The sequence below is a fragment of the Larus michahellis genome, chromosome 5 (assembly GCF_964199755.1).
Source record: "Larus michahellis chromosome 5, bLarMic1.1, whole genome shotgun sequence".
Taxonomy (NCBI): Eukaryota; Metazoa; Chordata; class Aves; order Charadriiformes; family Laridae; genus Larus; species Larus michahellis.
Genome location: NC_133900.1, coordinates 67,460,967 through 67,605,145, shown reverse-complemented (window position 1 = coordinate 67,605,145; position 144,179 = coordinate 67,460,967). Strand labels below are relative to the sequence as shown.

Here is a 144,179-nt window from a genome sequence, read left to right as displayed (position 1 = left end):
ACCTGACCAATTCACATGTATGATTCTGTATTCAGTTTCCTAAGTTTAACTTTACAGTAACTATCTATGTTGATTCTGAATAGCTTAACAAATCAGAATTTGTCCATCTGGATTTGTATATTCTTTATATAAATTAGAGGAAGATGATTGGAGCTACAGTGATGAAATCTATTTATTTTTTTTTCTTTGATTTAATGACCTTCAGAGAATACTACAAGATTTGATTATCGTTAATGAGTAAGGAAAGGAGTTGGAGATGATAAGAAGAAATAGGCTGTAGCTTGCTTTACTGGTTCAGAGTCTCTTCTGTGTTCCTTTCTGCTTGGGGGGATTTTTGTACGTATTTATAATTGATTATTCAGTATCTCATGTACTAGATAAGCATGTATATAAAATGACATACAGAATAAGATAAATACCAGGTTAGTAGATGGGGTCCAACTAAGCTAGGTGGAAAGTCACCTAAATGGAAGATTTACCCTACTCCATATTGTTCTGAACATCAAGCAACAACAGCTTACACTTCTTTTTTTTTTTGCACTGCATGTTTAAATATGATTTTTTATGATAATTAACTGCTTAATAAGCTATAACACTTCATCAGCTAATCCTTTAAGGTACTTAATTGGTGTCAGGATAGAAACAGCAACACTTAGACTGACTTTTATTTTAACTAAAACTGTTTCCGTGATCTTTATAGTGTGTAGTTACATATATTACAACATGAGGTGTTCAGAATTGCTTGGGGGTAATCATAGAATCATAGAATCTGGAGATCATCTAGTCCTTTCAAATATTCCCATGAGCTAAAATTTGAAGAATACTTGCATAATTTCACTTTTTAATAAAAAAATCAACCAAAATGTTAAAAATAGTTATTCTTATAATTTTGGATTAAAATTCCAATATATTATTTATTGATGTGTAAAAATCCAGCATTCTTTCAAGAACAATGCAAAATTGAGTCATCTCATTTGTCAGTGGTGCATATAAATTTTTTTATTGGAGTTTTGTTAATTCTTGATTTTACTGTTCAATTTATAGCCAGAACTTTTTAAAATCAGCTACTCCCTCCCTTTTAGAAGATCTTTATAAGTGAAAGCAATTTGCTTACTTTGCTTTTTTTCCTATAAACCCAACAAATGGTAATGTAAGTAGGTGCCTACCACCAGAAATAGAAAACAGGAAAAAAGGCATTCACCTCCAAAAAATCCTTTTTTTCTTGTAACTTGACGTTTTCTTGGACATGTTTCAAGCAACAACAGAAAACTTCTGTAATGTATGTTATAAAATGACAATGTATTTATATATAGAAAAATAATAATATACATATAAAAAATTAAAATCAGTAAATGGTGGTGGAGTCCATTTGAATGGAGACATTCTCTGTCTCTGGAGACATTCCAAACCCACCTGGACGCGTTCCTGTGCAGTCTGCTCTGGGTGACCCTGCTCTGGCAGGGGGGTTGGACTAGATGATCTCCAGAGGTCCCTTCCAACCCCTATCATTCTGTGATTCTGTGAAATGCTTACCACTAAACTGTTTCCGTTTATTCTATTTAGACTTTTACTTTTGTTTATGACTGCATCATGCACTTTATTAAAATTCTTTTACTTTTTGGACAGCATATCCTTTACTATCAGAATGACCTGATACCTGGATAGAATAAGAAGGTGACTCAAATGGAGTAAAAACTGAAAAAGCGATGAAGGATAAAAAGAGGATTCATTTTAAGAAAGTTGTCAGTACCACCTCACTATTGATCTAGGACATCTAATCAAGGATCATTAAGTTAGTGAAACACCTCAGGGTCACCCTTGTCTTATTCCTTATCCACCTACAATTTCCTTTTGTATTAAGGAATTTAAAAGGGACGTATGAAAGGCTAATAGAGCAAGGCAACACATAACTGTGTTAATCTGAGCAGAAACTGTGAAGGTGTGAGAAGCTGAGGAGTTTTTAGGTGTAGCAAGTCAGATTTAGATTAGATTTAGATTAGCAAGTCAGGCCTTTTGTCACTTTGAAGTTTGTAGATTCATACAGGACCAGGATGTTAGACTTTGCCTTTTCCAGATGTGTTTGCTAGTTTGGGTGGAGTTGATGCTGAGTATGAATCATACTGTTCTTTAACAAATATGAGAGAGCTTACTTGACAGAAATCTTTAGTGAAGCAGCAGTTAAGCTGGGCAACAAGAGAAAGTGCTGAGGTTTCCAAAAAACTGTAGATACAGTCCTCTCGTCTTGGAGTCTTTTCAACTTTCCAGAAAAATGCTGTGACACAGATATTCTATTGCAGATAAGAAGTGCAATTTTTCTAATTTGATATACAGATGGTGATAACACAAGCTCCCCAGAATGTTGTTATATGCTGTTTAAGATTATCTGTCTTCTCTGAGGAAACATGGATTTGACCCAACTGTACTAGAAAATAATCAGATAAATCCTAATACCACACAAAAATGTCCCAGAAAAATGTCTAGGACACATTAAGTAGGCCAAAAAAGTGTAAAAAATACTCAGATTATTTGTTTCTGCTGTAGAAAGTGGTTTTCTATTTATCATCTGACTAGTTTTACTAAGCTGTACACTTACACCCAAAGTCTAATTTGCAAAGATACGTTTTGTTCTCTCCTTCTTGTAGAAGACATTACAGTAACCTGAATATTTCATATTCAGTAAAGAATATTCATTTTCTAAGATGACACAGTTGACATTTTATATTTTTCTGGAGTTTTAGACTCTTTTGCTCTATGAGTTGACTGAACCAGTGTCATTTCTGCTGAAACACTGAGTCAAGGAAGAGGAAAAATCAAAGCTAAACTTTTTAAGTCCCTTATCCAAAAGGACATGTAGAGCTTCTGGATAAGCACCAAAAAGAGAGTCATACATTTCCTAGGTTTCTGGGTTGTTTGATGACCAATATACAGCATTCCAAGACAACACAGATTTTCCCTTAAAGAAAACCACCTTCTCGTAGGAAACGGGGTGAGTCAGCCTCTTCCATCTCAGAAACTGTTAAGTTTCTGAGTAAAACTTTCAATCATAAAATACTAAAATCTTGAAGCGTAGGGGTGACATAAGCCTATTTGGTATGAGAATAAGGTGTAAATCAAGTGGTCTATAAGAGTTTTGTGTTTCAATGAAGAGATTAGTTCACAGGCAATTTGAGGCTCTTACAGTCTGGTTAACTGCTGCAAAGAAAATACAAGAAAGTCCTGAAGAAATAAATTTCTGTTGCTATCCATATTCTTGTGGGTATGACAATTACACTGTGTCCATCAACATAGACCTTAAAGTCTAGAGGACTCAGTGAGCTGGAGTGGGACTGAAATACTAAACAAAGGCTCCTCATACAGCTCAGCCTTCACTTGAGTGAGCACCAGTTATAACGTAGAAGGTACTAAAATAATTTAAAACTTAAACATAAAGCATAAACAAAACATAAGGAAAAGGTTGTACCAGAAACAAACAGCATTTACTGAGACAGTTTCAAAGTACTAGCAGTCTGTGTTAAACTAACAAGGCCAGAGCAGGTTCAGTGCATCAAGAGTTTGTACAAACACGGAAGGAGCTGTGCTAAACTGGAACACGGGATATGGTTTCTGGATTCCTGTCAGCTGGGCCTACAAATGAAGTAACCTGAGTCTTTATTAAATATATGAAATCTCTGAAGCTTATTTGGTAGGATGAAGTAAGATTCCATTCTTTGGCAGGATGCTCAAGTCTTTAGGTTTCATCATCAGGCACAACCATTAGAACAGGGTACAGGTGTAGAACTCAACAACCTGAAGTAGTACTGGAGAAAGAAGCAAAGGCAGAATGTGTTAGGAGCCTGTGCTGGCGCAGTCCCCCACCCCTCCCCCCCTCCTTTAGGCTACTCAGTGCTTGGTGTGATTTTGGGGCTCCCTGGTTCAAGAAGGACAGGGAACTGCTGGAGAGGGTGCAGCAAAGGGCTACCAAGAGGATTAGGGGGCTGGAACACCTCTCTTATGAAGAAAGGCTGAGGGAATTGGGTCTCTTCAGTCTGGAAAAAAGACGACTGAGGAGGGACCTTATCAACGCTTATAAATACTTAAAGGATGGGTGTCAGGAGGATGGGGCCAGGCTCTTTTCAGTGGTGCCCAGCAACAGGACAAGGGGTAATGGGCACAAACTGGAACATAGGAAGTTCCACCTAAACATGAGAAGGAACTTTGAGGGTGGCAGAGCACTGGAACAGGCTGCCCAGAGAGGTGGTGGAGTCTCCATCTCTGGAGACATTCAAAACCCGCCTGGACATGTTCCTATGCAACCTGCTGTAGGTGACCCTGCTCTGGCAGGGGGGTTGGACTAGATGATCTCCAGGGGTCCCTTCCAACTGTACCATTCTGTGGTTCTGTGATCCAAATACTTTCTGTCCATTTGTCTGTGTGCTCGTAAGGAGTCAAAAGGGACACACATCTCGGCTCACTGGAGTCCCCCACTGTGAAGGGACCTTGGTCCTAGCAGTCAAAGACTCAGGGGAGTGTGCATGGGACCCCTCAAGGGGTGTGTGTTTGTATGTTTGTGCCGATATGCATATGTATTGATTTGGGATACCTTATAGGAAGTCAGTGCGAATCTTGTAATTTTTGAACCTGTAATTAACTCACTGTTCAATTATTTTGTTAAATCATCTTGTAAATCCTTAAATTGGTTAATGATTGAGTGCTGCTAAAATTCAACCTCTTGATCTGCCTCAAATCATTAGTACATTTTGAATTGCTGCTGAATCATAACTGCGTCGAATATTTCTATCCATGACAGAGCCAAAAGAGAAATGTGAAAAGAAAATAAGAGCTGAGCCAGTTATGAAATTGCTTCTTTCACTGCTGTGTCAATGAATGGTGGGTGATGTGCACATGGGCCTCCAAATCACACCTGGCTATAAAATTTTTATTATGAATTATTAAATGTGTCTGTTTAAATACTGATAAGGAAATCTTGAATAAACTCTGAAGTGAAATCACTTAACCCAGTCTTTACCCAGTTGGAGGAACAGAAACATGCATAGATTTGTTTCTGATGATGACTGCGATCACACATGAGTTGCACAATTTTTAACTAAGGAGACTGAAAATGTTGCTTCACGGATTATTTATGGTCATTTTTGCAAAAAATGATGTGATTCCTAGGATAGCAAAGATATAATGATTCGTTGTATCTGAAACTAGTTCTTGTAAAAGTCCACTAATAAAAATTATGAAAAATTTGCTTTTCTAGAGTTTTTCCCAGTATAACATCTAGTTATTGTTATATAGCTGTCTGTAGTTAGAATAAAGCTATCTGAAGTTCCTGAAGTCTTTTACTATACTTTTTCCTTTAGTACTGCATATGCAGTAACGTTTCACTGGTCTTGCAGTGTGACCTGACTTGTGAACTAGCATTCATACAATCTGAGACCGTTTGTATGATCCTTTTCGCTTGAAAATGTAATCTCATAAGTGGTCGAGGCAAATTGCAGGTATAGTATTAGTCCCCAAAGTATGTTTTCTGATAGCTTATTTTCGGGTAATATGGTATCCAGTTGATGGATAGCATTCCATCATGTTTAAGAGCACCTTCTTTGCCAAGGTCTTCTGAATGATGTGTTTTTAATTCACCAATTCTTTGCTTGCACAACTCTTGCACTGGCGTGTAAGATATTTTGAGGTTTTTAATTATTTATTTTAGATTACTGGAAGCAGTTTAATACTTCAGCCCTTTTTGTAGATCAAGAGCTAAATTTTCTTATTAAAATATTAACATCAGCTCATTTCAAGGTATTCATCACTGTATGAATGATATGAACACTGTAAGTCCAATGAATGTTCTTAATCTTTTTTCTTTTTCTTTTAAAACTTGACGGGCTATTGGAGCAAAGCTGATAAACAAAGTGTGAGGTGAGAAGAATCAAAGCAGCGAATGCTAATTTTGAATGTGTTATTTGCTTCCATGTGTATATTTCTTTATATTATTCTTAAAAATTATATGCTTTTAAGCTCTTATGACAATCAAAGCTTTTCTGTGAAGAAATTAGTATGATGGTAATACTTTAAACAACAAGTAGCCATCTGAAAAGGTTATACTGATAAAATAGGTAAAACGAAGTATCAAATATTGGTTACAATGAAACCTAAAGTTAATAGAACAAAAATGTTCAGCAGAGGTACATCAGCTAAGGTGCAGAAGTTGATTAAATTAAATTAGTTTACTGCAATAATCAGGTTATCCTTATATAACTGTGAATGGAATTAAATGCATACATTCCAATACGAAATTGGATGTTAATCTTTTTGTGTTAATTTTTGGAACATATCTTTTTAAAAGCAGCTTGTCTCCTATATTTTCCATGTAACCAAAGTTTTCTTAAAGGCAATGATTTCTACCATTGATGTAAATACTTGGTTAGGCCAAAACTGAGCATTTCTTGAAAGTCTTGCCATAACATTATCATATCAAATTACCATACAAATGTGTGTATTGTAGGATAAAAACAATTTTATATTACAATTGCAAATTGTTTTTGTTGGCTCTCTTATTGCTGTCTCTTAAGTACTTGATACACAATTAACAGTAGTTAAATATTTATGGTTATTTCTAATCTATTGTGTTTTAGGAATGAATCTACTGAATATAAAAATGACATTTTCTTAAAAGGCAGATGTTTCATTAAATGCAAAACCTTTTTTTTTTTCCTCTTAAAAGCATACTTAAATGTTAAATCTGTTAAACATTTTCTTGAAATTGTCTATGGAAGACACAGAACAAATGAAAGCTAATCAAGCTGTCATATTTATTAAATGTTTGACAGTGGTTGCTGAGTGCCTAAATTTTAATTAACTGCACATGTTTTGAAAGCTTTGCTATGTTTTTTTTTTTTTTACTCAAGAGCTATTGTTCTGTGATAGAGTAGAGTAGGTTGTTTGTGATATCTAATTGGGAAATACAGAATTCAAGCTGTGTGTAGGTGATACATGAATTTTTCACCCCTGCTGACAACCACATTGGCTTCTGTGTAATTCTTTAAACTGATTCAATCAAACTCATGCTGTTTATGCTTTTAATTGATTGAATTAAAACATCATTTTAAACACTTAATCATTCCATTTCACAGGATTGTGTTTGCCTATTCTGTGCTCAATCCAGCACAAAATAAGCACAGATTTCTTATCCACAAGGGATGAGAAAACTGGTCCCTTGGTCTCTCAGTCTCGCTGGTTTGGTAGCCGCCTGTAAGCATCTTGCAAAGGAGCTCTCTCCTTTCTTGCAAAGGAGACTGAAGATGTGGTCTAGGAGATGTGTATCTGTCAAAGACTATGAAGATTATTTTGTTTTGAAAACTGGGTATAAGCATCGACTGGCTAATAAAACTTACCCACTTCTGCTTCCTAAATGGATCCATAACATGAAGTTCCATTCCTTTGGGTTTCCCTGGGGAAGCCTTCATAAGAGTGCTGTCAGCCTGGAAAACATAGTATTTCACAATACGTCATCTTTTTTTTTTTTTCTTTATTTAACAGAGTAAGAAATACATACAGTCACATTCTTACATCAAGAATTTTTTGAATATGCTGACTCTTAAGTCCTGAAACCTACAAATCTTGGTAGCAACTATAAACTTTTTCAAAAAGGTAACAACATGAAATGTCTAAACCACCATTTGAAAACTGTTGAGAAAGTTAGTTCTCTGACAGTTTACAGTTATCTTCACAACTCCTGACTAGAATTCATAATAAGCTAGGATTTTTCAGCCTATATTTACGGATAAGATTTACTATTACTAATGTATTTACCAGCAATGGAGAAAAAGTCAACTGTTCTCCCGTTATATTTTCACTCTTACTATTTGCTTTCTTCCAACCTAACTGCCTTTTTCTGTGGCTTCTTCACAAAAAATGTTTTTGCCATTGTTGTATATTAACAATAACCTGATTACAATTTTGTAATGCTGTTTTTTGCATCTTTCTATGTATTATAGCATCTGTAAGTCTTTTCATTTCTCTGAAGTGGTTCCATAAACATTTTAAAATACTGATGACATAGATGGTGATAAAAATCTTTTGATAATTTGCAGAGATATATGACAAAAATCATTTTGTGGGAGGCAATATGAATGTGCCACATGCATGGTTCACCCATATTCTTTCCCTTAATCCCTCATCAGTGCTGCTTCTATTCAAACTTCTCAGAAGCTTAAATGTTATCCATGCACAAATAAGACTACTTAATATTAAATTCTTCTGGCTTTACTCCAAATATGGATACTATTTGTCTAAATGAATTTTTTATTGTTTTAGGAGAAGCAATATTCTGTTCTGAGATGGTAGGGAACTTTCAATATATCTTTCCTCTAAAGAGTCACTGTTTCATGAGTTCTATGCCTGATACCTCTCGATGATATCAAGTGTGCATATTTACAATGTTATTTTATTTATTTCTAATTTCACTCCTGAAATCACAACCTAAGCTGTCAGGCTCAAGCTGTGTTCTTCTCTTTGTATCTGTCATCACTGCTAATAAGGATTGACACGCCAAATTAGGCCCTTGGTTACAGGTGAAATTCCATTACTTTCAAATTATGTCCTCAATGATAACTCCGTAATTTCATAACCTTCATTGTGGTGAGACACCTGTAACTAAATAGATTTTAAGCCTGCTCCAAAGGCTATTGAAAACAATGACTGCCTATATACTGACTTCAGTTAGCTTTAAATAAGGCCTTTATTTAACAACTCTGTTAATGAAGCGCAAGAAGGTTTAATACCCCTCTTATTTGCTCTTAGCTATGTTGGGTAGTAACAACAATCAAAAGTATTACTTATTCTTCTTTAAGAAGGCAAATTTTAAACAACTCCCTGAATACATACGTGAAAATACCAGTGTCTTACAAATTTACCCTTAAGAGCAATGTAATAGAGAGGTACACAGAAGGGTCAGTATTTTACAAAAAACCACTGGTTTTGAGTAATCACGGTGTATAATAAAATTGTATGTCAGGTTTCAGTAAGTCTTATTTCTTCAGTGTAGGAATGGATGTCTTTAACGCTAAAAAGAGAGTAAAATTTCATTAGCACCTATTTTTGAGAGAAAAAATAGAGAAAATTATCCATCTGATAAACATAGAATGTATATGAATGTTTGAAAACAATTCTAAAATACATACTTATTATGGTGCACCAAGATGAATCTCAAATAAATTGAGAGCGTTTTTTGGTATAAGCAGCTGTAACACTCTGCAACAGCAAAACGCTTTCTGGAAATACAGAAAATACAAAATTTAAAGTGCTCTTAAGTTGGTTAGTAGCCTATATATACATAAAATGCTTTGGGATACTTCAGCATATTCTTAATTTGGATTTTGTCTAATTTTGGATAAACACATGTACTTTATAAAAGAATTTGTCTGTATACTTTTGTAAAGCTTAAGGTCAGGAGGAAAAAAACCCTCTATGAACTGCTTTTATTCTAAAAAATACTGTTGCTATGACTACTTGAGTAGCTTTTAAGGTGATGTCCTTTTTATTTAAAGTATTTTTAGAACTTTAGTCACCCTAACAACAGGATACACTTGAAACAGTAACTTCTAACAAGTTAGTTCTTGTTTGCAAAGAAAATCTCTTGTCTTTTTCTTTCCTGATGAAGCACCTCTAGTCATTAAATAATGGAAAGGATAAAAGAAACAAAACTTCAAAAACATGTTTCACGTTTTTATCTCCCCTCAGCAGCTTTAGTCCAAGCAACAGCAGGTAGTTTATATTGATAATTTCACTGGGCTTTTACTATGATCAAATCAGATGACCAAGATGGAAGAGTATGATGAATATTTTTGGCTGTCATATTATAGTGATTTGTTATTGTATTTCAGTAGATAAATATTTTAAAAATAGGCTGTATTTCCTATGTAACCAGCTGTACTTCATTTAAAAGTAGGGAGTAATACACCGCCAGGCTCCATTCCTGTAAGAAAAAATGTTTATTTTTTCTTACTCAATACAATGTCTTTGTAAAACATGAATAGCATAGAGTGCTAGAACAAGCACCCATCTCACCCACCATCTAATGGTCAATACTATATGTCAGTGGAGGAGTATAGGAAATGGGTTGATCATACTTTTCTGCTATGCTTTTCCACTTTGAAGTGGCAGGTAGTACAGGTACTCTGCTAAGCAGAAATGGTAGCTCTAATTTTGATGAATTTTGCATCCTTTTTCGATTTTTTTCTTCAATTTTTTTATTTATTCCAGTTAATTTTTTAGCATTTTGGTGAAGACCTGTGAATGTTCTCCATTCATTCTGAGAAGAAGTTATTTCTTATCTTTGTTCTGAATTTACCACCTGCTCCTTTCAGGTTATAACCTCTAACAGTTGCACTGGAAGACGCAGTTCTCTATTGAATTTCTCCATTGCAGCCTTGATTTTAAAGACCTCTATTATGTTCATCTTCAGTTATCTCTTCCAGGCTGAAGAATGTTATTCTAGGAAATATACACTGAATGTATGGACTGTTAGATGCATTTAAGACTGGATAGACTATCATCTTCAAAGGATGATGATTAATGGCTTGATGTCTGATGGCTAATAATAAGTGGAGAATCCCTGGAGTCAATATTGGTCAACAGAAGCTTTATGAAGCTCATCAAGAATAACCGTAGGCATCGTAACAGGCTGGAAAAGGTACATAAGTGATGAAAGGAAGACAAGGTAAAATGTGGGCCCTCTCTTGGAAGGAAACCTGGTTACCTGGGATATGGAGAAAGCTGAGGTAGTGAGCGACTTTTTGCCTCAGTCTTCACTGGCAAGTGCTCTAGACACACTGGCCAAGTCACAGAAGGCAAAGGCAGGGACTGGGAGAACAAAGAACTGCCCACTGTAGGGGAACATCAAGTTTGAGACCATCTAAGGAACTGGAAGGTGCACAAATCCATGGGACCTGATGAGATGCAGCCGTGGGTCCTGAGGGAAATGGGGGATGAAGTTGCTAAGCCGCTGTCCATCATATTTGAGAAGTCGTGGCAGTCCAGTGAAGTTCCCACTGACTGGAAAAAGGGAAACATAACCCCTGTTTTCAAAAAGAGAAAAAAAAGGAAGATACAGGGAACCACAGGCCTGTCAGTCTTACCTCTGTGCCCAGCAAGCCCATGGAGCAGATCCTCCTGGAAACTCTGCTAAGGTACATGGAAAATAAGGAGGTGATTGGTGACAGCCAGCATGGCTTCATTAAGGGCAAATTGTGCCTGACAAATTTGGTGGCCTTCTACAATAGGGTTACAGTGTTAGTGAATGAGGGAAGAGCAACGGACATCATTTACTTGGACTTGTGCAAAGCATTTGACACTGTTCCGCATGACATCCTGGTGTCTAAATTGGAGAGACATGAATTTGACGAATGGACCACTTGGTGGATAAGGAATTGACTGGATGGTCGCACTCAAAGAGATGCAGTTGATGGCTCAATGTTCAAGTGGCAATGAGTGATAAGTGGCATTCCTCACGGGTTGGTATTGGGACTGGTGCAGTTTAACATCTTTGTTGGTGACATGGACAGTGGGATTGAATGCAACTTCAGCAAGTTTGCTGGTGAAGCCAAGCTGTGTGATGTGGTCAACACGCTGAAGGGAAAGGATACCATCCAGAGGGACCTTGAGAGGCTTGAGAAGTGAGCCTGTGCGAACCTCATGAACTTCAACAATCCAAGAATGGATTGAGAGCAGCCCTGAGGAGGACTTGGGTGTTTTGGTTAATGAGAAGCTAACGTGACCCTGCAGTGTGTGCTTGCAGCTCAGAAAGCTAACGGCATCCTGGGCTGCAGCCCCAGCAGTATGGCCAGCAGGTCCAGGGAAGTGATTCTGCCCCTCTACTCCACTCTGATGAGACCCCATCTGCAGTACTATGTCCAGCTCTGGAGCCCTCAGGACAGGAAAAACATGAACCTGTTGGAGCGGGTCCAGAGGAGGGCCACAAAAATGATCAGAGGGCTGAAGCACCTCTCCTATGAAGACAGGCTGAGAGGGTTGGGTTTTTTCAGCCTGGAGAGGAGAAGACTCTGGGAAGACCTTGTTGCAGCCTTTCAGTACTTAAAGGGGACTTATAAGAAAGATGGGGACAGACTTTTTAGTGGGGCCTGTTGCGATAGGACAAGCGGCAATGGCTTTAAACTAAAAGAGGGCAAATTTAGGCTAGAGAGAAGGGATTTTTTACGATGAGGGTGGTGAAATACTGGCCTAGGTTGCCCAGAGAGGTGGCAGATGCCCCATTCCTGGAGGCATTCAAGGTCAGGCTGGACAGGGCTCAGAGCAACCTGATCTAGTTGAAGATGACCCGGCTTATTGCAGGGGAGGCTGGAGTAGATGACCTTTAAAGGTCCCTTCCAACCCAAAATATTCTTTGATTCTATGATTTTATGTCAAACTAGAAACCTTCATAGCGGACAGGTACAGAGATGGGCAGGGCTATAAAGCACGTGTCCTGCAGGGAATAGAAGAGGGAAATGAAGCCGTTTAGTATATTGAAGAGTATGGTTCTTTCATCTCTGCAATCAGTATTACCCATTTGTTTGAGGTAACCCACTTAATTATGTTCAGCATGGCAAGCTGCCTACACATGAAATGGGAATAGAAAGTTTTTACTCTTCAGAAGTGCTTCCCAGTGGACAAAATGTTACTAATACAATGTTTCAGGCAAACAATACTACACTCTTCTAAATGCTCTTTCAACAGCCTGCTCCCTTTAAGTTGGATCCCCTTGATAATCTTTCCTTGGACTAGTTTAAGGATGAACTCTTTAAGGATTTCACGTTAGCATAACATGCCACGTAGTGTTCCAGAGTCCACAACATCTGCAGGGAGAATTAGATCATTTTAATGAACATTCCATTGAAAATTGTTCTCAACAGCATCACCTCAGTTACTCTTCATGCCCTTAGACTGTACAAGCCATAGAACAAAGTCTAGTCTGTTCTCCTGACGTGCATGCATCTCTCCTGGTTTCTGTCCAGCATACCTTAAGTGAACCTTATCTCAGTGTTTCCACCAGAAATCTTGAAGAAAAGTCTCAAGACTTTTAAAGTGGATTTATTTCCCCTTCTGTTTTTCTGCTTGTTCAGGAGCACTTAACATTAACTGGGTGGACTCGTAAGACTTCCTTTCCTACAGCAAGATTTCTGGCAGCAGCAGGACATTTGTGGGGGGCTAAAGCTCCAGTATGTTTTTGCTTTATTTCCCAAATGAATGAAGGACAGACACGCTTCAAGACTTCTTTCTGCTTTTTCTTCACAACAGCTCTTATTAGACTGCTTGAACACAGCCAGTTACACTCACAGAAGGGGTGTGGGAGGGTGAGAGGATGCTCTGTGCCCTGAGCTCATGGCTGAGAAACTCATTGTGCAGTCACTTCTAGAATGAAGGGACAAACAAAGCAGCAGCTCACAATTGAATCTCTGAGCTACAGAAATACTGAACCCAAACTCCTCTGTAGTGGCAGGTAGTGTGACAATGGGCAACAATCAGAATTTGTGGCTTGGAAGACTGAAGGTGGAATTGGGACATGAGGAAAATCCTTTTTCCTGGGGGAGGGTAAGGCAGTACTAGAACTGTCTCCAGCAGGCTACCAAAACAGGCTGTGGAATGTCTGTCCTTGGAAGTTTCAAGATCTGTCTAGACAAAGCCGTGGTTGTACTGATCTAGAATTTGCAGTAACTCTGCTTTTAGCAGAATGCTGGGCTAGATAACCTTCAGAAGTGTCACCCAACTAGTACTTCTATGATTGTATGATTTCACTATCTTCGTTATGGAGGCTGTTCCAGATGTTTTGTCACATGTGTCACCTTCTCTGAAACTTTTCTAGCTGTACTGTTGTTTTTCTGCTATATCTAGTCTACTGTATTCTTTTTTTTCTTGTGAAATTTTAAATTAACTCCAAGTGTGCTATTAACTTCAAGTAACTGAAGACTCAGTTTAGAAATAATGAAGCAGTACCCATTGACTTTAGTATATTTTGTAATAGGTCCTTGAGTAAGTATACACAAATAAATAAATTAGTATTCCTTCATATAATTTGTTCTTTATTTCCTAAATTTGCATTTTGCTTTAATTTAAAGAATAATATTGCATATTATTTCTCTGCCTGTATATATTCTGAGGATGAGGTATTAAAACAGATACCATTGTATGTTGCACTACTTCTTGGACTACAAACTTACTGAACATTGACTGAAAAATTAATTTATTCATCATTTGGAAGGACAGCCAACAAAAATACCCCAAAGAGTTAGGAGGCTCGAGTACAAGTTTTCTCTCAAGTCCACAAATGCCTCTTCTAAAATGATACTTCAGCGCATATCTCATTTTAAGCATACAGAAAAGTTCATCAGATTGCGTGCCTAAGATTCATGCCAGAGCAATATGGTAGTTTCTGTAGAACCCATGAAACAATCCAGGGATCTGTTTTAAAGCTACTGATTGAGAGGGCATATAGGGCACTACTGATTATTGTTATTAGTAGTGTAATGCTAGTGTCCCAAGCTGATGTTTGGAGTAATCTGTAAAATTTAAGGAGGTGTGATCTTTGTCCTGACAATTTTAAAATTTGTATATGAATTGAGATGTGACTGGAGCTAATGCTGCTAATGCAAGTTAATGAAGAGAGTTGATTAAGGGGAAAAAAATTTCCTTTTTGGCTTTAATTAACTATTGGTTTTGTTAACTTTTAGTACGTTTTTTTTAAATACCCTGTGCAGTTATCAAGTGCATCACTTGATTTAGTTAGTTGACTTTTTAGTACTAATCTTTCTCAATGTTTTAATCTATCTTAACATCTATATTAATAAATGATCAAATATCAGTAAGTAATATTTGTTATTGAAAAGTTAATTAACTTTCCTCATATGAATAGTCTCTAGCCTAATGAAAAAAATGCAAAATTAAATATCTTGAAGGGTGACATTTTTCATGTATTTCTGTATGAATCACTTTGCCAAAAATGTTAAAGGAAATCAGTTGACATGCAATTCACAAACCACCAGTTTGCTCACTCACCTGTGGGTTAATGTCCCAGCATGGCCGTGGCACATCCTTGTCCCCATGTAGGTGCCCAGTGCCCAGGGCTGGGTCTGTCTCTGGCTGTGCTCAGCCTGCCCTGCTTCCTGGCTGGGGTGTTGGGTTTCTCTGATGGGTGAGTCCCTCTTCTGCCGCCCCCATGGGAAGCCCCTGCAGCTCCCCATCCCCAAGAGGGCAGCCAGTCCCCCCTATGACTCAAGGATATTCTATTTTAAAAAGTTATTGTATAAATCATAACTATGTTATATTTGCTAGGTTTCCTACGACAATGAACTGTAGTCAGATATGTACTATATGTGAGTGAATAACTGGATGTAGGAGCTGCTGACAGGTCACTTACAGAATGCCTAAGCAAAAAAGACCGTGAGTCTGGTAGGACCCTGGAAGCTAATGTAAAAAGGCTGCGATAAGGTACCTTGAAGCTTCACAATTTGTTTTCTGAAAATTAAGTAACCAGAAAACCAATTTACCACTTGATCACAAACCCCTAAATTCTTAATTTCTCATGCAATTAACCAAACCAAGAGTTTTGACACATCAACAAACACAGTATCAGTAGAATTTCCATGATCATAGTAACATAGCTTACCACAAAATATTTGTCAAATTTAATAAAGCACATCCTGCTGAATAACCAAGCCAGAATACTGATGAATTATCAATCATTCTGTTCCCATTTGTAGACAAGTGGAAAGGGTGGGTATATACAAGAAGAGGACGTAAGCAAAAGTCAGTTGCAATACCTGGAAACAGGTACGTTTTCATGGGAAGAAAAAAAAAGAAAAAGAAACAACAAATAGAAATACAGATACAGTTGTAGTGATTTGTAAAATAATATTGGGACATGCCAAATTCAGATATCAAGATGCTTTCAGTATCACTGAAAGTACAATTGTTCATAGATACTGCAGCCTTAAAGGAACATTAAATCTAACAAAACAAGGGAATTCTGAAAGAAATGGTGACAAATTGGAAAGATTACTTTTTGAAACCTAAACGCAACGTAGAGCAAAGAACTGCAACACTGAACAAAATAACATATTAAAAATGAAACTCTGTATGTCCATAAATCAATATTTTGAGATAAATTATGGTATACTGAAGCTGTGTCTTAATTAAATTAAACACTTCCTGTCAATGTTCTCAGGTAATGGAATGCGATCATCTATAGTAGTAAACTGTTAGAACATGGCTTGAGTTTGTCATATGCCAACTAGTCTTTTCCCCAATAATTACTGGACGGAATTCAACACATAGGGAGATCCAGGTGTTATTCTCAGCAGGCAGTTTGAATGAAGCCATTCTGTTTTGGGAACTGAGAGCGCTTATGAGCATATGATGAGATTTTTCCTCGTCAACTGTCCTCAGTGCCAGAGAATGTTTTCAAAATGTTTAATGTACTATTGGAGCTAAGCTGTAACGTTAGTCTGTGGATCACCAACTATATACAATAAAGAAGACTTCCTAACACTGTGTAACCACATCTCTGACAAGATGCGAAGATAGCTTAAAAGTTAGAGAAAGATGTAGAAACAAATTTTGATAGTATGTAGATGCAGAATGCTTTAAAATAAAAGTTTCAGATTCATGGGGCCCAGTCTATTCTCCATTAGATTCTTGACAGGGAGAAAAGGAACGGCTTAATACATACCAAATAACAGATGGTTAAGGCATTGCTGTAAATAGAGAGGGAACTCCTAGACCGTTTGAGCTAATGGTCTGCAAACATTTTGAAAGAAAAAGTGCTTTTTTTCACCAAAACGAAAATGATGATAATGAATCATAAATGGAGGGAGCTAACACACACAAATACAAAAGCAAGAAACCTTAACTTTGGTGCTTCCATCGTCTAATTTAATATGTTGAATCTCTGCTTCAAATGCTGCCTTTTCTTTCTTCCTTTATATGTGTCTAATTTTACTATGCATTTACAGAACTCAGCTTTGCATCCTTCTTGTCCTCAAGCTTAGTTTCTGTTCCTCTTTTTTTTCCCTTACCAAAAATAAATTTGCCAGAATTGCAGATAATAATGAACAGTGGAGAAGTAGATGACGCAACGTATTAAGATATTTTTCAGATACTTTTGGCAAAATTGTCACAAATAGCTATTTATGGAGTTAAATTATTGCTGTGTGAAAGACAAATGTTATCATAAATCAAAAACTGACTAAAATAAAGCAAAACAAAACATGAGAAAATTTATCCTGTTCTCAATGGGAAGAGGATGACTGTGGCTTAGAGCAAGAACCAGTGTTATGTAGTCTGGTATTCACTGACCACCTGGAAAAGGTGGAAGCAGTGATACTGGAAAACCAAATAATTTAAAAAGGTGATTGAGAAGAGATACAACTGAGGAGTTTCAAGGAGACCTAACAGAGATTCCTGAACGAGAACCATGGAGAAAAATCAAAACTAACTGACAAAAGGTAATGCAAAGGGAATTATTTGAATACTCGTGCACAGGATCAATAATTTAGTTGTATCAGCTTGGGATATGGATGCTGGCATAAAAACTGAATCAAAGAATAATATGGAAAAGTTGTGTGCTCATATGGTCTCGTCAGCAATACATGTTCCTTTTTTGGCCCCTTTGTAAGCAAGTTTTCAAGGGCATTTGCTGTTAAGGTATAAGAATGATTAAAACTGAAAAAGCTGTTTATTTCAAGAAACTGAAAAGATTGTCGGTGTGACCCACTGCTTTACTTAGAGTGAACCAAGGTGATTTGTAGGGAAGATAGGTATGCTGAACTATCGGCTCCTTTTTCTGTGTCTTTCACATTATCTTTTTCTCTCCTTTCTCCTCATTATATTGACATTACTAATGCACTTTCATATTTGCCAGAAAGAGTATGAAGTTGGTGAGAGTTTTCTAAACACTCACGATCAAATTTTATATCAGGCTGCACAAAGGGCCCTCTTTTGGCCTGTAGAATGTAAGGAGAATATTAACTTTATTAAAGAATAAAGTTTTTGAGTGATGATGTACAAGGCTATATAAACGGAAGAAAATGCAGAGGTGGATGGAAGTATTTTATCTGAAAATCTAATTCTACCTCCTTTCCTTGTAATGAACATTGATTGAAAGGAGTGGCAATCAGCAGTGAAAACCCCCAAAAGTGGACAAAAGGCTAGGTATATGTGTAAACATTTTATATATGTAATCTGTATTAAATGCATGTAGATACATGAGTATACTTAATCGTTGTCAACATGACTATAGCTAATTACTTCTACATAAGTGCTTGTGTATACATATGAATTTAAAAAGAGTGTGGAACTCAGAAATACATTGTAATATCGTTAAACACAGCAGTTCTAACAGGAAATTTTATTCTCCTATATTTTTATAGCCAGTTCTTTAATTATATAATCTAGCTATACATAATCTAGCTATATTTTCTGCCATAGTTTAGCTAAGAATGTTATTAATGATACCAAATCTACTATCTTGCCAAATGGCAGATGGATTAGATCTAATATGTTTCCTTTGACTAAAATAAAAACAATATTGTTAAATAAAAGAATGTTTCTAGCATCTTCTACTTTTTGTAAGCTCATCCTGTATTTCATTCAATTTCACCTCGAGACATATATTTTGCATCTCTTACTATTTTGAGTTTAGTAACACTACTTAGCCTGGTATTCTTCAATATATTCACAACCATTTCTTTCAGCATAATTTTATTCCACTGAGCTATTGGCATGATGAAATTTATATGCTTATTTGCTAAATCCTTACACATCTGTGGAATTTTTCATCACTAAGCTCTGGCCCATATTCTGTTCTGATTTAAACTTAAAGTCCATGATCCAGAACCATACTGAGGAATAAATGATGGTTTAGCCCTAATTATCATCCTGTTTTATTGCTGCGAAGTATCATATGTAGCTGTCTATTATCAGCAAAAATTATTTTCCATTCCAGTCAAATGGACTGGTTGTTCAGTTTTGCCATAATCTCTCTGGTGTCTCTAGTGTGAATTTTTGTTGGAGCCCCTGTGATGCTGGCATCTTTTACACTTTTCTACAGCTTTCTCTATTACAGTTTTTAAATTTTTTTTCTTCCTATTTTATGTCAGAATATCAATTTCCTTTTCTACTGTTAACAGTATCCCATTTATAAGTGGAATTTCTGTATTTGATATCTCATGCCCAGTTTCATTGTCTGTGGTACCACTATTTTCTCTCTGTGGAGCACAAAGCTATACATTTCACAGACTCATCTTTGGATTGAGTATGGCCGCGTTCGAGTCAGCACTTCCTACCTTTCCACAGGCCATCCTCATCTTATCTTCCTTACACGTTGTCGTCTTTCATTTTTCCTAGTCTCCTGTTGCATTTATGACTTGGCTTTGCTCAGAGATAGACACTCTACCCTTGGTCAAGTAAATTAATGTTTATCTTTTCCCTTCATGTTACTATTCTGTATCCCCAAATAATTTTTTATCTGAAATGCCCCCCACACCTTCAGAGCATAAATGTCTTCTCTTGTTTTGAATGGTACTCGACTTTTATTTTCTATACTTGTAGTTTCAGGAGATGCCACTTATTTCTTTATGCTATGAAACAGTATGTAATGAATTTATATCTTCTATGCTTCCATATTTACTATTAACCATCATAATAATTATTGTTATATATTTTCTTTGTGAGGCACTTTCAGACATGTAAAGAAAAATTTCTTGCCCAAAAACCAAAATATATTGCTGCCTCCTTTATTCTGCCTACTAACAACCTTCCAATTTAGTATAATTCCAAACACCACCTAATTTAGAATTATCATCCCAATGGAGTCAGATGCAAACAAGGGGCAACTGCAGTTTTTGAAATATGTACATGAAAAATTAAAGTTTTTAAAATAAGAGGAGAAAGAGACTAAGGAGGCACAGAAATATGACTAAGTTAATTTGGCAGATTATGGTGGGGGTTTTTTTGGTGGGTTGTATGTGATTCACAACCATCATGAGCTTTAAAGTATATTTTTTACTTGGAATATTTCTAAGTGCTGCTGGCACCTGATAAAAACCTTCCCATTTCTTTTACAAGGAGGGAATTGACAAAGAAAAAAAAAAAGAGGAGAAAGGTAATTAATGGAACAGAGGATAAGAGAAATGATCAGAGTATTAAAATGTAACCTCTGGAGTGTAAGAGAGGAAAGGAGATGAAAATATGAGAATGACATATTTTCCAAAGTAACGTATATCATGTGTATTAAAGAGGGATCTTCTGAGTTGAGGGTTCTAAAACAAACAAATATGCCAATACACATAAACTAGAGGAGGTAATATTAAAATAATTCTAAAGATTGTTGATATTTAAAAATAATGTTATTAAACTTGCTGTGCGTATTATATATGCATACACCAGGAAGAAATACACAGTCAGTTTATAAGTATATTCCTTACTAAATATTCCCAAGAGAAAGGAGAATCATTGAGAGATTTCTTTGTAGGAAAAACTGTTTGCATGTTTTATTTCCAGCTGAGAAAAAACCAAATTCATCCCATGGTCACTAATTTAATCTTCACTGCAGGTACTGAGAAACATCAACAGTCACTTCAAAGATATTTTGTATGCATCGTGTTTTGTTTTCCAGTAGGCAAATAAAAAGTCTGGTCTCAGTAAGATCAGCTTCATTGCTGCTTAACACTAGGGTGGCCTTCTCAAAATGTGTCAGTAAAAAGATTTACAGACGTCCTGTGGTCCATTAAGCAGGTGTTAGATACGGAGATGCATTGCTGTCCTGCAGGGCTGCAAAGTCACTAACGTCTTTGTACTGATCAGTCATTTAGCACAGATAGCTATCAGCGTGCTATCTCATATGAGAGTTATTGCAGGGGAGCAATAGAAGAGAAAGTTAGCTGCAGTAGAAGGCATTTTTCTCATGTAATAATTAAGGACAAGTTTACATGAGCCTACATTGTCTCAAGAGTTCTAAAAAATGTTCATTGGGTCACCAGCAGCTATAAGAACTGAAACAATCATCCACAGAAGATGGGATGCTCATCTTCTTCTAAAATAAGGATCCATGTCACAGTTAAAATGATAAATAATAATTTGTCCAAGTCAAGAGACTCAAAGACATGCTTACGTGCGTGCTGTTGGCTCTACCACATTAATGGTGTGTTTAAATCTAAATGTGCAATTTGGCCCTTATCATTGCATTTGAAATGCAATTGTATTAATTATTGAACTTATGCAAAATAGGCATTTGTCTTTAAAAAATATTATAATCAGTTGTGCAAGCCTCTGATAGCAACTTAAAGTCTTACGATAAAATTATAGGAATGATTCACATTAAGAAGATGCCTTTTCCATTGAAGTACCTTTTCTCTTGAAATACCTTCCTAACTTCTGGCAACCAGAGGTTTAGCAGTTTTCAGAGCTGAATATTTCCATCAGGGCCTTCTAATTTCATAGGTCTTGATGAAACTCTCTTCCATAAATATGTTTAATTCCACTTAAAGCCATTTATATTGGAGGCGCACAGTATCCTAAACTCCATGATGCAACTAACTACCATGTGAAAAAGTTTCTTATTTCTTTTTAACCCACTGTTTGATTGTTACATCCGTTGCTGCCTACTTCCTGAGTTAAGAGGAGTAACAGGTAGACTTTTCCTACTCGGCTTTTTCGTATCATGTATGATATTTTTAGACCTCTGTTACAGCTTCTTTTGCCTGTATCTTTTCCAGATTGACATCCATGTTCTATTTAGTATCCCCAATACGGCATTATTTTCCTTTTTTTTATTTCCAGAAATCGATTGCCACTTCAGTGATCATTTTGTCACTGTTTTCTGTATCTTTTTTAGCTCATTTGGAAATAGGGAGACTTGAACAAAATATTGAAGATCCACGTGCATCAAAGATTAATATAATGGTATAATTATGTTGGATTTTGATTCCAGTTCCTTTATAACATTCTTCAGCCACTTCCAGCTGTCACTGACAATTTCAGAACATGATTAAAATCTTTCTAAGATTTGTTTCAAGACTTTTAATGACTGATTTAAGACACATCACTATCAATGCGTAATTAGAGTTGCTTTTCTAAATATGCTGTATGTTTCTTTTATCAATACAGAATTTGCCCTGCTATTCCATTACCCAGTTGCTTTCTAAAGCCAGCGTTACACTGATTAACTTGAATAATTTGGCAGCAGCATCGAAGTTTGTCTATCATTTTCCCATTTCTTTTGTGAGATCATAATATCTTCACATCAGGGTCTGTAGCACAAATGTATACTGCTGATATTTCATTAGAAAAACTAATTGCTTATTCCTATCTTTGTTTCTCACCTTAAAAATATGTTAAACATGAAAAGGCATGTGTCTTCTCTTTTCTTTCTATCAAAGTCTTTGGTGAAGGGCAGTGTCCAAAATTTTTTTGAAATCCATGCACACAATTGCAGCATGATCATCTTCACCTGAATGCTCTTTGGCAATTTCAAAGAACTCTGAAGGGTTTGTGATGCATTATTTCTTTTATTTCCTGTATTAACACTACCTCAGTATATGGTACATGTCTACAGGATGTACTTACATTAGTATTTTAGTTCAGACCAGGATGTGCTTTTCGGGTCCTTCTCTTCTTTATCCCTAATTAGAATCACAGAATTATTAAGACGGGAAGGGACCTGAGGAGGTTGCTGATCCAAACTCCTGCTCAAAGCAGGTTTAGCTAAGAGATTGGACCAAGTTCCTCAGGACTTGATCCATTCTGATCTTGAAAATCTTCAAGGATGGAGACTGCATCATGTCTTTGGGCAACCTCTTCCAGTTCTTGGTGGTGAAAAAGCTTCCTTTAACTTCAGGTGGAGCCTCTCCTGTTTCAATGAATGCCTATGGTCTCTAACTCTCCTGTCATGCACCACTGTGAAAAGCCTGAATCCATCTTCTTGAAATATTCCGCATAGGTATTGGGAGGCCCCTTGAAGCTGAAGAGATAAATGGTTGCTCTGTCTTCATGTGCAGATCCAGACTTTTGATCAGAGAAGGTAATTAGATTGTTCAGGTGTGGCTTATGCCTGGTTGATCCATGCTGACTGTTTACAAGAACCTTTTCTCTTTCACTAGTCTTTCCTTGCAAATCGAGGATTGGGCTCCTGGTGTTGTATGGTTTTTGTGAAGACCTGGAGACCCTGCAGATCTGTTTATCTTCACTGAAGGGATGGAGTCTGCCCATCTTCTCCTGCAGCTTCTTCACCAGGTGACTCAGTGCTGCAGCAAGAGTACACCTACCACAGGTAAAGATACTGCTGTCTCCAGCCCCAGAAAGAGTCACCAGGCACTGGACAGCAGTATCTTCCCTTGGGATTTCTGCCTGGGTCAAAGCCTTTGATGCGCTAGGGACAACTGCTCCAGACCATGTTAGGGACCATCATCATCCCATGTTCGCTGGGTAAAAAAGTAGCTCAATCTCCAGGCCCAAAGGTTTGTGGTGAATGGAATTAAATCCAGTTGGCAGCCAGTCACAAGTGGTGTTCCCCAAGGCTCAGTACTGGGGCCAGTTCTTTTTGTTATCTTTAGCAGTGATCTGGAGGAGGGGATCGAGTGCACCCTCAGTAAGTTTTCACACAACACCAAGTTGGGTGGGAGTGTCGATCTGCTTGAGGGTTGAAAGGGATCAGAGGGATGTGGACAGGCTGGATCAATGGACTGAGGCCAATGGTATGAGATTCAACAAGGCCAAGTCCTGGGTCCTGCACTTGGGTCACAACAACCCCATGCAGCGCTACAGTATTGGGGGAAGAGTGGCTCGAGAGCTGCCTGGCTGAACAGGACCTGGGGGTGGTGGTTGACAGGCAGCTGAATATGAGCCAGCAGTGTGCCCAGGTGGCCAAGAACGCCAAGAGCATCCTGACTTGTATCTGAAATAGTGTGTCCAGCAGGACTAGGGAAGGGATTGTACTTGGCACTGGTGAGGCCACACCTCGAATACTGTGTTCAGTTTTGGGTTCCTCACTACAAGATAGACATTGAGGTGCTGGAGTGGGTCCAAAGAAGGGCAATCAAGCTGGTGAAGGGTTTAGAGCACAAGTCTTATGAGGAGAAGCTGAGGGAACTGGGGTTGTTTAGCCTGGAGAAAAGGAGTCTGAGGGGAGACCTTATAATTCTCTACAACTACTTGAAAGCAGGTTGTAGCAAGGTGGGTGTCCGTCTCTTCTCCCAAATAACAAGCGATAGGACAAGAGGAAATGGCCTCAAGTTGTGCCAGGGGATGTTTCAATTGAATATTAGGAAAAAATTCTTCAGTGAAAGGGTTGTCAAGCATTGGAACAGGCTGCCCAGGGAAGCGGTTGAGTCACCATCCCTGGAGGTATTTAAAAGACGTGTAGATGTGGTGCTTAGGGACATGGTTTAGCAGTGGACTTGGTAGTGTTGGGTTAATGGTTGGACTTGATGATCTTCAAGATCTTTTCCAACCCAAATGATTCAATGATTCTATGATTCTGTCATCATCACTGAACACATCGTCACTTCATCAGAGATTCTGGGCCTATTTGTGCCCTGCTCTGACTACCACTGCCACTGTTAGCTGACGAGACGCTAACAGGTGATGTATCTATATTATTAGGGATTTGGTATTATAATGACATTATAATATTCCCTAATGAATCTAATCTCTAATTAGATTGTTAGGGCGAAATACTAAGCGAGTTAAGCTTCTCATCATAATCCAAAGTTTAACATGCACTCTAATATCTACTTTGATTCATACCTTAAAATATTCTTGGATGACATAAACTATTCCTTTTGGATAAACTAAACCATAAACCTTAATCTAACATGCTTCTAACGTACTACAAATGCTAACAGATATTCCGTTCATGGGACCAGACTAGAGTTAGTCCAAAGTAAAAACCTCCAAAACACTTAAAGTGTTGATTCGGGTATGCAGGATGAACTGCTTACTCTGCAAATCCACTTCTATTGTGCTGTACATCTTACTAATATAAATGTAGTGTATGTGCCTAGGTAATGTAACATTCATGGCAGGAAAATAAAACTTACGAATCTGTGGTTCTTTACATCACCTTCCTACATCTTTTTAAAAATTGCAGTGGTATTGGCCACCTTCTGTCCTCCCAGTACTAAGGCTAATTCAAGCAATACATTGTATACCACAGTTATTAGTTCAGCACTTCTGTGTGTGAGTTACTTTAGAGCCCCTGGATGAAAACATCTGATCTTTGCAATGTACTATTCTTTGATTTTGTTAATCTGCTTCAAAATATCTTCTAGTGACTCATTGCTTTCAGAAAATTCCTCAGATATATCTGTTGTAAAAAGTCTCTGATATCAGTGTATTGTGTCCCCTCAGTGGTGGTCACTGAGACAAAGAATTTTATTTCTCCTGTGTCATGGCTTTGTATTTTCTGAGTCCTTCTACATCTTTATCATCTGTCAGCCTCATTGACTCTCTGGAACGTAATCCTGCTACTGATGGGATTGAAAAGTTTTTAGTATTGTTTTTTATGTCCTTACCAAGTTGCTCTTCAAAGTAATTTTTTGGATTGTCTTTTTGTGGTTTGTCACATAAAAGAATTTATGTTCCTTTCTATTTCTTTTATTTGGGTACAATATCCAGTTTCTGAAATATATCCTTTTTATTTTGAATCATTAACTACTGAAACACAGCGAGACTTTGGTTTTGTATTGTTTCTATGTGATTTTCGAGACTTTTCTAGAAAAGTAGTATATGCTTACTTAGAGTTTTAAATATTACAACTTGAAACAATTGCTATGCTGCATTTAAACCTTCTACCCTGTTAGTGGGTCTGTTTTTTTTTTTTTACAAGTTTTCTCAGTTTTATGTAGTTTTATTTTATGAAGTTCTGTTACTGTAATGGACTTTTTGTTGCTTTTGGCTTTTCATTTCTATGAAATGGTCATTTTGGGCATTTTATGATCACTGTTGTAGACTGTTTTTTCAATAGTTACATCAAGTGCCAGATACAGTCCAGTACTGAAACAGGCCCAATTCAGTTCTTTCTCGGACCAGTTGCTCCAAGTGCCATCACTTATAGCATGCAAAGAGTTTCCTCTCTGCATTACTTCCTGCAAGTTTAATATCCAGAAACTGCCCAACGTATATGTGGGTACTACTGCTGCTTTTTTTCTGCCTTTGTAGTTTCTGTCTCTGTCACTGTCACCATTCTGGTATAATACTATTGACAGCTGCTCCAGGAATATTCTCTTCCTATAAAGGGACTAAACTTAAATCCTTAAGTACTCTGTGTTAACTTTTAAAATAAGGTAGTTTCTATTATTATACTTTCTTAACATTTGGTTTCCACTTCCACATCTACTAAAATTGATTTTCTCCTTGTATATTATTTATTGAGATTTGCTTAGCTTCAATTCACAGAATCACCAAATCACAGAATGGTAGGGGTTGGAAGGGACCTCTGGAGATCATCTAGTCCAACCCCCCTGCCAGAGCAGGGTCACCTAGAGCAGGTTGCACAGGAACGCGTCCAGGCGGGTTTGGAATGTCTCCAGAGATGGAGACTCCACCACCTCTCTGGGCAGCCTGTGCCAGTGCTCTGCCACCCTCACAGTAAAGAAGTTCCTTCTCACGTTGAGATGGAACTTCCTATGTTCAAGTTTGTGCCCGTTACCTCTTGTCCTGTCACTGGCCACCACTGAAAAGAGCCTGGCCCCACCCTCCTGACACCCACCCTTTAAGTATTTGTAAGCATTCATAAGATCCCGCTCAGTCGTCTTTTTTCCAGACTAAAAAGACCGAAGGCCCTTAGCCTTTCTTCATAAGAGAGATGTTCTAGTCCCCTAATCCTTTAATAACTCCCTTTCTATCTGTGTATCTTTCATAGTTTTTGTCTTGCTCAGAAGAACTTACATGGTCAGTCTTGTATTAAAAGTTTTTTGAAATTTTTGACGTTTGACTGAGGTTTATTTTCAGTCCTGGCATCAGGAATGCTAGAACATGTTCCTCTACACTGTTTTTCCCAAATACAGGAAATTATGGTTCTTCATGAAATAAGAACAAAGGAATATTTAAAAAAGATCATGTTACCCTCTGATTGTAAGGAATGGATACTTGAAATAAAAGAATAAATCTCCTCCACTGATAATTGCAGTCAATTTAGCTACACTATGGAGGGAAACACTGAAAATGTTTTGTAAAGTTCTAGATGAAAGTCAGGATCACTTGATGTCAATGTGAAGAATGTCTTCCCCATTTCATTTTCATTTATCATATTTTCTCTTTTGTTTTTTCTCTTCACTGAGAAAGTGCTTGGAAAGCAATTAATTGATCAAACCCAGATTTTTTTAACCAATCTTTTTTTTACTTTTTATTATATTTAAATGTAGGAATTTCAAGCTGCTATCTTTCACGCAGAAAAAAGAAAATCTTGGTTTTATGTTACTACTGTCAAAAAGTATCTACAATTAGCCTGTTGTTGAAATAATGATGAAAAACCTGCCTATGAATTTTAGAGAAAAAAAACACCTTGAAACTGATTTTGTTAGCAAATAAATTATTTCTTCTTTTTACACTCTAAACTTGGGTGCTTTGCTGAGAATAGAGCAGCTAACGCCTCTTAGGAGGTTAACAAATTTTATTTCAAAATATTATACAATTCATATTTAAAGTTATGTTTTCTGTATTGCTAAAATGGACAACAATTTATCAACTTTAAATATTTACAAGATTTGGAGAAATTAGTGTAATTTTTTATTTTAATTCTACAAACATTGATTGTAATACTAAAGCTTGAACAGAACAGTGTAGCACTCCTTTCTTTTTTTTTAATTTATCTTTATTTTTTTTTAAAGGAACAGATGTTAGCAATTCTCTTGTCAAAGTGATGATGTTAGTTGTGAGTTTCCCGGAAAGGCATTTTAAAAGCTCTTGATAGGTTGACATGAGAGGTGTGTTCCTTAGAGCCAAATGAAAAGCAGCAGGCTATCTAGCTGATGAATCTCATGAGAAGCAATTCTTGACAGTGGCCCTTGAGCAGAAACTGTGAGTAGCTGCTGAAGAGTTTGGTTTTTAAAGAAGCTGGCAGAGAATGGACTTGAAGCTAGGTTTTGAACAAGTAAGGGAGGAGAGGCAGTGATAAAGAGAAATAGGAAACTTTAAAGAAAATAATACAGAAGGCACAATGGTAGAATGACACCACAGGAAAGTCCATTGAGATTAAATTTTTTGTAGCAGAGTAGTGAACTTTAGAGTGGCAGCTCTAAAACTGATGTGGCTTATATAAACGTACATGCAAGACATCAAATCACAAATACTTAAAATCATTTTACCCTAAAAATACACCATTTAGCATCTGAAATAAAGGTTATTGTACAGATAGACAAGACTGATGAATATAATGGAGGTTAAAGCATATCTGGGCTGCCTCCCCTAAATAAATGAAATAGTTTTTTAGGGAAAGAGTAGACTCATTGTTTGCTACCTTTAAAACTCAATCCTACCAAAACCTATGCAATATGTCCTGTACTATTTATAGAGCCACTCTAGGGGAAAAAAATCCTATATTTACAAAAGGTGGACCAAAGCGTTTGTCCAATCTTCACTATGGATTTATGATTTTATTAAGAATATGTATTCAACTGAAATGACAGAAAACAAGTACTATGTTATTACTATTATTATTGGAATCAGATGACATCACATGCCAAAGGAGTAATAGCAGAGAAGACATGCTTTCTTCAAACACTGAAATATCACATCAGTAAGAAAATTCTCTAGTCCTGCTGCAGGCTGAATTTTAATGCATGCCCATGATATGCTGAGAGCTGTAAATATTTGTTCCTTATTTAAAGCATTATTTCTACCCCCATCTGTTCTAAGTGGCATTTAATGGGAATGAGTTCTTGAAAGAGGCAGTTCTGCTGCTTATAGTGTGATGCAAACAGTATCACATTACACTCCAAATAAAATTGAGTTAAAAGATGTAAATATATGCATACATTTGTGCACAGCTGTCCAGTTTCCCCATACTGTTACAGTAACTCTTCAACATGCTTACGATATAAATGATTGTTAGGTCATTTGTATGCATACCATTTTATAAAAGATTTGACCTCATTTGGAGCAAAACAATAATTTACTAAGAATTATTATGTATTGACCAGTGTTCTTTCATTTAAGCACTTCCCTGGAAAATAATGCATGAATTAACCAGATTGCATTTTTTTTTTTCTCCCAGCTTTAAACAAAGCATTTAGTCTCAATCTTTACTGGGCAAAGCACACATTATTTCATAAGTGTGCTGAGTGCATGTGTGTCTACTCATCTCCATTAAGCAGAGCACTGTCATTCACAACCCATTCACCACAGCCATTAATCACCTGCATGCAGACAGTGCATTAGTACAAGGCTTTTGCAGAGTCGCTCTTAGAGTGGATTTTCTTTTTTTTTTTCTTTTTTTTTGAGGGTGGAGAAGGTGAAGTTGATACAACTTCACTGTTCTGTGGATAGTCTTTTTAGTATCTACTTCCTCATGTCTTGAAATGATGCATTCTTACAAATGTACCTGCTTATTTTTGTCTCAAATTTCCTTCTGCCTGCTTTCAGTGGAATCAAGTGTTATTAGAGAGAAATGAAGAAATAATAGATTTATTTTTAGGTTCCCTGAAACCAAAAAGGAAAATGGTGAGAGGAGGGAGAAGGTTACACTGAATCAAAACTGTTTTTCCAAGTTTTTCTCAGTCTTATAGGAATAAAAGAAAACCATTGTTTGGTAGGGAACAGAATGGTTTTTGTTTCTTGTGTCACTTAAATTTTTGGAATTGCTTTTAAAGTAAATTAGATTAATATTTAAATTAAAATACCACGTTACAGTATTTTATTTTGAAAATATTATAATAAATTATTGAGCATTTCCCAAGTGAAATACTTTAATTACACTTCACTCTTTATTTACCAATATTTACCAGATATTTTTTTCAGATAAAGTGATGCATCATATTTGATCCAAATTCACAAAAAAATTAAGCTAGTCAATCTCAAATTTCCAGTGAATTTACCATCCTCTTAGCTTTGCTTCTGAGGCTTGTCGCTCTGAACCACACGTAATTCAGAGAACAGAACTTTAAAATGGACTGTTATGTTTAAGATAAAAATTCTAACTATTTACCACGTCAGACTACCCTGAAATCGTAAATGATGACAATGGTACTAGCAAAAATAGTTTGTCTCTGAATTTTTCTGAAGATTAGAAATTAATCACAGTCCCTTGCAATCAGGCAAACAACCTCCTGTAGGAAGAAATGTTTCTGAGGTTGTGCTCAATGATATTAACATTTATGTGGGATCCCTATCTTTTTTTTCTTTGAGCTGTCTCTACCTGTGTACACCCCTCTGCTGAACCACTGGTGATTTTTCTTTACACAGGATAGAACAACTTAATAGTTTCTGTGATATCTGTCAAGTTCAATAGGTCAGATTTAAAATACCGCTATCTAAAGAGATAATGCAAGTCCAAAGAAAATTCTGGAGATAAATTGTTTAAACTGAATGTCTTTTTCATATCTATTCAGGGTATATATGTATGTACAGCCACATATGCAAACAGGAATTCTTTCTCTGCTATTCTAGGCATGTGTGAATATAGACATAAAATAATTCACAGAATCACAGAATGGCTGAGGCTGGAAGGGACCTCTGGAGGTCACCTTGTCCAAAGTGCCTGCTCAAGTAGGGCCACCTGGAGCAGGTTGCCCAGGACCATGTTCAGTCATCTTTTGCATATCTCCAAGAAGCAGACTCCACAGCCTTTACGTGCAACCTGTGCCAGTGCTCAGTCACCCTCACAGTAAAAAAGTGTTTCCTTATGTTCAGACTGAACCTCCTGTGTTTCAGTTTGTGCCCATTGCCTCTTGTCCTGTCACTGGGCACCACTGAAAAGACCCTGGCCCCACCTTCTTTACAACCTCCCTTCAGATGTGCATTGGTAAGAATCCCCCTGAGACTTGACTTCTCTAGGCTAAACAGTCTTAGCTCCCTCAGCTTCTCCTTGTATGAGATCCTACCATCCCTTAATCATCTTTGTGGCCCTTCATTGGACTCTCTCCAATATGTCCATATCTCTTTTGTACTGAAAAGCCCAGACCTGGACATGGAACTCCAGATGTGGCTTCAGCAATGTTGACTGGAGGGAAAAGATCATTTCCCTTTACCTGCTGGCAATACTTTGTCTAATGCAGCCCAGGATACAATTAGCCACCTTTGCCGCAAGAGCACATGTGGCACTCACGTTCAACTTGTGTTCAACTTGTTGTCCACCAGGACCTCCAGGTCCTTTTCTGCAAAGCTGCTTTCCAGCTGGGTGACCCTCTGCTTGTATTGGTGCATGGGGTTGTTCCTCCCCAGATGCAGGACTTTGCACTTCTCCTTGTTGACCTTCATGAGGTTCCTGTCAGACTACTTGTCCAGCCTGTCAAAATACCTCTGGATGGCAGCACGACCCTCTGGCATATCAGTGCCTCCTCCCAGTTTTATGTCATCAGCAAACACTGTTGCATCATACAGATCATTAATGAAGTTGTTGAACAGGATTGGACCCAGTGTTGACCCCTGGGGTACACCACTAATAATGGCCAATAACTAGATTTTGTGCCACTGATCACCACCCTCTGAGCCTGACTGTTCAGCCACTTTTCAACACACCTCACTGTGTGCTTATCTAGCTCATACATCAACAGTTTGTCTATGAGGATCTCACAGGAGACAGTGTCAAAGGCCTTACTGAAGTCCAGGTAGAAAACATCCACTGCACTCTCCTTGTCTACCAGGCCAGTCCTGTCATTGGAGAAACTTTGCAAGTTGGTTTACCAAGGGACTTCCCCTTGGTGAAGCCATGTTGACTATTCCTGATGATTTTCTTGTCCTTCCTGTGCCTGGAAATGCCTTGTAAGCACTTCCTTGCTTGTGTGCAATTGGTGGTTGTGTAAGTCCCATTTTGTTGATTTTGCAATCCCTTCCTGTAGCATCAGCCCACGCCCTTTGCTCCGCAGTCCTGTCTGTCACTCCCTCACAGGACTGCTGGGTGCTCTCATTCATAACACAACAAGGAGATTTTCAAAACATTTTTTGGAAAAGCATGCTAAATATTTTTTTAAAAACGTTTGCTCTTCTTCAGTGAATATAATGATTTACTGGGTCTCAAGGTAGTTATTATCAAAGTTACTGGGACTTTGATAAATTTAAACATCTTAAAATGAACATGGTATCAGTTCCAGTTTCAGTTATGGGATTAGTGAAACCATGAAGTGGGAGGGCCCTTGTGAGTTGCAAGGTGGAGATGCTACTCTGAATAGAAATAGGTGAAGCAGTGATGATCTTCACTTCAGATATAAAGACCTGGCACTACTGACACAGAGCACATAAAAAGCTATTGTCTGGAGGAGATTTTGTGATTTATAAAAGAAATAGGAACTGCCAAACAGGGTAAAACCAAAGTATGTAGGTAGCACAGAAGGACTGACAGCATGGTCTTGGTTTATGGTTGGATTTAACGGTCTTTTCCAACCTAGATGATTCTATGATTCTATGTCTCTATGGTCAAGAACTGACAGAGAACACACTGGAGGCAGGCACTGGCAAAAAGAAGTGAGGGAACATGCATAACCACTGCTTTTTATTTGCTTTGGTATTTTTTGCACTGCATATTGAGAGACTTATGACATAATCTGAAATTTCTGTACATATGTGTAGCAACCTGAATTGTTTTCTAAACATTCAATGACAAAAGGTATGATTCCATTTTTATTGAGATATGGCTGACACTGACTTGAATGGGACTGGCTTTTCCCCAGACATTTTTGTGTATTTTTTTTTTTTTTGTAATTGAAATACCCAATGCATTAGTATAAATTGCATTGAATAATTATGTTCTATTTAAGAAAAAAATCAGGTTACTAATACACTTTTCCTGAAATTTGTTTACTGCTGAATTAAATAGATGTGTTTAAACAAAGCTTATCAAATAAGCTAAAACACAGGGGAACTTTAATTGTATAATGAGATTAATTTAATTTCAAAACGAACATATTATTTCCCATGGAAATAGTTGATGCTGGTTGTTCAGAAGACAACCAGGAGTGTAACAATAGAAGGAGAAGTGACTTGAGTTAAATCTGAAGGCAGATGAGTCATATACCCTTCAGATTTGTCAGAGTCCCATATTCTGTCACCAGGTTCTTTTAGAAATTTCACACAAGGAGGGTTTAATCTTTTTAGCAAACTGATTTGAAGATATCTGATGTTACTCAGGATTTTGATTAGCAGAGTGACACAGCAATGTACCGAAATCACACTACAACCACAATATTGCAATTGCAGTTTTATCACAATACAGCCATGATTTTCTGGTCTCTAAGTTCCCCATCATGATGCTGGGCATCCCCAGTCACCAGGAAGGAAATCGTGGCTTGAAGCTAGTTAAAGGCTGTTGTTCTCTTCAAAGTTAATTTTGCTGGTAGCTCATGGTGTATACTTTATGTTGGGCAGAGCCGAGCCACGTATAAACATGCCTGCCCCCTCCTCCCATTTCCCCTCTACTGGTATGGCTGGCTCAAGAAGACATTCACACTTTTTTGACTCGGGGAAGGTCATTTATACAACCAGTTCCCCTCAGCTAATATAGCCAGTTGATCCATTCAACTGATAAGGATAAAACAAAGGTCTCCCTCCAATCCCTTTTGAGTTGATGTAAATTCTATTTTCTTTAAAAGAGCTGTGGTCACTCCTTATATTCATCCCTGAGCTTCATGAGCGCATCACCTGTGCCCATCTCCTCTGAGCCCTCTTCCATTCTTGGGGTTTGTTGACAAACAAACAAGTGTTTTCTTTTTGACCACCTTAACCTCTTAAATTAATATAATATGGTGGAGGGGTTGTTTTGTTTGTTTTGTTTTAATGGAGTTAGCTGCAAGCAAGTTATCTTTGACCCTTCACCTGAAAATCACACGGTGAAAACTTCAAGCTGCTAAGAATATTTTTAAGTGGGTTGCACATAGAAGCTACAACAAATTACTGAGTCCCAAGCGACCAGCCATTTCATTTAAGGAGGCCATTGTCATGCTGAAGTGATTTTCCCATCTTGGGATATTGGAGTATAAATAAGAACAGGCTTGTTCTAATTGAAGAATAATGCTAATTTGCTTGCATAATGATTATCCTATAGGAATAAAAGCACTACTACTATTGAAAGCTGTTGGAATGAGCTGAGAACCAAATCCACTCGGAAAGGAAAATAATTCATTTTAAGAGAACTTTACTAACAAAAAAGTTTAATACTCAATAAAATCAAAATAATGTAATAGAAGCAGAGCTTGAAATCAATACATAAATGCTAAATTTTAAAAAACCTAAGAGAAATATCTTAATTCTCAAAGACTTACTGACTTAAATTAATAAAAGCTCTCAGGTGGCTGATATGTTAGGACTGATCTTTCCCAAGCTGTTGTGTTGCGATGAAATGGATATCTCACTGCAGAAGGAGGTGGGAACCTCATCATAAATGTACCAAAGGAACAAAACTCCAGGACAAAGCTTATCTTTTACTATACAATCATTAAAATCAAGTAGTGTGGGATGTGAAGATATTTATTTTGTTGTGTTGACTTTAAGCAGATGCAAGCTAACCTCTAGCATAACCTTTATATTCTGTGGTTATTTAAACCAGTCTGATCTTGTTCTGTAGCTGGTTGTACATGGGCAGGGGAGAATCTGAGTTTTTCTAGTCTTTTGCCTAATTTAATTTCCTTTCATTTTTCTTCCTTTGACATCTCTTTTTGGTTTAATTTAGATTAAAAGCCTTAGTTTATATAGAATTATATAAAAGGTCTAGGAAAGTCTATTAGTATTACTACACACTATATATAACATTCTCTGTATATACTTTTTCCTTATTCTTTTGTATTGGAAGCGGTTTGTATTTTTACAGTATTTAAGATGTGTAAAAAAATCTGGAGTTCCTTGACCCTACTAAAGGTCTGTGGAACCCATTCTTACAAGAACTGTTGTACAACAGACAAAGAACTACCAGTGCAATGCTACGGTTGCTCTGAAAGACTTGCCTACACATGACCTGTCTCATGGACATGGACAAGGGCTGAATGGCTGAATGATTTCTTAAGTATTGATAATGGGCTGTATGGGTGCATGGGATTTAACAGGTTAACAGTGGAAGCAAAACTTCGGAGACTGTAACTTTTCTTTGTTTTAGCTAAGCTGCATATGTTGCTGGAATGGATGGAAAGGGAGCAATGGTAGATTGCCTCTAATGTGCTAGTCTAACTCTCACTGCAAATAAGAAGTATGCCTTAAACTTGGCAATCTGAGATGGAAAAGACAGTCCAGTATCTGGAAACCTGTGGAAAAGGGATGTCCTTGAAAACTCCTACTTCAGAAAACTTTTTGTGTGAAGGATAGTTAGGATATATGCAAGTCTTATTACTGGGAGGTAAAATGCTTTTAGATCAATGTATGATTTTTTGTATAATGCATCTCTAATTAACAGACATCAGCTGTATTCTTTAACCAGCATTGGCAACTTCAAATGTTACCCTCAGACTACGTAATAAACATAGCTGAAAACTGACGCAGTTTATAAATCGTCAGGTTAGGATTTATAATCAAATTGCTGTGCCTGCAAAAAAAGAAAGAAAAAGCATTTCTAGTGAGTGCTGATTTAAGAAAGATAATCAAACATGAATATCGCCAGTCTTGTATATTTAAACTTGAACACTTGTAAGGTGTTTATATGAAAAGAGGAATAGAAACAAGGGATAGGTGCAATTCAGACATACCTGGAAATCCTTTCACCTGTCAAAAAGAACCAGTAAGGTAAGACAGAACATAGCAAACTTCAGATCCAGGCTGTAGCTCACTCATAGGAACATACAGGACCTAAAGAAATTACTGTGACAGGCAAGTCAGGAATTTCCAAGTAGTATTTCTACTCCTTGTAATGTCTTCCAATAGTATTTTCCATACAAATGTTACTTGTGAACATCAGTTAAATGTTCATAATACATTTTTGAAGAGAGTAAATGTCATTAATCCTGCTGAGGCTCAGTTATCACAAAGGACACAGACTCCAACACCCTATTTGAAAAGTCAGGTCTCCTAGCACGTCTTACCTAGCTATCCTTATTTTAAAGACGCAATCTCAAGCCCATCTCATGCTTGCAAAATTGTGCAAATGGAAAGTGTCAAGTTCAGCCAATGACAGAAGTGGGACTGAGACTCAAGCATCAGGTCTCAATCCTATTGTGCATGTATTGCCATCGTTATCTCTTCACTGTATATCACCTTCTTTGGGCCACAAGACTTCTTTGGAATTTTAGATTAATTTCTGTACTGTTGCAGATGGAACAGATTCTTGCTGATTTTTAGTTCTTTTTTCTTTTTCTTTTTCTTTTTTTCTGGCAACTTAAGGAAAATACAGAAAACGATTCACAGAACTATAACTGAATATGTCTCTATAGCTTCTATTGTGATAAATGGTGGTGTGATGTTAGAAAAGGTTCAAAGGGTCCATTTGAAGTAATTATAAAACAACTGTAGGCTGTGCCTTTTTGTAAGAAGTTGCATATAATAGCTGTTTGCCAAATATAAAGCGGTCACTGAGCTTTAGCTGGAGTGACATTATTACACAGAAATACAAAGATGCACAAATAAATTACGATGCATTTCAAAGCTAACTGACAAGATTATTTTACAAAATATTAACAAAAAGATCACTGACACCAGAAGCTGGGTGTAGAAATATATGTCCTGTTATTAAGTCAGACCTTAACAGATAAAGTCAAGGGTTTTTTTTTCCCTGATTAGGGAGACTTAGGGAGAGCTGGATATTATTTTATTTTGCTCCTCTTGATCTGTGCTTTTTCTTTTCTGTTGTTGAATTAAAATTGCTGATGTCTGATAATACCCTATTGTTGGAGAATGCTCATTCACATTGTTCTTTAACACCAAAGCATAACTAACTGATTTATTTTTTATTTGACTGCTGGTGTCAAATTAGAGTTAACTTACAATGGATTTCTGCTCTTTATTTTTCCTCTGGCCAATAAAAAAAAAAGAAACATTCATATATGAATCTATGTTTATATATATAAATTTATTTACACACAAATTTCAGAGCAATGGAAACATCAGTTCAGTCCAACTCGGAATTTTCATTTTGGCTTGATATCTTTTTCATTCTTTAACAATCAAAATTCTTTATAGACAAACTGAAATCTATTTTCACACTGCAACTTGAAACTTTTCATTTAAAACTATACTAATATTAAGAAAACTTTGATACTGTCCCTCAGCTCTTGCCCCACCCCAGTTCTACAGTATCTGACTTAAAATTTGGGAATAGATTTAATCGATTAACAACAAAAGCGAAACATCTGATAAAAAGTATTGGCAAATATACAGGAAAAACTCCTGAGAAAATGTACCCAGATTTTGCTGCTAAGGAAGCCGCCTGCCCAAGACAGTAAGTTTTGACATCTGCAGGATATCTCTTATCTCAACTGTGTCTCTTAAACACACGACCATCCTCATTTCATTTGGTAACTCTTAGTAAATTTTATGCAATTAAAAATAAACTGATGCTTGCTACTGTCAAATTCAAAATCAGAAAAAAGTAATATTTCATTTTTTAAATATAAAAATAACAGAAGTAGTCCCCATCCCCCCAAAATAAAATTCTTAGGACTGTATAAACAGATTCAGTAATATTTCCTAATTTTTTACCCTAAACACATAATTGAAAATTTTTCACTAATTCACTGGGAAAATGATCGTAGTTGCATTGAAACTGAATGCATTAAATGCTTTATTACAACTAATGGAGAATGTTAATCTTTTCTTTTACAGTATATAGTGCTGTAGAAGTAATTTCAAGTATCATGGCAAAAATTCCTTTTCTCTTCACAGTCTCAGTATAGAATGAATTTACTGTTTGACTATGGAAATAGTGTCAGATCCTTAAGTCCCAGGCAATTATAATACGTTCTGAAAGACTAGCTTGCTTAAGCTCCTGGAACTCTTATGCAAAAATGTCTGAGGTGTAGGCTAAATGCTTAAAACTGTCTAAATAACTTCAGGCTAACCCAAGTTACATCTTTAGGCATTTAGGAAGGTCAAGGTATGTAGATCTCATAAAATACTCTAAAGAACCTATTTTCCAGAGCTATTTAAACTTGCAGAGTCTAAAATGAATGGTAGCCTCCAATATGAACTACTTGCCTAAATTTGGATGCTTGCACATTTTCAGAAACACATCTAAACACAGGCAAAATTATCTGATATTACGGTATGCTTGGGAAATGTTACATCAAAAGCGTTGCATTGCACTCGATTCATTTGAATCCAGGGAAGTAGATTAGCAACTCTGACCATTTTCAATGGACCATTCAATGAAAAGAAGTGCGTAACATGAAAGTCTGGTTGAAATATTATCCCAAAAGCAGAGGAGATTATTTCACAAGATTTAATATATGAATCCTTTCTTTTTTATCAGGCTACAGATACACTTCTTCCTTCAGTCTGAAAACAGGTATAGTGCATTGTTGGAAAGATGACTTCCTAGTTTTTTACTCCAAAGTAATAACTCCTGCGAAGGAAGTGGAATAAGTAGATTTAGCTTTGCTGTATGATACCCTAAATGTCAAACATAGTCTAATTTTACTGGGAATACCATGAAAAGAGATGGTATTCTCTACTCTTTCTTGATAAAACCTGGGCTTGTTGTAGCCAGGTATGGACAAATTACAGGTTCAGGAAAAACAAATTTACAGGGTAAGGGGAGGAAAAAGGGAGCACAGCATTTGCATATTTGCTTCCAGGACTTTCAGTGCACTTTGAAAATTCACTGACTAATACTCCCAAATTATCTACACAAGAGGTTGAACTCAGCTGCCTGCATTCCCGAATGAGTGCTGTAATTATCAGTCTTGGGCACTCTCAATTCTTCACTTGAGTGGTCCAAGTTTAAGAACACCTTCTTGTCCTGTCACTTCTAGAGGTCCTTTTTTTAACTTTATGGAACCAATAGGCAGTGGAGAAATCAAACACGTTACACGCTCCAAACAGAATGCAGCATATCAAAACTACACACGGATTCTGTAATGCAAAACAAAATGCAAAATACGCTTGCTTAGAATGTGCAAATCATCACAGACATCATTTAAAATTCTGTCCTGTATTTTATCGTCTTCATGTGTTATGCAATTATTAATGGAGTACAGAATAAATGACGGTTAGGAGAAACCTATCATACTTTATACATATCTGAATAGTCTCAATACCACAACCCCCTCTCCAATAAATTATCGTTTCTGAGAAATACATGGAGATTCTAGAAATAAGGGGATGAATCTGAGCATGAAACATTTGTATTGAAAAGCGTTTTCTGCTGAAGTCCCTTGAACTACCTAATAGATTCCTTTGGGAAAATGTAAAAACCTGAGTATTTTTTTACTTGAAATTAAAATAGCTAAACCAGTTGAAACACACCTTAGATAGTAGCTCTAGCAGACCGTATGAACAATAAACTTAGTGTGACTCTCAGTTTCAACTTCTATTATTATAAAATAATTTTCTCTCAGGTAGTTAAAAGCAATGTGCAAACATCAATAAAGTTTTTTGTATGAGGGGAATATTGACTCATTTCTATCTAAGCAGCATATACATGTAGGCTGTTAAGTCAGAAAAGGCAGGGAAAACTGGGGAAAAAGCATCAAGGAAGAGCTTGAAAAAACATGTGTAACTATTTTATATAACAAATGGTTGTGTTTTGCCATACAATATATATAAATATGTTTAACCATCCTGTTAAACCTTACAAGAATTGTTATTAGACATTTATAGCCCAGAAGATCTTTACTGATCCCAGGTCCCATTTTACAGAAAAGTGGAGGATCCCACACTAGACTGATAACAAGACAATTTGCACCCATATAAGCTTTCATCCTGATGTCTATCATGTAGAGGAAAAAAAAAATTTTTTAAAAATTAAATTTACCATTATTTGGAAAATGAAAATATTCTTGATATCCACAGAACACATACACTTACTGTTGAGGACCTGACTGTCATTTTTGAAGTATATCTTTCAGAGTAAGATGGTCCCTGAGTCAGTTTTCCCTCTTGTTGCTCTGTTCCATCATTGTGTCTGATCGAAGTAGATGACTTACACCTCTGCTTCTCTGTCATCAGATCATTCTTGCTTTAGCCTTTGAGGTACACTGCCTTGACTGCTAACTTTAAAGTTAGAAAGTGTAATTTTCCTGGTGCCTTCAAGATTTTCCTTTGAAAGCCTTGGAAAGTAACAGCATTATGTAACCGAGGAGCAGATACTTGAAAACTAACTATGGTCTATTTTGCTAAAATCTTTACAGCAGCTGGAGATGGTTTTGAAGCAAAACCACGCTTATTAACTGACTTACATTTGGTATTCCTTTCTGTCCCTACATAAATATAGTGTATATTGGTGTTTGAGGACCCAGCAAATGCTCATCTATTGTAAAGCTCGATTCTCAATCAGTCGGGATGAGCCTCAAGAAGCCGACAGCTTCTGCCTCACTGTAGGGTCCTCCTCTTAACAGATCGCTGTCTTTTGATCTTACTTCTCTTAATCAGAGCATAACATCCTCATTCCCAAGAACTGAGGAGTAGTGTCTTTCCAGCTTTAAACTTAGCTATTGTTCTTGAGTGATTTTTTCTCACCAAGGCTGTTTTTCCCCTATTTTCTGCCTAGCTTCTCCATAATTAGGTAAAAAAACCTCTATTGCTATTCACTCAGACAAGGCAATGCCTCACATACAATTTTGAGAAGCATATTACTTAAGGCAAAACAAACATATCTATCCTACACAAAGTTTTGAAAAATAAATTTCATTATTTACACAGGCCTCTAAAACAGTATAGCCTGACAAAGAAATTGAACGCATTCCACAAAGAATTTATTTTTCCCTATTAGAAATGGCATTTTGCTGAAATGAAGTATTTATTGAAAACAGTGTAACAGTCCATAAGGATGTATTTATGTAAGTTATGTAATTTTTCCCTTATATTTTCTTATAGTCAAAATATCTCATGCTTTTTTTTTAAGATGGGAAGTTTTAATTTTACAATTTGTAATAGCTTTTTATTTGAAATATTTCAATTCCATATAACATCAATCTACATGCAAAAAATGTTATGATCACATCTAAAATAAAATTTTCATAACTATCTTCAATTTATTACCAAATAATTTAGGAACTTTCTTTTTTTCTTCAGAGAAAAAAATTGAAATTGCAATTACGATGTTTTCTAAGAAGTGAAGAATGCGATTCATGCATAGGTATAGCCTTAAGTACTATTAGTAATCAATCAAGACAAGTAGGAACTGGTATTGCATTCCCTGAAAAACAACATGTGCACTAAAGTACAATCACATAAGATTCTTTGTTGTAGTTTGCCCAAATGTTTAGATTGTCTATATTTGCAGTAGTTGGAATATTCTCTGAAACTATTCAGCTTTTCTTCTGAAATTTGAATAATGTATGCGAGAAGCAATTTTTTGTACATATAAATTCCCCAGACCTGATCTGATTTTTGGGTAGTCATTCCACTTTTGAAAAATAAAAGAACTATGGGAACAGGAAAGAAAAACCTTGTTCCACTCTTCTCTCTGAATAAAGGCCTATCCTGAGTTATCAGTTTTATAAAATTGAATCTGTAGGAGTACTGTGATACAGTGTCGCCTCCCTTACAAAATTGCCATAAGAACTAAGCACTAAATGCAGGCAACCATGCAGCTTCACCTGATGTTTCTCTACAGGGAAAAAAACCCCCATTTATCCAAAAGCAGATTGTTTATTTTATCATATCAGAAATATCTTGATTCACCTGTTGTTAGGTTAATTTTAATATAATGTACTGTGGAAGACATGCATCATTTTCATCGTTAGTAGTTTACAATTTATATTTATTTTTATTTGAAATAGTGTGCTATAGCAGCTATCCAGTGCAGCAGGCAGACACCCAGGAGGATAGCTCTACCTAGATGGGTTATTGGCAGAGGACTGCATTTGTGAATGTGCTGGAGCACGCTGTTCTCAGTTAAAGTTAGACCATATGCCTTAATGTCAGCTTTACTATGGCTGCAAGATGAGAAATTGTATCATCTCCTCTGACATAAAGTTTGAGGGGTGAGAAATGATGGTAAGCAATCCAAGATAAAGCAGGCTGATACAAAAGCAGCCCGTCAACATCTTGTTAATAATCTACACAAGCAGAGAGGATTTATTCTAGATTACCACTTTGCATCATGATGACTTTTGATGTTTAATTTTGAGCTTAAAGCTCATGTGAATATATGTTTAATTTTTCTTTTAAGAACATCTCCACAAGCATGTGGATTTCAATGTCAATTTACTGTCCAGCCAAGGTCAACCCGCCACAGTCCTTTATGGCACCCAACATGGGGCCTGAGGAATTTGAGCTAAGGATAGTAATTGGGAGAGGTAAGGGGCAAAACGTGGGCTGAACACAGCTAGAGAGCAAAGAGCAGAATAATGGTGAGGAATTTCAGTTGTTGTAATTGTGGTGAAGGGGCAAGGGGTGGATTGTGTGTAAATTGTCCGCTTTCATTTGATGTTGTGATGCTGTTATTTTGATTTTGGTGTGTGGAATTCTTTTTGTTGATGTGAGTGAAGTTTGTGAAGATTGTGTGATAGATACGTATTTTAATAATAATTCTTACAGATGTGATTCACAGAGGAGAGAGGTGGAATGTATTGGGTTTGCATGGCAAGTTTTTGGCAGTGAGGGACTACAGGGGTGGCTCCTGTGAGAAGCTGCTAGAAGTTTCCCCCATGTTCAAGAGAGCCAATGCCAGTCGGCTTCAAGATGGACCTGGCGCTGGCCACAGCCTAGAAATTCATTGATGGTGGTAGCGCCTCTGGGATAACATATTTAAGAAGGGGAAAAAAACTGGTTCAACAGCAAATGCAGCCAGAGAGAGGAGTGAGAATACGTGAGAGAAACAACTCTGCTGACACCAAGGTCAATGAAGAAGGAGGGAGAGGAGGTGCTCCAGGCACCAGAGCAGCTATCCACCTGCAGCCCATGGTGAAGACCACGGTGAAGCAGGTTGTCCCCCTGTAGCACATGGAGGTTAATAGTGGAGCAGATATTCACCTGCAGTTAGTGGATGACCCCATGCTGGAGCAGGTGGCTGCACGTGAAGGAGATTGTGACCCTGTGGAGAGAAGCCCACACTGGAGCAGGTTTGCTGGCAGGACTTATGACCCCATGGGGGACCCATGCTGGAGCAGTCTGTTCCTGAAGGACTGCACCCTGTGGAAAGGACACGTGGAAAGGACCCACATTGGAGCAGTTCATGAAGAACAGCAGCCTGTGGGAAGGACTCATGCTGGAGGAGTTCATGGAGGACTGTCCCGTGGGAGGGACCCCATGCTGGAGCAGGGTAAGAGAGTGAGGAGGAAGCAGCGGCAGAGACGTGATCAACTGACCTCAACCCTGTCATCCTGTGCCGCTCAGGGGGAGGAGGCAGAGAAATCATGAGTGAAGTTGAGCGCAGGAAGAAGGGAGCGTGGGGCGAAGGTGGTTTAAGATTTTAGGTTTTATTTCTCATTACCCTGCTCTGACTTTTTGATTGTCGCCAAACTGTTTTCCCTGAGTCGAGTTTGTTTTGCCCATGACGGTAATTGCTGAGTGATCTCTCCCTGTCCTTATCTTGAATCGTGAGCCTGTCATTATTTTTTTTTCTCCCCTGTGCAGTTGAGGCGGAAGAGTGGTAGAGCAGTTTGGTGAACACCTGGCGTCCAGCCAAGGTGAACCCATCACAGTCCTTTTTGGCTAATATAGACTAATAGCACTGACTAAATGTTGAGGCATGAAACATTTGTCTTTGTGTTTGAATTACAAACCTCATATCAAAATGTTCTGAACTTTTATTGAGGTGTTACCATAGAACAAGCAGAAGATAATGCTGATATCTCAGCTGTAACTTGTTCCGCATAGTTCATTCCTTTCTTAAACAGAGAATTGATCTTTTAATTCTGAGAATTAAGTATCTTCTGCAAAAAATTTGAATACTTAAAGAATATTTTTAATGTGTTCCTTATTATTTCTCTCTGCTTCAGGTTTGTAAGTTGAAATTCCTCAATAATAAACTTCTAAAAAAAAAATTAATCAGCAGCCGATCTTTTCTGTACGGTTAAGGTTATCTTCTTGACCAATGACATAAACGTTGCATTGCAACTAATTTTCCAAATTTTCTGTCCAAGTGTTGTGGAATTTCTACTTTTAAGAGTCTCTCATATTAGCTAAACTTTGTGATCTAAAATATTAGAATGAATTATAATATCATGTGACAACTATTGAAAATTAATTCTCATATTCCAGGGAAATGATTTTTCTTTATTAATCTCCAAGACGTTTTAGAGGTCTAGGTTTGAAATAGAACTTCCGGAGTATCCTCCTGATACCTAGGTCCTGAACTTAAATCCAGATATCACCAGCCTGTTAAATATGTATGAATATTCTAGCTCTACTTTTTCTTGTCTTTAGATAACTACTCAGGCATAAATGAAAATGCCAAAGTTCTGAAATACAACAGCTTAGCTGAGGAAAGAAAGAAATACCACTCTGTTCCTGCAAAGAGCTGACAGCTCACTGAAGACTGCTGCGAAACCTCCATTTTCAGATGTATTGAGAAAATTCGGGTGCAACTCCAGAACTTGCTCAATCAGCTACAAAATAATAAATTATTTTCTTTTTTTTTTTCCAATTGAAGTAACCCTAAATACCTAGAAAACAGAGTTCCTATATCCTTAAATAGCTAGTAATTGTTTTGCTCTATTTCACCAATTTTTAAACTTGCTGACCAACTTCCATGTTAGAAAAAATTGGCACTTTGAGACTTTCCTGTTCTGTTGACATGAACCATAAACCAAATTGTCATATACTTAGACAATGTACGTTTCTTACAACTGGAAAGTTGTAAGATAAGAAATATGTTTCTTTCACAGACTTAAGAGAACTTCCTATAGTAATTTTCATATAATGAACAAATGAACGTGCATATGCACAGGGAATAAAAACATGTTTAGGAGAACAATTATGAGTACTCAGAAGAAATTTTCATAGTTTTTCTTTATGTCTTGCAGGGGACATTTCTCTCAATAGCAGGTGTGATCCAAAGTAATGAAGCCTAACTTTTTCTTCCAGCATTCTTTGTTGGCCTAGAGAGTCACAACCCTTTAAAAATTACTCCACAGGAGAAAAAGATGCAGCCATTCTCTACAGATTCATCTATACCTTTGGCAGGAGAAGAACTTCCAGCTCATCAGAACTACCTCTGCAACAATCAGAGTCCAAAATCTAGCAAAACATAATTCTAGAAGTTTTGTTCCCTTTTCTATTTCATTTACATAATCATTTTGGCAGACTGACTTATAATATTATAATCTGATCTTTCAGCCACATAATACACACTTTTTAAACAATGTGTACTCAACTCTCTAAATCTCCATTTCAATTAAATTTAAGCTTTAATGCCAGTGCCATTAAAAATATGATTTTTGCTGAAAATCTGAAACTGAAAATCCACCTTCATTTTTGAAAATACTATATATTAAGCACTGGAAAAATATTAACAATCCTCATTTTAGAATTTCTGTTGAAAAAAAAATAGATACATTTTACCAAGATTACTTTATTACTGAAAACATGGAACTGCAGAATCATTGAGGTTGGAAGGTATCTTGAAACTTAATGATTTGATGATTCGTGTTTCCATTAACAAAGCAGGATTAGTTTCGAAGTCAAATTGGGTTGATCCCTGGGCTTTCTCCCGTGGGGTCTGACAACTGCAAGGATAGAGGCTGTAAAACCTCTCCGGGCAACTATATCCAACATGTGACTATTCTCATGGGGAAAACTAACCATCTGGAACTGCTCTCTTTTAACCTTCCCAGGTGCTGGAGGGCTGCTCCTGAGTCCTCCCAAAGCTGACTTTTCTTTAGGCTGAACAAGCCCGGTGCCCTCAGCCTCTCCTCACAGGGCAAGTGCTCCAGTCCCTGCCCAGATTGGGGACCCTCTACTGAACTCATCCTATTTTGTCAATGCTTTTTCTGTGCAGGGGGGACTCAAAACCGAACACTGTATCCTAGATGGAGTCTGATGAGTACTGATTAAAGGTGATAATCACTCCCTTTGATCTACTGGCTATGTAAGGCTGCCGCTGGTTATCTCATCGCTGCCCAGTTCTTCCTTTTTGTGTGACTAGCAGATCCCACTGTGCATCACCGTGATACTTGTACCAGGAAGATACCCCTGACACACACCACAAATCTTGATTGCTTGCGTCCTGCTGTGTTGCCATTTCAGCACATGTCAGAGACCAAAGTGCTTCGTGAGAACTAGGGCGTGTAATCCAGAGATTCCCAGTTTCAAAAATTCTTTTCACCTTCCTGCCGGATTTCTCAGCTTTGATTACAGTTTCTCTTTAGGCATTAACTTGCTTGTTTACTGTTATTTTAAATGGTCTCCAAATTATTTCACAAAAATACCTGGACTTCATATTTTCATTCAAATTTTAGTTCAGTCAGTCCTCCCTCTAAAATGCAGTAAACTCTTTTTTGATTAACGTTTTTACTTTGTGACTGATGTGAGGTCATGTAGGAATATAATGGAAAAAGATATTAATCCATCTGTGCTTTTGTTAGACTCTCTGGGTCTAACTTTAAAGAGACATATTTTTCTTCCCCTTTTTTTCTCCTCTTATGAAAGCTTCCAATTGCCCTTCCTGCTGCTGCTCATTCCCTACCCAAGTGGGAAAGAGAGTGGAGAACTGAATTGGTGTGGAGCAGTTTCCTGACATCTCTTTGGTGCTCCTGCCTCTGCTGCAAAGGGAGAACCTCAGGCCTGATCTTCCTGGCTGACTCTGCCCCGGTTTGGGGTGGAGCAGAGCCAGCGGCCTGTCCAGGGAGAGGCCCTTGCTCACACTCGTTGCCGTGGCAACCAGGGTCAGCTGACTCGGGTGTTTACCCTGTGGGCAGGTCAGGTGACCCAAACTGACCAATGGGGTGCTCCGTCCCATCTGCCATGCTCGGTGTCAAAGCTCCAAGGGCTCTTTTCTGAGGGCTTTTCTTCTTTGGGTCTTCTCCAGTGGGCTCTTTGTCAATGGGCTGTTTCCTCAATGGCTGATGTCTGAGGGGGACCCCATCAGCTCGTCTGCCTTTTGATCCTGGTCAGTGTGTTCCAGTTCCCATTTGTCACTGAGTCCAGTCTGGGACTTTCCCAGTGCCTGCCAGTGACATCTCCCTGGGAGCTTGATGTGGATTTGTGTATGTTTGTATATATTGCATCTATTTCGTTATTTCCTTTTTTATTTTATTATTAATTTTTCATTTAAGTAGTTTAGTTTTTTCTAAACTCATAAATCTCTTTACCTTTCTTCTTTCTCCTCTTGGAGTGAGAGTTGGGGGAGAGTATCTATCATCTTGTCATTGGCCAGCCTGGCCCAAACACAACACTCTCCTGTCAGAATTCTCTTCAGAGGCAACTCAATACAGTAGTAGGTTAATGTTGTGTGCTAGGTGGCTGACTACGTGATCTAACAGAGAGCCATAGATATATTACTGTTGTGGGAATGCTTGTGCTGAGGTTTGCAAGCAGACCTGTGGATAAAGAGAAGTCCTTTTCCCTGGAAACAGAGAAGGTTTCCATTTCTGAACTTTGAAAACCCTGTTTCAGAAAAAAGGAGAAAAATGCTTCTATCAGAATAGTAAAACAAACACATTTGTAGGGGAGGAAGCATTTTAAAGTGACCACTGTTTAACTTAGATGGGCTTGATTTTTCTAAACGAAAATGTTGGTGCTTTTTACAGATTTTGCAGGTACCCAGTAAAACACACCCAGTAGTACCTATATATCCATACCTACCCGTGCTCATACATACACACAAAAATGGTAAAGGAAAATTTTTACTACATTGAATTAGTATCTTGATCTCCCTGTCCTAATTTGTATGCCTTTCACTTTCAAATAGTTTCTTCTTCATGATACTGGTCTGCTTTAAATAGCATTAAAACAAATCAAAAAAACCTAAGTCTGATCCTCTGCAACCTGATTAGAGGGATTTCAGCTACTGACACATACTTTCAGTAATATTGTCCTACACTATGACTACAGGATCTATTGCTGTTAATTCTGTATATCCACCACTTTCAAGCTTAAATATCAGGTGCTAAATGCAATATTATAGCTGGCTATATTCTTTTAACTCTGGATGTTACTTGATCAAAGATAACCTGGTGAGAAATAAATTTAAAAACATGCCTTGCTGGATAAATAGAAACTAATCAGGAACTTTAAAGTGATATTTTAATAATTGTCTGCATTATGTTTTTTGGTGACTTTTGCTAAATCCTCATGCATGTCTAGTCATGTAGTCACTTGAGAACCTGGAGTGAACTGAAGAAAAGTGTTCAGAATTGATATATCTCCTGCAAACCCTGCTCCTGGGCAGAACAAATTCACTAGAGATGAGAAACCTCAGAGTTGATCATTGAGGCCAATTAAATGAATTACTGTAGAAGAGCAGAAGATAATTCATGAGTGACATGTAATCTATTCTAATTTAATTGCACAAAAAGTTACTGTGGGTAGTTTCAGTGTCTGTAGTGTACTGTGTGAGTATCACACTTTTTAAAAAGATTTTTTGTGGACCTGCAGTCAGTTTAGCGTTTTGTTATAGATGTGTAATATATTGTTCTCCATTAGAAATGTTGTTAGAGAAGCCCCACGGAGATAAATGTCATTGTGTCATCTTTATATTTTGTACGGGGAGACAAAGGGTCCTTCTGACCTGTGGGCATAAATCGTAATTTATTATGAAGAGTGCTCTTTTACCACAGATAAATCTGTTAGCTTTTGACGGTTTAAGAGGCTATGTCACAGACAGAGAGAAAAAATTGTTTACATTTTAATTCCCTTTCACTGAACTACCTTACAGCAAGTCAGATCTTGAAAAAATTAAATGGCAGCAATGTAGATGGATATGCAGAATGGACAGAATGAATGTCTAGACGGATCTTTTACCTTGTTATAAGCCAAAGTGTCCATTGGTTTCTGTATGTCTGCTCAGTTAAGTGGGACATGAGGTACTACTTATTGTTGACTTGCCAGTTGCTTGACCTAGATAGCAAGTAAGAGCAGGAAAAGAACGTTTTTGTCATATGCTTCTTTATTTTTGCCTTCATTATTGGAAATGGGTAAGTAGTCTTTGACTTTTTCTATTATCTCTGTCTCACAGTACCTTAAAAAAAGTCAGCATGTGTTATGTTGTAGAGGAAGGGAAATATAATGCAGTGAGTATAGGCACAGTAAGGCTCTGCTATCTCTTATGTTGCCTCTTGTTCAGCATAAAACTACATTTTTTCCAGTCTTTGTTCAGTCTGCCCCTTTTAAATTGTGGTTAGACATACATTAATCCTGAATGACAAGGAATCTATAATTAATGTGTCTCAGGTGAATGTCATCACTGAGGTCTCAGTCATTTTCTCTTTTATGAATCTTCATAAACCACTTAAGATGTCTGCCTTAATATCCTTTAAAATGTTATTCAGAATTGTCTTACATCTCCTCCAAATTGTTACATCTAGATGATGTGTTTGTCTCTCTGGATTATGAGTATGTTTAGCTATGACTGTAACTACAGACAAAAAATACTGACCTAGATACACACACAGAAATGAAATGGCTTCCCTCACCTTACACAAAATCTTGGTGAGATTTGCTTTGGTAGAGTTCCTTATATAATTATTTAATGTCACCATTTCCCCTCCTACTGAATATGCTCTATAAAGTGAATGAATATTCATGAAAGTGTCATGAATATCTCAGGCAACTCAGAAAACATAAAAATATAGAAACGGAATAAAAAATAAAAATTCTCATTTTATTTTCAGTACAAATGGAAATTGCAAATAGAAATGCTCTCCTTACACCTCATTTGCGAATCGTACTACAAAATCAATACAGAACAGTACTTTTCAAATCCTGTTTTGAAACAGACTGTTTTATTGTGTGAAGATCTCATCACATAAAAGTTGTTTGGAAACCTGCTGATTTCATGTTCAAATATAATTTGACCTTAGCATATAGAAAAATAGCCATGGTCATCTGTGCAAAGTTGTTATTTGCAAATTCTATGTGATTTTTTTATTGATTGAAGGCAGAAATCTAGCAAATGTTTTGTCACAGTCACAGAAATCACTGACTTGAAAAACACAAAAGCATTATATCTCCTGATCACACCACAGTGCCACTGCTGTAAGTAGCACTGAGTATATCATCTGAACATGGGAAGGCTACAACCTATTTTTATGCATTTAATCAAATTTATCCTGCCGTTAACATAAAAACAACACAGCCGTCTTGACTGTGGCCACAAGTTAAAGATAGCCACCACTCAGTGGGGTTATTCGATAAAGTCACTAACTTCACCACCCTGCCGCCCCAAAAAAAAAGAAAAAAAAAAAAGAATCATCATGTAAAATACTTTCATAACTGTTCTACAAATTCAGAACCAATCTTTGTGCCCTGCTGCCTGAAGATAGGGGAGAAGGCATGAGTAGTGGAGATATGTGATAAATAATAAAAAACCTCCCCTCCAAAACATAGCTTGATGTAGGCTACATTACATTAAATAATGGACAAAACTACCAGAAGTAGAGTAGCACCCATTGCCTTCTACCTCCAATTACATTGAAGAGGACAACAATAGAGGATGTGATTATCCACTGTTTTTATACCACTTTCCTATGGGAACAAGATTATTTCTGATACACATGTCTGGGTGTCTGACAGCTCCACTTTTTCATATTTTCATCCTTTGACCTTAAATTGACTTAAAGGGACTTGAATGCCTCTCAAAAGAGGGGACAAAAATGAGGAAAATATACTGCAAATTCTTTTTTATTTTTCTTTTTCGGGCCGCTGTCCTAGTTTGAGTGACACAGGATTAATTTCTCTTTCAGCAATTTTACTTTCCAATAAGGTCTCTTTTAATACTTCAAAAAACTGCATTTCTAGAAGACTCTAGTGTCTGAATTTGTGAAAATATTTACTTTATAGCCAGCCGTGGTGTGTGGGTTTCAAGGTCTCAGTGTTTTTGAGCCTTGTCAGAAGTGGGGATGAGGAGGAGTGAGACCTGGGCACTTGACCCAGGCTGGCCAACAGGATTGTTTCATACCATGAACGGCACATTCAATATAAATTAGAACATTTGCTGAGGATTTCTATCTCTTCTATGATGGCTGCAATCCTGAGAACTTCTTGCCCTGGTGCCAGATGCCTGAGCCCTTCCCTTCCTCCTGAAGCCTCAGCACTTGCAGTGTCTGACTTTTGCTGTTCCCTGCTGGGAGTGCACAGCTTCCTGCTGATAGAATGGGCTCAGTATAATCCTTCTGTATTTTATATTGGTATCAGGATCAATACTGGTTCTTTAGTATTATTAATGTTAACTATCTATTCCTACTCTGTTAAGTCTGTTTCTCTTTCAACTCTTGGGTTTCCTTGTTTTTTCCCCGATTCCCCTTCCCGGGTGCGGAGGGGTCGTCAGGTGATAGAATAACTGTCGAAAAGACAACAAATTGTTGTGGGTCTTCAAACTGTAACAGCCACTTTAACATACATATTATATTAAGTATGAATTCTAAAAGAAATCATACTTACCTGCTGATGTTTCCCCCACAAGTATCCAGCTGTACAGGAGTTTCTTATCATCATAGTAAAAGCCCATATAACTGAAGAAGATAAAATAAAGGAAGAGAAGAATGTCAGTTGAAGAAGAGAAGATAAAAATAACATCATTTTAACTAATTTTAATACTTGATTAGAAAGAAAGCATTTAAAAGTCCATCTAGCCTTCTAAATGTTCAAACTTTACAGAATAGCCTTTCCTATAGCTACAATATTAGTATGTGAAAAAATTCTTATGCACTAGCCGTGACCCACCTTATAGCACCTGGTTAGTTTCTTTAGAAGGAGAATCGCCTCTCAGCGTTTGATCTCAGTGCTCTGGCTGCAGTTAGTAGAGAAAAGAAAATATTTTGCTTGACAATGTGGCTGAGGATCTGAGGACTGGTGATTATCTTACTATAGTCGCTTGTAGAAACTCTGAAGCTGTAAAATATGTTAGGGCCACAAGAAAGCTATTGATGATTCTACCTTGACTATGCAAGAACGTTATGCTGCAAAACAGAGTTACCAAAGAACTGAGCTGCATGGATTTGATGCAGGATCAAGGTGGAAATGACCTGGAAGTCAAAAAAAGTAACAAAGCAAAATTAATAGCTTTTTACCCAAATGACATCTGCATACTTAGTTTTTTGCAGATGTATAAGCAAAGTCTTAGTTGTCTTTCTACAGCATCATCAGTAATGAAAAACCTGTGTCAGTTGCTGTGCTGTTAGAGGTTTTGATGCTTGACATTCTGAATCCTGAAATGCTTGCATTCCACTCTAAGATTTCAGGGTGAATTAACAGAGTCAAAAGTCAGGGAGAAGAAAGAGCAACAGTGTGAACCTGCTTTGGTGCTGCCAGTCTCCCCAGGGCATCATGGCCTCTGCCCAGGCTGGCTGGACAGAGCAGCCTCTCCATCAGACGCTGTGAGGAGTCTGCACAGCCTCCTGGAGTGACAGTATGGGGAGCAGCACACAGGGACCCACACCTTGAGGTGTGTAACTGGCACAGTGGGGTGCTTCTCGCTGGTGTGAGCATTAGCAGATTACAGGTAATGGCATCGGTATATGTAAAGCTGGAGCACCCACATCTCCAACATACTTGCACACACCTCCAGGAGTGTGCAGTACTACAAGCTACAAAGGTAAATGATACTGGCAAGATCAGATTTTTTTTTACCTGTCATATAAAAATAGTAGAATAGGACGTGACTTTTGATAACAAATATCAGGAATAAAATCCATTCAGACAAATTTAGTAATTCTTTACAGTTTTATCTCCGTATCTTTCCTTGAAAACATGACAGAATTGTTTCCTACAAATTAACAAAACATGTAAGCAACTGCAAAAATGCACTCTTCAAGCAACACTAGAACTCACTGTTGTGAATTACCTTTCTTTGTTTGTTTTCTATTTCTTTTCTCATTTTATAATTACATGTATTGATATTCTTTTTATTTGTTAAGAAATTTATTTCTCCTGTTTAAGGAACCAGAAAGGTAAAAAGGTACATGCCAAAAAGGTAATGATATTGTAATACAAAATCAGATAAAGTTGTCTGACAGTAGCTTCAATCTGGTGACTTTCTAGATAAAGAAAAAAAGTCTTAAATCTTAATACTCATTGTCTTCAGACCATGCAGTTCTGAGTAGGTTCAGAATGAAAATTTCAGCAAATGTTTTGACTAGCCAGTAAGATTTCTTATTATCTTTTAAGTATTTAGCTTTAGAAGGAAAAAAAAAATTAAGAGAATACTAAGTAAGGATTCATAAATATTTTAAACTTTCCATAAAATGGTATTTTGTCTTAGAAAGAGTAGCAGAACTATTTTAAGACACTGAAATGAGATCTTTCCTATTTTATTAGGTGTATTTAGAAAATAATGATGTTTAAATAATAATATCAAACTTATTTTACAGGTAAAATGTAAAATAAACTTCCTTTTATGTGAAATAATTCTGTCCAAATTAATATTTTTACCACTATGAAAATTGCTTTTGTTTCTTTTAAATATTTTCTATTAGGGAAACCTACTTGCAAGCTAGCTGTAAAGAAAAACAATGATTTCGAGATTACATACTGTACATAATGTTCTTGTATGTTTTGTGGATAAATATTTTCTCCTTTGCTCTTCTTTTTGAAATGCAAGGGTTGCTGTATAGCTGAAATCATTCTCTGACAAGCAAATCTTTCTGTATTATCCTGATAGGAAAACACTTTTCGGGGATTTCTGTGGGTTTTTTTGATTTTTGTTTCCGGACAAAGAAGCCATCATAACTGAAAGATGAACATTTCAGATGTGACCTCAACAGTCTAGAATATTTTAGTAACAGAAAAAAACTTTGTTGTTGCTGTTGTTACTAGAATCTGTAGACCAAATAATATATTTTTCATCATAAAATGTTGTTATGCTAATATGAATGTTTTAAATACATTTCCCTAGAAGGAGCACTGCCTTTGTACTCGCGTATTCACTGAGTGAATAGATATTGGCTGTATTTCTGTATGTTCTAGATTATGTCTATGCGTTCCACAGTAGGAAAAAAAAAAATTCAAGAAAAATTATGTGCCTCAAAAGGGAACTAAAATCTCTGTAAATGAAAATGGGATATATACTGTAAAATACTTTCATCAGTTGACCTTTTGTTTCACTGAGCTGTATGAAAGTTAGTATGTGCACTAACTCAGCCTTTTGGAATAGACTTTTATTATTTAACTGTATGTACATTAGCAGATGCATGATTAGTGAGGAAGTCCACGTCATTGATTAGATTGGCCAGCCTGTGATTCAGCTATAATCCAGGTTCAGATTTTTGCTGTGTAATGGGTTTTAAAAGCAATAGCTTCCTAAAAATACAGATAAAAGGTGAATGGGATTTTTGAAAGCACCACAGCTTTTAAGTGCCACTGAAATCAATAAATAGTAGTAGTGAGATCCAAAAATGCACTTAGGTATCTGAAATATAAGATAGTCATCTGAGACCCAGAGGGGGATTTAAAAGCGTTTAGGCACTAAGAGTCAGAAGGTATTTTAAGTTTGCACCTGTCTCATTGCAGCGAATGCCCAGGAGATAATACTGGTACTTTGGCAGAAGAGTACATTGAGGGGTACCTTCATTCCCCATGGTAGGACTAGGCTGCTGTACGGTCAGGGTGGGAGTCTTACGGGGAGAGACAGGAGGACATGTGACTATGAAACTTAATATTTTGAGTAATTTGGAAGAAGGACCAAAGCTTGGCTTCTCATTTGGGGACTATTTCTGCTTTTATCCGATGTTCCACACAAAATCTGGATAGTGTCCGGGTCACAGTGCTGCCTTGCACTCACTGGCACAATAGCCTAGTAGCTAGAATATGCTCCTGCAGAGTAACAGCCTGATTTGAAAAGAAGTAAAGCCAGAGTTGATGATTATTGTGAACATAGAAACAGTGCATATAGGCACTTTTCTCCTTTCCTGCTTCCTGCCTTCTTAAAACCAACCAGCCAAACCAGACAGCTATTCAGTTGCCTCTAACCAAATAGGCACTTCAAGCTTACGCATCCTCAGTTCGTTGTGCTGGTTTATGTGGTACCTGTGCCAGTATGTGTGGTATATGTAAGATTTCCCTCCACTGGATAGGGAAGGTGTGTGCTTTAGCCACTGTCAGCTTTCAAAATCTTACCACACGTGACATTGTGCTCTTGTAAACCCATTTGTCCTATTTTACATCTTTGCGTACCTAAACATTTCTAAGAGGTCTACTTTTTCTGCATCTGAGTTTTTCTATTTGTTTGAGATAGTAATATTTTCCAACCTCTCTTGGGTATTTTGAGGATGGTAACATTAATGACTGCAAGGTGATTACATTTTTCTGTAATAAGAACAATATAAATACCACATATAGATTTCCCAGTATTACATTTCAAGAAAAGACAAGCTCATTTCAGATAATTGCAGTGTAGATAATCTGGGTCACCACAAGTATAACTGCTGAAGTGAGTGGTATGTTATCATTTTGTCATGAAACTTTCTGGACCATGTCCACACTTGGGCTTACTATGTCCTTGCATGAATTATGGGGCAGATGAACAGTTGTTGGACTAGAGACAGTACTTTTCAAAGTGCAGTCAAGGTCAAAATGAGCAAATTGAAGCAGAAGTATGTTTCTAACAAATATCTCCTTCCAGAATAAATAAAGAAAGCTTAGTCCCTCAGCATGGAATAGGAAACTAGCAAAACTTCAGCCTTTAAAAGGAAAGAAAAAGTCAGTCACGTGGAAATTGTTTTCCATAGTTACAAGATGAATTATTTGAATTTGGAGAAACATATGCTACATTAATGCTAAAATTCTGGAAGGAATTCCGGTTTGCTGATACCTTTAGTATTATTTAGAGTTCTAGTTATAGTCACTACATCTCTATAAATATATAGTACATATTTTTAAAAAAATCCAGGTAGAGGTGACAACGATGAAATTTACAGAATGTCTTCCAGTCAAGGATGTAGATTAGAATTGTTTGGTTTGGAGGAGAGATCAATGAGGAAGAATGGTGTGTGGAAGTTTAATAGAGAAGTCAGTATTGTTCATTATGCAAAAGCTAGTGGTAGCCTAAATTAGCAAGATTAAAATTAATAAAAGGGAGTAACCTAAAACGTCGAGATTAAAAAAAAAAAAAAATTAGTGTTCTCATACACAGAACTCACAGTCTTTCTGTAAACTCTTTCCACTGCTTTCCTTTTTGCATCTTTCCTTTTCTCTCAGTTCAGTAGCATTGTGAGTTTCATACCTGCATGAGTGACAGAAGGGAAGTTTACTCCTTGTCACCCCCTTAAAAGCTCCCCTGTATCTTTGCCTCTGCAGGCAAAGCGTTTCTGTAAGTTATTGACAGGATTGGTTTTATTTGAAAACAGTGCAAATTAGATAATAAAGTATGTAAAATATACATCTTTGTATAGTATTCCATTAAAATATTGTAGATGAATGTGTGCATACATATATATATGTGTATACTGCATTATATATAGAAAGCATATATATAACACATACACAGTTGATTCAAAAGAGATATGACAGAATGCTCAAACATTGATAGGTATTAAAGAAAAAAGCTAGATATAGAGCTGGTGGATCTTTAAGGATGCTTTCCATTGAGCGCAAGAGTTCTTGATCCTCAGGAAAGGAGGGCAAGAGATTGCCATGGCTGACTTGAGGCCTGCTGGTCAAACTAAAGAGCAAGAAAGAGATGCACAGGCACTGGAAGCAGAGACAGGTGTCCTGGGAAGAGTACAGGAATAGTGCCTGGTTGTGTAGGGATAAGGTCAGGAAGGCCAAGGTGCAGCTGGAGCTGAACTTGGTGACGGATGCAACATCCTCCTCTCTAAATTGGAAAGATATGGACATGATGGGTGGACTGTTGGATGGATAATTTTTTTGTTTGAGAAACCAAAAAAACAAGGTCTTTCTAAAAGATGGAAATCAAGAAAAAGTTCAAAGGAATATTGACTTCTAGATTGCAATTTCAGAGAACTAAGGAAAATAAACAAGTAAAACAGAGGTGTACTCTTTGCTGGGTAAAAAACTGGACGGATGGCCGGGCCCAAAGGGTTGTGGTGAATCGAGTTAAATCTAGTTGGTGACCGGTCACAAGTGGTGTTCCCTGGGACTCAGTGTTGGGGCCATTTCTGTTTAATATCTTTTATCAGTCTTCTGGAGGAGGGGATTGAGTGCACCCTCAGTAAGTTTGCAGAGGACACCAAGTTGGACGGGAGTGTTGATCAGCTTGAAGGCTGAAAGACCCCTCAGAGAGATGTGGACAGGCTGGATCAATGGATCAAGGCCAATGGCATGAGAGTCAATAAAGCTAAGTGCTGGGTCCTGCGCTTGGCTCACAACAACCCCATGCGGTACTACAAGCTTGGGGCAGAGTGGCTGGAAACCTGCCCAGCAGAAAAGGACCTGGGGGTGTTGGTCGACTGCCAGCTGAATATAAGCCAGCAGTGTGCCCAGGTGGCCATGAAGGCCAATAGCATCCTGGCTTGTATTAGAAATTCCCTAGCAGGACTAGGGAAATGTATTAGAAATTCTCTAGCAGGACTAGGGAAGGGATTGTTCCCCTGTACTCCGCACTGGTGAGGCCCCACCTCGAATACTGTGTTCAGTTTTGGGTTCCTCACTACAAGAAAAGTTCTGGAGTGTGTACAGAAAAGGGCAACAAAGGTGGTGAGGGGTCTAGAGCACAAGTCCTATGAGGAATGGCTGAAGGAACTGCGGTTGTTTAATCTGGAGAAAAGGGGGCTGAGGGGAGACCATATGGCTCTCTACAGCTACCTGAAAGGAGGTTCTAGAGAGGTGGGGGTCGATCTCCTTTCCCAAGTAAAAAGATATAGGATGAGAGGAAATAGCCTCAAGTTGTGCCAGAGGAGGTTTCGATTGGATATTAGGAAAAATTTCTTCACTGAAAGGGTTGTTAAGCATTGGGACACTCTGCCCAGGGAAGAGGTTGAGTCACCATCCCTGGAGGTATTTAAAAGACGTGTAGATGTAGTGCTTAGGAGCATGGTTTAGTGGTGGACTTGGCAGTGCTAGGTTAACGGTTGGACTTGATGGTCTTTAGGTCTTTCCCAACCTAAATGATTCTGTGATTCTGCGATTCTATATTGTGATTTGAGTTGCAGACTCTCTTTGAATAAGTCAGTAAAAGACCAGGTTATCGTCCCTGTAATTTAGTGAAACTGAAGGAATAAAAATACATTCTGCTAAACTTCTCTGGGTAAACCATGATTTAATTTGTTGAAAAAAATGAAGCCCTGAATGTAACATTTTGATGCTCATAAAAGGGGAAAGAAAAAACAGATTTACTACAAAATGTAAAAGATTTTCAACCCCTGTTTTTTTGAGCTTAAATTTTTAGGGAAGAGCAGATCGTTTGAAACATCTTACATAGTTTAAAGCACTGCTTTCCATTGAAAAGTTTGCACGTGTGTGCATTTTCAATAAATTATACCTTGATGCCTTTGAAATTCTCAACATATTGATGATAGTTGTGTATCTTAGGGTTAAATGGTAAAAAAAAATAAAATTAAACAAACCTTCTTTGATATCTGTTTTATCTGAGGTAAAAAAAAAGAAAGGTAGGGCAATCTACATAACGGAATTCTTATTATGTGAAATGTATACAAAAGAACTGTAGTTGTCAGAGAAACACCTACGTTTCCTGGCAAATACTCAATTGTCAAAAAGAAATGCAGGGTTACCTGGACAAGATCACGTAAATAAGCAAATCCGCATAACCAATATCACAAATATTTGTTTAGAAACTCTGGACGAAGATATAACAGCTCACATTTACTTAGCAAAAGGCCATCATTCTGCGTTATGTATAGAAGTAGTTGCTTTGAAAAGGAATGAAGAACTGATTTAAAAGCCAAGCGTACTATTGATCGTTCAGTGATAAAACAATGTTTCTCGTCACAGCAAATTTTCTGTTGATGTAGGCTATGCTAATGATGCACAAAACCCAAACACGTCATGGGCAAGCGAGAGATTTGCTGATTTCTCATAAACTCTCTTATATTGTAAGACATAAATTTGACACTAGAGCTCAAGTCAATAATGTATGAAAAAAATACCATAGGCATTTGAAACACATCTCTTCCTATAGTATATATGGTATTTCCATTAGAGCAGCTAAAAGCAGATTCAGAGTCAGCATACTTCAGCTTCCTTCTTTCAGCATGGACATCCAGCTCCCTGGTTCCCAACTTAAGTTTTAAGCTGTAGAATAGCTTCCTCCAGCCTTAATTGACCCAGAAGGTTACTGTTGTTATACAACAACTACTGGGTTGGTTGGACCTTTACTACATACTTCTGATGGATAAGCTTAACTTTATAAGCTTAACTTTATATGTAAGTATTTTATTTATAGTCTGGTTGTATATACAGACAAGAAACGTGATACACTGAGTTTGAAGTAATTTTCACTCCAAAGCCAGCGGTTACGGTGCAAGCAAAGAACACCATAAAAACTACTAAAGCATTCTCAGAGGAGGAGAGGAGGAAGGACGAATGAAGAGAGATTTTGCAGAGAATGAAATTTCCTTCCTGTAGAATTCTTTCTTTTAGGAACTAGACTTCATAGTATCTAATTTCAGTAATATTATTGAGCTATTTCAGCTTCGAATTTGCAGTTGTTCCTTCCATTTTCTCTGTCAAGGGATGGTGAACAGCAGAAGGCTATGGCTTATAAATACTACACACACTTCATCTTTTAGCATCACTTTCTATTTCTTCCTGAATTATAGCACTATTTGTGTAACAGAAATAAAATTCAGCATGGTAATAGAATCAAACTGACTCTACCTCACAGAGGAGTTGTATGTTTTCCATGTTTTTGCAAAGTTTTATGACCACACATTAGTAACAGATTGCTTTATCTAGCTACAATAATATTCAGTAAAGCATTTATCCGCTGTTACATAAGTAAAAGTTAATTTCCGTTTTTATTCTTATTACTGCATTCATGGTTTTGTGTTCATGATGCTAAGTTTTCCAGTCTCAGGATGCAACTAGACATGATGCAGCTGCCTGATTTTATCACAGAAAAACAAGATGAAGGACAGGGAAGGAAATAAGGAAAATGCAAATGCTTGAGATTTTATTTTTAGTGAGCATTATTCAAATAATATCATTATAAATTCTTGAATAACATAGGAAAATTTGTGGATAATGTTTTAAAAAATCTGCGAAGTAATAAAGGGAACAATGAATTAATTATGGACTGATAGACTCTTTGGGGTAGTGTTCAGCGTACGACTCTGACAGAACATCAGTGATTATCAGTGACTACACCGTAGTTTATTACAGGGGTTTCCATAACCCTTACTAGATGGTTGTTGCCAGAAGTACTGAATGTATTATATTTGTTTACACCTTCCAGATCACCTCTGAAATAGCTTCCAAGCAAACAATACACAAAAAATACTGTGCCTGGGCTTTTTTAACAAAACTTTGTAGATTTTCTTATATGAATCCTATAGGGTTTCCAGAAAGCAAGAAAAATCTCTTATGCAAGTCTTACTGAACTTCTAGGAGGTTGATTTTTTTTTGGTTGTTTTCCCAAAGAAAGTACTCTGATCTCATAAATCTCCTGTGTCAAAACAGATACCTATTCTTCTGAAGATCCTGTCCCTTTCTATGAATTCTCATTGTCCATAATCTTGGGGCTAATGTGTTGCATTCTTCTTTTTTTTAAGAGACCAGATACTACCACTCAGGTAAATCACAGAAATAAGATGATGCTTTGTGACATGCTCAGTAATATGATTTTGTCATTACTAATAGAAGGCCGTGGGCTTTATACTGACCTAGCATTACAGGGTGCCAGGACCAGTTGGAGCTGTTTCCCTTGGCTCAGGTTGATTTTAGCTGGTTTTACTTGACAGGTGGGGTGGCCTAGTGACCAGTGCCTCACCAGTTTTGGAAGAAGCTCTGAGAGTACCTAGTGCCAGAGGAAAAGGACAAATATTAGCAGGTCTTGTTGTACAGCAGTTTTAAAGATATTGAGGCGTTTCTGTATGAATGTAGACTACGAGTGCTGGCATTGTTTGCTTTATTTTGATGAGACATTTAAGATTTTAATCAGGTTAACAAGAAATATTTTGCTCCATGCATTTGCTGTATTTCCAGAATGGCCTATTTTCTGAAGTGCCTTATTTGATTAAGATAGAAAGGAAGTGTTCACCTCTCCTACAAGAGTTAAATAGAGTCCTGAATGCCTGCAGTGGATTATCTGAGTGGTCACTTAGCCTGAGCTTGTCTTTCCTGGAGCCCCAGCTGCTGGCCCAGCACAGGTGTCCACCAAGGCTGTTATCCACCAGCCTTCCTTGCTTACAGTGCACATCCCTATAACCTAATTTACATAGGTTTTGTTTGGTTTCTTTTTTTTGCTTTGTCCTGGTAGTGCTTCTTACCTAGATTAACCACGATGACTGTGTAGAGAGAATTTAGGAAGACTAAGACTCTAATTTAGACAACTAACTAAAATAGTGGCTGTGAATACCATCTCTCTCTTCCTATTATTTGCACAAGCATATTAAATGAAAAAAATTAAAATCTTCTATTATATATAACCCATAATCCAGGAGGAAGTAGTCAATGATCTGCTTCTGCACCTAGACGCGCATAAGTCTATGGGGCCGGATGGGATTCACCCAAGAGTACTCAGGGAGCTGGCGGGAGAGCTCACCAAGCCTCTCTCTATCATTTATCAACAATCCTGGTCAACAGGGGAGGTACCAGATGACTGGAGGGTGGCTAATGTGACGCCCATCTACAAGAAGGGTCGGAAGGAGGATCCGGGGAACTACAGGCCTGTCAGCCTGACCTTGGTACCAGGAAAGATCATGGAGAGGATCATCTTGAGTGAGCTCTCACGGCAAGTGCAGGGCAGCCAAGGGATCAGGGCCAGCCAGCATGGGTTTAGGAAAGGGAGGTCCTGCTTAACCAACCTGATCTCTTTCTATGACCACGTGACCCGCCTTCTGGGCGCGGGGAAGGCGGTGGACGTTGTCTATCTGGACTTTGGTAAGGCCTTTGACACCGTCCCCCACAGCATTCTCCTGGAGAAGCTGGCGAATCATGGCATAGACAAGTGTACTCTTCGCTGGGTAAAAAACCGTCTGGATGGCCATGCCCAGAGAGTTGTGATTAATGGGGTGAAATCCTCTTGGCGGCCGGTCACCAGTGGTGTCCCTCAGGGCTCAGTTTTGGGGCCAGTTTTGTTTAATATCTTTATCAATGATCTGGATGAGGGGATCGATGGGCCAAGGCCAACTGTATGAGGTTTAATGAGGCCAAGTGCCGGGTCCTGCATTTCGGTCACAACAACCCCAAGCAATGCTACAGGCTTGGGGAAGAGTGGCTGGAAAGCTGCCCGGCAGAAAAGGACCTGGGGGTGCTGGTGGACGGCCAGCTTAACATGAGCCAGCAGTGTGCCCAGGTGGCCAAGAAGGCCAGCAGCATTCTGGCTTGCATCAGGAATAGCGTGGCCAGCAGGAGCAGGGAAGTGATGGTGCCTCTGTACTCGGCAGTGGTGAGGCCTCACCTCGAGTCCTGTGTTCAGTTCTGGGCCCCTCTGTACAAGAGGGACATCGAAGTGCTGGAGCGTGTCCAGAGGAGAGCTACCAGGCTGGTGAGGGGTCTGGAGACCAGGTCATATGAGGAGAGGCTGAGGGAGCTGGGCATGTTTAGCTTGGAGAAGAGGAGGCTGAGGGGAGACCTCATTGCCCTCTACAGCTACCTGGAAGGAGGTTGTAGAGAGGTGGGTGTTGGCCGCTTCTCCCAGGTGAATAATGACAGGACCAGAGGAAATGGTCTGAAGTTGCGGCAGGGGAGGTTTAGATTAGAGATTAGGAAGAATTACTTTACTGAAAGAGTAGTCAGGCGCTGGAACAGCCTGCCCAGGGAGGTGGTTGAGTCACCATCCCTAGAGGTGTTTAACAAACGTGTAGATGTGGCACTTCAGGGCATGCTCTGGTGGCAGAGATTGTAGGTTTGGGGTTTTTTTTGTATGGTTGGACTCGATGATCTCAAAGGTCCTTTCCAACCATGAAGATTCTATGATTCTATGATAACAATTTACAGCTTGCCATCTAACACGGTTAACATGCTGAATACTAGAATACAAAATTAGATTGGGAAAAATTAGCAACAAGATTACTCTGTCAATGAAAAGTTGTCCAAGGGAAAGGAGAAATTCCTGATGCTAGACAGCACTGTAGTTTAGCAGTACTCCTGAACCAGCAAAACAGCGGGACAAACCTATTCCATTTAGTCTGATAGCAGAACATGAATTATAAATTACACTGTATTAGTCACTTGTTGCTTGATAACCCAATTATATGAGAGTAGCATTTATACCTTACCAGTGATCCGAAGGTTGAAAATGGTTTTATTCTCTTCCGCGACCATAAAATGATCAACATTTATTTATAGCTGATTTAAGGAAGAAGTAAACAGAAGCCTGTCTATTCTAAGTGAATGCTGGGGGTTTTTTTGTGGCTTTTTAACTCTGCTGGAAATGTCTGAGTGTTTTTTCTTTATGCAAAAAACGTATTTGCCAACATTTTTTTGAGGTATAATTTTCCATTTTTTTCATTAAGGATTTGAATTTCCAAGGACTGCTCAAATGGGGGAAACCAGAGTCACAGTCATATATGTTCTTCTGTCTGTTTTCATATACAAATTAAACTTTAAAAAGGAGATCTGTTTATCATTACAGATTTGATCCATTAGCTATATACCATATAGACTGCTGCTGACATCCTAGGTGCTGTGACAGCATATCGGAACAGTAAGAAATTTAAAATTATTTCATACAATAATATAAAATAATTCCATACTATACGGCCATTACAATCCAAGGTGGGTTTTGGGTTTGTTCTTTTTTTTTTTTCCCCTGCAGTTGAAGCCCCTCAGAATGGCTTTAAAAATATTTCATTTTACGTTGGTCTCTCGTATTTGCTCTGGCAAAAGAAGAAATTAGTTATTGTCTCCAAAATATAACTACTCGTTTACTTTTGGTTTCTTTATAAACCTGGGAGAATAATTCAGAAAATACAAGGAAGGCAAGTCTGTTTAATATTATATCATTTGGAACTGCAAACATAATTTTGGTATTCATGAGGACAACACAACAGACTTCCCATGAACCTGTGTGCTTGTATTGAAAGATACATTTGTTCCTTATAAATATTTCGGTAAAAGCAGTGAGAAAGAAAGACAAAGAAATGAGAAGTTAAAAAAAAATGTTCTGGAGCTGGTTGTAGATTTTTGTTTTAATTGGTCCCGTATTAATTTACCAAAACCAAAATTACTGCCTTGTGATATATTGGCCTTTGGAATGAGTTCTCATACAAATCACTGAAGTAAAAAGGTATTATTTTTTTTTTCCCAGTTTTCCATTTTTTTCAAATGTGTATATAATTACAGCTGTTGCAAACAATGTAAGTAACTATGGAGAAGAGGAAACAACAAAAGGAAGAAAGCACAACTGTAAAACTTGAATTGAAGAAATAAGGCTTCTGCAAATTATCATTTTCCGTGACACAATTCAGTTTACTTAGGAAACACAAAAACAAGAAAAAATGTACTGGACACAGAAATTTACTGGAAATATAGAAGAAATTGGATTAATAAAATCATAATAATTTCCTTTTAATCAGGTCTACAGAATATGAAAATCGCTTGCCTTCCTGGACTATTGCCCTGGGAAATCTTTAGTTTGGACTTGTCTTTTTCCTTTGGGCTGCTAGGCGGTCACTGTCAGATGCAGGATTTTCCTATGATCAATGTACTTTTTCTAAAAGGATAAACAAATTCTGAAGTCTGATGAAGCCACTGAGCAGGGGTCACGTTGCAAATTTACAACTAAGATTTTTAACATCCTGAACTACTTTTTTTTTCCCCCTCCTAAAGTCTGTTATGAAGAAAAATAAACCAACCACAATTTTTTTGATTGATTCTGAATTAGTAGAAAGAACTTTTGAAGAGTTAAAGCCATTCACATGGAGGAAATCCTGTATTAAGTTTACAACAGTTAGTCAGTTTTACAGTTAGTCTAAGTTTGGTTTGCTACACGGTATTCTGTGCAACCAGTTTTTTCTTGTTAGGTCTTTTAGAAATTACAGGTCTATTGTACATGAATTTCCACTTGACTAAAGAGATTCAGAGTACAGATATGATAGTCTAAACAAGCATTTATTTTTTAACACAGTTAGGAAGTTTGTAAAATTTATTTTTCAAGTGTATTGCTCAGCCACATGAATAGAATGGGTTCTGCATAAATCAATACTGCATGCAACTGAATGGTAATAAAGACTTACAACAGGACTACTGGGATCTTTATTATGTGGAATTGTAGTTAAATGCCTAAATTTTTAGGAAGAAAAGAGATTTTAACAGAACAGTTTTAGCGAAACTACCTCCTGGTAAACAGTTTCTGAAATCCGGAGTAAAAAAATTACCCGACTGAGCACAGGAGGAGAATATATAATATGTCATACCCATATCAAGGCCAGTGATGCCTTTACATCGAGGTAGCAGTTTTTGCATTTCAGTCAATATCTAATTTCCTCTAGACTAATCAGATTGATTTTGGGGACGAAATTATTGCAGAAGAAGGAATGTCACTTTTGTAGATTCACAGAGGGAAAGGGATATTCTTGCAGCTTTGGAAATATGTGGGAATAATTTCATCGAATGTTTTCATCAGTCTTCTTTACACAAAAATACAAGTGATGCAGTAAGAAAATCTGCTAGTGACACAGAGCTGGGAGGATTCATACAGAAGAAAATAAAACTGTCATACAGGAAAAATAAGATTAACTCAAATACTCGAATAATAGAAACAGAATAACGTATATTAGTACAAAGTGCAGTGCTAAGTATTTATGGAGTAATGGTAAGCATTAACAGTCCCAAATATTCAGAAACTATGAATCATGCCTTTGAAAAAGTCATGGAACTGACTTAAAAGTTTTAAATTATACATTTAAGATTAATTTTCCTTGCTATTTATTGAGTCTTTGAGCCTTGATTCTTCTCCTGCAGTGTAGTTCTACGATCATAATGGGTGAGAAAGTATTCAAAAAGGAAGGAAAAAGTAGGATTGTCACTATATGGCAGGTTATAGGATCCCTAAGAAAAAAAAACAACAAAAAACAAACCAAGAAAACCCCAAAATGGCAGTGTTAGTTTGTGACTTGTTGTAGATGAAAAGTCATGTCAAGGCAGCAGGTTGTAGAAGTTAGGTGAAAGTTTCTGATTCCCATTTAATTTTTATTAGAAAACACAAACTCTTTTTTTCTTGCTTTTCTAGAATTTATTATAGTTGCTTTGACAGGGAGACGGTATTTTCCCCTCCTATTGTTCTGTGGGGAATACAAGTTTTAAACACTTTCTTTCCCCTTGATCATGATGATTTGAACAGCCTTATATCTTTGTGGAATCTGGACAAAGACAAAAGATGAATCTCAGTTTTGAGGAGTTTTTTTGGGTGGTATGGTTTGTTTTGGGGGGAAGGGTGGGGTTCTTCTTCTTTCATTATTTTGATCCCTTTGAGTTTTGGCTTGTTTCCCCTAGAGTATATATAGAGAAAGGGCTTAAAACCCAAGGAACACTAAAAGAGCAAAACTTGAGGAAACCAAATTTACTGAAGAAGTGTGAAAAACTGTAGTATAAGACTGCTGCATATGAATTGGTGGTGCTATATCCCACCCAAATTCCCAGAATCCACAAAAAAATTAATCAATTTTTTTGGTCCAGACTTTAATTTATCTTGTGTTGATGTTTCATCTGTCTGTCTAACTGTGTGCAGATATGTGTTGTTGTGCTTCCCGATTCACTTATCACATGGCAGCGTTAGGTTCTAGTTTGCTATGCTTTCCATTCAGCCTACTGCCTAGGGTTTTTTTGATGGAATCATGAGATGCAGAAGAGATTAATGTGGCTTTCATGACCTTGGTGGGTTTGTTTTTTTTTTTTTTTCCCCCCGGTTTGTTTTGTTTCTATTGCTGTCAAGACACCGTGGTCTGAATGTAAGAGTTAGGGAGCGTTTACAATCCTTTCTATGTGTGTAACCAATGTATATGCAGTTACATCAGTCTCCAAATCCGTCACGTTTTCTCCAGACCTGACTTTTCCAGGAGGGAAATTCAGGGGGAGGATTGTTTTGTACTTGACTCCTGCAGCTGTTTGAGGTGTGGATACAAGGGACTTGAGACAATGAAATCTCAATTTAAAGGCAGTGCATTTGTAGTGTTTATTCAGATATAGTAGAGGTGGTATTCCTGCAAATGTCAATTGTTTACTTATTTATTTTTTAATTTGGGACTCTTAAGAGTTTGTCTAAGGAAAAACAAATAAACATATTTATTTTGTATTGTTGCAGCTTTTGTGTCACTTATAGAATAAGTGATTTGTCCTAGTGTAAACAAGGATTCATAGTGATGCCATATGCTTAGGTAAGGCTGTATTTACATGACTTCTATACTTATTGGAATATATTACATCTCCGTCCACTATTCCAAATAGAGGAATTTGCATTTGCCTTGTGATCCTAATTACTTTTGGCTCTTGTAAAATAATAATAATTTTAAAAAAATCAGTCTTTTGTTTACTTGGTTGAATTTCGAAGTCTACAGCAGTCAGTAGCAAGTTTTAAGAAAGGGGATTGCTATTTTTTTATTAAAATATATTTACAAAATTAAATATTTCTGCTCTTCAAAATATTTCTATCAGAGATTCTCAGACATCTCTATTTTTTTTTATTGACCAGTAAATAAAACTGTAAACGAGTGAAGTGATATGGAAGCCCATTGACAAGAATTATTATAGCATTATATATGTGGCCTTTCAAGGCTTTTGTTATCTTCCATTGGATGGTATTCTCTAAATAAATTACATTTGGGCCTCTAGTTGATTTCTCACACAGTTAATTTCATAGCAACAAAAGTGCCTTCTTTGAGCTCTACTAGTAAAATAATAGAAGAAATAATTTGAATTTTATTTATTTGCTCAATAATTCTGAGGTTCTTTTATAGACAGGAAGATTTTTTTTGCATACGCATCCTTATTCTCATACAGTGATATCTTAATATAATTATATCAAACAGATTTTTACAATAATTATCTTCTTAAGAACATTCCTGACACAAGTCATTTTTTGAAATAATTTTCTAAAATTGAAACAAAAAGACAGTTATAATGGTCTAGTTCACAAATTGCTGTGTTAAGAGTTTCCATTTAAGTAAATTGTCTAAGTGCATATAATTTTATATGTAATTGTCACTGTTATAACACTGAATTGCTTTGGTTCCAACTATATATAAGTTCAACATACCCACCTACTTCATAGCTTTGTTTGCTTAGTAATTTGCACTGTGTGGAAGCTGGGAGTTGTGAACTGTGATGAAGTACCGTGACAGCAATAGCAACTCAGTATTTTACTACAGTGAGTTTCCCAAGCAAAGGAGAGATAAGCAGGTAAACTCATGTAGAAGTTAATACTGTAGCCATGATTCACAGGTTGAACACCGGTATAGAATAAATGCGTGGAGTCCATGCGAGCTCATTTGATTGAATGATCAGGTCTACAGTTGTTTAACAGTGACTTACCACAAAGTATCACCCATAGAAGTATTGATTGTTTGAGTACGGCCACTTACGATCATTGTAAGACTGGCTGATTCATTTTTTTGGTTTGGTTTGGTTTTGTAGATCATTTTAGCCACTAAAAGGCTATTGAGTAGTGATGAAAAGCATTTGTGAATTGTGTCAGTTTTTTCCGTAACAGCTGAAATTTCCATTTCATCTGAAATGAAAATGAGGAGAAAAAAAAAAGGTTTCCAAGCGTTGAAATAAAATGTTATTTTCATGCACTTAAAAAGGCAATAAAAAAGTACTTAAACATTAGATTTGTACTATGAATTGTAAAGATGAATTATTTTTTCATCCCACCAGCATAAAAAGTGTGAAAGTAGATGGTCCATCCCAAAGGTAGTAGCAGGTGACCAATATTCACAGGCCAGAGCACCTGTTGGCTGAGTAGCACCAGGAGGAACGCAGAACATACAGTTCAAAGTTAGCCTGGGCTAAGAAGCCAACAAGATTGTCTCGCAGAAGGTGAAACCACTACAGCCAATGCCATTAGGCATCTCTAAGAAATCAGGAGGCTGACAGGTGGACAGAAATCACAACAGATTCAAGGCCTTTTCACCAGGTTAGTCCGGGTTAGTATTCCTTATTCTAGGAGTTAGAGGGGTTTTGGTGGTTTATCCAATAGCCAAGTGGTTTGGTTCCTCAGCTAGTGTCAATTTTTTCTTCCTCAAAGGATTTGCAGCCATATGTTTTACTTGTTAAGTGGGATGTGGTACAATTATAATATTGTCTGTCATCTTGTGAGTTTCTTGCTTTGTACTGTTCACATACTATTATGTTCTGCGTGGCATATTTGAATATGCATTAAGCGTGGAATTGGAATCCAGGGGCTTTCCCCAACACACACACGAAAATACTCCAATTACCAAGAGACAGAATTGATTTCTTTTTTTTTCATATCCTGGTTTAATGAAATGATTTTTGGATAAAAGCGCTTCTAAATTAAATTCTTCCTTTTCCAGACATATCATGCAGTTCTTCATTTCCTTTGCTTCTGTTAATGGACTTGAAAAAGGAATTTTCCATTTTGTTGAAAGAAAATGCTTTGCTTGGTGAAAAGCGAATATTTTTTCTTTTCCAAAAATGTTATTAGAGAAATAAATAAATTACTAGATTATTTTCCTTTCAGAATTTCGGTTCATCAGTTAAATCACACTAACAGTTACTGAGTTGGACGATGTTTGACTCTCTTTAAAGAATAATATACATGGTCAGTGTGGTATATGAAATATGACTGCCCTTGGAGCAAGGAATTATGTGTTTTAGCAATGTTTTGTTTCGAGGAATTTGGAAATATTCTGCTGATGGAAAAACTGAAAGAATTTTATCTACCAATACCATACTCTACTCCTAGGAAATTGTAATATTTCCCAAGAAATATTACAAGAATATAAGAGGAAGTTAAAAACTCTGCTGCAAGCTTATTATTGTATTTCTTTTTCTTATTTAATGGAATAGTTTACTTTTTAAGCATTGCTATTTAGAAACATACTGAAAATTAATATCTATGCTATATTTTAGGGAAAGAAGTGTGACTTGCTGGAAGTCTGATCTGCACACCAGTTTATGGACCCTTTCACTTTTACTGTGATTATGCTCAGGCAGAAGGAACAATGACAAATTCTGATTCTGTTTCCTTCAGCCTCTAATAATGAGGATTGATATTGTTCATAGGGTCTCACCACACGGACTTAGTGATGTGTAGATGAGTAGCTGGACTATTTTGCAAACTTTTTCTCTGCTTCTCTGTGTGCTGATGATGTTCTTTGTGTTCAAAATTCAAAATCTTTCAGCCTTGTGGGTAAGCTAAATAATGTAGACTTCCCAAGTTAGGAAGCTCATTGGAAGTATGTTATTGTTGTATGGAATATGGGAATATGGGTTCTAATTGACAAGCGGCTGAACATGAGCCAGCAGTGTGCCCAGGTGGCCAAGAGGGCCAGTGGCATCCTGGCTTGTATTAGAAATAGTGTGACCAGCAGAAGGAGGGAGGTGATTGTACTCAGCACTGTACCCTGTACTCAGCACTGGTGAGGCCACACCTTGAGTATTGTGTCCAGTTCTGGGCACCTCAATATGGGAGAGATGTCGAGGTGCTGGAGCGAGTGCAGAGGAGGGCAACGAAGCTGGTGAAGGGCCTGCAGAATAAATCTTATGAGGAGCGACTGAAGGAGCTGGGACTGTTTAGTTTGAGGAGGAGGAGGCTGAGGGGAGACCTCATCACTCTCTACAACTACTTGAAAGGACATGGTAGAGAGGTTGGTGCTGGTCTCTTCTCACATGTAATTAGCGATAGAACAAGAGGGAATGGGTTCAAGCTGCAGCAGGGTAGGTTTAGGCTGGACATTAGGAAAAAAATTCTTCACAGAAAGAGTGGTCAGACACTGGAATAGGCTGCCCAGGGAGGTGGTGGAGTCACCATCCCTGGATGTGTTTGACTCACACATTAGGGGATATGGTGTAAGGGAGAACTTTGTAGAGTGGAGTTGATGGTTGGACTCAATGATCCCAAGGTTCTTTTCCAACCTAAATGATTCTATGATTCTATGAATACTGTATTGTACTACATATTTTCAGGGCTGAGACATAATGCACGTATGAGGATCATTGACATTACCAAAGAAAGGAGAAGAAGAAGGAACAACTCTCATGTTCTCCTGTGAGAGTATTGCTATTACTAATGTCCATAGTAGCTACAGTGTCAGTAGTGTCATACGAAAAAGATGGCAGAGAGGGACAAAGATTTTCAGTTATATTTGGAGCAAAATGGGCTGGGAGCTGGTGTCGATAAGGGGTTAAAGGCAGTTCCGAACAAAAGAATTAAATTCCCTGTGCAAATCCGTCTGGTTACACTCACTGTGCTGCAATGCCAGACTTGCTTTGTTTCTAATGATATGCATAAAGAGTGTTTGGCATTTTGTATGCTTTCCTGCAGTATGAAAAAAATAAATAAAAATTAGTACACTGTGTCAGAATTTTAAGGGACTTGTGAGAACAGCTTATATCCATTACTTCTTGAAACTCTGGTATAATCCAGACTCAGAAATAATATGATTTAGTGACTAACTATACTCAATAGAAACACAGATGAATGTAAAATTTGGAATGACATTTATTTAGGATACCTCTTTTTTGCAGTTCATTTTAAGAGTACATATTTACTATTTTTATTAAGCTGTTGCTACTAAAGTCATTTATTGCTGCTTTTCAGCTTTTGTTTAGTGAATAAATGGCATCTTAGAGATCGCTGTGGTGGGACTGTTCAGGCAGTGATAAGTGTTAAGGCCAGTTCTAAACTTTAAAACTAAACTTTACTAAATTCCTCATTAGCATTAAACCTCATCGTTTTTCCATCTTTCCTCTTCTTGCTTGATATTTTTATGCTGTCTCTTATGGACCTTAACATTGGCTTCCAGTACTGTTTCTCTTGGCTTTGTTTTCACCAGTGCTCCTTCTAATTTATTAGTCAGGATACATATTTGCAGTCCCTTGCATTTCTCTTGTTCTTCGTTTTCCAGCTTTCTGTTACTTGGATGCCTCCCGTGTACAACACCTTTGCCCTTTTCATGGTCAAGTTGCTCACATGCATCTGTAAAATGCTAATTTATGTGTGTTACAGGGTTCTGCTTCTTCTACAAAATAATAAGCTGGTAACATGTGGATATAATTAAATCTTTCTTATCAAAGTATCAATTGTTTTATGAGTTCAGAGAAATAGGTGTCCCTGTTTGATTAATGTTTTATCTACATATTTGGTTATAAATTGTACTCAAACAGGAGAGATTTCTGTGTTAGAAATACCATCACAATAGATACAGCTTAGTTATTTATATTTACCAAATGATAGTTACTGGACGGATGGTGTGATAGCCGGTATTTGGTGGGTCACTGAGTAACTAATGATCATTTTCTGCAGTTAAAAAGTGTCACTATTTGCTGTGGTGGTAATTTGGCTTCTGACAGCATGAGGATGGCTGCATATAAATATTGTATTGTTTTTCTAAGTAGTTTATAAAACATATATGCTTGAAGTGTTTTTATCTCCTCATCTTTTATTTGCATTTGCATTTTTTATACAAGTGTGTTTCAGCAGATTTGTTTATACTTATTGGATGAGGTCCACTTGAAAAGACTTAGACTCAGAAAGGACGTTTCAGTATAATATTAAAAACTATTTGTTTGTCTTATGAAGTCACTACAACTTCCCTAGTTTGTAGTTCTAAATGGTGCATTTGCACTCCCTAAGTCATGTAATGCATAATGAAAATGGATAAATAAATTAGCAATAAATTCCCCAGCAATATCATACAGTAGCAAGTAAAAAAAAAATCTCTATTGTTAGCTTGCATTTAAGAGCACCAGTAATTTGGAAAAAAAAAAAAATCTGCGTTCTATTTTGAAGCCATATTGAAGCGGCTGAGAACACACTGGCAAGCTTAATTAATACCCTGTGTCATGAAGTATGACAAACAAACATTTACAGCATGTAGAACCTATATGACCTTGACAGTCTTCGCTATAATTAGATATCTTACACAGTATTTTTTAAAAGTTCTGTTAAAAACACAATGAATGCACATCTGTGGGTTCACTGGCATTATCTTAATTCATTGTTAAATAAGATTTCAGAATAATAGAATATCCTGAACAGTTTCCAGATGATGGTGTGTGTGTAGTCCTCTGTGTTTGTATGTATTCATGAATGTTTAGGTAAAAGTGAATTATTCCAGTAAATCTGATTCTGAAAAGTATGCGGTCTCCTTGCATCCCTGATGTCAGTGGGAAGCTTTTTCACCTGATAGGAGACACTGAGCACCTTGCCAGAATAAGGCATCTTATGTAACACTGCAGAAAGAAGAGTGCACTCTGTATTGGAGGAATCACATATTTTGTTTGCTGCATAAGTAAAACCTAAAGATTTCTGTAGGGTAAAAGTCCGAGTTAGATGCTGGAGGTCTGTACTTAGTTCCAGACCTGACCCCTACACAGTTGCTCTTTCTACATTTTTCCTAGTGGTGGCAATAGTACCTGGTGCCGTCTTTGCTGTGTTTTCCAGGTTATCCTGCTACAGCTGAAGGTAGAAGCTTTCAGTTTGGTTCCTGCTTAAACTCTAGGGAAGCACAGAAACAATTATTTCATATAGGTGCAGTATGATATTTTTTTTTCTTTTAAAAAACTGTTTACGAGGCCCAGATACTCATTTTAATTAGGGATTACTCCAAGTCCTGAGATAACATTTAATATGTTATATACTTTGATAGTTCAAATATATTACTAGTGTGTCATATTTCACATACCTTTTAGGGCACCTAAATTAAGATAAAACTCAAGTAAATGATTAAATGACAGGTATGCTATCTTTACTGTAAGTTACAAGTATTACTTGCAGAGTATGAGTGTGCTAGGAGTGTGTGTCCTGAGCAATTCTCCACAGCTTGCAGTAAATAAATAGACTTACGTAAGAAATTACTTTGTCTGCCATAAAAATCGCAGGAAACTTCAATATGAGTCACAAGTTTTAACTTTGAGAAGTGATGTTTAAACAGAGGTTACTTTGAGCATTCCTTCATTATGAATTAGTATAACTAATTGTTACCTGAGCTGGACGATAGCTTAGACCATCATAGGGATCTTTTAACAGCTAAACTTTTTCCTCATTAATTGTCGCATTCAACAAAATGTATTTATGGTAGCAGAAAGTTAACTTTGTTATCTTTGGTCTGTAAGGCTAACTTAAGTGAAAAAAAACAAAATCCACTGAGAGACTATTCTGACTGAGGAACTACTAGGACTGAATCTGACAGAAGTTTGGAAAATATCAAGATGCTCATTAGAATTTAAAATGCTTGCTCATTCCCATTTCCTGTTTTCAAAGCTTCACCTAAAATTAAGAATTACGAATCATAGAATCATTTAGGTTGGAAAAGACCCTTAAGATCATCGAGTCCAACTGTTAAGATACCAGTGTTTTAAGATATATGTCTGTATATGTACTTTAAGATCACAAAAGTCCTAATGAAGGTAACATGTATAAAAGTAACAACTTACACAAACTTTTGCAAGACTAGATCCTATTATAACCAAATATGCACACAAAAGTATATACAAAAGAAAAATTAAATTCCTGGACATTCTAAGCACCTGTATATGTTATAACTTCTGTATAAAGAAACTGAACCCAATCAAGCTCAAAGAATGAAAGCTAGCAATTTATTGCACTATTACAAAATTAGTGAAACACTTTTAGAAAAATTTCATCCATAAAACATAATCACAGTAGATGCCCAATGTTCAAGATTTACCTGCTAGAAATATTTCCAAGTACAAAAATTATAATCAAGTATATCACCTGGAAGAAAGAAGAATTTAAAGGAATTTCACTTTTTTGCCTTAGTTTCAGAAATACCAAGTGTTTCACAGGAATCTTGTTTTTAATTTTTCTTTTGCATTTGTATTAACATACTTGAAGAACCTTAAGTGTTTAGAGTTCATAGGAAGCTTATATTGACAGGATTCTATATAGCCAAATATAAGTCCCGGAAGAATTTGTGCTGCTTAAATAAGAGATTGCTTTGATAATGTTCTGAAGCAAAATCAAAACATACAGGATCACATAGCCTGATACAAAATTTGGCTAAGGATTAAAGATCGTAGCCTGTGGAAGACCTATGGAATCTGAAAGTCCTGCTGTATGACTTTGAATGTCATGGGCAGAATGAATGGACAAGAAGCCTATGCGTGTTTTATCATGAGTGAAGTCAACCAAATTTTTCAAAGAACACAGATGTTTGTGAAAGAAAGCATTACTAGCATTGTAACACGACATCCTTGCTAAAGTGTAATGCAAATTATGTCTGATTCTTGTAAAACAATTGTTGAATGTAAAGAAAATTACTAGGAGGAGATGCCTAAAAACATAAAAGGAATAGTTATTATTCTCTTATTAATCCAGGTATTAATTTACAGTCCTGCATTACTTGAAGACAATGCTTTCTTCTGTACATCTTTGTTGTCCCCAGCTGCATTTAAACAGATTCCTTGAGGACTCGTTGCCTCCCGTTATGCTGAATTTTGAGAATGCTTTGTCTTATGAATGGCCTTTTTCGGACACATAAATTTAATTTTTCTTTAAAAATTAAAAAAAAAATAATCTGTGTTCAGGCACATGCATGCATGAAGACAAATATAAATGACAGGTGACTGTAACTGTAATCCTTTAAAAGGTAAGCATTCGGTCTCAGCTATTTGTCTGAATTTTTTATATAACCAATGGAGAAACAGGAATTCTTCATCCTCAGACTAGTGTCTGAAAAAAATTGGGACAAACTTGTCTGGAGCATTCTCTTTCTGACCATTTATTGTTGTGACCTAATCCTGCCTTTGAGTAAATGTCTAGCTTTAGATGATAGCCTAGATTTAGATCAGTTGAACATGCTTTGAATCTACACCTTGAGCTGGAACTAGCAGGGAAAAAAGAGGGGATAAATCGTGATTGAAAGGTGCACGGAGTGATTTCTGTGCTGAAAGTCATTTGCAATGTCATTTGTTCTGAAGGACAAAGTGAGTTAAATGGATCTTCCCGTGCAGATCTGACAGCCCAACTGAGAACTGTATAAAATATACTATAATCCTACAGTTTGATTTTGCTTGATGCATCATAAAGATCAGCTCTGAAAGGAAAATTTGATTCTGAGAGAAAAATTTAATAGAACATCCTCAGAGGAAGGAATGCATTTTTCAAGAATTTGAAAATTTGCCTCAAATTTGGGCAAAATGCGGACAGACACATATACAAAAATCTACATGGGTTTTTTTTTAGTCTCACTAGATATCTTTGCTATTTTTTTAGTCAGACATTTTATTTCCATTCTGTCATTTTTATTTTTCTTTCTAGCTTTTAGCACATTTTCTGTACTTTTTCATCCTTCTCTTATTTCCTACTTCCTTTGCCACTATTATCCTTTCTCCTCTAGTTCTGCTGAAGTCTTCTTTCTTCCTTAGCTTTTCTCTTCAATCCAGTACTTCCCATTTTCTCATGTATGACTGTCTCTTTCCCATTTAATTTCTTCCTTGAGATAAAGATAACTAAAATACGAGAATTTTGATGACAGACTATTAAACCTTCTTTTAATGCAAGACTTGAAGCATGAACTCTCAGCTGAACTGAATCTCTAAGACTATAGTTTTGCATTCAGTGGAATTTTGACTTCAGCTGTTTTCAACATTTCTTATCCTTATTTTCCATTTCAGCTACTTTTTCAATCCCTTATCGTGCTCTGCCATGTCATATTAAACATTAGATCAGGGAATTGTTTGAAAACTAACTCAGGAAAGAAAGGAAAAAAATTATAATATTTCAGGTGGATCAGTTTACCAGTTGTCTTTCTTGCTTAGCCATACAGATACATCCTCTTTTGGAACAACACAAAGAAAGAAAGATAAAGAAACTTTGAAAACTATTACTTTTTGCTAACCTAAAGTAATACATACTCAACTTTTGTTGAGTTTTAAATTTTCCAACTGCTTTAAGTTTTTGGAAAATTCTTTGAGATGGAAAGAATGAGCAAGGTATATTCCACTTATGTGACGTTTCTTGATAAAATTAAGAATAATCCACTATTTGACAGTCAGTATATTGTATTTAATGGAATTCTTTCTTTATTTCTGGTTGGCTGAAATTTTTTGATAAATTAGTACTATACCCAAATAAGCTGTCATCAGATCTTTATTGCAATTTACCTTGTAAATCATGCACTGTCATAAACTTCAGAAAGTTTAATTTTTATAATTAAAAAAAAAAATCAGAAAAAAGTCTGGAATATTTGTAAAGAAAAAAGTAAGTTTTGTAATAAAATGTCACTCTGTCATATTATTTTCTGACATCTCTTAAAAACCCCCACAACTTTAAAATAGTCTTTTTGTGTGTAAAAGCAAACTTTTTAATATCTCAAGGAAATTTTAAGTGCCTTAAAAATTCAGGTTCTAAAGACAACTGATTTATTGGAGCTTTCCTCAACAGTTCCAAGCACGAAGGGTTGACAACTAAGAAATATCCTTGGCAATTCTCAATCTTTTTGTCAGATTAAAAAAAAAATACTGAAAATTTATTGAAATTTTGAGCTAGTATTCAGTATCAGATAATGCCATAACTACTTTTATTTACTGCATTGTAGAGTATCTCAGATATTGTTTATGGCAAACACTCTCATTCCAGTATTTTACATGCTGGTATGTCCCATGAATCACAGTTGAGGTTGGGAGTGACCTCTGGAGGTCAGGAGACAGCGTTGAACGCCTTCCTGAAGTCCAGATAGACAATATCAGCTGCTCTCTCCTCGTCTACCAAGCCAGTCGTTTAATCATAAAAGTTTATCAAGTTGATCAAGCAAGACTTCCCCTTCATAAATGCATGTCAACTACTCCTGATCACCTTCTTGTCCTTCATGTGCCTGGAAATGGTTTCCAGGATTAGCTGCTCCACTACCTTCCCAGAGACTGAGGTGAGGCTGACTAGCCTGTAGTTCCCTGGGTCCTCCTTCTTGCCCTTCTTCAAGATAGGCGTAATTCTGGCGTTCCGTCAGTCCTCAGGCACATCTCTCAATTGTGATCATCAGTGAAGGATTATGGAGGGTGGCTTCACAATGACATCAGCCAGCTTCCGTCAGTGCTCGTGGTTGCACCCCATCAAGGCCCATGGTGTTATCCAAGTCCACTTTGCTGGAGTATTCCCTGACCTGATCCTCTTCTACCAAGGCTATATTTTCCTTGCTCCAGCTTTTCCCCCAGTCTCTGGGGGATTCCTGAAAACTGTTCTTACTAGTAAAGACCGAGGCAAAGGCGGCATTCAGTACCTCAGCCTTTTCCATATCCTATGTCGCTAGGGCCCCTGCCCCAATCAGCAGGAGGCTCACATTTTCCCAGTCTACCTTTAGCTACTTACGTGCTTCTAGAAGCCCTTCTTTTTGTCCATCTTGTTGTCCCACTTTAATGTTTTTGTTATCAGCTGCAAATTTATGATCCATGAGAAAAAAAATCAAACTGTATGGGGCTCTAGTAAAGTTTTTGCACTTAGTGTTTCTGTCAGGAGTATCTTGAAACTAACAGGAAAATAATTAACTTTCTCCTTTTACTTGCTGCATAACAACTGCTGATCCTAAATATTTTGATATCGTGATGATGTGAAGCCACAGAGAAACAGGATTTCATTTCAGAGTCCTCATCTGTTTTTCAGGTTAAAGAACGGGTAAGATAGCTCGAGCAGTTTGCTAAAGTTTACCATAGTCAGGCTGATCGGTTTAGTTTTCAGTCAGTACTGGAAAACATTGCCACAGTATTAAGTAATCTGTGAATGACCAGAAGTAATTATGTCATACACTTTTCATTGGCTCTGGTGTAAAGTATTTTGTATCTGTATTTTCAAATTTCCTCACATCAAAGCCTTAAGAGGTTAGTTTTAAAAAGGCTGAGCTAGACTTATTTTCTTGCTATTTCTGAAAAATGGGCATAACATTTATTGTTGTGCAATTGGGAAAGTCTGTCATGACTTCTCAAATATGACATAGTCTAGTAATGAAAGTGATCGGTTCCCTTGGTACCCTTAGTATCCAGTCCCATGGACCTGTGCTTGTCCAGTTTACTTGAGTTATCCCTGAATTCATCTTCCTATATCGTGAATGGTGCTATAATCCTTCAGACTCTGCCACTCGGCAACATAAACCTGAAATGCTTGAGATCAAATGTGGCCACTAAAGACAAAAGCGAAGAAGGCACTGATTGCCTCACCCTTTTCTGGGTCCATTGTCATGAGTTCTCCCACCTCTTTTTGCAAGAGAATATAATTTTCCTTAGGTTTGTTTTTGCTTCAGCTGTAAATGTAGAAGCCGCCTTTTGGCCCTTTGCGTCTCTTCACTTCCAAGTCCAGCTGAGCTTTGGCTTACGTTTCTGAATGTCTGGGTAATGTTTCTGTATTCTTCCTGTGCTCATTGAACATTTTCTATAAACGTACCGATGCCTGCTTTTCCTGTTCACTTAATCATTAATTAACATTGCCAGATCTTTTCTTCTCTGAATGCCATTTCCTTACTTGGGTTCCAAATACAAAAGTGGATATTATGGTAATGTGGAAAGTGTCTTAAGCCCATGCAGTATGTGCAGTTCTCAACAACGCAAAGAAGTATCCCTTTGTGTTTCATGTTTTGTGTTTTTTTTTTCTGGCCCAAATGTTATCTTCCTGAAGGCTCAATATTGTACTGAAAATAAGATTTAATTGACAGCAGCACTGTTTAATGTTCCTCTGTGAAAGCTTGTTTGATTGATTTTTACCTTCTTATTCACTTGGCAAGCAAATGAAATAAGGAATATTCCTAAAATAAGGGATGGGTAATAATTTTCAGGGATGACTGAAAGAAAATGAGAATTGGTTGCTCATAATAAACAAAAGGTATTTTCCCTGCCACCCAAACTTATTCTAAATCCTTCTAGGCAATTATGTCCATCTTCCTCTAGCTCTACATGTATCTGTTTCTCCTAGGCACAGCTGTTCTCTTTCTCACATCCATTCATTTTGGCTCTGTTTTCTGTCTGTTTCCTAGCTCCCACCATTCTTCTCTTTCTTTCACTTACGGGTGCAATTCTGCAGTCTGAGACATATCTGTAGTATTGTTCCCTATCTCACACCAGATGAATAGACTCTGTAAAAGATGAAGAATCTTCCTTAAACAGAAAGAATGACTGTTGTCCATCACAAGGACAGGAGAGAAGCCAAGAGTTTGGATCAGAAATTGCTACTTGCATCGTCTTTCCTTCCCTCGTTGCAGTGACAATACGAGTAACAGTATTTAGAAAATCTATTTTCCCAGGGTGGCAATCAGAGCATTTGACATCACAGAGAGAATGCAGTGATGCTTAGAAAAGTAAATGTTGGCTATGCCGTGATAATTATTAATTTTAAAGCCAGCGATTTAGACAATAGAGTCATAGAACCATAGAATGGTTAGATTTGCGAGAGACCTTAAAGATCATCTATTTCCAAACTCCCTGCCATGGGCAGGGACACCTCCCACTAGATCAGGTTGCTCAAAGCCCCATCTAACCTGGCCTTGAGCATTTCCAGGGATGGGGCATCCACAGCTTCTCTGGGCAACCTGTTCCAGTGCCTCACCACCCTCACAGTGAAGAATTTCTTCTTATATCTAATCTGAATCTCCCCTCTTTCAGGTTAAAACTGTTACCCCTCGTCCTATCACTAGACTCCCTGACAAAGAGTCCCTCTCCATCTTTCCTGTAGACCCCCTTTAAGCACTGAAAGGCTGCTATAAGGTCTCCCCAGAGCCTTCTCTTCTCCAGGCTGAAAAACGCCAGCTCTCTCGGTCTGTCTTCATAGGAGAGGTGCTCCAGCCCTCTGATCATCTTCGTTGCCTTCCTCTGGACTCAATCCAAAAGGTTCATGTCCTTATGTTGGAGGCCCCAGAGCTGGACGCAGTACTTAGTGGGGTCTCACAAGAATGGAGTAGAGGGGCAGAATTACCTGCCTTGACCTGCTGGACATACTTCTTTTGATGCAGCCCAGGGTGCAGTTGGCTTTTTGGACTGTTAGTGCACATTGCTGGTTCATGTTGAGCTTCTCATCCACCAACACCCCCAAGTCCATCTCCTCAGGGCTGCTCTCAATCCATTCTCCACCCAGCCTGTATTTGTGCTTGGGATTGCCCTGACCCAGGTGCAGTTGGTGTTGTTGAACTTCCTGAGGTTCACATAGGTCCATCTCTGAGGCCTGCACAGGTCCCTCTGGATGGCATCCCTTCCCTCCAGCGTGTCAGCCACGCCACACAGCTTGCTGTCATTGGCAAACTTGCTGGGGGTGCACTCGATCCCACTGTCCATGTCACTGATCCCAGTACTGACCCCTGAGAAACATCACTCATCACTGGTCGCCACTTGGACAACAGGCACAGAGGACCTTGCCTTCCTTTGAAATTGTAATTAAGTTTTATGGCAAGGCACTTAAGGAGATTCCTTCTAAGACAACTGGGATATATTTAGAGAAATACAGCCTTTGGAGATCCTGGAACATCAAAGTGACAGAGCTGCTTTTTGCAATAGTGTTGAAAGAGCTGGTTATACTAGCACAAATAAAGTGTAATGTTCTTGCAATTAAATATGTGCAAGCACAGTTCTAAAGGTCAGCTTCCTTTCATATATGGAATTGAGTTCTGATGCATTTATGCATTCATTTTAAAGCAAACATATTGACCTCATACCTCAGCCATGTATTTACCTTCGGGATGAAGTGTTTCATAAAATAAACATTATTTATATGCCTTATATATCAGATATTAATTTAGATATGTCTTGTGCATCAATTTGCAAGTGTAATCAGTAGTCATTTCAACCCAACTGCTCAGCTCTAGTTCTAATAATTTCTCCTCCTAACTGTGGGCACTGATCTTATCCTCATGTCCATGTTGAAACTTTTAAGAAATTATAACTGTGATAAAAAGTGTGGCTGATTGATAGAACTCCTGTTTCAAAAGCAACCTTTGAATAAGAGATGTATTTTGACAGTGCTATCATCTGCTTTAGGTCACTCTTTAGTCTACCTAGATCACTCATCTGCATTGAATGTATTTTTTACCTAAGCACGTCAAATTGCAAGTCTGCTTTTTAACACTTAAGAGTCTTCAACACAAATTTTTCGATTTAGTCAACTTTAAAAAGCATCTGCCTCAGTCTGCCTTAATTTAGGTTATTCCTTTACCCTCTTGATATTCCTTTTCTCCTCCACGTGAAACCAATCATAAGAAATTAAGGCAAGATCTACTGATTCAAGGATTCAGTTTTATAAGGAAAGGGAATTGTGAAGCTTTGGTCTAAAAACAAAAGGGAAATTGGGAAGTTTCCCCGCAGAGATTTCTGATATGCCATTACAATGTATGGGGTTGGCAAAGATACTTTGCAGGAGAGCAGGAATCTGAGAGGACCTCTAAGCAGCTGCTCTCCAGCTTGTCCTTCAAAGGCATTTGGTGAGAGCTTCACTAATAGATATCACAACCCTCTTGAAAGAGGGAAGAGCTGGTTTCCCATTCTTAGACAATATTTTCCTGTCACTGCAATTGGCCATTCATGTCAGTGGCAATGAGCCTGTGTGTAGTGCTCGCTCTGAACTGTTCTTAGCTTTTACCCCATTTTTTTTGCTATCATCTGAGTCAAGAATATATGTATTAGGTAGCTGATAAACAAGAATCAGTGGATATATATATATATTTGCTATTGTCTTAATTTCTTTGTTTAGTACATACTCGGACAAATGTTGAAAATAATTTAAAAAACCCACCAGATTACTATTTTTTAATATAGTAGATATAATGCATATATGTGTGCATGTCTATATGCATAGTTTAACACGTATGTCTGATTTAATATGAGGAAATGCTTAGTCAAATTAGTCATATACAGTGTAAATTAAACTTCATAAATATAAAATTACCTACAAGTAATTACCTAATTGTAAACATTAGGAGCCTGATTTTGATTCCTTAAATCTCAACACCCCAGCAGTTTTCGATGTTCAAGAAAATCCGTCAGAGCTTAAGAACATTAAATTGATCCATGTTGTATGAAACTATATGTTTTTTAAGGCAAATATTTAAGAATGATGTATCTTTTTTTAAAAACATTACACATTATGCAAAATGAAAGGAGTCATGAAGTGAAAGGTTACTTTTCCATTACTTATTCTAAATGTCAAAACTTCTACATTTTCCTCAACAAGTTGATTTTTCTTTCTGCTACACAGAATTGATGTTTCTTTGAAAGGTTTTTTGGTTTTGTTTTTGTTTTTTGGAAACACACAAGAAATATATATTATGTGTTTTTTTTATTTCACAAAGATTGAAAATACTGTTGCTATTTTTTTCTTATAAACATTCATTTAAAAATAAAAAACAACACCACAGAAACATTATTTTACAAAAAGAACGTTCCTGAAACGGGAAATTCTTTTTAAGAAAGATAAAGTGGAACACACTCTTCCCAACATAATAAGGATCAGTTTTTAAAAATCGTGGCTGTCTCTAACACAACTCTCTGGTAGAATTCTCTAGTGTAGGTGACAGTTAACATACAGATTATAACTACGGGGAAATATTTTCAATCATTTTACTAACTTTGTTGATGATAGATCCTTAGCTCAGTAAAATATTTGTACTACCAAGGATGTAGGAGTCCTAACTAAACAGTTAGCTTATTCAACAAAAATGAGTTAAATACTAAGAAAATGCATTATGTTTTTATGTGCTTTAGGAATTGCAAGTTGCTCAGTGTGCTTTTCAGAGCTTCAAGGACTGAATTTTTGTAATGGAAAATGGTATCGACAATAATGAGCCTGCAGGGATCTTTATTATAAATATCCTGATTCTTTCATTTGTTCTGTTTCCAGTGTGTGCTGGGATGCCCAATTGTGTGAAATCAAGTCATAGATTATCTGTTTGCTGCCACATTGTCCGAGAAGAAATGAACTTGAAAATAAATAGGCTGGGCACTTCTAATAACTTCTGAACAAAATATGGTTTTGTGTAAACCAAGAAATGACAATAAAATTTGTAAATTTGAAAATATTCCACTAGAAAAATGTGATGCTTCCAACTTGTGAAGACCCAATTTAACCGGCAGGGAAGAAGAGACAGTGTGCAAAGCAAAGCAAAACAAAACCCCAACAGATTTAGGGACAAGACTAGAAAATAAATATCTGGGTTTGATACTTCCAGTTAATCTCAAGTTAGTTGTTTTCATACTTCTCTTCATCAGTAGCCATTTTATTCCCTATTTATTAAGGCAAGAACTTCCAGTGAGCTCAAGAAAATTTGTTTGAAGGAGGATCACACTGGAACTCAAGTGATTGGACTCCTGTTTTAAAATATACCCATGATACGCCTTTTTGGGACCAACCGCAAATAGGAAGTACACATGTAGAATCAGAAAAAAAGATCTCAGTGATTTTGTTTAGCCTTCAAACTGTGTCCACAGGAACATGCTGACTCGTTAAATGATAAGCCGTTCTATTGCATATTATCCTAATCTTTCCATATCCCTATTAATAGTAAATTGGAAAAGAACTGATCATTATTTTAAATCTTCAGCAACTTAACTGTTTACTGCTGGGTTTAATGTAAAAAGGTATCCTTTTATTGTATTCTAATGCACAGGGTGTACAAGAGCCACCGTAAAGATATTCGTGCCGTATCTGTGATAAGAAATAAGCATATATGGTTTTATTTCAATGTTGATTAAGAAATTATCCTAGTATTTACTAAGTATCTTAATATAATCAGTTATTAAAAATCCAAGAGAATAAACAGGGAAGGGCATTTTTCTAATTTCATCATGATGAACATGAAATGCTAGGTGTTCAAGAGCAGCTTTCATTCTTTAGATATTTCTTCCACACTTCTGCCACCTAGGTTTCTTCCACTGGGTACGGTTGAATTTAGGGCTGTAAAACGTGTTTGTATCCAGACTGGCCTGTTGGGCTGCAAACTTCTTTGCACATGGATGTGTAATTCCGTGTGTGTTTGTAGAATACTATTCTTGTAGTACACAAGGCTAATATAAAAAATAATTCGGTTTAAAATTTAAAAGCATACTTACACAATGTATTCCACTCACAAATTAATTCAGATGCTGTTCATGCTATAATCCACACTGTCATTCAGGATTATAGGGGCCAATAGACCAACTATATCCTGAGGGTGTGAACTGGGACAGATCAATCAATTTACAGAGCTTTGGCAAAGGTTGAACAGCTGGTGCTGAAATTCTTTGTTGGAGAAATGACCAGCCCACCAGAGATTATAGATTTAAGACAAGATTGATGGTTAAACCTTGCAAATAAAATCCTCTTCAAATGTGTTCTGGCTGATTATAAAGCTAATTTAAAGGCATCACTCCACAGCACTTTCTTAGAACAAGATAGTCATTAAACTTCTGGTGTTAAACAAATTCTCTCTGAGGCCTGTTGCTAGTAGCAAATACATTAGTGTTTTCATTTGCAGATTATTTTTAAAAGGTCTCTGTTGACCAGTTTCTTTTTATTTAAACATTCACTAGGGTGAACTTGGATTATCAATAATTACTTTCACATACTTAGCACAACAGAGGGTAAGATTTTTTTTTGCCCTTTGGGCACTCAGCAAAAGCTATCTGCTGGCTCAGCAACTTTCTAAAGGGTTCATGAGAAGGGTTTGATTATGTAATAAAGTAGGTTCTTTTATAGAAGGGGATGTGATTTTCAGTTCAGTTGAACTTGATTTACAGCTGAAATGGGATTTGAAAAGAAATTGAAATATTAGGAGAGTAGGCCTGAGAGAGTGGAGGTAGTAAATGAGCATGGGACAAGAAAATGTCACTGAACTAGAGAAATGAGGGTAGTTGAAACAATGGGGTAGTGCACAAAGCTGGAGGGTTTTTTAGGGAATAAGGAAAGGAGATTTTGGATTAAAAAGCAGCAGAGAGAGACAAGAATAACAGGAGAAAAGGAGGGATTTCTGAAAAGAAAGAGAAATACACTGTATGGCAAGCCAGGAAAAGACAGGAATAAAGTCCTCCAAAATATGCAGAATTTTAAGGAAATTAAAGAACGCTTTATCCTTCTGGACCAGGAGTCTCGTGAGATACTAGACATGCAAGTACCTATACATAGAAGAAAACACAGGCTCCTACAGTCAGTGCATACGGTTATGTGTTTGTAAGAAAAATTAGCTCATAAGTTTCATCAATAATAAAGTATTGCATTATCTCCTTGACATAAGCAGGAAGATGCATTTATCAGCTTGTTTATCATCTCTGTCTCTTTTTCTATTATTTTTTCTTCGTCTTTGAGTGTGGAAGGAGTACTTGCTGTTTATAGATAATTGGGCTGGGTGGACATATTCTTCCTTCTAGTCAAAAGGAAGTTGAGGGAATTAAAAAAGAAACCTAGAAAAAAGATTGAAGATTAGAGATGATTGGAAATTTCCCAGTGAAATTAGTAGCTATTTGAAATTGTAAAATCTTAAATCTTTGTAAAACAGGGTTGATGGCAGCAATACTTTGTTCTGGCTAAAACTTACAAAAGAAATGAAATACTATTTCCACCGAATATTTTAAAATCAGAGATTTCCATTTTACTCAAATTGAAACTCTGTCAACAACAGATTTTTCGAAAAGAAAAACCAAACCCCAAAGAAGTCTGAGTTGTAACTAAGCCTACAGAAGACTGTGGAAGGTAGGGTATGGAACCTGAATGTTTATATTCCATGATCTTCAGTGAGAGAGTAAGAAAGATTTTTAGAGAACAGGCTTTAAAGACTCAAAGTGTTAAAGTGATTTATTATTGCTAAAAAAAAATCATGTCGGGAAAAAACCTACAACCTCTCTAAAAGGTGACAGGTCAGGGAAGGTGAAAAGAGATCCTTGAAAGTTTGTGTTTAATCTTTCTGAGTAGACCAATGATTCTACCTTATTTCAAGTTTTTGGTATGTGTATTCCACATAAATCTCTGGCCTATTGTTTAACCTCAATAATTTTTAAGGTATCTAGATAGGTTTCTTTAGTTCACTATTGTCAGTTATTGTAGCCTACATCATATATTGTAGCCTTTCATCATACATTCCTTTGTTGATACGACGGACTTCTCTGAGTCCGTTTCAGAACCTGAAGACCTGAAAAGATTTTTTGCTGCAGTTCTTGCTGAAGTTATTCTCCCTAAATAGAATTAACCCAGTTCCCTTATTCATGTTTCAGAATGTATGTTCCCAGCTTTCAGCATATTTTGCAGTCTCCACTATATATTCTTTAAAGTGGTTACATCTGATAAATGATAAATTGACAGTTATGAACTCTACCTTTAAAAATAAGCTATACTTATAGGTGGTAAAGAAAGCTTTGACTTCAAAACCCCACTGACTACATTGACTTTGAGGGAAATCAGGATTCCTTATCTTGGATAGCATCTACTTCACTGCTGTGAGACCAATCTACAGACAAATGGTAATTGTTACCAAAAGTATAACTAAGATTACAGAACCATTTCTCACTGGCAAATTTCTTGCTGCAATCTTTAGCTACAAACTTGTACACAAATAGCTTGAGAGTTATCTGAAGAGACAACAGAGTTTGTATTACTCTTGAGCATTAAAGCAGCCTTATTAAGAAACGGTTTTGTTCTTTTTCCTCCAAAAAGAAATAATAGAGATCCATTTATACACTTACTGCTCCTCTAAGATAAATTTCTTGTGTAATCAGATCATATCAAAATGAAAAAATAGAGTACTTCATCGGAGTTACCATCACAAAAAATGTACCTTATGAATTAACCATCAAAACCCATGAATGTTATATGAGATTATCCTCAATCCAATATACTGCATTCAACACACAAAAGGGACTTACAGAAACGAGGTGGGTGAGAAACCAAGCAGCTAAGCACCTGAAAAAAATGTTACAGAGAAAAAGTTTATCCATTTTATTTCAAAGCAGATAGGTAATAGTTGGTATCTGTTTTCTGGGTGATTTCAAAAATAAAACAATTCAAACTTCTCAGTAATTTTTGTTCCTTTATATGCATAGTTTTCTCTTTCCTACCATATACAGGATAAGAGCGCAAACATGGAGGACTTTAGAGTGCTGTTGCTCAGCGTTCCCCCAAGACCAATTTGTGTGAGTGTTAAGCATCGATGAAGGATACTGCAGGGATGAGACTATGTTTAGGCGTGTGCTTAAGACAACTCTCCAGTTTGGTAGATAAATTGCAACAGCAGACACAACCTTTAAATATAATCCTTTGCACTGTTTGAGAAGGGAAGATCTGTTGTCTATGAAGTATTATGAGACATCTGTGGCTACTGATGTGTGTTTCAAAAATAAGACTAATTTCTGCTCAACAGAGCCACAAAAACTCAATTTCATGAACCAAATCAGACTCTACTGCAAAAATACCAGCAGAGACATATGTTTACAAGTTTGGCTTCGGGCCAAAATATAGAATCATTAGAAGGAAAGATGAAAAATCTAACTTGCCATCCATCTCTAGTAAAATTAACACCGCCTTCAACTACGTGCAGCATAAAATTTTCAAAATTTCACAATTGAAAAATACCTCTAAAGAAATGTCCAGACTTACATGAGATAAAACAATACTCTGACATTTGATACTGAAGTTTAATATGTACTTCTGTCCCTAAATACCCTTATGCATAAAAGAAACTTAAGAAGGATTATGGTGCTTAGAAATTAAGCCTATAACAGGCTGTAGAATTAACATTTCTGATGTCTTTCAAAATAAATCACATGCTGTGCCGAAACTGACAAAATTAGAGGCAATGTTTGATGATTAGTTTTCAAGTATCCTCAGACCTGCAACTTCTCCTGACCTCATGGCTTTGTTAAAATACTCCCCTTCTTGAAAGGAGCTTAAGATCCATGATGTTGCTTTGTAGTGCTGCAAAGATAAAGCCAGAAAGAAAAAAAATATTCAGAGTTAATTATTAAATTAATTAACATTAGAAAATTATATTATAGTATCTGAATGAAACTGTAGCTTAACTGAAGACATACATGAAACAAATGAAAAGATAGAATTACTTGCAAAAGAAAGCGATATGCTATTCTAATTTCCACCAATGCAAATGTTAATTCTCTAGAAGGCTACTTCGTTGGTTTATTTTGGAGAAAGAAATTCCCTTTTTTCAGTAGAAGATCTAATGAAATACTGATTTCACCATTCTTTCCTACAAACCTAACTAACAATGTGAAGATTTACATTAAACATGTATTTACCTGTTTATACACACATGCATAAACTTTATACACACACACATGTTCTATGGGCTATAGAATTTGGATTATCATTTCTAAAGGAGGAGCAGAGGAATCATTTGTTATACCCAAAAAGGATGTACAGTTTAACTGGAACAAGTATGTTCCATCTGCCAACCAACTATTTCTGCTGGTGAGTACAACCGTGCCTTTTACTGATGGCAGTATCTGGCAGTACCCTTATGTCGCTTGATCATTTTAGCTTTACCTACACTCGTCCTGAAGAAGTCAGATTATAGAAATTTTTTTTATAGTCCTCAGAAATCCAGCCTGCCAAGCTGATTGGTGAATTGATGTGGGCTTCTGAATTGATGTGGGTATTCTGAATACAGACTGTCTAAGTCTCATTATTCCCGTAGAAGCCAACACTCAGGCCAGCCAATGTTCTTCTAGGAAAAATACAAACCATACTCTGAAGTGATTTTGTTATGTTGCAAGGGCAAGTGTACTGGGTCTGGCTGGGACGCAGTTAGATTTTTCATAGCAGCCCATATAGTGCCGTGTTTTGAATTTGTGAGTAAATCAGAGTTCTAACACACCAGTGTTCTGGCTATTGCTGAGCACTGCTTGCGCAACATCCAGGCTTTCTCTTTTTCCCACTCTGAATCCCCAGTGAGTAGGCTAGGAGTATGTAAGAAGTTGGGAGGGGAAACAGCCATGAGAGATGACCTGAACTGACCAAAAGTATATTCCATGTATCGTATCCATACGATATCGTACTCATCAGTAAAAGCTCAGGAAAAGGAGGAGGAAGCAGGGACGTTCACGTTCAGGGCATTTGCCTTCCCAGGTAACCATTGTGTATGCTGGGATCATTCTTTCTAGGAAGTACCTGGTTGTCTGCCTACCCATGGGAAGGGGTATGAGGATTCCTCATTTTGCTGTGCCTGCACGTACAGCTTTGCTTTGCTTATTAAACTGGCCTTTCTCTTGACCAAGGAGTTTTATTGGTTTTGTTGTTCTGATTCTCTCCCCTGTGCCACTGAGGAGGGAGTGAGTGAGCATAGTTGCGCCGAACACAGCAAGGCAAGTCAGATGTATGGAAATAGAATGTCTAAGCTTGCCAGGGACCCTCTGCATTTCTGGAATGCTGTTTCCTGAGAACGCTCTGAAACACAAGTCATATTCCCAACTCGTTTTCCTTGGGCATAGGAGCTGCTCCACTCTAAGCACCACCTTTGGTAATTTGTGATTCAACAGTGCATGGCCTACAAATATGGTGTCAAGCCTAGCTTTTGGACTCGACGTAAAATGTAGAGATAAGCTTAGAATGACATTTTATGAAGCTACAATAGAACTGGATGTATTTACTTCTCTGAATCCCTTTCATGTCATATATGGTCTAATTAAACATTCTTCATGCAAGCCGTTTATAAATGATTTACAGTTTGACCTGGCAAGCTCTGTTGTGATCTATCTGTAATGTTAAATTACTTGTCAGTACTCGTGTTGGTAATAAAGTGATAATAATAATAATAATCTCAAAAATAATATTCAGCGGTGTACATAGAATTTTTATCTGTAGATCTCTGCATTTTGCATGTGTGATAAGAAGCTAATAATTGTGTTGCACCTCAATATCCCCTTTGTAAAGTGGAAAGTATTTAATGTTCATCCTTCACATTCTCTCTCCAGCTTATTATTTCTACTCTGTGGGGTTTTATAGTATGTTAAATTGTGTTGATATAATGACACACACTCATACTGTGCTCATGATTATATCAGTAGGGCACAGTATCCCTCTATGTAGAAAGAGTCAATCATGCCATTACTTAAGTGCCTTATTTAGTTTCCTATGCCTTGTTATTCTAAACGTGATTCACATACAACAGTTAATTATCTTTCATATATTAGGACCATAAGTATAACTTGAGTGTTAAAATATAGTAATTAATTCAAGTTACCTGGAAATTACTTTTATTCATTCATATAAAATCCTATTTTTACGAATTCCACGTGTTCTCACTTCAGCTACACTCTGTGGGGCCCACAATACAAGGATTAATACAGGATTATGTACATTTTTTTCAGAGTGAAAGCTTACATGTAAGAATACCCAGTAGTATGCGGATCACCTTTAACTGTTGTGGTGTGAAAGAAATTGAAATGAAATGTACATCCTCAGACTCTGCTATACATTTCAGTAAGTACATTTGTTTTGTGTTTGTACAATATTTTGCAAAATAACTGTAATTAGGGCTTTTGGACACTCAGGTTTAACACTCAATAATACATATTTGTATATGTTTAAGTGGTTATAAATACATTTGTATGTATACATGTATACCTTATATTTGTATATATGCAGTTGTAGTCACTTTTTGCAGCATTCTGTGAGCTATGTGTGTTTTAGTTTCAAATACAAGAAAATGCTTATGCACATTTAGCTCTACTGCGAGTTAAGACAATACTTAAATATATGCTTGGTTTTGAGCAGTTATGGACTCTCTGACTTCAAACAATTCTTTTTGTTAATTTGTAAAGGAAGATGAAAAAACCTGATGCTCCTCAAAATGAAACTGTTAATTTCATTTGAGAGACAGTGCAAAGGTAAGCAAATAACCTTATTTTTTTTTCTATGAAAAAAATTGCTACTTCTTCATAAAAGCATGACATCAAAATATAACAAAACCTTATACCTTATAGTTATAGCTAGAAAAAATCCCAGGTAGAACTTTTTTCACCCTTCAACTTTAATCCAGATATCTAGTATATGCTGGTTTTAGGTGCTGAGTGTTATATATTTCTGTATGTATGATGAATTATTGCTAACAGGGTATTTTCTAGATTTCTTATAAATTTCCTTGGAAAGCACTGTACACAGGCCAAAACCACTGAGTTGATAGGAAAACCCAAATGATTTAAAAAAGGTGGATATAAAAGGGAAATATACTAATGTTAGATAGAAGATGGATGGCAGTATTGATATAACACTATTTTTTTGCCTGCTTCACAGACTGAGGAAAACTTCTAACTGTACTGAACATAAAATATGCTAGATATATAAAATATAAGAATAATTACGTGTACGAAAAGCAATGATGTATATACTGACTGCAGATGCAGTGTGAACAGTAATTTCTTTCTCCTTGCAACTCAATGGATGTTATCTTTGTAGACAAAAGAGTACAAACAGCAGACCATGGCGGGGGAGATGGGGTGGAGCTGTCTAAACAAGAGAAAAATCTTTTTTTTCCCCTGTTTTCTTCTTCTTCTTTTTTCACCGAGTAAAGAACTGCAGGTGTGACATTTTCTCCTAGGTCACACAGATCTCTGCAAAATTAAGAAATAACTCTCTTGTAACCTAATCCAGTGTTCAAATACTAAGATTGTTCATTATCCCAAATGATACTTTCTGATAAATCCCACAATTAAGTAAGACTAAATCTCCATAAAAAAATCTATAATTATGACATTCAAAAATGCAACATTGTCCTTTTGTAAAACTCTTTAGTATCATCAAATTTCACATCATCAATGGCAGACAATATATGCGAGAAAAGAATCTGATAATTCTGAGTTTCTGAATTTATTTTTAGTTTGTAAATTTTTTACTAAATCACCATGTTATAGATCTGTATTTTACATGAATATTCCTTTCAAAAACATTTTGAGAAAACAGAGGAATCACTTAAGTAGCAAGCCTTTGCTTCCCTGAGCTATTTCTATAGACTACCTGACTTTGCAAGGTGGGTATCTACACTTAAAACTTCCATCCACTTCTCTTTAGCTACTGAAGCTAAAATATTATTTGCAGTAAGTACTAGTAAATAATTTCTGAATGTAGGTGTCCTTAACCCCCTAGAACAATCTGCTGGCTAGTTCAGCTTGAATTTTGGTTAACTAAACAAACACATGCACCCACACACATTGAGTTAGGGTAAAAAAGGAACCTACAATGATCATCTAGTCCAACTACCTGACAAACTTGGGGCTGACAAAAAGTTAAAGCATTTTATTTAAGGGCATTGTCCAAATGCTTCTTAAACACTGCCAGGCTTTGGGCATCAACCACCTCTCTAGGAAGCCTGTTCCGGTGTTTGACCACCAACCGGTCACAGATGCACTAACCCTGTCACGCCTGGTTTGACTCCAGTTACCGGCTCTGAATTCACGCTCTCAGTCTCTCCAGTTGTGAAACGCTCCCTAGTAAGTTTTGCACAGTCCCAAAGGCCCCTCTCAAGTATTCATAATGTTGTGATCATTTTGCTTCCTTCTCCTTATTGGTTACAAATTCCAGGCTGGCCCTCTCCAGAGCTTTGCCTGGAGTTTCTTAAGAGCCCATCAATTAGTTGCTGGAGAGTATTGGTCTTTGTTATTGTTCCTTTTATCACTTGTCTGTCAGGTGTGTGTCTGTGTGTTTTGTTTATCGCTTTCCCTGTTACAGCTCCCTTTGAACTGACAAGGTCCTTGATCTGATAACCTTAATGAAGCAGGTGTTCTCACAGTCCACTTTCTCTTACAGTTTCCATAGCTGAAAATGAATCCTGGACAGATGTGAGGGGACAAAAGAGTGCAAAGGAGACCGGTGCCAAAAACATTTTTCCTTTACTGATTGAATGTGTTATCATGGTGCAAGACTCACCTGAAAGGAAGGCTGTTCTGAACAGGGATGTGCTCCATGTTTAGTTTTCAACTTTCCCTATAGCAGCTCCTTAAGGGAAGAGTCTAAGATGTAGGAAAATATAGTGACCCATCTTTTCTTACTTATTCCCAGATTCCAGCAACCAGAGCCACAGTCAGATTATCATTTTTAGTAGCGTTTTTTTCAGAGCATACAAGCTGCAACTTGGGCTTGCCAGTATTTTGTGGACAGTATATTTGCTCGTCACGTGCTTTCCCAAGAAGCCCACTGTTTATGGATTTCTCAGCAGCTTAATCATGAATAGCTGTCAATTAATTGCACACTTATCTGCCCATGCAAACGGAGTACCTGAATGTTGAATTTTGCCTTTTTGTTGACTTTTATCTGTCTTCAGAATAATGTATGCTGTAGCTTCCACAAGAATTTACCAAACTCTAAAACATCATTTACTCTTTAAATCTTGTTTTAATGTCAGTATCCTCTTTTTCCATTCTACACTTTCATCTGCTGATTTTCCATGAATAAATCTTGGTTTAACCTGAGTTTATTTGCATTCTACTTTCATAAACTTCTTCAGTTATTCACTGCGTATATTTATTGCTCTCTGTGTGATGTACAAAGTAATTTAATCTTGATTTCTGATTTTAATGTTAGATCTCCTGGTTTTAGAATCTCTTACCACATTTCCGTTTTATAAATACTGTAGTTTGATGACTGATTGAATCAGAAATATATTCCATTACACTTATGCACTTGCATTGCTCTCAGTAGAGCTTCACTGGCATGGTACTGAAGTAACGAACAGAGATGAGAATCATGCCCTGGGTTTTTAAAGGAACTTTATTGAATGAACCTTATTCCAGATATTTTGACAAACCTGTCAGTTTATTTATTGTATATTTTCCAGTACTATGGCTCAGTTAAATAGTCTTCCTACACAGCAATCAGAATTATAATTTTTCATACAAAATGAAACTGGCATTACTGAATTCCCTAACAAAAAAACTTTTCAAAACTGAAATCTTTATAATGTTTAATATAACTGTGAGCTCTCAGCTCACAAATTCCACCTTCAGTGGTTTCCTAGGATACCAACACACAAGCACAAACAGAAAGCAGTACAGAAAAACAAGGTAGAAAGTCTACAGCCCTTCCACTTTTCTGAATCCTTTCAAACTCTGCATTCTCACAAATATATCAATGTTAAGAGTATGATAAACCTTAAACAAAACAGCTGGCGATGGGCTTAAACTATACCTCATATCTGTGTCATTTGTAAAGGCTGACAAAGTTCTCTTGAGAATTCTGAAGAGAACAATGAAACAAAGAATAAGAGCTTTTGCACACACTGCATCATGACTCTGGAAAAACAAAGCAGGAACAGCTTATCAAAATGATTTTCAGGGCACTACTTTGATAGCAATTGAAATAAATGGGGAGATATTAACCTACTCCAGCTGCTAAAGAGGTAGCCAATAAGGCAAAGGCAATTAGAGAATGCATTACGGATGTTTGATGGGGGACAAAATAAAATGCATTTTCAGCCAAAAGCAAAGTTAACATTAATTTCTCACCCCACAAATGTCCCAATGCATGCATGCACACAGATTTAGGCAATAGCTACATAATTTTGAAACAAGAAGTGGAACTTTAAAAAATTTATTAAGGAGCAAGAGTGGACAACGCACAGTTATAAAGCTGGAGTGCAATGATAGATGAAGAAAAGAGAATAAGAGCTTTCAACATGTACACCTGGCATGCTTAGATAAAGATAATGGTGATACCATGCTGGAATGTTTTCTTCAATTTTGTTATCCTCTTTTTAAAAGAAGATAGATAGCCTTCTTTTAAAAGAAGATAGAAGCCTAGAAAAAAATGTAGGAAAGAAATCCTAAAGTAACGTAAGAGCTAGAAAAAAATCTGCACACCAAGAAATGGAATGCACTTAGTCTTTGTAGTTAATCCAAAGGAAACCAAGTGAAGAACAAAAGGTGAGGTGACCCAGTTGCAGTGTATAAAAGCCACCATGGGAAGAAAATATTGTATACTTAAACAGGAAAGTTTAGTAATAACAAAAAGCAGAAAACTGAAGTTTGGCAAATTAAAGTAAGAAATAAGGCAAAAATTGTTATTAACAGACACGATTAACGATTGAAACACGATTATAAAGAAAGTGATGGCTCTTAGTCTCACTACTCCTCAGATCAAGATTTGTGGGATATCATTCTGGTTCATAGTTATCTCTGTGTTTGACTGTAACATAAGTGAAATTCAGGAACAGTGACATGTAAGATCATTAGATGAGATAAGTTTTTTGTTCTTCCAGGGCTGAATGCTACCAATCTCTGACTTAATGGAGATCTGACTGTACCTAGACTCATGCTGCAACATTAGTAATTTTGACGGTTGTTCAATTTAAGAAACTCGAACCATGCTTGTTAAATATGTTGACAGCTACTCTCAGTGTTTCAGTTTTATTTCAAAGCTAGTTACTTGTTACCAGGTTACGGGAGCTTCCATAATGCAGGAAATATAACTTTAATAAAAGGTAGGGTGGCTTTCCAAAGATGGGAACTGTGAGTGAAATTGTGACATAGGGAAATTAATGGATATTGTAATGTTGATTTAATTAGACCAACATTTCACCCATCTTTCGGATAGGTAGACAGAACTAAGCTGAGAAAAGTCTCTGTGAGAGAAGAGAATAAAAACTTGCCTAGGAAAGCGTGGTATTTAAATGAGGACAGCACATATACCAGCAGAAATTGACACAGTGGATTTTTTTCTGAAAAATGATCATAGAATCATAGAATGGTTCTGGTCAGAAGAGACTTTTAAAGATCAGCTAGACCAACCCTCCACCACAGGCAAGAACATCTTCCACTGGGTTGCTCAAAGCCCCATCCAACTTGACCTTGAACACTTCCAGGGATGGGTCCCATCAGTTGCTTCTCTGGGCAGCCTGTTCCAAGTGTTTCACCACCTGCATTGTAAAGAATTTCTTTGCTTATATCCAATCTCTTAGTTTAAAAGCATTACCCCTGCTCCTGTCACTACAGGCCCTGTTAAAAAGTTTGTTCCCATCTTTCTTATAAGGCTGCAGTAAGGTCTGCCTAAGACTTCTCTTCTCCAGGCAGAACAACCCCAACTCCCTCAGCCTTTCTTCATAGGCAACATGTTCCAGCCCTCTGATAATTTTCATGGCCCTCCTCTAGACCCAGTCTAACAGGCCCATGTCTTTCTTGTGTTTCGGACTCCAGAGCTGGATGCAGTATTCCATGTGGGGTCTCATCAGAGTGGAGTAGAGGGGGAGAATCACCTCCCTCGACCTGCTGTCCGTGCTTCTTTTGATGCAGTCTGGGATACAGTTGGCTTTCTTGGCTACAAGCACACATTGCTGGCTCATATCCAATATTTCATCTACCAGTATCCCTAGGTCCTTCTCCACAGGGCTGTTCTCAGTCTATTCATCCCCCAGTCTGTATGGATACTGGTGATTGCCCTGACCCATATGCAGGACCTTGTACTTGGCCTTGTTGAACTTCACGAGGTTCACATTGGCCCATCTCTCAAACCTGTCAAGATCCCTCTGAATGGCATCTCTTCCCTCTAGAGTATCAACAGCACCGCTCATCATGGTGTGATCTGCAAATTTGCTGAGGGTGCACTCAGTCATTAATAAAGATATTGACACCACTTATTACAGAGATCCTTTTTGACATTGAGACATTGACTGCAACATTTTGGATGTGGCCATCCAGACAATTCCTTATCCATCAAAGAGTTGATCCATCAAACCTGTATCTGTCCAACTTAGTGACAAGGATGTTGTGTGGGACTGTGTCAAAGGCCTTACAGAAGTCCAGATAGATGGCATCAGTTGCTCTTCTGTTGGGACAAGGACAACAAAAAAAGTTTCTATAAATATATTAGCAATAAAAAGAGGACTAAGGATAATCTCTGTCCTCTAGTAGATGGGGCCGGTAACATAGTGACCAAGGATGAGGAAAAGGCTGAGGTACTTAATGCCATCTTTGCCTCAGTCTTCAGCAGTAGGACCAGTTGTTCCCTGAGTACCCAGACCCCTGAGCTAGAAGACAGGGATGGGGAGCAGAATGAAGCCCCTGTAATCCAGAGGGAAACGGTGAGGGACCTGCTTCAGCACCTGGAGGTGCACAAATGTATGGGGCCGGATGGTATCCACCCAAGGGTACTGAAGGAGCTGGAGGAAGTGCTCGCCAGGGCACTTTGCATCATTTATGAGCAGTCCTGGATAACCGGGGAGGTCCCAGCTGACTGGAGGTTGGCAAATGTGACCCCCATCCACAAGAAGGGCCGGAAGGAGGATCCGGGGAACTACAGGCCAGTCAGTCTGACCTCGGTGCCTGGGAAGGTCATGGAACAGATCCTCCTCAGTGCCATTACACGGCACATGCGGGAGAACAGGGTGATCAGGCACAGTCAGCATGGGTTTGTGAAGGGCAGGTCATGCCTGTCAAACCTGATCTCCTTCTATGATAAGGTGACCCACTTAGTGGATGAGGGAAAAGCTGTGGATGTTATCTACCTGGATTTTTGCAAAGCTTTTGACACCGTTTCCCACAGCATTCTCGTGGAGAAACTGGCTGCTCATGGCCTGGACAGGTGTACTCTTCGCTGGGTAAAAAACTGTCTGGATGGCCGTGCCCAGAGAGTGGTGGTAAATGGAGTTAAATCCAGTTGGTGTCCGGTCACAAGTGGTGTCCCCCAGGGCTCGGTGCTGGGGCCGGTTCTCTTCAATATCTTTATCAATGATCTGGATGAAGGGATCGAATGCACCCTCAGTAAGTTCGCAGATGACACTAAACTAGGTGGGCATGCTGATCTGCTTGAGGGTAGGTTGGCTCTGCAGAGGGATCTGGACAGGCTGGACCGATGGGCTGAGGCCAATGGTATGAGGTTCAACAAGGCCAAGTGCCGGGTCCTGCACTTGGGTCACAACAACCCCATGCAGCGCTACAGGCTTGGGACGGAGTGGCTCGAAAGCAGCCTGGCAGAAAAGCACCTGCGGGTGTTGGTTGACAGCTGCCTGAATATGAGCCAGCAGTGTGCCCAGGTGGCCAAGAAGGCCAACAGCATCCTAGCCTGTATCAGGAACAGTGTGGTGAGCCGGACTAGGGAAGTGATCATCCCCCTGTACTTGGCACTGGTGAGGCCCCACCTCGAGTACTGCGTTCAGTTTTGGGCCCCTCGCTACAAGAGGGACATTGAGGTGTTGGAGCGTGTCCAGAGAAGGGCTACAAAGCTGGTGAGGGGTCTGGAGGACAAACCTTATGAAGAACGACTGAGGGAGCTGGGGTTGTTTAGCTTGGAGAAGAGGAGGCTGAGGGGAGACCTTATCACCCTCTACAACTACCTGAAAGGAGGTTGTAGAGAGATGGCGGGTGACCTCTTCTCCCTGGTGACAAGTGATAGGACGAGGGGAAACGGGTTCAAGTTACGTCAGGGGAGGTTTAGATTGGATATTAGGAGACATTTTTTCACTGAAAGGGTTATTAAACATTGGAACAGGCTGCCCAGGGAGGTGGTGGATTCACCATCCCTGGAGGTGTTTAAAAAAAGGGTAGATGTGGTACTTAGGGACATGGTTTAGAAGTGGTTTTTGTCAGGGTAGGTTAATCATTGGACTTGATGATCTTAAAGGTCCCTTCCAACCTCAGCAATTCTGTGATTGATTCCCTTAGCCACCAGTACAGTCACTCTGTCATAGAAGGCCAGCAGATTAGTTGGGTATGATTTGCCTTTTGTGAAGCCATGCTGGTTGTCTTGAATTACCTCCCTGTCCTGTATGTGCCTTGACATAGCTTCCAGGAGGATCTGTTCCTGATCTTAACAGGCATCGAGGTTAGGCTGACTGGTTGGTAGTTTCCAGGCTTGTCCTTTTTACCCCTTTTAAAAATGAGTGACGTTTCCCTTTTCTCCGGTCACTGGAGACTTTGCCTGACTCCCATAACTTTTCAAATATGATGGAAAGTGGCTTAACAACTACATCTCCCAATTCCCTCAGGACACTGGGATGCATCTCATAGGAACTTGCATATGTTCAGGTTCCTCATTTGGTCTCAAAGCTGATCTTTTCCTACTTTAAGTAGGAACTTTGTTCCCCCAGCCTTGAGATTTATGGACCCAAGAGATGCAGGGAGAGCAATTATCAGTGAAAACTGAGGCAAGAAATGGTTGAGTACCTCAGCCTTCTCCGCGTCACTTGTCACCAGATCGCCTGTATCAGTTATCCAGAGGGGTACATTTTCTTTGTTCTTCCTTTTCTGACTAATGCACCTGTAGAAGTCCTTATTACTCTTCTCCCATCCCTTGCCAAACTGAGATCCAGCTGTGATTTAGCTTTCGTGATCCCATCCCTACATGCCCAGGCAGTATCCCTATTTTCTTCCTGAGGTGTGTGTCCCTGCCTACACTACCTGTGCGTTTTTGTCTTGTGTTTGGTAAGGCAGTAATAGACTAGACTAGACTATTTCAGTTGGAAGGGTCCTACAACAATCATCTAGTGCAACTGCCTGAGCACTTCAGGGCTGACAAAGTTAAAGCATGTTTCAGTTTGACCAGGAGGTCCTTACTCAGACACTTACTCAGACTCTTTCTGTGTAGCTCTACTCTTCTCAAAAGCTACCAGTTATTTGGGAAATAGGTAAGAATTGGGTAGTTTTGAAAACTTGCCCTATGAATGGCCATTGAGGACCTCAGATAATGCTGAAAATAATGCTTACTTTCAGCTTATTTTAGTATCAGAGAAAAATTCTTGTTCCTGAAAGAGATAAGGAGTGAGAATTCTGAACACTCCTTGGTATGAATAATAGGAATTGGCAACACATGCGAAAAAATAGCTTATCTTTCTTAAGTCCTATCAACCAATCAGCTGGAAACAACAACTTTTGGTAAACAAAACAAAAGACTACACAACCATCTCTAGGGTTCATAAGTGGCAGGCAAAAGCAGTGTCTTGTACCATAGTGGAAAACTGTCAGCTGTTTTGAAACACAAAAGTGTATCTTTGAAATTATAGTGACAACATAAGTGTTCATATAAGTCAAGCTTCCAGGCCATTTAACTTGATTCTTACCCATCTGGGTCCAGCTTGCAGTAATTTTTCTGTTGAAATTCCAGCTGCTACCAAAAGGTATAGATGTTATGCATTTAAAAAACAGTTAAATAATAAATGATACTGAGATGGTAGGACAATAACGATCAGAAAGGGGACTCTAACCTTTACTATCTTATTCAATGATAACTCAATGGGCCTTTGTTTTCTGAGTGATACACAGTTGTTTTTTTCCAGTGTCTCTCATTTTTCCAGGTCTCTCTGGATTAAAGAGATTCCCAAAAATACTGTATGTAGGAAATCAAATTTTACTCAAGTACCCTACCTGAATTGAAATCCGTGTGATTGCAGTACATAAATGTGCATGTATGTATATACGACACTCACTAAACTTTTGTATTTAGGATGTCAGGTAGGTTTCAGCTACATAGATATTTCTAGATATTTTCCAATATTGAACTGATCAGTTAGATTTTACTCTAATTACATCTCTAATACAGAGCTACTATTTAGAATACACGAAAAGAATACAGTTGTTGATTACAGTACTATCTAATTACATATCTGATTTCTGGAATTATGGTATAACACTAGGTAGTGGCTAATGACAAAAAGACAATTTCCCATTTATATTAATTTCTTCTATTCCTAGATATATGTATATTAAATGATATTGTTGATATGCATGTTTGCCAGAAATAGTAGCTCTAGATAGAGAACAAATAGTCATATAATACTGTAGGTAGTTTTGAACACGTGAGTTTTGCTTCTGTCTCATGAGAATTACATAAAGCAGATATGTTTTCTATGCATTAGGAAATAGGAAAAACTTTCATAGTAAATATTTGCTTTTGATTTCTACAGCATATAGGATAATCGGAGTATATATGTTTTGTGTGTGTGATTGTGGAGGATAGATATACATATTTATTTAAACTAACTTTTCATTAACTGTGTCCATTATTTTGATCTTGTTTCGCAAACAACCTTGTACAGGGAATCGCAGATGTTGCATTCTTCGTGTGCCGGCTGCGGCTGTATTCTACCTCAGAAGCCTCTTGATTTTATGACTTTCCTTAATGTGTGAACAATGCTGTATTTTTGTATTCTTGGCCAATTTAGTAATTATTCCACACACTGTTTTGAGAAATTGTCATGACCACACAGTTTTAACAGTAAAAAAAAAAAAGGAAGAAGATTGTAGTTGGTCAGTCTTATCTCTACTGTTGTCCCTTTCACTGCTGATGCAGCATTGTGCAAAAGGAATCAAAAGAAAACAACATATTCTGCACACATGAAATTTGGAGTATCTATCCTTGTAACCTCAAGGGAAACAAGAGTCAGCAATAACTTTACTCAGAAGGGATATGGATAAACACATCACATGTGAGGGGAGCTGAGGTAATTCCTGTAAATTATGAAAAAATCATCTTGGGTAGTTCATATTTAAATCTTTAAGATTTAAATCTTAAAATTAAAATAATTTTCAGTGTCTGTATCATACCTTGATTACAGTATGTAAGCCATACATACACCACAACCACAGTAGAATACATCAGAAACTTTGTTGTAAACTGTTGACGTATACATACGGAATATGATTTTTCTTTTTTTCTCCCCTTGTCTCAATAAGGAAAAGATACTCATGAGGTATTCTAAATTACTGCTAAGTGTAATAACATGTTTAAAGTTAGTCCTATACTTTAATATTTCGCTAGGACGGAGGTGTAAAAATTAAAGCTTTTTGTAAGCAGAATGTTTTCCATGAGAACTTGTTTCATGTGGCTCAATTTTCACATTTGGGAGTGAGTGATGAAGAGGATTACAGGAAAAGGACACAGAGCCTTGAGGGCTAAAGCATTTGAAATCTGCCTTCTGCCATACAGTTTTTATGTGATGCCAAGGAATGTTTTAACCAAAAATTTCATAGTTGGCCACTAATTGTTTATTTTTCTGAATTTTGGGCACCCAATTAAGTACCTTGGAACTGGCAGTGAAAGAAAGTAAATTGAATGTTAAGACTGATTAGAGAAGTAAGAGAGGCAAATCAGAGAGTGAGAACAGCATTTTATTTGCTAAACCAGTCTAATGTGGATATTAATTTAGAATACTGTTTGCCCCTGTTCATCTCATTCTACTACAAAAGACGTAACACGACTGGAAGAGATTCCAAGAATGATAGCAATGATGACCAAAGTTATGGAAAAGCTTCTGAGCAGAAACTCTTTGAAGGTTAGAGAAAAGACACCTTAGAAGGAATATAATGTCGTCGGTCAAATCATGAAAAGAATAAAAATGAAGTAATAGCTCATTGCTTTAGAAACATAGAAATAATCAAACTAACTGAAATCAAGATGTGGAATTGTACAACCAAAATACTTTATACAAAATACAGTGTCTACAGAAAATTAAATTGGATTCAAAATGGCTATATATTCAGAAAATTTTATCAAAGGGAACTAATTAAAAAGGATATCACATCCAACTCAAAACATTCCTGACCCCCGAATCAGGAAGCTAGGTGGTATTTCAGGTATGCTTGCGCACTTCTTACACGCTAACATAGACACTCAGTGTTGTTCAGTGACAGGCAGAACACCAGCATTATCTCTGTTTTTGTCTCCTGCATTGATGTTGCAGGTAGCTTGTCTCCAGTGCTCTGTCCTGGATGTACCCCTTTGTTCCCATATTTGATTCTCACCTATGAAATCTGTCCACTTTTGGCCTCTGCATTTACTTACAATGACTTAGTAACTACAGTTCTTAATCCCGTTGTTTAAAACCTGAACCTAGATCTCTGTTGTGATTAGATTTTCAGTCCATGATTGAAATGATTATATTTTCAATCCATGTAAGTGAGAAGTCAGAAAAAAAAATTTGAAAATGAGAGTCTAGTTTTGCATTTATAAATGTTGTCTCTTAAGCACCTTTCTGACAGTTGCTTATATGAGATCTGGTCTGAGCTGAAAGAGTTGGCAATCTTTCAACAGCAGACCACCAACTACCGAGACTTTAGAAAACGTGACTCAATATATTTCAGTTGTTTTTGATCTTGTTTCAGTTAGTGTCTAAACAAAAGAGCTAAAAATGTTAAAAACATCTTTATTCTATTTCTGCATTGAGAACTAGCCTGTTAAAAACTAGGCCATGTAACTGCATTCCAGATGACTTCATAACTGTCCATACAGAAGCAGATGTATGCATGAATCTGTGTAATTTTAGTCAGCTTCATTGGAAAACTTGATTTATTCTTTTGTTCTTTTGCAAAAACCTTCAGTTCATAGCAGTTGCTGTAAATTTGTCTGAATTATAAAGAAAAACTCCTCTGATTCTGGTGACAAAAAAAAATATCAGCATTCATATCTTAAATAATAATAGGAAATATGGTCATGAGATTCAGATATGGGAGAGAAAAGTGGTAAACATGGAATAATGATGTTTAAAAATAAATCATTATAGACTGATATTTAAAAAAAACACCACAAGAGATATTTAAAGGTTACATGATGCCAAAATAAAAGTACCTACATTGATCGCCTGCTGCTTCTTTAATCATAATTACCATTATCTATTGTCCTATTCCAGTTTCCTTTTCCTCATCTTAAAAAATCTTTTATAAATGAACGAAAAAAAGCTAAACACAGTTTCCTCGAAAGAATTTGATATGGTACTTGTAATTTCCTTATAATTACGCATCATTTAGTGTGTCAGATCAATGCTTAAAGGTGAAATAAACTTCTTCTAAACTCATACTCTTCCTGGTTGACAACAGCTCCGTGGAATGACTTTCTGGCTATCGCTTTGTGATTTGGAAAGTTGCCCATAACTACAATAATTTCAGTTCTCATCAGCCTTCAAGGACAGCCTGTATACGTTGCACAGTCATACACTAACAGGAGACTGTCAAGTGTTTTGAGTTCTTTATGTTTTTTCACTTACTGTTCAGAGTATACTCCTAGGCCTTTAAAGCAAACTTCTTGCTGCCAGTTTAGCGCCTTGTTTGTTTGGGTTTTTTTCCCTTTTTTTTTAATGTAACAACATATGAAAATGTCACCCACAGTTCCTGCTATACAGGTCTGGAAAGAATATTTGTAATTGACTTCCTTTGCTAGGTCTACACTTGAATGTTAATTAAAATTTTATTAATGAACTTTGACAGGTTCCCTCTACATATTGACTCTGTTTTGCAAGTTATTTGCTAACTAATGACAATAGAATTTTATAACTAAAAAACCCAAGTTAAGAATGTACTTATCTTTTAATTAAATAAAACCCAATAACAGAAATATAGAATTTTAGGTGTAAATTCTTCCTAGCATTCTCCGTTTATTTAAGGTTCAACACTAGGAAGTTTTTTCTTGTTGCGAGTCTTAAGACATAAGTGTAGTGTTGTCTGCAAATTACGTAGCTGTACATGTCCGTGTCTTTCAAAGTACTTGCACAAGGTTTCATTGCAAAATTCCTTTGAATACAGCAAATTATTTGTTCTGTACCTTTCCATACATAGGACCTACTGAAAAAATCTGTCTCCTTTACTACTGAATGAAATGGAACTTTTGTCATTTGATTTCCCTGCCAGTTAAAGTCTTACCTTTTTTAATTTGGGAATGTGACTTTCACAATTTCAGAGTTCCATATTTCAGCAAATAAGTTTGCTTCTTTGATTACTAAAGTTTGATTTAATGCTGCTGAATTTTGGGCATACTTATATTCTGATAGACTCAGGAAACTAATAAAAATCACAAAAATACATGTCCATCCTGAAGAATTCACAATATAACTTTAAATAAGATGGAGCATGCAGGTGAAACAGAAGCTTTAAAGCAGAGTAGATGGGAAGAATGACAAAATAAAATATAATCAATATGAATAATTTAATCCACCACTGTAGTTATTTACTATTAAGTCTTCCATTCTGTAGCTGCTCTTCAGCATAACTTTCAGTGGCCAAGTGATTTCTTTTATTTGTAACAGGAGATGTACATATTAAGAAGTGTCAAATCTAAAGGCAGCAACAATGAAAAGAGGGAATTAAATTAATGGTTGTAGTAAAAAATGCATGACATAATATTTCAAAATCAACCTGAACAATAGAAATACAAGGTTTGTAGGGTGTCATACCTTTGTTTATTTTAAAACGTATCTAAAAATTTGAGGAAATTTGGCAGGAGAGAAAAAACACAGCCACAACATTATCAGCAGATGCACAGCAGGTCTGTTTAAAGTGAGCGCTGTTCATTTGTACCAAATAACCCTGTAACTATTTAGTAGTTGTTAGAAGGTAACTTCAGGTAATGACACAAATTACAAGTCACGCAAATGTTTTGAAGTTACTAGACTTGAGACTGTTGCAGGGTTTCAGATGCAATGATGTACCATTTTTCGAGACAGAAAAATAGCATGTAATGTACCCTACCATTACATAATATTTATCATCTTAAAAGATCTTTGTCATTTCAGGGATCTCCAGTGCAATTCAGAGGTGTCACTTTCCTTTCTTGTCAGGACTGGAATCACACAATATTTATTTTTGACATTCAAGGTAATCTGATTTTATTGTTCATTTAACTGTAGCAATTAACACAGTTGTTGCAATCAGGTACTGACCGCTCTGATTATCTAAAGATAGGATTGTGATGCCAAGATTGCAGTCCTTTGACACGCTTAATGCTCCTGGTGAAAAGGAGGTGCTCTTCAGTGTGGCTGTGTTTTTTCTTTTCTTTTTTTTTTTACTGTGTTTTTTTTTATTAGCTCTTTTTTTTTTTTTTTGGTGTGTGTAATAAACCATCTTCCGTAGTCTGCCATCTTAACTGCTCTAGGCAGAAGTGTGGTGCTTAATTACAAAGTGTCATAAATTCATATGCCATTTGTAATTTTAATAGTAAATCATCAGTGAGATTTGTTCTGCCAGCACTAGGGCTGTGGAACATTGAAAGCAAAATTTCACAAGTTAATGGCCTGCCCTTTTCTGACAGCACACCAAGCTCTCACACTGTTAACTAACACTTTGCTTCATTCAACCACTGAACTGTTGACAAGAGCACTTTAGCAAGTCTGAACAGCAGAAAAAAAATATCAAGTAAATCAAAAGCCAGTTTGGAATGAAGCAGAAAAATAGAGAAAAAAGATGAATCAAAGGAAAAATATTAAGAAGTAAAACAAAGAAACTTGATATGCTTTGATAAAACTTATACATCAATATAGTAAATCTGTTATAATTTTTCAATTTTTGAACGTTTTTTCTTCTCAATACTGAGAAAACAGTCATCAAATAGTCCTGAATTATTTCAGATTAGTTTAGAGGTTTGATTCTACATAGATGAGATAGTGCTTGTTTTATTGAACTAGTTTTGAAACATGAAGAAACTCCAAAATTTTCCCTGTGGAGATAACTTAATCTCACAAAAAATATTCACAATAGAGATATTGATTCCTATAGCAATTGCAGAAAGAAATCTTTTAGGAGCATGAAAGAGATGATAACGTTTTTCATTAATCAATAAAATCATATGTTTAGATGCAATCATGAAAATATGCTTTGTGCAAGCATAGCAGGTTACTTAGACTAAAGCTTTTTAGTTGGAGACAATCCATCTAGAATTGTATGTAGGTGTATCATTATCCATTAAACATATGCACACATAAATACTTGTTTGCTGATCACAACTTACTCATATGCAATGGCAGATCATAGAGAAATCCGTGTATGCAATTTTCTCAAAAAAATTCTTGCAGGTAAATAAAACCTAATTCTTGCCCATCAGTGGAGACGACATAATATGAAGATTTTGGTGAAGTGGAATATTCTGTGATTACAGCTTCAGACTTAATTTTGTATCAAAAGTAACACATCAGAAGAGGTCTGTAAAACAAACCGAAGTTTCTGATCCACCACATGGAATCTTGTGAATATAAATATTAGGAAGTGCATTTACTTCTTAGTTAAGTGATCTACATACTCAGATTTTTGGGTTTTTTGATAACACAGTTTTTGAAACACAGGTTTTTTTTTTCAATAATGGGATGGCCTACATGGCACCAGGCTTGCTGGTGTCAGATGGGATTCACCTTTCTGAGAGGAGGAAGAGGGTCTTTGCTCACAACCTAGTGGGGATCATGGACAGAGCTTTACACTAGGCTTGAAGGCAGAGGGAGATAATACCAGACTTGCCCATGACAAGCTGTGGAACGACACGCCATGTTCAGAGGGATGTGGTGCTAGCGAGGGCCCTCAGCCTGTTGCTCTGAGACTTGCTGGCTACACTGCATCGTACTTGAAGTCTTACAGAGATGAGCCAGGGGCTCCTGAGGTCGTAGGAGCCAGGAGGGAAACACCAGTGAAATACCGCAAAGGAATTAAGGGGTGTTCCTCTAAGAAGGTGACACAGTCAGCAGCCCAGCTCAAGTGCCTCTACACCAATGCACGCAGCATGGGCAACAAAAAGGAGGAGCTGGAAGCCACCATGCTGCTAGAAAACTACGACCCAGTTGCCATTACTGAAACTTGGTGTGATGAATCCCATGACTGGAGTGCATCTACAGGCTGTTCAGAAGGGACAGGTGAGGAAGGAGGGGCAGAGGCATTGCCTTCTACATCAAGAAATGTATAGACTGTGAAGAGATGTCTCTGAAGAATTGCCACTAGCAGGTTGAAAGCTTATGGGTAAGAATAAGAGTGAGGCGACAAAGGGACCCTTGTGGTTGGTGTCTGCTACAGGCCGCCTGATCAAGGGGAGCATATTGATGAGCTGGAGCCTTCTTACTCCAGCTACAGGAGGCATCATGCTCTCAGGCTCTCGTCCTGCTGGGGGACTTTAACCACTCCAACAGCTGCTGGAAAAGTAGCGTGGCAAGCTGTAGGCAATCCAGGAGACTCCTGGAATGCATTGAAGATAACTTCTTATGCCAGGTAATAGACAGCCCTACCAGGAGCGGATGTGATACTGGACCTGTTGGTCACCAATGCAAGTGAGCTGATTGGTGACATGAAGATTGGAGGCAGCCTGGGCTTCAGTGATCATGCACTGGTGGAGTTGCAGTCCTGAGGGATATGGGTCAGGTGAAGAGTAAAGCGAGGACCTTGCATTTTAGGAAAGCAAACTTCCAGCTCTTCAATGAATTAGTCAGTAGGACCCCCTGGGAAACTGCCCTGAGGAGCAGAACAGAGCTGGCTGAACTTTAAGGATGCTTTCCATAGAACACAAGAGCTCTTGATCCCCACGTGTAAGAAATCAGGAAAGGAAGGCAAGAGAAAAGGAAGACAGGAAGGCACGGATGAGTCAAGACCTGCTGGTCAAACTAAAGGGCAAGAAAGAGATGCACAGGGCAGTGGGAGCAGTGACAGGTGTCCTGGGAAAAGTATAGGGATGGTGGCCGGTTGTGTAGGGATAAGGTCAGGAAGGCCAAGGTGCAGCTGGAGCTGAACTTGTCAAGGGATGCAAAGAAAAATAATACGGGCTTCTACAGGTATGTCAGCCAGAAAAGGAATGTCAGAGAAAGCGTATGTGTCTGATGAACAAGACTGGCAAATGATAACAATGGATGAGGAGAAGGCTGAGGTACTCAACAACATTTTTGCCTCAGTCTTTGCTGGCAACCTCTCTTCCCTCACCTCTAGAGTGGATGGGCCACAGGGCAGGGACTGGGGAAGCAAGGTCCCTCCCACTGTAAGAGAAGATCAGGTTCGTGACCACCTGAGAAACCTCAACATGCAGAAGTCTATGGGACCTGACAAGATGCATTCCAGAGTTCAGAGGGAATTGACTGATGTAGTTGCCAAGCCACATTTGAAAAGTGAGATGGAGATTAGTGACGAGTGGTGTTCCACGGGGGTCTGTATTGGGACCAGTACTGTTCAATATCTTCATCATTTACATAGACAGTGGGATCAAGTGCACCCTCAGCAAGTTTGCAGATGACACCAAGCTGAGTGGTGCGACTGGCATGCCTGAGCGACAGGATGCCATCTGGAGGGACCTAAACAAGCTCGAGAAGTCGGCCCATGTGAACCTCCTGAGGTTCAAAAAGGCCAAGTGCAGGGTCCTGCACCTGTGTTGGGGCAACCCTCAGTATCAATACGGGCTGGGGGATGAAGGAATTGAGAACAGCCCTGTGGAGAAGAACTTGGGGGTACTGGTGGATGAAAAGCTGGACACGTGTTCTGGCGTGGGGTAAAGCAGAGCCAGTTCTCTGTTCAGTGAGAGAGGCCCTTGCTCACACTCGTTGCCGTGGCAACCAGGGTCAGCTGACTCGGGTGTTTACCCTGTGGGCAGGTCAGGTGACCCAAACTGACCAATGGGGTGTTCCGTCCCATCTGCCATGCTCCGTGTCAAAGCTGAGGGAGCAGAGGGGTCAGGTTGGCTCATCTCCATTGGGTTCTTCTTCAGTGTCTCTCTTTCTTCAGTGGCTGATGTCTGAGGAGGATGCTGTCAGCTCGTCTGCTTTTGATCCTGGTCAGTGTGTTCCAGTTCCCATTTGTCACTGAGTCCAGTCTGGAACGTTCCCAGTGCCTGCAGGTGACGTTTCCCTGGGAGCTTGATATGATTTTGTGTATATTTGTATATATTGCATCTTTTTCATTATTTCCTTTTTTATTATTACTATTTCATTAAAGTAATTTAGGTTTTCTCTTTATCTTTCCTCTTCCTCTCCTTGGGAGTGTGAGGTGGGGGAGAGCATCTGTTGTCATGTCATTGGCCAACCTGGCCCAAACCATAACATGAGCTGGCAATGTGTGCTTGCAGCCCAGAAAGCCAACTGTATCCTGGGCTGCATTAAAAAAAGTGTGTCCAGCAGGTCGAGGGAGGTGATTCTGCCCCTCTACTCCGCTCTCTGGAGACCCCACCTGGAGTACTGTGTCCAGCTCTGGAGTCCTCAGCACAAGAAGGACATGGACCTGTTGGAGTGAGTCCAGAGGAGGGCCACAACAATGATCAGAGGGCTGGAGCACCTCTCCTATGAGGACAGGCTGAGAGAGTTGTGGTTGAACAACAGCCTGAACAGCCTGGAGAAGAGAAGGCTCCAGGAGACCTTATTGTGGCCTTTCAGTTCTTAAAGGGGACCTACAGGAAAGATGGGGACGAACTTTTTAGTAGGGTATGTTATGATAGGACAAGGGGTAATGGTTTTAAACTAAAACAGGTTAGATTTAGACTAGATATAAGGAAGAAATGTTTTACACTGGAACAGGTTGCCCAGAGAGGTGGTAGATGTCCCATCCCTGGAAAGATTCATGGTCAGGTCGAACAGGGCTCTGAGCAATCCGATCTAGTGGAAGATGTCCCTGCTCATCGCAGGAGGGTTGGACTAGATGATCTTTAAAGGTCCCTTCTTACCCAAACTATTCTGTGGTTTTGTGATTTCTGGCAGATGTCCCCATTCTTGTAGTCAAAATGATTTAACATTTGTCTGTAATCATGGTTCATAATGTTTGCTTTGCCATTGCATCAAGCAGAATGTTTTGCTGTCTGAAAGCATGTTGAAATACTGCACCTGTTTTCAGTGAGACGCCTGTGTTACACTGAGGAGAAACTTAGCTTCCTAAGAAAATAATTTGTGGTCCTGCTTTCTTCTCTAACCATTATAACTTCCAGTGAATCGAGACCAAAGCACTACGTTGATGGATTTCATGCAGTGCATTCATAGCTTGAAGAATGAAAAAGCATTTGAGGGTAAAATAGTAGCAGCTTTTTCATTTATATTATTTCAGAATTTCAGCTTTGCTAAATGTTGATATCCATATAGATGCCTTAGGATCCTTATATATAATAATAAATCGGAACAATATCATGTGCAAATTAATTAAAAAATATGATTGATATAATGAATATTACAAAGTATTAACCATATAATTGCCTAGGAAAGCCAAAGAGTCGCAGCTGCTTTTCAGAATTACAGAGCTAAGTCGCCATTATGAATAAAGCTTTAACAACTGCTAATGCTAAAGACCTCATATGCAGTTTAAATACTTAGTACACATTTTTAAAGTCAAGTCACAGCAAGACAGATGCCAGAGAAACAGGAAAATGAGATGGGAGTAGGTGGGTAATAAGAGAGAGAAGTGACAGAACAGCCCAAGGATAAAAAAAAAAAGGCAGTTTAGCTGTCACTCAATATTTCCTGTGAGATATTAACAAACTTGGAGATGATTGCTCTCTGGTAGTTTGCTCTTTGTCCCATTTGCCTCAATTAAGTGGCTCTGGAGTGTACACCATTAAAGATCCTTTTTGGTTGTTCAGTCCCGGAGACAAAATATTTCTGCTTTGCCATCCTCTCTGCACCTTTTTCACTTTTCAGGCAGAATTCTTCATTTATTTCTAAAAATTGCGATGTAAAATCATTAGACAAAAAATGAGAAGATAATTGATTACAGCAAGCAATTTAAACCACTGTTAGATTTAGCTCTTGAGAAAGCGGGTCTTGAGACAAACTTGAGACAATTTTACTGTCATAAAATCAGACAGCAAAACAAATACAGGTTGAAATAAAGATAGTAAAGTTAACAAATATATAGACATTCAATGGGAACATATAGGTAACTTTGCAGAGAAAGCAAAGATTTTTTTTAATCAGTTTGATATTGAATGTGAATCAGAATGATATTTGAATACCTCAAACAGAAAAAAATCCCTTAAAAAAAAAAAGCCATTCTGCATAGAGAAATTTATTAATTCTCTAAAAAGTGTTGTTTATATAACTAGATCTTTGTAACATACTGTGAGTTAGAATTAATGTAAGACAGTAACATTTACAGTCTCTGACCTGACTAAAACGCGACATTCCCTTGGAAATTCATCTGCTTGAATCAGTGTAAAGATGAGTGACGTTGTATAATTTTCTACTTGCAGATGAGTGACTCTAAGCAATTTTTTAAGGAAGTTTAAATGTTTTTGATGTATTATTGGTTACTCTTAAATATAATAATAGTGTTTGATGTAATTTCATATATTATTGCAATTATTTTTTTCCTCTTTGAAGCAGTGAGGCTGTCTTCTTTTCTTCTCATACTAGGTGATCTTCCTGCATTCACAATACAAAAATGATATTTACTTTTCACAGAACAATTCAGCTGTTTCGATAGATGCCCTCATTCTCTGTAAAGAGATTGACCCAAGAACTGTTGGTTCCATGACAGAAGAGAATTCTAACCTCTCCATTCGTGTTTGAAATCTTTCGACTTCCTTGTATACAATCATGTAACAAAGAAATTATGTGGCCCAATATTTAATTGCAAGAGTAAGAGATACTTACTGTACAATTTTTTTTTTTTGTAGACAATTTGTTTTGTGATCTGCTAATCCAAAATGAAAGTTTAATAAATTCATTGCATCTCCAGAAGACCATTATTTCTCCAGAGGTCACGTAACCAGTAGGTTATAAGGTCAAGTAGTATGAAAGTTATGTTCAGTGTTTTAGAACAAATCAAATGTGCAAGAATTTTCTTCTGAGTTTTTGGGAGTTGACTATGAAACATTTATGCACAACTGAAAAGAACACATTTCTACAATTACGCTGGTTAATGATGTTTGCATTTGCATAATCACCACAATGCTTCCTTTAATTTTTGCATGTTTCACATTTTTCTTGCCATTTAACAATTTCTCACATTGTTTGTGGGGCAGTATGGTGAATTAATCCTAGAATATTTGCATTTTTCTATAAATAGCATTACGCATTGCTAAATAAATAAAGGAGAGGATTGGGGCTTTTTTTTTTTGCCTGTTTTACTAATCATTTGATTATATGCTTTTCTGCTATGCTGGTTTTGTTTGTTTGAAGAAATAGCTCCTAGGCCAGAAGCTTTATGAATCCTGTCAGAAACATCTGTAAAGAGTCTCTTGAAATAATATTTCTCTGTACAACACTTTTTTTCTTCAGTACCTTAGAAAAGTCATTCCACTTTTCACAATACTTGGCCACACTGGTAAGACAGTTAGGACACAGGACATACTGGCAACAGTCTTCTCTTTGTGGTCTAGTAAATCTTGAAGTATTTCCTGTACAGGGGCCACACCTTCTAGAGGACAGAGATGCCCACCTCGCCCCTGTATCTTATTTGGCCCTATTCTAAGCAGAGTGCTCTGATGAACACCTTTAACTTGATGTGTGCAGGTAGTCTAAGTTTCCTCCCCAGGAGCAGTTCTCCTTGCTGAACTCTTCTGTGAAAGATGAGAACCCTCCTGCAATGTGAAAATAAAAAGGTGCATGTCCATATATGCAGAAATGGTCAGTATTGTTTTTTCCTAGAACAGATTCACACCTGAGGTCCTCTCTTACGTGCATGTATTGTTGCTTTTTTGTATATACAGAGAGAATTCACAGCCTATTTATTCCTCCCTTTTTCCATTTGTTAGCAGGAACTGAATGGGGTGCAGTAGGGAATTGCCATTGTGTGGTTTTTTTAGCAATGACCAAGTTGTGTTCCCTTGAAACTGGATGTTGTCATTCCTGGATTTCTACTGAAGTATTACATGTACTTTTCACATCTCCTTTAAATGATGTATTGAAACATCATCAGAGATTTTCAGGCTATCAAGCTTAATTGAACAGAGGCACCTGCCTTCGTCCCGAGATACGTATCTGAGCCCTTGCAGAAAGGCATAAATTCAAAAGTATCTCTTGTTCAGTATTTTTCACTAGTTATTGCAAATTTTTTATTATTACTCTGTAGGAAATCTGACAACTTTCAAAAAGACCAAATTCTCCCCTATACAGTGCTTAACTCAGAGGCTTGGATTCCATTTTTCAGGCTAAGCGTAAGCAGACATTGAAACGTGAAATGGCTAGGTTTTAAGTGCTAATTTTCCTGTTTGGATCTATCATCAATGAATATAGCTTACTTAAACATTCTTCTTTGCCTTTCTTTGGTCTTGTCATTCTTCCAGCTATTTAGACTGCAAGCTCTATACAGAGTGTTTTCTTACTTGTGGGATCATAACAGTAGAAAACATTGCTGCTGTTTAACAAAACCAAAATTCATGTGGTACTTCTGCTTTCCATGGTGGAGATTTTCCACTCAGTTTTGCTCTCTGGTTAAACAGTTGATGCATAAAGCACGCCTATCACTTATTAGCATTTTATATATATACTACCTGATTACCAGCACTCTATGATTATTATTTTTTTTCTTCTTCATATATTGTAGCTATTCACTGCTCTCTCTTAGAGGCACAGGACTAGGCTCCTGCTATTTAAACCTTTGCTAGGTACTTGTGCTCAAAGGTAGTGAGAAGCAAAGAGAACTTGAGTGTTCTCTAGAGAAAAGCATAAGTATTTTTCATTGATTGTCCTGTAACATGGAAAATTTCCAGAGAGCTGAAGTGGGGAATCTTGTATGTTATGTCAACTTTAGAAAGTAAGGAAGTACAATAGAAATGGACTTTTAAATCAAAGCAGTTGTCAATAACTTGACATCTACCGTTAGCATGTTTCATGTGGGGTTACTTCAGATTGTCTTCAGCCTGCTTTCATGGACGGAACGGCATCAGTGACTGGAGTTCATTGGATGTACCTTTGACAGACATCTTCAGCTTAGTTTCACTTGAAATGAACCCGGTTGTGCCCTGAGACTGTGCTACAAAGTGTATCAGGACATAGTATATAGAGATGGTTAGTTTTTAAAGCACTTTCCTGATCCAGACTGAAACTGTAACATAGGCATACTCTCAACCACTCTATGAAGCTAAAGGCAATTCAAAGACTGTAGAGATCTCAAGATGATGAGAACTTCATTAGATCATTGAATATTAAAACTGAAATAAAGAAAGAAGAAATTTCTTTTGTTGCATGGACTGCTGTTGAGGCTTTTTTGATGACTTTTATGTTATGGCTGTTAAGAAGTAATTGATGGACCAAGTGTGGTAGATGTTCTCATAAAGAATTTGCTGTAAAACACAGTTTATTAATACTAAAAAATATCTCTTTTAAAGAAGATAATGTATTCATTTGTGGTTTTTTGTACCACGTGTTAAGTAATTTCCATTTTCAATACAGCTTCTTAACAGAATTTCATCAGTTGCTCTGATTACAAAGGTGAACTTTTAAGTTCATTTTCTCTGAAAAATAATTACCATCTTCTCTTACATTCAGTATTAGATCTATAAGGCTTAAAGCGTGGAAGCTAGCAATGAAATTGTCTTTTGTCTTAGAATGAATTGTGTTTTGTCTTAGAGCCTTAGTTGTCAACATTTAAAACCTGTTATGTCGATAATTAAGGATTTTTTTTTCCCAAAACGCTTTCATACATTTCAAAAGAATCCAGATAACTAATTCCTTATAAAGTATACTTCTGAATGATTGTAAATGTAATACTTGCATCATTATTTCTATGTGGTTTTCATTTGGGGTTCAGTTCTACAATATAGGGTTTTAATCTTTTTTTTGTGGTTTTTTTTTTACATCAAACGTGCCTGCAGCTATTTGTTCATTAAGGGGAAAAAAGTCTTTACATATTCATAGTTCATGTCTATATTTTTAACTTACAGTATCAGGTTTTTTGGATAAATATCTGACATCCTAGTGTAAATTTTATTATTTACATAAAATGGCATTGCATTGCTAGATGTGAATGCAACTATTTGTTTGGGGTTTTTTTAAATAATTAGACACCTATATAACTGTAGGTAAAAAATATTAACTATTTGTAAATTTTCCCAGTATTTATGTTTATTTGAACTCAATGTAACTTTTTGTAAGGATGACAGTTGGATAATTGGGCAGATTTCTTGCAAAGCTTCGAATCTTCCATGTAAAAGCACTGCCTTTTTTTCTCCCTGAAGGCAGGCACGTATTGAGGAATCCAATGTAAGACAGAAACTAAGCAGCAGTTTCTAGTTCTCTGGCAGGTCAGTACAATGAGAGGCAATCACATCCCAACCTGCAGAAATTCTCCCCAGCAGTGCATTTCTGAGCTTTCTCAAAGAGAACTCCTGAAAAAGTGTTCCTTACGATATTCTGCTCCTTCTTCAAATAACAGACCAGAACCTACTGCAGTATTTTCTGGCTAAGCCTGAGACCCGTTACCTTCTTAAAGCTTGAACTAAGACTTTCTATACATATATGTCTATATGTATATTATGCACTGGATTCATAGGGTAGAGTCAAAACCAGGTTTACGTTATTTCAGCTCAAAGTAGTGCAATTTGCAGTAAAAGAATGAGTCTGCTTATGTAGGTATCTTCAATTCATACTCCTCAGTACCAAAAATTAGACTCTGCATCTGCCTTTAGTGATGAAGCACCTATAAACCTGGTGAAATTAAATAGGTAACTTCAATGTATAATGCAAAACCTGAATGTATCAAGGAAAGAATGATGTACACTATGAAAACAGTGTCCCTGTTTGGGTCCTAGCTATCTATGCTTTCCAAATCTTTCCCATTTTGGATCTGCATTGAATATTTCTGTCTTGCATGCCAGTTCCTAACTGACTGAATCTTACTGATTTTAAAATTAATGGGAGAGGTGAGAGTAGTCTCATATGCTTTATGAAATGGTGTAATAGCCAAGGAAATGGGATAACTTGCTCTATGTCTTTGGTCCTGTACGTCCAAAGCTTGAAGTAAGCACACAGACCACCTCAATATAGTGGGGGAAAAGGGCACCACTGGGTTTTGTTTTTTTTTTTTACACCTTCTTTTTCTTTTGCTAGTTTTATTTTCCTTTTGAAGCCACATTGCTGTGTCATGTGACTAGAAAGAAAAAAATTAGAATTTGTAAATTGGTAACTACAGTACTAAGCTTGGAAATGAGAGTAGCTTTGGCTTTATCAAACTATTTAGGGTAAAATACATGCAAAATCCGAATTTAGACAGCAGGGTAAATATAGCAGGTCCTGCTTCTTATTCTATTCTTGCGATTCCCAGGGCTGGCATTTCTTAGGAAATACAAATGGAGACAGTGATAATTTTTAAAAGTAGAAAACCCAAATACATAAGAATATATTTTTAAAGATAAATGAGAACAACTTTAATGTCACACCATTTTTGTACTGAAAATTATTAAATTTTCTATAGATTTTTTTGATTCCTTGTGGAAAAAACAAACTAAATTTTATTTATATGAAGCAGCCTTTTTTTCATGCTACTGTTTGCCTAGATCATTTTTTGTAGAAAAAAAATAAACAGAAGTCTTAGTAACACTACCTTTTCAGAGAACAGTTGTAATGATGATATTTTGGGCCTGAAACATTGAAGAAAACTTTATGAAGTGAGTTAGACATTTTTATAATTTCTCCTTGGAAAGCTTGTGAATTCTTTTGTGTTCTTCAAGCTAAAATGATAAAATCAGCACAATTTATATGCATGTGTACCTTCTTCAGACATGTGAGAGGGTCAGCTTTTCTTGTGTGAGTAGAGAAAGAAAATCAGCCATCTTCCAGTCTGTCTTTGCTCTTTTCATATGATGCAAAACCACATCTTCTTTTAAGGAAGTGTAGAGGATGTTAATTAAGCTTCGAAATATTAAGCACATACTTAAGCAACAGAGCAGCTACCTGACTTCTCATACACCCATCAACTTCCACATAAGGGCGAACTTTGGTTTCAGAAAACTCCTAAAAAATTTATTTTTCTCATCCAGAAAACGCTGCACAAAATCATTAGAATAGAATTATTTCCTCTAAAATAATGCTGTGAATTTGAATGTGGTTTTTAGAAGCTGGATAAATGCACTACTTGTATTTTATCCTCAAAGCGGAAGGAAACTTGCTCTGGAAGTGAAATGTCTGGATAAGGTAGGGAGTGGTAATGTTTTCATGATAAGTTAGAGAAGTGGTGATTTTGACAAAGCTTTTCAATTAACAATATTACACTGTGAAAACTGAAATGCTTTATTTTACTTTACCCTCTCTTTTTTTGACAAAAGATAATATGAAAATAGCCTGATTATCATAACAGTCACGTGTAAACGTGGGATGATGAGGTAAGGTGCTTATTCTGGGTCAAGATAGGAATGAAACTCCACTAGAATTTCCCAAATAGGCTGTCTGGTGGTTAGTTTAGGTTGCTGCTTCATCTTACATTTGGGAGGGACAAGGTTAGGTTTCATTTTGAAAGTAATTCAAACAATGTTCTTCTGTTTTTTAAATCTTGCAATACAGAAATGTTATTTTCTGAGTATCCCTACAAGTAACGTATGTATCATGTTACTTATATCAGAAATATTGATTGAGGGTCGGGTGATTTGCATTAATAGGCAATAGGTGCTGAATGAGTATTGCATAGTCAGCTTGCCAAAACTTGTTCTGCAATGTTGACATTCCTGTAACGAGTGGTGATACATTTGGTGGTATAAATGGAAGATGAAGCTTTGCTAGGAACAGTTTAAAGATCTAAAGGCAAAATCTAGCAAAAGGGCTGTTTAAAAAAGTCATTGGCAGTTTGAATATGCTCAGATGTCATTTATTACCAGTTTAGGTGAATGCCCCTTAGCTCGCCAATCTAAAGGAGTTCAGTTTCTTATAGAAGAGCGCTAGATTTTAAAATACATTTTTAAAAATAGTAACTAATATTACAAGAATTTAAGCCTCTGAAATTTCCATACCGTTCATCCTCACAACAGGTTATGGATGACTATCCAAGAGTAGTCATCAGGAAGGAACTATTTTTACATAAAGGTCTAATATAAAAAATAAAATTCATGAAATCCATATAAGAAAGGTATATTAAAATTACACACAGAAAGTCAAGCATCTCTAAACTTGTCAGTTTCCATGGCAGCAAACAATTTGTATATTACCTAGTATTTTAGGCACTGGATTTTCTTTTTCATGACTTTGAAGTATTCAGAGACAATTTAAATCTGTTATTTTTTAAAAATTAAGTCTAATCCATCTTCTTTTGTTATATTACAAGATTTTTAAAAGGTGCTTAAATGTTTAATTTTTCTTTTCTGATTTGGGCCCTGCATTTTTGTTGTTTTTATAATTACGAGGAAATGGCATTAACACATTCACAGCCTTCAAATACTTAATGATATAGGAAACAGAGCATATATTTAATTTTTCCTTAAATATTTTTATATACTGCACTATTTCATCATAAAAATATTATAAAGCTAAACAATAATTGGAACTGAAGTGTATCCTTCATTTACAGAAAAGTAGGAGAATTTTTACGTTGCTACATTCCTAGTAAATGGCCCTAATATTGCTCAGGGATGATGAGCAGCAATTAGTCCAGTTTCATGGGTGAAGCTAGTCTGTTCAGAGAGAAACATAAGATTATATAATAACCATTGTTTTGCCCTTTCCATTGAAGAATGATTTAAAAATGTAATCACGGAGGAAAAGATGTGGGTTGTTTTGCTTTTTTTCCCCAAGTGCTTTCATGAAAATAAAACTTACGTTCTAGGAGATCACAGTCTCGAAATATTACCAGCAGATTCTACCAGAATCAGACAGGTTAGATATATTCTGATAACCACTCTGAGATCCTGTATTTATGAAAAATCGCTCTTAAAATGTATACTGTAAAAATTTTTATTATGCAGGGTATCTTCTTATGAATGGCACCTTTAGTTGGATTTTTTGGCCCTGGAGTCCAGCAAGAATAGTATTTGTCAGCATAAGTGACACATGTGAGAGCTCTGTTTTGTCATATCATTTCTAAAGTGTCATTAATGTTCAGCTGCGAAGAAGACAGAACAGTTTTTCCTCTTTAGACTAAACTGATTAAGAAGTGCTTTGAATGAAAGGAATATTTAGAAGCTGATTCATGTGAAGAATCTGTGATGTGTGTTATCTATTCCTATAATCTTTAATATGGAGATTCACTGCATACAGGTTGAAAATAAATGAAAATGTATATAAAATCTAAAAATATATATAGTGTATAGATCTAACTTTTCAAAAAAGAAATAATTTTCCTATTACTTTTTTTTTTTTTTTCATCACACTGTGCTATTAAAAGATCTGAAATCTAAGTGGAATCCAAATCTACGTAAGAGTAATAGCAACAATATCCATATTGTTATGTTTCTAGTAAATGAACAGAGCAGAAGGAAACAGGTATGTAGTATTTCTCTGTTGTATTTTCATAGTATGGTTCTATCCAAGAAGTAAAAGACAAAGAAGAAAAAGCAAATGGTATTTAATAATAATATAAAAGTAGTGGGAAAAGAAGTCATCAGAATAAGAAAAACAAAGAGCTATACTAAAGTAAATGATCTTCCCAAGACTTTCTGGATGTTAGCAGAGGAAAACTGCTTAAGAGGAAAATAAATTATAAAAAAATTTAGAAGCTGTTTTTAAGAAATAACCTCTTGTTTAAAAAGTGACACTAGATGTTGGAATTTTAGATATTTCATGTTTGAAAGCTACATTTAAAAAAAAACCCAAAAGACTATTTGGTGGACACCATATCCTGATTCACTTAATTACTAAATTTAATAGGGATATGGAATTAAATTTGTAATAATTATTGAAAGTAAAACAAGCAAAACAGGTTAGCAGTCTTATTTCAGTTGATTGGCTTTTGGTTGATTTTCAGTTGAAAATTAAATTTTCACATATAAAGGAAGTTATAAATCTTAAATACTAGTTTACCTATGAAAAAGATGCTTCACATAATTAGTGTTTACTTTTTGCTTGTATTCTGTTTTGACGATCTCATACTATGACATCTTGTTCTTCTGTCAAACTATTGTCCTTGACGGGCAACAAGCACTATTCTTGGGGTGAAATGTACGTACGCTGTAATACTGTATTCAATGCATATGTTTTCTTCTTTTTTAATCACAGAGACTCTTCAGTTTATGAAAGCACCGGTCTAATAAATGCACAGTTGCAAAAATGACTAACACTTAAATCCTGCTCCGTTCAACTGAGTTAAGTGCGTCAATATTCAAGCATATGGCTGATTTTGCAGAATTGCTGTATGAAGTCAGGCAATGAGCACGTTGTGGTGGAATGCCTGACTCACATAGGCATAACATTAGACAACATTAAAATTCCTTGTGCATCCGTACTGGAAAACTTCTGGTGAAAATAATGAGTACTTTATGTGACCTATTTTATGAAGATAATAGATTTCTTCAGTTTCCCTTATGTTTCACCAGAATGGTAAGTGCTCTGGATTTCTCAGAAGAAATCTAGATGCTCTCCGTCATTTACGCAATGCTGCCAATATCCATAGCATGTTATATGTTCTTATCCTCAGATAGAACAATTGTAATTGTGTCCCATAGAGAATATTTATTTGTTTTGTCTGAAGTTTAACGATCACACAGGAAGGCATGTTACTATGCTGAAGGCTCTTTGAGGGTTAGCATTTATGAGGTTTATTTCTAGAGAATTTTGGTATTGAATTGTCACATTTTCAACACATAGTGGAACTAAGGTTGTGTCACACAGGATATGACATTAAACTTCATTGTTCTCACGAGAGTTGATGACAATAGCGTTGAGTTAGATAATTTATTTAAAGATCATTTCAAACCTTTTGATTCCCTATTAACACATTTTATAGATCAATTATTTTCATTAATTAGAAAAAAATGGTTTAGAACGCAGAAGACTCCTTAGCAGAGGCTATAAACTCTCTAGAATAGAGGCTACAGGGTAAATAACTATATGAATATTTTACCATCTAGTTTACCATTTCCCGTCTTAGTCTTTACTACAAAGTGAATTTGCATTAGCAGACCAAAGAAACCTAGATATTTAAGACAAAATTATGGAAATTGGATGCCTCAGCCAATTTATGTTGTTTGGGTTCCTTCACTGTTGTAGAGCCTACCAGAAGATTTTTTTTTTTTAGCCTGTATAATATATCATTATCAGAACAGAAATTTAAATTGATGACAAATCAAAAGATTGGGAAGTGATCTGCATAGTGTTTGACAAATCATACGAAATATGAAGGATCTGAAATTTTGAAGCACTATGTCTGAAAGTGTCTGACAGGCATGCTATTGCTGTCTTTTTGAGGCTGTGATAAGAAACAGTGTCATCAACTTCCTGCACTTAAATCAAACTGAGGTTTACATTAGGCACTGATGCAAAAATCTGCATCCAGGTCTCAATTGCTCTGATGTTTGGAATTTTGTGTCCATGGTACAATTAATATTCCACTGATCATCAGAACATAACTACTAGAGTTGTAGGAAGCTCACGCTTTCTTTCAGAATTAGTTGAAAAGGTTTTGTTTACTTTCCTGTGCTGTCAGTAAAACAGTTTGTAAATCCTCTAGTTTTTCATTAAGAGGAATAATAGTTACTACTTGACCCTGCAGAATCCTTGTTCCAAGAAAACTGCAGACTTTTGCCTCAAGAAAAGTAGAAGGAATAGAATCCATAGTAGAATGTAATGCAAATGTAAAAAGTCCCTTCTGAAGATAATAATGCTCACCTAAATCAGGATAATGCAGACAGCCTTTGCCCACTAGTTCCACAGATAACTAACAGGAAACTGGGTCACTTCAGTCTAGGCTGAATTTGGACACCTGATACAGAAGGGTTATGGTTATTTTAAGAAAAAGGGGATGGAAGCATGAGCAATGACTTTCATCTTTTGCCTTTACTGGATAAATCCCAAAAAGCAGGCTACAAATCTGCTAGTCTGAAGGATTTTTGGACTGATTTTTCCCTGTGACTGATATAATTACTGGCAACCAGAACAACAACAAAAAAAAATCTATTTTCTTTCTGTGAGTAGTGGCAACATCTCTTTCCTCTCCCAATGAGACAAGACAGGGAAGAAGCAGTAATAAGACCCATTAAATATACTTAATAACAATCTGATAGATGATAATTTTACTTTATAAGGGAAAGATCTCTTGGGTCAGAGCAAAATTTCACTGTGAGTGGAGTACAACTTCTCGGGTGGAGAAAACCATCTGAAATGTATTGAAGCAATTCAGGAATTTTTCTCCTCCATATGCAAATATAATTTTAAATGACTACTGCTATAGTGGAGTGAGTTTTTATGTATAGTTTATGTACAGTTGCAGACGTTGGTCACTTCTTGTTCCCATCGTAGGAATTGGAAATTGATTACTCTCTCAGCCAAAGTTTATTACTAAGTCAAAGGGTTATACATAAGTTTTTATTGGATTCTGTTTCTAGTTGGCAGATACATATATATGGAACTCCAAATTCAGTAGCTCTATGATGCAGCAATATAGAGAAAAGTATTGTTTCATCATTCCTTCTTACGTGCACCACGGAGACATGGTCTACCTATAGGAACACGAATATAAAGCTGTTCAAGATATATCTGCTATCCAAACATTAATTTCTAGGCCTTTTTTCAGGATCATAGAGTCATAGAATACCAGGTTGGGAGGGACCTCAAGGATCATCTGGTCCAACGTTTCTTTGCAAAAACACAGTCTAGGCAAGATGGCCCAACACTCTCTCCAGCTGAATCTTAAAAGTGTCCAATGATAGTAAATCTGCCACTTCCCTGGGGAGATTATTCCAATGGCTGTGTTGTAATTGTGAAAAATTTTCCTCTCGTGTCCAACCAGAATCTCCCCAGGATTAACTTGTACACTTTACCCCTCATCTTTTCCTTGTAAAAAGACACTCTTCATCTTCTTTGTAGGCACCCTTTAAATCCTGGAAGGCGGTGATAAAGTCTCCCCTAAGCCTATGAGTTATTTGAGGATGGTCTGATATCTTGTTTCGAGGATGCTAGTGAACACTCTGACCATGGTGAGCTGAATACCTAGCAAATTAGATAGGTGGTCAAGATCCTTAAAGTCTGTCTCATTTTACACATAATCAGATCTGAAAATTAAAGATCAAGTTCACTCTTATCCCACTAGATTAAAACAAACCCTTTTTAATAAATTTCCCCTTTTAGAACAACTGAAACTACATGACTTAAGAAAGGAAGCTTGAGGGGAGAAGATAATATCAGATCAATAAGGAGAGCCTTTTCATTGATAGCTACATCTCTTAATCCGTCCTAAGCAAATAGCACTTTTACTGTGTAGTGATTACAGTGGCATATACACAGCTGCAGGTTTATGATATTTGAGTTTAGATTTATTTTTTTTTACATGCTAAAAAATATTAGGTAGTTACTTGTTCAACCTTGGTACCAGTTGGTAAGGGAGTTCAATGAAAGGCACATTGAAAAAGTTTCTATTAGCAGTCTACTCATTATCACAATTACCCATTCACATTCTCCTTCAGAACAAATTACAAAGCCCAGCCATCAAGCTGGGAACCTTTCTAGGTTAATTTTTTAGAAAATGAAATGGGGAAATCCATCTAAACTGAGAAAGTTTGGTGCTTTGTACAACTGGTGGTGGCTTTGAGGATGTCTTTTTACAGCTGTCCTGGAAAACTGACAGTTGTATGCACAAAGAGGACATTATTTTCTCAAAATGGGGTAGAGTTAATGTGAAACTTTCTGAGATTTTTCCTAGTCTTATTATTTCCAGAAAATAAATGTGAGTTAGCAACATTTTCAAAGGATGCTGAAGCCGGGCCTGGCTGAAAAGGTCCCACATTGCCTAAATGTTCAATTTTACTGAAAGAATAGTAGATTTCCTATTTTATTATTCCTATTAATCACTGTGATTATAAGAATATTATAATATTGTGACTTTTCCTGTTTCACTAGTTTATTTTGGCTTTTTGAAAGCATGTACATGCTGCTTCATGAGTTCTCTCTGGCTTACAACTTCTTTTGGTGAAGTTGAAACATAATCATGATACTGGTGAATAGCATAATGAAAATATGCTTACAGAATGTATTACCTTATTTTGTGAAGGTCTGCAAGTTTTGAAAATTAGCATCTGAGGAAAATAGACTCATTGCATGTGTCAGGTATAGATATAACATTTATCCTGCCACAAACATACATCAAATGTAATTTTTTCTATATTTATTTTTCCTAAAAATACCTATGGACAATATCTTTATAGGCTGCCAATTGTAGTAGTATCAAAGTTCTTTAAAAAATTAGTTTATGCACGTTTTATATTCGTATATATACATATTTCTATGTTTCATGGAGATCATAGTATCATAGAATCATTTAGATTTGAAAAGACCCTTAAGACCATCGAGTCCAACCATTAACCTAACACCACCAAGTCCACTGCTAAACCATGTCCCTCAGCACCACATCTACACGTCTTTTAAATACCTCCAGGGACGGTGACTCAACCACTTCCCTGGGCAGCCTGTTCCAATGCTTGACAACCCTTTCGGTGAAGAAATGTTTCCAGCCAAAACCTCCCCTGGCACAATTTGAGGACATTTCCTCTTATCCTATATCTTTTCACTTGGGCAAAGAGACAGACCCCACCTCTCTAGAACCTCCTTTCAGATAGATGTAGAGAGCGATAAGGTCTCCCCTCAGCCTCCTTTTCTCCGGGCTGAACAACCCCAGTTCCCTCAGCCACTCCTCATAAGACCAGTTCTCTAGAGCTTTCACCAGCTTCGTTGCCCTTTTTTGAACACGCTCCAGCACCTCAGTGTCTTTCTAGTAGCGAAGGGCCCGAAACTGAACAGTATTCGAGGTGTGGCCTCAGCAGTGCCGAGTACAGCGGGATGATCACTTCTCTGGTCCTGCTGGTCACACTATTCCTGATCCAGGCCAGGATGCTGTTGGCCTTTTTGTCCACCTGAGCACACTGCTGGCTCATATTCAGCTGGCTGTTGACTACCACCCCCAGGTTCTGTTGTGTTGCACGGCGTTATTATAACCCAAGTGCAGGACCTTGCACTTGGCTTTGTTGAATCTCATACGGTTGGCCTCAGCCCATTGATCTAGTCTGTCCAGATCTGTCTGTAGATCATTTCTACCTTCAAAAAGATCAACACCCAACTTGGTGTGCTCTGCAAACTTAGTCAATCTCCTCATCCAGATCACTGATAAAGGCATTAAACAGAACTGGTCCCCACTCTGAGCCCTGGGAAACACCACTTGTGACCGGCCACCAACTGAATTAAACTCCATTCACCACAAGTCTTTGGGCCTGGCCATCCAGCTAGTTTTTTTACCCAGTTATGTATATATACTTCCTAGCTAGTTTTTTACCCAGTTCTATCTATATACTTTTTTAATATATATATTAGGGCTCTTTGTGTTGATAGCCACAAAGGTTTAAGACATCTAACTTCCAGGTTAAATGGATAAGTCTAGACTTGACTTTCTACCGCTTTGTCCTAAGCTGATCTGCAGCTACTGATACATTTAAAGTACTGATGTGATTACATTTCTATCAGTAAGCCAGCATCCCTGCCACTGGTAACAGGCATATTGAGACGTACGTTCTACTGAATTCTCAAGCTAGATATTCATCCACAATTGCCAGTTTTAGATAATAACTAAATCTGAATGAAGTAGAAAGTAGGCCAAACTATTGTATATTTAGTACATTTAGTAATCAGTAGCCATATATGTAGATTACTGATGTAGGCAATCCTTCTCCCATTTGATTTCTGGAAAAGACTTTTGACTTCCCAGTGGGTCTATCTGACTCCACATCTATGAAGACATTCTTAAACTCTGAAGAACTTCAGTTCTTTACCTACCCAACTCTGGGATGTTCTTCCTAATTCCAGTTGTTTCCAAGCTGGAAACTTGCTCTCCCAGCACTTCAGACCTGTCATTCCTCTTTTTTTTTTTAGTAGGAATCTGGGCATACTTTCTCGAGGGAAGTTCTATCAGAAATGATTGTTTCATCCTGACATTTTTTACAACTCAAAGCCGTAAAATATAACTATCTTATGTCTCTTGAAAAAGATGGTTCATTCCATAAGTAATTGTAATTCATTAAGTTCATTGCTGCATTGAATAATTAAGAAGGATTTCACTGGGTAGGAGCTTTAAATGTTAGATATTGCAATACTGAATCTATATCTGCTTTCACCACTGAAGTCACAATATTTTTAAAGTAACCAATCAAGAAAATGCCTATATGACATGAGGATAAGCCATCATGACTTTACAGTCTTAGCGGCCTGAAGAAATATACTTTTGCAATACAAATTGCTGTACTGATCTTACTTTTTGTTTTCATTGACATATCCTGATTTATAATCATGAACTTTTGTCATCTATTTAACTAACAAACACCATTCATTTTCCCCTTGATTTGAAGAAAACAGGGAGAGATGTTAGAAGATAAAAAAGAAAAACAGGTTTTGTTTGCAATGTATTTTTTCCCCTAGCACTATATTGCTTGCAAAGCTTTGACTATATAAAGTATCTGGGTGGAGGATTTGTCACTAGTACAGTGCATTATGTTTTTTGCAATATCCTGTACTACTTTCATCACTTTGTTATCATAATTATTTCCTTCAATTTATTAAAACAATATTACTAATGTGTTCCAAATGTAGTTCATTTTCTCTCTCATGTTCTTAGGAAAAATGTACTGTACCAGGATTATTTTTAAAATGTAATGAACCCGCCAGAACCCACTACATTTTTAAGAAGCCAAGAATGAAGAAGTACAACTTGCCTGCAGAACGGTAGGACGATGGACAAGTAGGTTTCTTAGTTCCTCAGGGAGTTGCTCCATGTTTGCAGGGAGCCACAGGAAAGCCTGTGGTTAGGGCTTGTTTGTTTCAGAGAAAGAGTAAACTTAATAACGAAAAGTTATTAAGGAAAACCTGGTCTAGTGGGAGGTGTCCCTGCCCATGGCAGAGGGTCTGGAACTAGATGATCTTTAAGGTCCCTTCCAACCAAAACCGTTCTATGATTATATGAAATGGGAATTCTAGAATTCTGCTTGATTTTGAAATCTTAAAAATATTAAATAAAGTTACTAATTTCAAATATAATCCTGGACATTTTCATTAAAAGAGGAAAAATAAAACCAGACCGTATGGGCTGGCAGATTGTTTAAATTATGTTCACTGCTACACTGAATGTGATCATAAATTGGCTCTGTGAAACCCATAGCTAAGCTAAAATTGGTGAACTTTAAGGTTCACGTGGTCAGGGTGCATTGTTGAGATTTATCCTCCCTGGTTTTGGGGTCTGTGTGTGTTGGGTTTTTCAGGAAATGAAGTGATATTTTTCTGTTTGTGAGCCAAACTCAGGGAAAGAGAAGAATCTTTGTGCACATATATTTTTTTTCTTCCAAAACTTTCTATCGTGCTATCCTGGTCTTTAATGTTTTATGGGATGCTATAAACAAGACAGAATAAGTTGTCTACCACTCTATTTGTTTGTTGCTGGAGAATGAGATATTCCATGAGACTCTGTGCATGGAATCTCTCTTCGGCCAGTTGGGGTCAGCTGTCTCATCTGTGTCTTTCCCAAATTCTTGTGCGCGCCCAGGCTGCTTGCTGGTGGAGCAGCATGAGAAACAGAAAAGGCCTTGACAGTGTGGAAGCATTGCTCAGAAATAACTGAAACATCAGTGTGTTCTCAATCAACACTGTTCTGGTCGCAGGACACCTCCTCAGCACCACGCGTGCTAATTAACTCTATCCCAGCCAGAACCAGTACAATATTATATTAAATAACACAGGTTTCACATCACTAATTTGCTGGTAATTCACATTGACACGTGTTTGTCATTTGAATTGGGGTAATAAATTTACAGCCAGATTTCCAGAGGAGTTTTTTTATGAACACCGAAACAGAAGAACACCGAAATATCGCCCTAAATGTTAAAGTTGATTATTCGAGTATTCATTTCTTCCACTACCTTTTTTTGCCAACACTACCTAGTAAATTGAATGGGGAATAAGCTATTATATTTGTAAGTTATATTTAGAGAAAAATAAGCATATTTAAAAAATACTGTTCTGTAAAATTATTGTCTGCATTTTAATTTTATTCACTATTTTTTTAAATACTCTTAGTTGCAAATGTAACATTTCAACAGCAAAGTTTGTTTTTTACAGAATCAAAGGAACAGTTTTATTATAGAACAACTTGATTTTTAAACTAATTCCGTTCTTCTTCATTATCTTGATTACATTGTCTTATACAATGACCCAAGAAATCTTTTTCTTTTTTACTGTGTTCACTGAACAAAGTGAACTTCAGGAAACATCTGCGATGTCTAATAATTCCAGTCAAACAAGCAATTGGTTCTGAAACAATTACTTTTTGTGTGCAGGGATTAGGAGTTTGTAAGAAGTTTGAGCTTACTTCCCAAACTTATGGGAATTCACACTGTAACCCATGAAATTTAAGTCTTAATTAGTGAATTTTCAGTTCATTTTTTTCTGATCATGAAATGCTGCCTTAGACACAAAAATGTTGTCTTTCTGTTTCCATATACCTTTTTTTTCTTACTTCAAAAAAAAAAAACCCACAAATTTGTGGATGGAATAAAACAGTTATTTGCTGTTGTATTTCTCACCCACATCTATCCGTTCACACTTGCATGTTAGTTGCGATTTTTTTCCCAATTTCTCACATTTTCTCCACCAACTTCTCGCTACTGCTTTTCTCCTTGGTATAACTTGACAATGCTTTATAAAATTGTTTAGATTTTCTTTGTGATACCTCTGGTATTGGAAAAAAATACTGCCTTCAGCACAGCCAATGGAACAGAAGATGACGCTAATACAGGAAAACTAGCAAAGCATTTTTAAAAATGAAATGAACAGATTTCTCTTAGCACTTGTAGCACTTTGTTCTGTGATTACTGATAGGAGATCCATCTTTGAGGATCAGGGTCAATTCATGGCTCCCAGGCCGGTAGATTCTGCAGCAGCTGCAAAAGCAGCATTTTTAGCTTTTGGAGGGAGCAAGAAAGTCTCTTGTAGTTTTCAGTCTTTTTGTAGTTTCCAGTTTTTGTAGTTTTTTTCTTCCCAGTCAAAACTCTTGATTAACAGACTCTGAAGGAACAGGTCTTGTACTCCTAGCTGGGATCATAGATACAGAAAGAACGAACGATATGGAACTGTCTGACTCCTGCATGACTCTACGGAGTGAGATTTCCTGATTTAGTTATCACTGCCCACTGTCATCACCATTCAACTCGGCCCATGTAGCTTCTAAAGCAGTATAACTGCCAACCTTTTGAATATTCTGAATTAATATTAAAAACGTTTCTAATTTTTCATAAAATCCTACAGGAATTATTCTCATTCACCACACACTGAAATCAGGGGATGAGAAGTGAGTTGCAACTCAATATACAGGTACACGTGTGTCTGGGAACCAGGGGCTGCTAAGCGTTTAGAAGACTGACAAATCAAGCCAGCTTCAAACTTTAAAACGTAACTTTGCTCAGTTCCTGCACTGCTCATGCTAATGGCTAGTTCTTATACATTACTGATCTCTACCACTAAATACACGAAGCACTCAGTTCTCAACAGTCAACACCTAAACAGTCATCCTAGCTTTGAGTACACCGTACCAGGAGCTGATGGTGTACATGTAGTGCTCATGGCTGTGGTCCTTCATGATCTCAGCCCTGGAGGTCAAGATGATGAGCTCAAGAGCACTTTGGCAAGAAAAGATGGAAATTATTATTTTTTTTTTTTGCGGGGCGCCCTCGTATCACCAGAGATTCTGTCTTTCTGCATATCCTCCAGTTCATTTTACATTACTTAGAAATAATTATTTCCTGGTGAGTGATGCTAGTTATGACAGCAGATTTCTTCTTTGGATTTTTCTCTAAGAGTTCCATTCGGATTCTCACCCGAATTTTATGAAGTTCCATGAGATGGTAAAGTTAACTTCACAAATTGACATTACTGGGAGAAGGAGGAATCACCTTCCCTCCCACCGTCCCAGCCTTCCTCATCATTCACCTTCATTCCCATCCATTTAATTTCAGTTCACCTTTTGCCCTGACTTCAGTGTTGTAGCAATCTGGTTTTATTCCCTGTTTTCTGTAGAAAACAGGTTTTTGTAAATTTCACATAAAACTTATGAAATTTTTTATAAGCCACTCACTGTAGTCTTGTTTCATTGGGACTGCAGGGTTAATTTCTTTCCAGTTCAGTTCTTCCTTACATCAATAACGTAGTGCAGCTGCTGGGAATGTATAATCAGAAACTGTTAGCATATGGGCAGAGCTAACTAAGATGATGAGAAAGGAGAATGCTAGTGACCAGCTCTTAACTTCTAATGATTACCAGCCAGAGAAAGGAGCATATATAAATGGTGCAAGCACAGCTCAAAGCAAAAAGCTGAGGTCTCATGACTGTGGACTAAACAGACGGATGCCCTGTACATGGAGATTGGAAGGAAATGCTGCAAACATATATATGCATGTAAAATTAACTTTCCCATTACGAAGATCCTACATATTATGTTCCAGCTGAAATCAGTCATTTTTTGTGAGTTTTGAAAAGGCATTTCTATATTACTGGAGGATTTCTGCCTGTTGAAATGAGTGCTGAATGCTAAAAGCATACAGCTCTCTATTAATAGAAGCACAGCTAGTGCTCCCAAAAAGTGATTATTCCCCTTTACCTGGTAGTCATTAGAGCGTATCTGGAATACATCATCCAGTTTTTGGCTTTGCAATGCAAGAAAAACAGTGACAGACTGCCGTAAGTTCAGCAAAGTGCCACCAGAATGGTCAGAGGCTGAAGCCCTTGCCCTGTGAAAAGAAGCTGAGGAAGATCAGATTGTTTAGCCTGGAGAAGAGACAGCTTTGGGGGGCTGAACAGCAGCCCCCCCAATGGCTAAATGAAAGATGGATAAGGCAGCCAGGCTCTTTACACATGTGCACAGGAGGGAAAAGTGATACTGGTTATAAATTGACAGGTTATGTCTGAATAAGATACAAAGAGAAAATTCTTCAATCCACATACAATTAAGCATTGGAGCAGGTCGTCCAGACAGACTTCACAGTGTCCGTACGTGAAGGTTTTCAAAACTCAGTTGGACTAATCCCATCATTTCAGTGTTGACTTGGTTTTGAACAGGATACTGGGCTAGGTGACCCAGTGAATGATTCCACGATTCTGTGATTTTTTTATGCTGTATTACATAATATTACATACATGTATTACTTTGATTAACTATTTGATTGTTTTCAGAAAGCAAGTCAATGTCTATCCAAGAATCTTCTGGATGAGAAATGTGTCTAGATATCACAGTTAAAAATCTCTACTTTCCTTTAAAATTTCCATGGGCTTTTTAATGAGCATTATATCAAGACTTTGGAACATACTATTTCCAGCTGCAGAATGACCCCTTGAACCATGATGGAATTCAAGTTCACAGCTTACTGGAGGGAAAAAATTCAACCACTGAACTATGAGCACAAATACCTGAAGCCGCTTAACTCTTCATCTTTTATTTTCCCATACGGATTCAGATTTTGTCTGACACACTACTTCGCTTGTGAGATCTGAAGTCACCACAATGAGAGGCCAAACGAATATAATTTTTCTGTTTCTTGCTGGATCTGCAGTTCCCATTAGCAGCACATCAGTTCTTGTGCACTCAGCAAGTCAAAAATAGACACTTTTTATTTCATGTTCAATCAATAATATTATGGATTGACTTCTCTGTTGAAATATTTATGGAGAAAATCCAGCCGCCTACCTATTAATGAGAACCACTTTCATTATTTGTATTTGCAGCTTCTGATTAATGTCAGACAAATTGAATTACTGTGTGAAAATGGTTTTGATTAAAGCAAAATTAAAAATCTAAACAGTTTACAGCAGTGGATTTTTATTTCATTTCCTAATGTGTACCTTACCTAGATACTACGGCAGACTACTCATTTGATAAGATTTTTCTTTCATCTCTGTGACTACCAATTATGCTGCTTGCCTGGTTTCCTGCAATGCACTTTATGCTCAGTAAAAACCGGTATGACTGGAAGTTATATGGAATCACCACTAAGACAACTAAAAGAAAAAAATAAATGTTTATTTAACATATCTTCCAACATCCTGGAAAACTAAAGAGAATTTTAATGTGAAATACTGTAGTGCAACACTTTGCAAAGCATACGCTTCCAATGACACATGGATTAAGCGTTAATGAATTTAGGAACAGATAGAGAGATTTGTATCAGAACTGTTTACAAAGTTATTTCACTTTAGCTCCGTATTTTGTTGATTAAGAATTATAGTGTGATTTTAAATATGGTTGTAAAATAAAATTGAAGGGGTGGGTTGTTTGTTTTGGTTGTGGTTTGTTGTTTTTTTATATTCCATAGTATGTATTGGACAGAATCCATATGTTACTGTACATGTCTCGGTGGCTCGTATTCAGAAGTACCAAGGACAAAATTAATCACCTGAGCTTGTGTAGCACAAACAAAGCAATAATTACGGGGTTCTGAAACTAGGTTATGAAGATTAGATCAGTAGTGCTTGCCTCTCCTTCTTCACTAGGTGGTCTCCCTACTACCTTTTGAATAAAGGTATTTGGAAAGCAAGGCTCGAGGAGTCTTCACAACGGGATTTGCAGCCTAACTTTGAGGTCTGACATCTGGCCATCTAATTATGAGTGCTGCACACTAGGCTTATTGGCAATTTAATTTTCAAATGAAGGACAGCGTCATTTTCCTAGATCCAGTCCAATATTCACTACTCTTCTGATGAATGACAATACCCGCCCCTGGGGGTGGCCCAAATGGGAAAGAAAACTGAACTCTCAGAAAAATCATAGAATGGTTTGGGTTGGAAGAGACCTTAAAGATCATCCAGTTCCAACCCCCCTGCCATGGGCAGGGACACCTCCCACTGGACCAGGCTGCTCAAAGCCTCATCCAGGCAAATACTCTGCAGCATCTCATTCTTCCCTCTTTACTGTATATACAAAAAGTATTATTCAAGGATTAACTATGTGAAATATTCACATATGTTGCTACATAAATTTAACAGAACTTTTACAATGTGTACAACGGTAAGTCATAAACACAATGAGTTAATAGCACGACAGCAAAAGCTAAAAGCATGGCATTTTCTAGGAAATCTAAGTACAAAATCTAAATAAAATGTTAATAAAATTAAATGCAGTCCTTTGAATTATGCATTGTTAGGATGTGTCAGTCTGCATCTTGAACAGGCCCCGAAACAACATTTCCAAATTAAAGTCCACAGCAACAAACATAACATAATGCATTATAAAGCTGCAAAACGTCTGGAATAGAAAATTACTTTCTTGGATAGCAAGATTAACATTATCATTTGACTAGAAAATGCCCAATACTATTTTGGATTAGATTCGTTTCCCTTTAATTACCCATGTGTTCACAATTTGAGGTACTTCATTACTTGCACATTTCTGACCACATCCGTCTCTCCCATCTCTCTCCCATTATACCTTTTCAGTTGCAATAACAGTGGTATAAAATTACATCAATAATTATACTACGAGTTAAAATGTGAATATAATAATCTTTTCCTAAACCTTTTAGGTATAGGAGACCGTATTATGCATAGGATTTTTCTCCACTAAGCACTCTTTTTCTGCTGACTGGCAACTTTTTGTTCTTTTTTGGGGATGTGGGTCAAAGATAGTTCAGATTCCGTCACACCTGTCCTGAGACACGCATTTATATGTGTACTATCAAGGTAAAGATGTGCATTTTATTTAACAGTTTCAGTGGGTTTTGAATACATCAAGTTGAATTCCTTTTTTTTTTCAAATCAGAACTCATATCAAATGTGATATATAAAAATCCATGTAATCATTCAAAAAACACAGGGCCAAGACATTGATTAGTTATCATATTTTACTTTAAAAATGATGGGATAGTTAATTTCAGTAATGTCAAAACATTAGGAGTACCATAAAAAATGACGGGTAACACGGGCTGCATTCAGCTCATTGAATTATGCCTGGTCCATAACGTCTCTTTATATCACAGTCCTTCCAATAGACCTTGTGAAAATTTAACTTGACTTTTGAATAAGACTTTCTATCAATCAGCTTTGTTTCATGGAAAATTTATAAAATCAGTAGGTAACTTTAAAACCCTTTATTGCAATGAAACTGGATTTGTGAAACACTGCGTTGTCACAACAGATTCACCAAGAAAATTAGGTGGTTGATTCCTACTGAAATGAGATCCTAATGCTTAAACTGTTCGGTGGTTTTGATACCCACAGGCAGATGAAACGCAGAAAAATGGCTTCGCACCTTTAAAACAGGTGAACTTTAATGTTCACGTACCTCAATAGCGATTAGCTGACTAAATAACCTTCATGTCCAAATCCTGATCACTTAATGTCTTACATCTGCGGTAATTTTCATCTCGAATTTGGCCACAACTTCTGGGCACGTAGGCAGTCTCACTAGAGCTGATATCAGAAAATATGTAATGGAGCCTTTGTCTGTGGTTGAAGGTAATTCTGTTGCACATACTTCAGTAGCATTGAAAATTAACACTCAGCAATGCTGGATTTCATTAACTGCCTTGGCCAGTAATGTTTCTGTTCATCTTCTAAATATTACTGATAAGAGGATTCCCCCACTAATTGATCTAAATAATATGATTTCACCAATACGAGGGGACAACCTCTGAGAAAATCTCTGTCTTTCTTTTTGAGAGCAGTTCCACATCGTATAAGTAGCTACATATTTATTGAGACTGTGATTGTCTGTACCGTCCGTGTAGCATTTATAGCCCTTGAAATCTCAGACTCACATTCCTTGTCCAGTGAATATTTAGGAAGGAGAGCACCAGAAAGACAAACAAAAAATAAATTGTCTTAGAATAAACAATAGCTTGTGAACAAGTCTGAATATAAAGCTGAACAAAATCTGAGCATAAACATTAATCTCACCTCTTCATGAATGTCCCAGCTACAGGTTAATTGCTTTTAATTCTGATACAGAACAGTAATTTTTAAAAATCTTGAGTACTTTTGTGGAATGGGGAAAAAAACCCAACCACCCTCCCCCTCCCCCCAATAAATGCAAAAACTAGTCAGCCAAATCGGATTTTTTTTTTTTTAACTTGGATTCTAAATTCAAGTAGAAGACTAAATGTTTATAGAGTAATAAAAGAGATTCTTGTGAACAAGAAACAGAAAATGAGATAGATGTGTATCAGATTCAGCAGTTTTCTAGATTACGCTATGCCCAGTCAAAAAGGCTTTCCATTTGTTCATTTGCTTCATGGCCATATTAGAAAATAAGATATGAGACGCAGTTGTTCTGGGTTAGGAAAGCTAAAATATGCTGGTCATTTTGCATATTATCAATAGCTCATGCAAAATTCTCTCTTATATGACTTAACTTCCAGAAAAAAAAAAAATCTGTACTTCGGTTCAGGGCCACCAGATATTCTTTTGTATAAACCTTGACACTACCTAATTTGGTATTTCATACATACTGTTTCCGGATAATTAAGAGTCTAGAGGAAAATCAGGTATCAGAATCAGATCAGTGGGGTTTGTTTGTTTGTTTGTTTGTTTTGGTTTTTGTTTTTTAAGAACAGAAGTGCGCAGAATCTTTCTCCATACCCAAAAGACAAGAAACCATTTGGAAGGTTATAATATCATAGACTAACCACTGAAAGATCGAGTTAGGGTCGTTGTTTTGTCACAACAGATTAATATACAAGTAGATGAGGACATCATACTGTTACTGGCAGCTTGGATGGAAACTCTTTTTTACAGCTTATCCTTTCACAGGTGTGATATGCAGCCAATACTGTGTCATGGACTTGGAGACCATGAATCATGGCTGCAAAAGAAGGGGAAATATGTCGTAGCAGTCCTTCTAAGAGGAAGTAGTCAAATATTCTCCCTCCTACCCCCCACTCTGCAGGCAGCAGTTGTCATAGGAAGAAAATAATAAATTATTTTGCATTCATTGCCTTAGACAAGCCTTCAATGCATTCATCAGTAGCTTTATTTGATTCTTATCTTCAAATCTCTAATATGATTTACTAGTGGAGTTAATCTGGGAAAAAAAATACAGATGTAATTCTTTTTCACACTTTATGAATTAAATAACACAATAAAATCACTTCCATCCCTTGATAATCTCTGAGATAGATTTAGATCCTTGTTTCAGATATCCTCTGTTCCTTTAACAAGCCTATACCTTTTCATTTGAGCAAGAAAAAATAATTTTCTCTCTGCTATTAGAGTGAAATAATTTGTGAAACTGATCCAATGCATCACTTAGTTACACTGTTCCTGTTGTCCCCTTGTAGATTACCTATGGGTCTGGTAGTTTAATTGTTCTTGATGGAAAGTAGGGACAAACCCATTTTCTATGCCATTCTTCTATGAAGTTAAGCCTCAGTGACTCTATTTTCCTTTTCTTCTGTCACTTTTCTTGGTTTTCTGTCTCACTGTATAAAAGAGTTTCTTGCTGTATAAAAGGATTGAGGACTTTGAAGTATGATGGCCAAATTCGGGTCAATAAAATAAAGCTCTCCACTGCGTAGACAACTAGAATATAAGGACGTATGTCTGAGATGCCCACTAGGGATCACTGAGAGCAGGACTTTTACGTAATGGTGTAGTATCTCCAGTGTTATGGAGCATACGAAACAGCTTAAAACTTGTTTCCCTACCCCAAAAATCTCCAGCGTAGTTAAGTATAATGCCTGATTACATGTACTTCCAAGTACGTGTAGGTGATTCTTCAGTGATAATATAAGAGTATCGTGTGAAAACACTTGATTTATCAAATTCCACCTTCTTAGTGTCGTTTCAGGCAAATTATACATCTTAAATTGAAGTTCTGTCAGGGGGTCAAAGTACTGCAAAAAAGTGAAGTAAAGTAATGATAAGAAGCAAAACTCAATAAAAGAGGTCTCAGTAGTAGACTCTGTAGTACTCAGCAGCAATAGTGGTACCCCTATACCTAGCCTAAAACTTGTTATTTAGTGATTCTTATTTACATCGTAACAACTTCACAGATACTATTTATAGACGTATTCAGGATACTCTATTTTTTGCATGTTGAAGTTACTGTAATATAATTCTATTAAAAACCTTTTCTTTCGCTGACTTATTTTCAAAATCTCAAAATAACAAAACAAAGTCATAAGAACTAAGTGCATAAAGTATGCTAAGAATCTACCACCTTCATCTGGTAAAGTGGATTTAACGTTAGCCAGCTTTTGCTAACTTTATATGCTCTCAGACATGCAAATAACAGTTTTCCTTAAAAGAAAAGAAAAGGAGAAAAAAGAAGGGAAAACTCCACAAGAGTAGCTTTCCTAAACCCAACATCTCTTAGATAAATTTAAATAAGTAATTCCTTTTTAGCTGGACAATTTCTCCCTTGAATGAAGTTACAGTGTTGCTATCTAACCTGTGCAGTATTGACACAATCAGAATTAAAAAAAATAAAAATCAATCAGTTTAAGATCAGAAAAATAAAGTCTTTCATTATGACATTCAGTTGCGTGTATTAATTCTGTTTAAAAGTTATTCAATATTTAGTTGAAAAATTAAGATATTTGCTTCATGCTACTCAGTGAAGAAGACCATTTTGCCTAAAAGAATTTATTGACAACTCTGGAATTTATACGGGTTTAAACAGTGAGATGAATTCAGGCAAGGCGGCATTTTTTGCTCTGTTAAAGGTATGTAACAGTATGCAAAAGACTGAAACAGATAAAGATTAAGTCATATTTAGATAAATCTGAAGGACAGATGTTAACAGATCAGAGAAGATATATTTATTTCTCCAAATAAAAATAATCTGATTTCATCTGTTGTGTATCAAACTGCTCACTCAAAATTAATCTTTATTATCATCTAAGAAATTGAGTTTATTTTAGTTGAACTCTTATTTTGCAAATACCTATGTGAACATATGACACCTCCGGGAACCTATGGGATTTCTATGTACGGGCACAAGTGTTGTCTTTTAAATCAGTATATCCGACTGGAATAAAACCATAAGGATTAATTTGGAAATGCTTGAAAAGCTCCATAGAGCTAATATTAAATACTCATTAAAAGTTCATTGGAATTGAGATATAAGATAAATTTTGTCACCTTTGAAAATGCCGGCCCTAATATTTTGTAGTTACAGCACAGCCACTATTCGAATCTCTGAGACCCTTGTCTTATTTTCAGTAGGTGTTCTAGTAGTCCTGCATTGATTTGGAGTACAGGCCTCCCTACCAATTGAAAATCTTATTAATAAATAAATAAGTATCCCATAACTGAATCCAGTCAACCTGGGCCCTGAGAAAGCCAACTAGGACGATATCCAGCAAGTGGAGCCAGGGCAAAGTGCTTCAACAATGGATGAACTGCATCCATTTGGATGTTCCATCCCACTCACACCATTTGGAAGCAGCAGACAGAATTTTCTGGAGAATCACTCCAATAGGTCACCAGTGTTAACTGTAGCGTATGTGCATCCATTTCCACTTGCGCATTCTTGTATTCATTTTATACAACTTCTCTATTCTCTTTTTGACACTAAGCTAACAAAACAAATTTGTATGCTATTTAAAAAATAAAACAAACAACTTTTTCTCAGTAGGCACCTTCCAAATTCTTGGAATTAAAAAATAGTATTTATTAGCACTAATGTATTCTTACAAGAATCTGATAAACAGGAAAGTTATCTACTGGGCGCAGCTCTGCTTTATGCAAGACACATTTATACAAATTACTCGCTTATCTTTGTTGTTTAGTCAATTTGATTATAATTTTAATAGTGTTTGTGTTCTTAAATGTTAACCTGGAAGTGACTGGGAATGTTCAAGATTTTTTTCAATAGAAAAAACAGGTTTTTTTCAAAACAGAAGATTAGTATAGTCATAAGTCCATTTTGATTAGGTGTTCTAAAACAGTAATAAAAAGGAACTTAAAATATGAAAGTGGGACCAATGCTATGGGGAAAAATCACCTTCTGGTTTGAGATTACTTGTACTTTTCCATCTATAGTAGAAAATAAAACAAATAAAAGCAAAACCAAGGAAGATAATATGCAGTGGGAACATTTTTGAAATTTGGTGTGTAAAATACATCAACCTACAATACGTTTCCTGAGATTTTCTGTTAGAATTTTTAAAGTTATGTTTAGTTTCAGTTTGGGACAGAGCTCATCCTCGGCCACATTTACCTGAGAACTTATGCGAGCCATTGCTACTTTAAAAATATTCACCACATATACAATCTTTCAGAAATTCTGTCAGGTTTTGCTAAAAAGCTACCATCTATGTAGCCTAGCTCCTCTACTGTTTTTTCTTATGCATGAGAAAAAATATCCTAAATATAATTCTCTGCTCTGGAATTCCCTTTAATTTTTCAGTTATTTTTTTTCAGCCGATCCAGCACAAGTATGTCTGAAACAGTAACTTTATTTTGATCTTTCTCATCCTGTGACATACCCTGTTTTAGCAAGTCCAAATGGCATCAGAAAAATGGAGACATAGCATTTTCCAGTATTGCCAAGTTTTACTTCTGTGCTCCCTGCTCAATAAGGACAGAAGAATGTTGGCATACGGCTATGCAAACACAGACACGGAACCTCAACACCAGAGCGACTTGTATGTTTGGCCAGCCGACTCGCTGCTCCTGTGTAGTCATGCCCTCAGGCACCCGTGTGCCTGCCTGGGTTTTAGCTTTTATCTTCAAACGATCTAACTCTTCAGTGGGATTGTCTCTTATTTTAATGTTCCCTTGGAGTCTATATACATTTATGGAATAAAAATGGAAATCTATATGTATTACAAAATGCATTGCAAACAGTCTTAACCAGCTCTGTCACTGGATAAATTGACTATGTGTGTTCCTGACTTCATCTTTCAGAAAGTCCTTTTAGGACCTGCAAACGGGTTATAGACAAGCAAGCAAGTTGTCAAGTCTAAAAAGTTAATTCATTTCAGCTCCTTTGCTGTAACTGCCTGTATACCTAGTCTAAGCCCAAGACAAACTCAAACTAGATTACTCAGTGAAAGGTAACAGGCCATCTCAGATTTATCGCAAGGTAACACGGCCAATTAGCACAGAACAGCTCATGTACAGTAAATTCATGCTCTAGCATGTCCTACAGTAATTTGTATGTCCATTCAGATGCAAAAATATTCTAATGACTGCAAAGCATTTAAGTTTTTGAATTTTTATAAGAATTAAAATATTGGGATCAGCAATGTCCATTATGATGACCGAGAAGATCTCAATTTTTTTCCCGTGACTTTCCTAAGATTACAGAATCGCAGAAACACAGAATGGCTGAGGTCGGAAGGGACCTCTGGGGGTCACCAGGTCCAATGCCTGCTCAAGCAAGGCCATCTGGAACAGGTTACCCAACACCATGTTCAGGCATCTTTTGAATATCTCCAAGGAGGGAGGTTCCACAACCTCCTTGGGCAACCTGTGCCAGTGCTGAGTTACCCTCACAGTACAAAAGTGTTCCTTAGGTTCAGACAGAACCTCCTGTGTTTCAGTTTGGGCCCATTGCGTCTTGTCCTGTCACTGTTACTGCTGAACTGTTAAACACAGGTGTTGTGGATCCATCTGTAGCTGAAGAAGGTTAAGTCATGTCCCTTAGGATACAATTGGAAGTAGTGATGTTGCATCACTTCCTGGTTTTCCTACTAAACAAATATCATGGTGTTCTTTGAAGCCATATTTAAAAAGCATATTTAAAATGCATGGAAGCTAAGAAGCGGTATACATTTGTCTCTTCTATTTCATATGACAAAGACATAAGCTACGGAACTTAAATCAGAGGGGGAAGTAGGAGAAACTGCATCTTTCTTCTTCTCCTTTCATTTAAACTTCTCCTATTCATTTAAAGTCAAACTTAGTTTTGCTTGAGAGTCAAAAACCAAAGTGATATCTGCTCTTGAAAATGTTTTGTGACACCTGGCAACCTAAGATCACTCTTTCAGTGATCCTTTTCCAGTCTCTCTTACACAGTCATCTTCTGGTTTTTGTCCATTAGCACTTGTCTGTTTTCTCCCTTGTCAATGAATGAAACAAAATGAAATTATTAGTATGCAAGCCAGAATGTGACTGATGATATGTTAATTTCCTGCACTGCAAAAAACGGATAAAGCATTATAATCATACTATGGTTGTTGAAGTCTTTAAAGCTAAGAATACTTCCATAGCGTAAATAAATTTTGCTATTTTGCACTTTTATACTGTGGGTTTGGAAGATCTGGATATGCCATACGTTAATAGGTAGATCCCTATACGTTAAGCAATGTATTTTGAGACAAAAAATAAACACTTTTTAATTACAGCTATTTATTGCACACTGAATGAGCACTTTAAATTCAGGAGTCAAGCAGGGTGTCAGAAGGTACCTGAACAAGTTCAGGATAATGCAGTCTGCATGTTATGTTTAAAATATTCAGTCCTAGAGTCAATTAATCACCTCTCTCGAAACATAAGTTACTAATAATGCACTTAAGCCTATGTTAACATCATTTGCTACCTATAATGATGTTCTTTGCTTTTTATACTCTCCTCTATCCTATGTCCATAGGTATTTCTTCACTGAGACTGTGCTGAATCCCGTTTTAATCTTTATTTACAAGAAACATTTTTTTTTTCAAATATGTATTTTATTAAAAGTCTGCTACCTGCCTCCCAGTACTCCCTCTGCTGCTTGTCCTGATCAATCACTTTTGTAATTACTTGAAAAGACACTAATTTAAATACTGACATCCTTATTACTTCTATACTAATTGTTCATAGAAAAAACGTAAATAAAGAAAACCAAAGGTCACTGTTCTCCATATGAAATAGGAGCAGAAAAGTAAAAGAGCTGGGAAAAATGAAGGCACCACTGTGACTTTTTTGGGGAATAATTACAGGGTCATCTATAGCAGCCTTCCTTAAGGGATT

At 37.1% G+C, this 144,179-nt stretch overlaps 2 long non-coding RNA genes across 2 annotated transcripts; both read left to right on the top strand.

Annotated features, from left to right (window-relative positions):
• Positions 1 to 49,261: 49,261 nt before the first annotated feature.
• LOC141744025 (uncharacterized) lies at positions 49,262 to 107,555 on the top strand. The gene is made up of 4 exons (XR_012587315.1): positions 49,262 to 49,337; positions 91,888 to 91,999; positions 92,341 to 92,406; positions 106,998 to 107,555. It is a non-coding gene; the product is annotated as an uncharacterized LOC141744025 (long non-coding RNA).
• A 14,509-nt stretch (positions 107,556 to 122,064) lies between these two features.
• LOC141744026 (uncharacterized) lies at positions 122,065 to 133,979 on the top strand. Its single transcript, XR_012587316.1, has 3 exons — positions 122,065 to 122,594; positions 128,866 to 128,972; positions 133,464 to 133,979. It is a non-coding gene; the product is annotated as an uncharacterized LOC141744026 (long non-coding RNA).
• Positions 133,980 to 144,179: the final 10,200 nt, after the last annotated feature.